At 36.8% G+C, this 144,179-nt stretch overlaps 1 protein-coding gene across 1 annotated transcript; it reads right to left on the bottom strand.

The window, feature by feature from the left end:
• Positions 1–29,910: 29,910 nt before the first annotated feature.
• On the bottom strand, positions 29,911–104,338 carry LOC132279777 (cytochrome P450 CYP82D47-like). Its single transcript, XM_059781821.1, has 2 exons — positions 103,070–104,338; positions 29,911–30,733 (listed from the first exon to the last, which is right to left on the bottom strand). Exons 1-2 carry the CDS (start codon positions 104,129–104,131, stop codon positions 30,107–30,109), a joined length of 1,689 nt encoding a protein of 562 aa, XP_059637804.1. The 5' UTR covers positions 104,132–104,338; the 3' UTR covers positions 29,911–30,106.
• Between the last annotated feature and the right edge of the window lie 39,841 nt (positions 104,339–144,179).

Below are 144,179 nucleotides of genomic sequence, written 5' to 3' on the forward strand. Positions count from 1 at the left end.
TTTTATTTTATTGAATTTAAATGTTTTAAATTATTTAACGTGGCTGTATTAATTGGTAGCAGACATAATTACAAATTAGGTTTTGTTCTATGGGCTGAGTAAGTCAGTTTAGGGTTTAATTGGACCTAGGTTTAGTTTTGCCTATAAATGTACGTTTAAGGTTCTGCCTAGGGTTTTAGAACTCAACTCACAACTGTAGAGGCAGAGAGAGAGCAGAGGAGGATTACGGTAGTCGGTTCGCCGGAGAACTTAGGAAAACGACGGTGAAAGGTTAAAGGCAAGTTCTAATCCTAACTCTCTCTCTTTGGCTCGTGTTCTTTGCATGTCTAACTCAATTCCAGGAACAAATAAAGATTAAAATCAATTTAGTACACATGTTTGCATTGTCTGAATCATTATGTGTTCATGAACTGTAAATTTTCTTGTTTTACATTCTTTGTACATAGTTTATGTTTTAAATTGATGTCAATTGAGGAATACAGAATTTTTATTAGTTCTGAAGCACATTGGGAAGCATTAGAATTAATATATTTTTCTTGGTTGATCTTCGTAAAATAGTATGTGTTCTTGAATAGATAATTGGCCGGGGTAAGTCCTTTTGTGCATAATTCATGTTTAAACTAATATCGGTAATTGAACAAAGAATTTAATTGATTCTGGAACACATTGGGACCTAGTTCAGACATCTAGGAACCTTAAGAATGGAAGAAAGAGGAATTAGAACTCGCTGAAGACGGAAACGATGGAGAATAGCAAGAGTGGATGAGGCTCAATCTTTAATGGAGGAGGCTCAATCTTTAACAGAGGATGCTCAATCTTTAACAGAGAAGGCTTAATCTTTAATGGAGGAGGCTCAATCTTTAGATGGAGGCTGCTACCTTGGTTTTTTTCATTTTTTTTTTTTTTTTCATTTTCTTTCAGCTTCCAGCGAGGTTTGTCTTCTGTGAAAGGATTTTTTGTGCTCTCCGACTTGAACTAGGGACCTACTAGGATAAGATTTGAATGGTTATGAAGGTCAAGTTAAAACCCAGAATGTGTGTTAAGATTTACATTGTTAGAAATTTCATCGTAAGGAATTTCTAATCAAGTGATGCATACTAATTTTGGTTATAGATATTTAAATTGCTTGTATTTATTTAGCAATTTTTCTAGTCAATGATTATACAATCCTAATCAGGTATTAGTTGTGTAAGATGAGCTTGGTAGCATTTAGATATATATATTTTTTTTATTTAAAATGCTTATTAAGGATTAAATTGATGTTGATATTATAATTATTTATCGCATCAATTATTGGAGTTGTGTAGGATAAGCAAGTGTAAATACTATGTTCTATAACCTTTACTGAGGATTTATTGATGTTTAAATTTGACTATTTGTCGCATTTACTGTTGGTTTGGTGTAGTATGAGCATGATTATCTATCTATTTTTGGTATGTTTGTCATGAAATTAATTGATGTATACATTTCCGTAGATTCATCAATTACTGGAGTAAGCATGTTAATGTATATATTTCTTTTATGCTTATTATGGATCAATGGATATTTACATGCATTATCTGTATTATCAATTGCTGGATGTTTGGATTGTATGCACCGGTATGGGATGGTGGCATACTAGGTTTGGATTAGCTTGAAACGCCATATCCTACCTCTATCGGAATAAGGGAATGGATTAAAAAAATAAAATCCTACTTATATGTAAGTTTGTGCGGCTGAACAAGCTGAACGACTAACTAGATTTATTATGGATGGATAAGATGGACTTTAGGTATATATTTATGGTACCTCGATCTGAGCTTGAGTCTCAGTGTCGACGGTTAAGGAGCGTATATGTAGTAGGATGCGTAGTTGGATATGATAGGTTGAGGTATACCCTGTTAGGCTTAGGTACTCATGCCCACTCAGGTGCGCTTCGTATGTTGCTTTCTATTCAGGTTGAGACCCCTTGCATAGTCCAGTGAGAGTCCTATAGTGTGGATATATATATATATATATATATATATATATATATATATAGATTATATAGCTATTGTTGAGTATGTTAGAATGTATATGTGTATCGAGTCTCTCCTTGGATTGTTGTAGGCTAGAACTTGTTCGTGGGCCTGACCCACTTCTATTTTTCAGGTGTTCGCTAGTTCCAGACTTAGACCTGACTGTGCTGAGTAGAGACTATTACTCACTCTTTCAACGACGTAGAACTTCTCTCCATGGTTTAAATTTTGGATGTTCTTTTAGCTATTTATATTTCAGTTTGGATTTTCATAATAGGGGTCTAATGGATGGATTCCCGAGTTGTTTGACTATTGGAGGTTTTGGATTATTGGATTTTCTAAGCATTTAATTTGAAAGGATTTTATTTTAGAATTCATTCAACTTTTATTTTTTTCTTAATTCATTTTGTAATCTATGTTCATTTAAAATACTTTAATTGTTTGATATTCCCTCGGGTTTTGGGCTTGGGCCTGATCAACCTATGTCTCGGATCCGAGGGGTATCACAGTTGGTATCAGAGCACTCCTGGTTCAATTGTCTCTAGGATGTTTCGTATTAAGACTTTCGCGTAGCGTTTCTCTTGATTAGAGCTTAAGTTTAGGATTCATTGTATTTCTTTATGGTTTAGTTTTAGTTGTTCTGATGTCTGTTCTTTCCGTGTTAACAGATGGTTAATGCTAGAAGAGGACAAAACATGCAAGGAAATAGGAGACAAAGGGTAACAGCACGTAGGCAACAAGATTGCCTACAGCATCAGCTAATGGTGCAGGAAGAGCAGCATTTGCCAGAGTTTCAGCATGATGGTTAGTTCCATGAAGAGCAGGAGGAAGTTCAGTAGGCTAAGGATCAAGTCAGAGATCCAGAGTATCCTTCTCATATCAATGACCTCATTGCTCGGGCTATAGAAGCAGGGGTAACAACTACACTTCAGAATCAACCTCAGGTACCGCCAGCACCGATACCAACACCGGTTGTTTAGACTGATACTTAGGAGAAGGCTATAAGTTTTTTCACAAAGTGGAGCCCACCTGAATTCACAAGCTCCACCGATGCGAAAGCAGCTCATCAGTGGAAGAAGGATATCGAGAGACATCTTTAATTGGTTCAGTGCATGGAGGTTCAGAAATAGATGTTTTCTACCTTCAAGCTGGTCGGGGATGCACTACAGTGGTGGGAGTCAGTTACCACCACAGAGGAGAGGGTGCCATTGAGTTATGATCAGTTCAGTGCACGCTTTGATGAGAAGTACTTCCCTTATGCAGTCAGGGCAGCTATGAAGACAGAGTTTCTTAATCTGCAGCAGGGGAACATGACAGTGGCAAAGTATGAGCAGCAATTCACGCACCTATCTCTTTTTGATCTAGAGGAGGTGGATACAAAGGGGAAGAAGTGCAATAGTTTCGTTAAGGGACTGATGTGGTCTATTAGGAGAGCTATTACAGGTAGTACAGCCTATACTACTTACGCTCAGGTGGTAGACGCCGCTCTAAAGCAGTATTAGTTGACCGTGGACTTCAGATAGGCCAAGGGTGAGAAGCGGGGTGACAGAGACTCTGCAAATCAGTCAGTTAAAAAAGGAAATGGCAACAGTCACCGATAGAATGACAAAGGCAAATTCCAGGGACAATAATCTTGGAAGAAGCACAAGGGTGGTCCAGATGCTCACAGGGATAGGGCACCTATTCAGTGACAGCAGAATGGGGGACCACAGGCAGGACAGGGGCAGCCATAGGCTAATCGATAGAGGAGGCCATTTGGTACTTTCCAGGGTAGTTGCTATACTTATGGAGAGTATGGTTATGCTTCCAGGCAGTGTCATAAAATAGGATAGGGACGGGGACAGCATGTGCAATGTAGACAGAGGGCAGAGGGAGCCAGTACCTTTACCCGCTCCACAGGTTCTACGGATTTAGGGACAGATATTTCCGGCATTACCGGCACCACTGCAGCCCCATAGATAGGCACCGCAGCAATTGCATTATGGCAGGGTGTTCAACCCCATGCCGCAGGATGTTCAGGTACCTCAGGCTGTTAAGGGTATGCTTCTTATCCATGGTTCAAAAGGTCGTGTTTTATTTGATATGGGTGCTACACATTCATTTGTAGCTAGATCTTTTGTTGCTTTATCTGGGATGATGACACGGGTATGCAGTAGACCTCAGGGTATTTCTACACCGTTAGGCAATACAACTATTCTACATGAGAGTAAAGGGCCTGTGACACTAGATATTGGTAGACTTAGATTTCTAGCCAATCTTTTGGTCCTGGACATGCACACTTATGATGTGATACTTGGGATGGATTGGTTATCGCATTACCATGCCCAAGTTGATTGTTATGATAGGTCTGTTGTTTTTACCATACCTAGTCAGGATATGTACGTCGTCGCTATGCCACATCCTAATGCGCGCATTAGCACTTATTTGTTCCATATGGAGGAGGAAACGGAGAAGGGGACTACTATATCATTGGATAGCATACCAATTGTACAGGACTTTCCGGATGTATTTCAGGAGATTCCAGGGTTGCCGCCTAGTCGCGGGTTAGATTTTGTGATTGACTTAGTTCCAGGCATTACGCCAATTGCTAGGGCACCGTATAGGATGGCACCGGTGGAGATGCAAGAGATGAGGGATTACATTCAGCAATTACTCAGCCAGGGATTTATTCGTAGGAGTACTTTACCTTGGGGAGCATCGATTCTGTTTGTGAAGAAGAAGGATGGTTCGTTTCGCCTGTGTATAGATTACAGGGAGTTGAACAAGGTTACTATTCGTAACAAGTACCCTTTGCCCAGGATTGATGATCTTTTTGATCAGTTGAAGGGAGCTACATACTTCTCTAAGATTGATCTGCAATCTGGATATCATCAACTTCGGGTTCAGGAGCAGGATGTTCTAAGGACAGTATTTCTCACTAGATATATTTCTTATAAGTTTCATGTCATGCTGTTTGGATTGACTAACGTACCAGTGGTTTTTATGGACTTAATGAACCAAGTTTTCAGGGCTTATTTAGATCAGTTTGTCATTGTCTTCATAGATGACATTTTGATCTATTCTAGGTCTGAAGACAATCATTCTAGACATCTTTGGATTATGCTGCAGACGCTTCAGGAACACCAGTTATATGCCATGTGGTGTCAGAAAGGGGGAATAGCGGTAGATTCAGCCAAGGTTTCAATAGTGGTTGAGTGGGGGCAGCCTACTTCACCTACTGAGATTTGGAGTTTTCTCGGATTGGCAGATTATTATCGTAGGTTCATCCAGAGGTTCTTCAAGATAGCAGGACCACTCACTCATTTGACTAAAAAGGGTGTACGGTTCGTGTGGGATGAACATTGTTAGAAAGCTTTTAATGAGCTAAAGACTAACTTAACTTCTGCACCGATTTTGTCTACCCTATAGAGCAGGATAGAGTATCTTGTCTACACAGATGCATCTTTGCAGGGTCTTGGATGTGTATTGATGTAGGAGGAGTAACCAATTTCATATGGATCTCGCAAGCTTAAGCCTCACGAACTTAATTATCCAACACATGATTTGGAGTTGGCAGCTGTGGTCTTTACCTTACGTATTTGGAGGCATTATCTGTTAGGCGAGTCTTTCAGATTATTTAGTGATCACCAGAGTCTGTAGTATTTGTCCACTCAGTAAAAGCTGAATATGAGACAGCATCGATGGTTAGAGTTTATGAAAGACTATCACTTCTCTACACAGTACCATCTAGGAAAAACGAATGTGGTGGCAGATGCACTCAGTCGCAGACCCGTTACTAGTCTTTCTGCTCTATTCACTACTGAGTGGAATGCTTTGAAGATGGTGTATGAGTTGTCGGATGCTTTTATGGCTTGCATGGTAGTTACACCTTCTATCATTCACAAGGTTTTGAAGGCACAACTCACGGATCAGCAGTGCATTAACAGAGTTGCAGAGATAGCTTCTGGGGAGGTCCCATTTTACTATGTTGGGGCTGATGGAGTTTTGAGGTACAAGGGCCGTTTGGTGGTACCTTCTGCTAATGATTTGAGGAAGGATGTGATGACTGAGACTCACCACTTTGAGTTTTCTATTCATCCAGGAGGCGATAAGATGTATCAGGATATGAAGCGGCAGTTTTGGTGGGCAGGTATGAAGAGGGATATTGCTCTTTTTGTTTCTTAGTGTAGTACTTGTCAGATAGTTAAGATTAATCATCAGGAGCCGCCAGGAGCTCTACAGCCACTACCGATACCGAAGTGGAAATGGGAGAGCATTTCTATGGATTTTGTGGAAGGATTGCCTAATTCCTTCAAGGATCATGATCGGTTGGTCAATTAAACATCAACCTTCGCAATAGCACGAATCATTGTAAAATAGGGCTTCTGGTCGGGTAAGTCGAACCACTGGGACTGCGCTAGTCTAAGGCAACCTAAATGTCTAGAATCATTCTTAGAATGATAAGGGGTAATAAGGGTTTGTTTGTTTGTCACTAAACTAGAAATGTAAAGATGCATAAACTAGTAGATTGCGAGGAATGTAAAGAGGTGAAATGCAAGTAGAGAAGACTAGGGAGATGAATCCATCTCCATCCCTATACACATGCTAGATTAGAACTAATTAAGGGGAAAAATAACATATAATGGTCAAGAATTACATAACAACACATGGTTGCCATGTAATTGATCAAGAAGTACATTAAGTCTCAAACAAGTATAATCTATCAAAAGGGTAAACATGCTTAGACTACCTAACTAAGGTGTAGCTTATACACATTTACTTAAATGAAAGACTATCAAGTTCTTGACAAAATGATGAAGCACATGGAGCTAGAGATTAAGCATACACCATCAAAGGATTTCCTAAGCAATGGTCTATCAAAGTCACCTATCAACATGCCATGAAACCATTTCATAACCTTGTTCCCATTCTCACCATGAAAACTCAAGCAATAAGATTTATACAAGACATCACCTAACAATCAAGATAATGAACTTGAAGAAATCAACCATACATATATAAACATTCATTACAACAAATGAAAGGCTCTTAGTTATGAAAAAGACCATAGAAATATACATTGCAATCCCCCAAAATAGACTACCCTAGGACATGCTTACAAGGGAGGGACTTCATCACCTCCCTAGAGGAAGTGTTAGTTACCCATGGTAGCTCTAGATGAAGGAAGAAGCAAGGCCTCCAACTCCATTTTCGTGCTCCCCTCTTTAGGCTTGAAGAACACTTCCTTGTTTCTCTCTTCTCTCTCCTCTATCTTGTAAAATGAAGCTTAGCTAAAAATGTCTCCTCTCCCTCCTCTTCTCTTCTATAGATAAGGCTCTAAAAACCCCCCACCAACCAACCATTAAAGAGAAAAATTAGAATTGAGGAACCCAAGATGCAAGTGGCTGAAAATGGGCCATTTTCGGATGCAATTCTACCCCAATTTTGAGCACTCGCAATAAGGGCTCGAGCACTCGAAATTGGAGCAGAATGCTCCATTCTTGCCTTGCTCTGCTCGGACCTACTTTGGTAAAACGGCCATAACTTTGTGCTCCAAACTCCGAATGATGAACCATTTGAAGATTTGGAAAGCTAATTCAGAGCTCTAAAAAATTTATTAGTGGAGATTTAATTCTCAAGTCTGGTTGGTCAAAATTGAAGAATAAGGCAGAACTTCATTGCTGCTAGGTAGTTCTAAGCACCTATGATAAGAAGATCATAACTCTCTGCTCCGAACTCTGAATGATGAACCACTTGAAGATTTGGAAAGCTGATTCAGAGCTCTAAATATGTCATGTTATGATGGAAGTCCAGTTCTTAAGTTTTCAAGGTCAAAATAGCGACCAAAGTTCATGATCTACTGCTACCAGAAATTCAGCCTTGTGCCTTTTGATGGCCAAAACTCCACAAAGCATCCTTCTTGCTTCTTTTTGGCCAATGGACCTGAAAATATACAAAAACATGCAAATGAAAGTAATCTACATAACATAAGCAAACAATGGACTTAAATAATGCAATTAAGGGCGCTTGAATATGCAATATTCGGCGCTTATCACACCCCTAAACTTACATTTTGCTAGTCCCTTAGCAAAAGTAGAATGAAAATACTTAATGAAATGACAACAAATCTCCTCTTTCGTGAGAGCGACAGTTGCATTTAGCATATGCAACAAGCCTTTTAAACCCCTAGGCATCCCTAGAGGACGAGTGAAGTCTCGTGAGGGTTTAACAGAAATGATACCCACAAACATCAACATTGTGCATGAAGATGCACGAAGCTCATTTGAAAACTTAGAATATAGAGAACACTAGAGATGGAATCATTATGAAGACTACCTTGTGTATATGAAGCATTGATAGAACAAAATGGTTATTCAAGTTTTAACTTTTATGCATTAGCATCATAGTCTATATAAATACTTCAATTGTCATATCTACAATAGAAATCATCTCAAGCTTCAGTGAAAGTGGATTGGATTCTCAACATGCGGCTTTTACTTTCTTTTCTAATTCCAAGGCACAAGTTTTCAAATCATTGAATTCCCTTTTAAATGAAGTCCCTAAGGCATGAATTTATTACAGAACAAAGCTGACAATTTATTGTAACTTAGAAGTGAAACATAGAATGGTTGTGCAATGCTGAAATCCTTTAAGCTTTCTAACCAACCTATGTAGCAAGCGTTAGGCCAACAGCTCCCAAACCAGATGGCTTTAGGGTGTTAAGTGAAGAGACACTCCAAAGGGCTTAATAGCTCAAGTTGGAAAGGCTACGAACTCCAGCGAACCATGCTTATTACAATCTTTTTTGAATGACCGTGCAATGTTTAAGTCCTTTAAGCTTTCTAACCAACCCTTGTAGTGAGCGTTAAGCCAACACTCCCAAACCAGACGGCTTTAGGGTGGTAAGTGTAGAGACACTCCTAGGGCTTAATAGCTTGAGTTGGAAAGGCTACGAACGTCAACTGGTCATTATTTTCTTTCTTTCTGAGATTTTTTTTTTTTTTTTTTTTCAAAATACATGCCAAAGGTATCCATCTATCAGGTTCATCAAATCAGATTAACTAGGCCAAGATCAAGGTCAATCAAGTTGCATGCCTCATAGTTAAGTTTCCAATGTGCATCTGTGCATTGTGAAGCATGGAAGAGAATGATACTTGAAGATAATCTAATTGAAGCATTTATACAAACCTTTTTGAATCCATATGTTCATTTCAGATTTTTCTCAATTCAAAACTATCATTTACCTCTATACACAAAGTATTCAACACAGGCTTTAATCTCCAACAAATTCCAAAATTTCAAAATCATTGCTTCCATTTTTTTTTTTTAAATCATTGCTTCCATTTTTTTTTTAAATTTTCAATTTTATACAAATCTATTTAAACAAAATAGCAAATGCAAACACTCTACAATATACAATACCGTACACTATACCCCCAAACTTGAATGGCACATTGTCCTCAATGTGTGAAGACAAGTGAATGAAAATAAGAACAGAGAGGGTTAAAGAACAATAGTGGAGTGACGAAGGCGAAGATGTTCAGCTATGTGAGTGTGCAACTGCATCCCCCAAACTTGGACAGGAAAGCCTATCGAAACACAACTACTATACACAAGTGAAAGCATAGGTCTCATAAGAAAAATCAAAACATAAATAAGAATACAAATATGCATGTTAAAGAACGACAAAAATCTATACAATTTTTATTTTTTTTATTTTTTAAGAATTGTTATTATCATTTTTTTTTAGGAGTGTTGGTTTGGTTGGGTAGAGAGAGAAAGTTGCAGGGAGGTGGTCGGCATGGTGGTCATGATGTTTGGTTTGCCGGTTGGAGGGTGGTTTGGCTGGAGAGGCCGAGAAAGAGAGAAGGTTGGAAGGTTGGTTGGGATTTGTTGGGTGAGGTTGAGGGTGCTTGGGTGCGGTTGTTGTGAGTTGGTTTGCAAGCTGGGGTTGAGAGAGAGAGAGAAAGGAAGGTTGGTGCAAGGATGGTGAGGTGGTGTTGGAGTGAGGAAGATGAAGTATTGTGAGGTGGTCGGGTTGTGGTTACTACCGAGGTTGAGTGGGGGTTGCAGGGGTTGAGGTGAAGGTGAAAGGTGTTATGGGGTGAGAAATGCCGAGAGGAGAAATGAGGTTGGGTTGGTGAGGAGGTTGATTTGCAGGGGCATGCATGGAAGTTGATTATGGGTTGTGTATGGAAGAGAGAGAAGCCGAGAGTTGGGGTTGCATGGGGTGGGTTGGGTGGTTTGTTGTTGAGGTTGTCGAGAGAGAGGGTTGGTTGGTTTGTGGGTGATGGCCGAGAGTTGGGAAGGTTGGTTTATGAGGGATGGTGAGAAGATGGGTTAAGGAAGTGGATGCGAGAGAGAAAGGTTGGAGGTGAAACAAAATTCGAGCACTCCAAAGTGGGTTTTCGAGTGCTCGAAGATCCGACAGAGGGCAAAATGGTTGGCGCAAGGAAGTTGGAGCACTCGAAATGGCCTTTTCGAGTGCTCGAAATTTTGGCAGAGAGTGAGGGTTGGTTAGTGCATGGAATTCGAGCACTCAAACCAGAATTTAGAGTGCTCAAAATGAGAGCAGTAGGTTCGGCATTGTGGGTTGAAGAATTTGGAGCACTCAAATTGGAAGCTAGAGTGCTCTAAATGAAGGCAGTGAGCTTGGGATTGATGGTTCACATTCAGAGCACTCCAAATGGGAGCTAGAGTGCTCTAAATGAAGGCAGTAGGCTCATAGAATCTTGGTTAAAGCCTTGGAGCACTCGGCAGTGAGCATTGAGGTTGAAAGATGAATTTTTGCGTGTATTGTAACATTATGTGCTTCATTCTTATGCATTGTGAATGTGAATATGATCAACTGAGAGCTAAAGAATTGATAAAACCTTGCAATATGCTTCCAAATCAATGCATGGATAGAATAGTTTCACCTTGCATGCATGGATAGAAAGTGAAACTTGGCATGGAAAATTATGAAACTTGGCACATTATTCTAATGCAATGCATGGATGGACTTGTGGGAAAAAAATTTTCAAAAACTTTGCAATTGCAGGGATAGAAAAATTGCCAAGCTCTAAGCTTCAATGCAATGCATGGAAAATTTTGAAAATTTTTCAGACTGAGCAATTTTTCTCCAATGCTTGGATGAATTTAGGAGAAAAGAAAAAAAAAAAAAAATTGAAATTGCACATCATCTCAAATGCATGAATGAAATTTGGGAAAATTTTGATTCCTTGCAACTACTCTCTACTGCATGAATGAATTTAAGAAACTTTTCAAACTTTCGCAACGTCACACAAATGCATGGATGATTTTGAGGAACCATGATCCAACAATGCATTGAAGATGAGAGGCTATGCATGTGAGTGCCATGTCGAAAGTCCGAGAAAATTGTCTGATAGAGCCGGAAACTTGCAGGAATGAAAATAGGAGTTGAGAAGGTCTAATAAGCCGGTCTAAAATTGTGAAACACAATTGAAGAGCATTCCAGAAAAATCAAATTTTAGCTTTTCGAAACCATTTCCCGAAAAATTTCAAGGCTCAGGCAATTAAAAGGAGGGAAGCTTGGAAATTGAAAGAATTGCTTCCCATGAGTGCTAAATTTAACGTCGATAGCTAGACGCACCGAGATCAGGTTAGTCCTCATCACCCTATACCATGTCTCTCAAGAGATTCAAGCTTCCCTAAGTAAGAAAGTTCTTTTAGAAGCGGAAGGAAAAGAGCTTGAAGACAAAAGTTGGAAAGAGGTAATGGAAAGACCTCAATCCACTCTTCATCCTCAATGAAGAACTTTGGATTATGGGGCTGATTTGGATTATAGGAAGATGGATTAGGTGATGGTGCACCAAACAACTACTTATGAAGGGTCATATTGAGCATGGGAATGCTCAACAAGTTATCCTTCAGACTTTCAACATCCTCCTCACACCTATCCGGCGGTTCGGGCTCAATAGCTTGAGATACCTTAGGAGAAGGAATGAGAGGAGGTGCAAGCTCCCACGAAAGAGATACATTTGATGTTTTCCAATGAGGAGAGTGAATGAGTGGAGGAATATCAAGCAAAGAATTGACCTCGCAAACAGAATTGGCAACATCAAAATCCTCATAATTAAAATGAGCTAAGCATGTTTTTAGAGGATCCTCCATTAAAGGAGGTGCATCAAGCAAGGGATTATGTAGGGGCTGTGCTGGATTTTTATAGGATACAATCTCATCATCATTAATTTCCTCATTTTGAACCACAAATTCTTCAATTTTTTGTGTGGCTACAATTTGATCTTCACCCACTATTTCTTCATTTTCATATGCGGTAACCACTTGAACATTCTCGTGATGAAAATTACTAGAAGTAAACTCATCATTCATAGAATTCTCTTTTGGATTGACCACAAGTTCAATTAGAAATTCTTCTTCCTTTTCCTGATTTAGAACATCAACCATTTATTGAATTTGGGCTATTTGGTCATCTAAATCAACTCTAGATTGGGAATGAGACTAGGCGGTGGATTGCATGCTAACAATGTCATCCAACATTTGCTTGTTGGACTCCATCATTTGCGTATGCATAGACTCTATCATTTTTTCGTTGGCAGCTATTAACTCATCCAATGGAGACGGTAGAAAAGGAGAAGAAGAGGGCTGGAAATAATGATCATTGGGTTGAAAATTGGAGTGAAAATGTTGCCCAAGAGATTGTGGGGCTAAATTTCCTATGTCAAGCCACAAGAAGTTTTGATGATCTCCTGAACCCGAGTTATAACCATTGAAGTATGGATCACTACCTGGTTCAGAGAAATTTGCATTTGGTTGCTCTAGATAAAAATCTGAGAATTGTCTCGTTGGAAGATAATCTCTTGTATGATGTGTATTACTAGAGCAAAAAGCACAAAACGCATGTGGTGTGTAGAATTGAGTTGGGAGATAATTATTCTCCATCTAGGAGTAATTCAACAACACACAAAGCAATCAACACAACACTTCATCACCATAACCTCCACATATGATATTCCCTCTTTCCTCAATTATCAAGACAAAAATTAAATTGGCCATGACAAGGACCGATGCTTGAACACGAAATTTAAACAGGATAAGAGCCTCAACAAGGGCTTCACAACTAAACTAAAACTAAATTTAACACATGCACAATATTCACATCTCGAAACTAGAAGTCACGAGACTTACCTGGGGTCCTCTAGACTTACAATTTGCTAGCATTCCCCAGGCGAGCTTCAAGTCCCGAGAATGTTACAACACTTAAAACATTAAGATGGTCAAAACACACAAGGAATATTCACAAGACACAACATTCACAATCAAACTAAAATTAACCCTAGAACTTTGGTCGCTAAACCGTTTGCAGTCCCCGGCAACGACGCCAACAATTGATCGGTTGGTCAATTAAACATCAACCTTCGCAATAGCACGAATCATTGTAAAATAGGGCTATTGGTCGGGTAAGTCAAACCACTGGGACTGTGCTAGTCTAAGGCAACCTAAATGTCTAGAATCATTCTTAGAATGATAAGGGTTAATAAGGGTTTGTTTATTTGTCACAGAACTAGAAATGTAAAGATGCATAAACTAGTAGATTGCAAGGAATGTAAAGAGGTGAATGCAAGTAGAGAAGACTAGGGAGATGAATCCATCTCCATCCCTATACACATGCTAGATTAGAACCAATTAAGGGGAAAATTAACATATAATGGTCGAGAATTACATAACAACACATGGTTGCCATGTAATTGATCAAGAAGTACATTAAGTCTCAAACAAGTATAATCTATCAAAAGGGTAAACATGCTTAGACTACCTAACTAAGGTGTAGCTTATACACATTTACTTAAATGAAAGACTATCAAGTTCTTGACAAAATGATGAAGCACATAGAGCTAGAGATTAAGCATACACCATCAAAGGATTTCCTAAGCAATGGTCTATCAAAGTCACATATCAACATGCCATGAAACCATTTCATAACCTTGTTCCCATTCTCACTATGAAAACTCAAGCAATAAGATTCATACAAGACATCACTTAACAATCAAGATAATGAACTTGAAGAAATCAACCATACATATATAAACATTCATTACAACAAATGAAAGGCTCTTAGTTATGAAAAAGACCATAGAAATATACATTGCAATCCCCCAAAATAGACTACCCTAGGACATGCTTACAAGGGAGGGACTTCATCACCTCCCTAGAGGAAGAGTTAGTTACCCATGGTAGCTCTAGATGAAGGAAGAAGCAAGGCCTCCAACTCCATTTTCGTGCTCCCCTCTTTAGGCTTGAAGAACACTTCCTTGTTTCTTTCTTCTCTCTCCTCTATCTTGTAAAATGAAGCTTAGCTAAAAATGTCTCCTCTCCCTCCTCTTCTCTTGTATAGATAAGGCTCTAAAAACCCCCACCAACCAACATCTCCAACCAACCATTAAAGAGGAAAATTAGAATTGAGGAACCCAAGATGCAAGTTGCTGAAAATGGGCCATTTTCGGATGCAATTCTGCCCCAATTTCGAGCACTCGCAATAAGGGCTCGAGCACTCAAAATTGGAGCAGAATGCTCCATTCTTGCCTTGCTCCGCCCGTACCTACTTTGGTAAAACGGCCATAAATTTGTACTCCAAACTCCGAATGATAAACTGTTTGAAGATTTAGAAAGCTAATTCAGAGCTCTAAAAACTTTATGTTTTGGTGGAGATCCAATTCTCAAGTCTGGTTTGTCAAAATGGAAGAACAAGGCAGAACTTCATTGCTGCCAGGCAGTTCTAAGTACCTATGATAAGAAGATAATAACTCTCTGCTCCGAACTCAGAATGATGAACCACTTGAAGATTTTGAAAGCTGATTCAGAGCTCTAAATATGTCATGTTATTATGGAAGTCCAGTTCTCAAGTTTTCATGGTCAAAATGATGAGCAAAGTTCAGGATCTACTGCTGCCAGAAATTCAGCCTTGTGCCTTTTGATGGCCAAAACTCCACAAAGCATCCTTCTCGCTTCTTTTTGGCCAATGGACCTGAAAATATACAAAAACATATAAATGAAAGTAATCTACATAATATAAGCAAACAATGGACTTAAATAATGCAATTAAGGGCGTTTGAATATGCAATATTTGGCGCTTATCAGATCACAATTACATTTGGGTCATCGTGGACAGATTGACTAAATTAGCTCATTTCTTGCCTATTCGCACTGACTTCACTTCAGAGTAGTTGGCAAGACTTTACATTACGGAGATTGTAAAGCTGCATAGAATTTTGTTGTCCATTATATCAGACAGGGATTCGAGCTTTGTGTCCGGATTTTGGAAGAGCTTTCAGCAGGCTTTGGGTACAGAGTTACATCTTAACACTGCTTATCATCCTTAGACTGATGGACAGACTAAGAGAGTTAATCAGATCGTGGAGGATATGCTTAGGTCCTGTGTTCTTGATTTCAAGGGCCACTGGGAGGATTATTTGCCGCTTGTGGAGTTTGTATATAACAATAGTTTCCAGAAGACTATTGGTATGGCACCATTTGAGGCATTGTACGGCCGACTGTGTCGATCACCTGTTTGTTGGATAGAGGTTGGCGAGAGCAGATTCTTAGGTCTAGAGTTCATCAAGGATACTTTTAAGAAGATTTTTCTTATTTGGGATCGCATGCGCACTGCTCAGAGTAGGCAGAAGATTTATGCCGATCATCACACACGTGCTTTGGAGTTTCAGGTTGGGGATCAAGTTCTATTCAAAGTTTCCTCTATGAAAGGAGTGATGCACTTTAGGAAGAAAAGGAAGTTGTTTCCACGATTTATCGGTCCATTCATAACTACAGATCGAGTTGGAGCTGTCGCTTATCGGTTGACACTGCCAGATAATTTGGATCGTGTGCATAATGTGTTCCATGTTTCCATGTTGCGAAAATTTCTACAAGATAAGGATTTGTATCAGCATATCGATGTTGAGGAGATTGAGTCACAACCGGATGCAACTAACTTAGAGCCACCATGTCGTATTGTCGACCGTAGGAATCAGATCCTTCGTAATAAGGTTATTCCTTTGGTTCGTGTTCGATGGAGTCATCATAATGAGGCTGAGTTTACTTAGGAACAGGAGGATGTCATTCACTCGCAGTTTCCTGGAATTTTGGTAGAAGGTAAGAGCGAATTCCAAGGATGGAATTCCTTTTGCTAGGGGGGGAGAATGTAATACCCCTAATTTTAAAAAAGGATAGTCCTGGTATTTTAATAAATTATTTAAGTGCATTTTTTATTTGTGTTTATGATTGGAATTAATTGATTAATATTTATTTACTTGTTTAATATTTATTTTATTGTTTATTTGTCTGTTTAATTGTTTTATTTAAATGAATTGTGTTATTTGTTTTATTGAATGAAACTACATGTTTAATTTGAGTATTGGTTAGTTGTATATTTTGTTTTATTTAATTGAATTTAAATGTTTTAAATTATTTAACGTGGTTATATTAATTGGTAGCAGACATAGTTACAAATTAGGTTTTATTCTATGGGCCGAGTAAGTTAGTTTAGGGTTTAATTAGACCTAGGTTTAGTTTTACCTATAAATGTACGTTTAAGGTTCTGCCTAGGGTTTTAGAACTCAACTCACGACTGTGGAGGCAGAGAAAGAACAGAGGAGGATTACGGCAGTCGGTTCGCCAGAGAACTTAGGAAAACGACGGTGAAAGGTTAAAGGCAAGTTCTAATCCTAACTCAATCTCTTCAGCTCGTGTTCTTTGCATGTCTAACTTAATTCCATGAACAAATAAAGATTAAAATCAATTTAGTACTCATGTTTGCATTGTCTAAATCATTATGTGTTCATGAACTATAAATTTTCTTATTTTACATTCTTTGTACATAGTTTATGTTTTCAATTGATGTCAGTTGAGGAATACAGAATTTTTATTAGTTCTAAAGCACATTGGGAAGCATTAGAATTAATCGGTTTTGCTTGGTTGATCTTCGTAAAACAGTATGTGCTCTTGAATAGATAATTGGCCGGGGTAAGTCCTTTGTGCATAATTCATGTTTAAACTAATGTCGGTATTTGAATAAATAATTTAATTGATTCTAGAATGGAACCTAGTTCAGGCATCTAGGAACCTTAGTAATGGAGGACAGAGGAATTAGAACTTGCCAGAGACGGAAACGATGGAGAATAGTAAGATTGGAGGCGGCTCAATCTTTAATGGAGGAGGCTCGATCTTTAATAGAAGAGGCTCAAACTTTAATAGAGAGGGCTCAATCTTTAATGGAGGAGGCTCAATCTTTAATGTAGGACTCAACCTTTAGATGGAGGTTGCTCCTTTGGTTTTTTTCAAATTTTTTTCATTTTCTTTCAGTTTCCAGTGAGGTTTGTCTTCTGTGAATGGATTTTTTGGGTTGTCCGACTTAAACTGGGGACCTGCTAGGATAGGATTGGAATGGTTATGAAGGTCCAGTTAAAACCCAAAATGTGTGTTAAGATTTAGATTGTTAGAAATTTGATCGTAAGGAATTTCTAATCAAGTGATGCATACTGATTTTAGTTATAGATATTTAAGTTGCTTGTATTTATTTAGCCATTTTTTTTTCAATGATTATACAATCCTAATCAGGCATTAGTTGTATAAGATGAGCATGGCAGCATTTATATATATATTTTCTTTATATTTAAAATGCTTGTTAAGGATTATATTGATGTTGATATTATGATTATTTATCGCATCAATTATTGGAGTTGTGTAGGATAAGCAGGTGTAAATACTATGTTCTATTACCCTTGCTGAGGATTTATTGATGTTTAAATTTGACTATTTGTCACATTTACTGTTGGGTTGGTGTAGTATGAGCATGATAATCTATCTATTTTTGTTATGCTTGTCATGAAATTAATTGATGTATACATTTATGTAGATTCATCAATTACTGGAGTAAGCATGTTAATGTATATATTTCTTTTATGCTTTTTATGGATCAGTGGATATTTACATGCATTGTCTATATTATCAACTGCTGGATTTTTGGATTGTATGCATCGGTATGGGACGGTGGCACACTAGGTTTGGATTAGCTCGAAACGCTAACTCCTAGCTCTATCAGAATAAGGGAATGGATTATAAAAATAAAAAACATAGTTATATGTAAGTCTGTGCGGTTGAACAAGCTGAACGACTAACTAGATTTATTATGGATGGATAAGATAGACTTTAGGTATATATTTATGGTACCGTGATCTGAGCTTGAGTCTCAGAGTCGACGGTTAGGAAGCGTATATGTGGTAGGATGCGTAGCTGGATATGATAGGTTGAGGTATACCCTGTTAGGCTTAGGTACTCATGCCCACTCAGGTGTGCTTTGCATGTTGCTTTTTATTCAAGTTGAGACCCCATGCATAGTCCAGTGAGAGTCCTATAGTGTGGATATATATATATATATATACAGATTATATAGCTATTGTTGAGTATGTTAGAATGTATATGCGTATCAAGTCTCTCCTTGGATTGTTGTAGGCTAGAACTTATTCGTGGGCCTGACCCATTTCTATTTTTCAGGTGTTCGCTAGTTCCAGACTTAGACCTGACTGTGCTGAGCAGAGACTATTACTCATTCTTCTAACGAAGTTGGACTCTTCTCCATGGTTTAAATTTTGGACGTTCTTTTAGCTATTTATATTTCAGTTTGGATTTTCATAATAGGGGTCTAATGGATGGATTCCCGAGTTGTTTGACTATTGGAGGTTTTGGATTATTAGATTTTCTAAGCATTTAATTTGAAAGGATTTTATTTTAGAATTCATTCAGCTTTTATTTATTTCTTAATTCATTTTGTAATCTGTGTTCATTTAAAATACTTTAATTGTTTGATATTCCCTCGGGTTTGGGCTTGGGCCTGATTTACCCGTGTCTTGGATCCGAGGGGTATCACAAAACCCTACAAAGCATTAACTAGTCTTTAACGTCTCTAGCAAGATGTTGGTCTCTTTTAGCCCGGAACAAATATCTTGTTATGCATCCCCCATCCTTGACGGGGTGAAAGGATTTTTGAACCCCACCCAACAAATTGCTCCCTAAGGAACTCATTAGATTTGATTCAAACGACATTGACGATCCTTGGTCAAAATAACTCTTGGGTTTCCATACCCTTGGAACACTTGACTTCAATGCAACTTTCTTTATTTTTAAGTTGGTTGATAAACCATGGGAATGTATAACATCAAGTAAAGACTTAACTTCATCAAATTCATGGTTTACACACTCCTCTACAACACACACTTCTTCATGTTGGTCCATTGAATTCGGGGTTAGATTAAAAATGTTCAACTTTACTTTCATATACCCAAATGAGATTTTCATTATCCCCGTCCTACAAATGATGTTGGCATTTGAAGTTGCCAAGAAAGGACGGCCAAGGATAACAGGAATTTGGCTCTTGGGATTTGGAACCGGTTCCGTGTCAATGACAATGAAATCAACTGGGAAGAAGAACTTATCAATTTTAATCAAAACATCCTCAATGATACTCTAGGGCTTTTTGATTGATCGGTCGGTAAGTTGTAAAATTACCAACGTCGGTTTCAAGTCTCTTAAGCCCAATTTGACATACATTGAATATGGAAGAAGGTTAACACTTGCTCCTAAGTCTAAGAGGGCCCGATTGATGACATAGTCACCAATGATGCAAAAAGTAGTAGGTGAACCGAGGTCTTTGAACTTTGGGAGAGTGTTATGTTGCAAAATAGAGCTCACTTGCTCGATCAAGACCAATTTTCTTGGTGCTTGGCTTTTGTTCTTCCTCTTTTGGGTGCAAACATCTTTTAAGAACTTGGCATAAGCCGAAATTTACTTAATTGCATCCAAAAGTGGGAGATTAATTTTCACTTGCCTAAACATTTCAATGATTTCATTGGTCTTGGTCTTTTTTTTTATCAATATAAATGGATCCTTTCAAGGCATCAAGAAATCGAGCTCTTGGCTCAAAAGTTTTTTCAAAATCTTTCTTTGAAACATCATCAACACAAGAATTTTTTAACATGATGATCATCCACATGCAATGAAGGAGGAATAAAATGTGAAATGGGACGGGTGTCAACTTTTGGTTGTACCGGTTCACTCTCTTCATTGGACATACCTACTTGGTTGTCCATAATCTTCCCACTTCTCAAGGTTGTCACCGCATTGACATGCTCAAGTGTGGAACCTTCCAATAAGGAATGAGTCTCCACACCACATTGTTGCTTTGGTGGGGCATTCAAAGACATTTTCCCTTTCTCTCTAGCATTTAAAGTACTAGCTATTTGCCCTATTTGGGTTTCTAGCTTAGCAATGGGTTGAGAGTGAGAATGAAGCAATTGAGTGTTCGCCTCTAGAGTGCCTAAAGCGGTGAAAACTTTCTCTTCAAAAGTGGGACTCCTAGAATTACCTTGAGAATAAGATGGTTGATTAGGGAAATGAGAATTGGAAAATTGATTGCCATGTGATTGGAATGATGATGATCTAAAACCTTGGGAACCTTGGATTTGCATTGGAGGCGGAACATACTTTCCTTGAAAACCACCTTGGGGAGGGTTTGAGCCTTCCCCTTGGCTTTCCAAGAAAAGTTCGGATGGTTTCTCCATCCTGGATTAATGATTGCCATAGGGATTATTCCCTTGGTTAGCAAAAATGGCATTTGTTTGCTCATGGTTGTCATTTTGCACATATCCATGGGGACAATTGGAAGTAGAATATAACACACTAGAATAAGTCATACATGATTCATTAGATGCACGATGATGAACATGATTAGGGGAGGAAGGCATTTGATTCGCCGAAGTTTGGTTGATCAAAAATTGATCAAACCTTTGAGATAAAGATTTCATCTCGGCGGCTATATCGTTAGAGTTGTCAACTTGATACAAGCCAACATTCTTCCTTCCACCTATATGTCTACCATTTTTAGAAGACAAAGATCTATGCATGAAATTTTCACTCATACTTTCATACAATTGCCACACATTATTTTCATGCTTATCAATATAAGAACCACCCATAGATGCATTAACCATACTCTTGTGATTATCCGATAAACTTTCAAAGAAATATTGAACTAATTGCCATTTAGGTATGTCATGATGTGGGCACTTCCTAAGTAAGTCATTGAATCTTTCTCATGCCTCATGAAACATTTCCCCATCCCCTTGAGAAAATTCACGAATGGAAGTTGTCATGGCATTGGTCTTTGATACCGGGTAGTACTTCTTTAAGAACTCTTGTTGCATTTTTGCCCAAGAAGTTATCGAAAAAAGCCTAAGATTGTTAAACCAATATTTTGCCTTGTCTTTGATGGTAAAAGGAAAAAATTTGAGTCTTAACACTTCTTCTGGCATGTCCGTGTATTTTACAGTGGAACACACTTCAAAAAACTCATCCAAATGCTTATAGGGTTCTTCACTTGGAAGTCCATGATAGTTGGGAAGCATTTGAATGGTTTGTGGTTTGATTTCATAATAATGTGCTCTCAATAGAGGCAATTGAATGCAAGTGGGTGCATTATATTCATTAGGCACATAATAGTCTCTTAAAACAAGAGGGGGATTTACAACTGGTGGTGCTACTCGAACACCGTGGTTAGCTTAAACCATAGGAGGTTGTGGAGCAAAGATTGGTTGAGGCATTCCCAATAGAATTTGGCCTTGTTGTTGTGGTGGAATGAATGGTCTAGGCATGCTTAATGGTACTTGGATGTTTTCATAATGCACATTAGGGTAGAGGATGCCTTGTTGGTCTATGTAACCAAAGTCCTCCACATGGTCATTATTTTGCTCCTCCATTGATGAAATGGAGTGATGAGAACTACCTCTTCCCCTAGGATTACGAACTACCTAGTCAAGATGAAAATTAAGAGGGACAAGAGTAGGATTCAATGACCTACGACCATACATGCACTAGCAAAACAAATAACAAGAAATAAGTAAGTAACAAACACGTCGCCCCTACAACAAATCAACAAATCTTCACATACAATGATCCCATACTCCCATGCTTGAACAATATGCAAAGAAAAATAAATTGCCTCCACGCGGGCCAACGATCTATCTAAGAATGTAAAAACAAGCCTCCACGCGGGCCGACGATTTAACTAGAGATTGAGTTAGAAAGATCTCACAAAGGGTCCTTAAGCAACTTCAATATATTTTCAATTTTTCGCTTAGCTTTGCAATTTTTAGATTTTTAGCCTTTTTGCCTTGCTTAGCTCCTTACTTTGAATTCTCCTTTGCTCAACTTCCTTCACTCAATGCACCTAGTCAATCAAGAATAAACACAATAAGTAACTAAGAAGAAAATAAAGAAAAGACACGATCAAAAGAGTACTAATTCCTATTTGTTTCCAAAACACGGCGTTGCCAACTAAATCCGCAGCAATGGCGCCAAAAACTTGGTGGTTGCCATCGCTTTGCACCAAAAGTTTGCAAAGAGATGAACTAAGAGTGTGAGTGTGCAATGTGGCCAAGTTTTAAATTTATAAAAGCTACTACTACCTCTAACTAAAAATATAGACAGGGTGAGTAGGGATTGTCCTAAGGGATTGTGGGTGCCTTTGCAATGGAAACAATATATACGGTTAGTAGGCCGAGTGATTAAAGATTGGTTGGATTGATTGATTAAGCTATTATGAAAATGAAATTAAAGTAAACAAAATTCAATGATTAATAAAGTAGAGAAAGATATAAAGGGGAGGACTTGGTGTATTAGAATTCACCACTAAGCTTGACTTCACTAGACACTAGCAATTGTATATTAATGGGGAAATTGACTTGTAATTTGTGTATATGTGTGACATTAATTGAAACTTGGTATGGATGGCAAATAAGCATAGATTGTCAAGCCAAATTAAATGGAAAGCACAACCTATCAAATAAGACCAAAATCCATTCAATGAAACCACAATTTATGTGCACACAACTATCTAGAAACATACACATAATGTATTCATAAGTATGGAATACCAAGGAACAAGAGTAGATTGTCCACCTATCTAAGAATTTAAAGCAACTACATTACAACTACACTAAAGACATGAAATTAAACGAAGTAAGCTAAATGTGTGGTAAAATTCATCAAGAAACAAGTGTGAACCATCAAATAAATTGCAAGATTGTTCAATTAAGCTCTATATCTTGACTATCTCTAGAATAACTTCATCCATACACATAGACATGCATAAATTCCACTAAATCTAGAGAAAAGCACATGATTCATCCATTCTATCATACATAGACATATGGTTAGAACTAGATAATCAATTAAAAACATTAATCCATACACATCAAGTAGAAACCCCAAGATATATATATATATCAAAGATCAAAACATTGTTACAAATAAATCCCCAAAAATATACAAAGAACTAAGTCTAGGAAGCAAACTTAGGGGCTACTCTAGCCCCAAGTAGATGTATAGCCACTCATTGAAGTAGTCATCCAACCCTCAAGGGTTATCTCCATGGTAGGAATAATCTCCTTCTTGATGGAACTCCCAAAATGTGTAAAGCTCTCTAATCTCTAGCCTCCTCTCTAAGATATGAGATATGATGAATTATGACTAACAACTATCCTACATGAATTATGAATAACACTTTGCTTCATTTAGCTTCCACTTTGCTTCTTTTTTCCATTCAGCTTGAGTTAACTTCTTTAATGCTCTTATTTGGCTGAATTAACTTATTTTTGGAATAAGCACCTGAAAAGGGCAATAACACAAAATTAGCCTAAAATGGGAAAGTAGGATAGATAAAGGTCCTAGAATACTCAAGCTTAAAGGATTTAAACGCGCACTTTTCAGTGCTCATCAGCGCCTCTCTCGGTTTTTGTGACGACCTTGGTTTTTAGGCCAGCGTGTCCTGTGATAAACTGTAAGGATGATCCAATAACAGATCCGAATGCAGAAGCGAAAACAGAAAATAAGACTCTAAGAAGTCAAAGTGACCTTCCATGAGGTCGTGGAACTCAACAAGAACTGATGCGGAAGCAAAAGATCGAAAATATGACAAATAAGCCCCCAGGGGCAAAATAGTCATTTCTAAAAACTATAGATTCGGCTGCCACCGAGCACACTGCTAGAAAGGCAACGAAAAACTAATCAAGATGGACTCAAGAATCGCATGATTCGGAGTCCAGACGAAGGAGAAACGGCATGATGAAGAAAAACGAGCACTTAAGGCAAAAAGGGTAAACTGGTAATTATATAGGAAGAACTGGATGCAACCGAGCACATCGTTGGAAAGACAGCAAAAAATTAGTCAAGTTCAAAAAAAATTTCACTTGAATCGGAGTCCAGACAAAGGAGAAAAGCACAAAAGAAGAGTTGACGTTGCGGCGGCCCGACGAGGGGGCCATGACAGCCCCCATGCACACCCATGCGCGCGCCCATGCATGCCGCGTGCACGCTGGGTGCACCATGGCTGGCAGCAGCAGCCCATAAAGCTGCTGTGGGCTTATTTTCCAGAAAAATCCCGAACAGAGGCTGAATTTGGAGGCCTAGATGAATTTTTTTGCAAAAACATAAAGAAGAAACCCCCCTCAAAATTGAGTTTTCTACGTGAATCGCGAGGAAAAAAAAAATGCAATGTAAAATGCCCAAAATGCCCTCCCAAGAAATCTGGTCCAGAGGGTCGAAAAAGCTGCTATATAGAAAACTGAAAGCTGAACTTCGTAAGCGATTTCCGATGCCAAGACGACATTTTCTGGAAAAACACGGAAACCCCCCCCCCCCCCCCCCTAAAAATCATGTTTTCTAGTCAACCATGTTGAAAGAAGAAAATAAAACGACCGTGAAAGGTCCATAATGCCCCTAGATTAGAATATGCAAAAAAAATGCGAAATGAATTCACAAGAGGCTCAAAACACAAACGATAAGGTTTTGCCCGGAAATGACCATGCACTCAAACGTAACCTACCTATTTGGACGTGCTACAATGGTCCATGACTTAAAAATACCACCGATACAAAACCCGACCCCCCAATGGGCAAAAAGGCAAAAATGGAACTTGGAATGAAAACTCGGAATCCAAAAATACAAAACGGGATCAAATGACCGTTTGGCTCTTGGCCACACTTTATACAAGATTAATAAGAACCTATAAAAGAATGAAAATGGAATTCCCACACCCGATGCAACCATGGTGAAGCAATGACTTGCGATTTTTCAAGATTTTCACAAATATTTCATGAAGTTAAAAACTACATAGAACACAATATACATATCATTGGCCTCCGGCCTCGTCTCATACATATCAATTACATTGAAAGGAGTATACTTAAGTACACATTACATACATGGAATCAAATATACATATTTTGACATATAAGTCTACAAAATGACATTTCATACTAACATTTGCATGAAATGGAAACTTGAAAGCTACACGACATCCAAGGAATGCTAGGCTTCACGAACCAAGTCTTTGTACCTAAAATATGCCCTAGTATCGTAGGGGTGAGTAACATAAAGCTACTCGTAGGAGATGAGCATGCATCGACCTAGCATTTTACAAATTTATCACCTTAAGGTGGAACATGTTAATGGGGCTCATGCCACCTAACGTCTATGTCCAAGTGAGACTCGGGGAGCATCCTAAGCTACCTTAGAGTATAAGCAACAAGAATCATGATATACATACGTGTATGAAACGAATCATGGTTGGGATAATCCAAAGAACACGACAAGAAGAATGCTTGAGCATAGATTAACATGAACTGCATTTTCAATACAATTGAACTAGGTCTAGAGTAATCCATACAACATGACAAAAGCATATTTGAATATAAGTTAACAAGACTCACATTATCCATGCAATTCAACAATAAAAGAGCATGTTATACAATACAACAAGGTTTAATTTCTCAAAGCCATCAACTTAGAATCTAAAGCACAAAATAACAGTAGTGGTTCATGCCACCTAACGTCTATGTTATAAAAGAATCAATAGGATCAATCCTAAGCTTTATTAGAACGTCAAAACACGATTTTCAATATCGATGCAATTTAACCAACATTGGAACTTCCAATACAACGCATAAAGCACAATTTCGCAAAGTTAACATCCTGTAACTTAAAATGGAACGACAAATAAGAAACAACAAGTTACAACATCATCTAGTTACCAACTTGAAAATGAAATGTGAAATCTAACAAAGTGGATACTCAGACGTCACGCCAGATCATACCGACAACATAGTTACTTTGGGGTTACTAGCCCATGGGTAACCTCCCTATGTGCGCACTAGACTATATATAGAGGGACTGTCCCCCGTACTAGAACCACGTCCTCGCTATAGTCAAACAACGACATCCCCAAGTTTCCAAAATCAATAAGTTGTGCAATAACGCATATATCAATAGGAATATGCAAGATAATCAACTATCTACCAAGTACAACCAAATTTGGAAACCTATACAATCCATGCTCTAAATCTACAACTAATATGATGTGATGAATGTCGAATCTTCAGTGTGCGATTCGTTACACGCTATGCATGAATGATGTTAAATACGAAGTGTGCAAATCATTACACAAGGCAACAATATATTCAATAAGGAAAACATATTCTCATGAATACAAACATAGCAACTATGTTATCCAATGTTCAAAACATAACCAAATGAATATACAACAAGTCTAAGTCCATGATTTGAATATAGAAACCACTTTTAAAACACAACTAGATCATGGAGCAAATTGATAGAATTTAAATAGATAAACACAATTAAATTCTCTAGATTTCCAATTCAATTTCAATTAACCTCAATTTAATACATGTTAAAGGTCATGGCAAGGTCATCACCTATATTCATTCTAAAACTCAATTAAGTTGTTAGAACAACAAAGTAGAACTTTAATTAAATCATGCTAATTTAAATTCCAAGGTTCTAATACAACTTCTAATAGTCCCAAATTAATATATACTAGTAAACAAGTTATGGCCAATACAAATATCAAGTTAAAACCTTAATTAAGCTAATGGGACCACGAAATAGATTTTAGTTCATTCTTTTAATTAAAATCTCTAGATTTTTCAAACTTAACCAAATGTTCTCAATTTAACATATCTTAGAGAACATGCCAAGAACTAATGTAATATCACATTTCAAGCTTATTTCATGCAAGTTACACCTATGTAAATTAAACTTTCACTAAAGTTAAATATAAAATAAAGGTTGCAATTCTCATGCAATTAATCCCAATTTAATACATGTGAACAATCACACCAAAACTTAATTTTCTAGCATACCACAATTCAATTCCAAGTTGTATATCATCATGAGGATTAAATCTTAAACAAGGAAATTAATTAAATGAAAGGTTTCAAAACCTTACCGAATATTCTAAATCAAATATATGTGAAACTATATGGCATGTAGATCAAGAATATCAAGTCGGAATTCGAATGGAGTGAATAGTGCACTCGGGGCAAATAAATTAATCAAATTAATTAATAATTACTAATTTTCAAAACACCTCCAATTACTTTCAAATTCAACTATGTTGAAGAGCATGCTAAGGCCTAATATAATATGCTAACACATATTAATTTCAAGCTAGTTAAGGCCATGTGAATTAATCTTTCACCTAAGATAAATATGAAATAAAATCTTTAATACTTATTCAAATGTTCTAATTTTAATACACGACAATGAGCATATCAAGGGGCAATATAAAATCATGCTACATGTTTAAACCAAGTCATGAGCAACCGGGAAAATTAGATCTCGTACAAGAAAAATAAATAATAAAATCTCTAGATTTTATATTTAATCATGTAAACAAGTAGTATAAGCATCACAAGCATGCTATATAATAAGAATTTAAACCTTGAACATCTCCTACCTCAATTTGAGATGAAAATCCCAAAGGCCCACCAAAATAAAAGTGCTCCGAATTCGACGATACCGAGAGGTTTTGTCGGGGACAACACCGTGAACAAGAATCCGCAAGAAGCCCCATGAAAATCATAACTTGACCTCAAAACCAAACTCAAGAAATGGTCAAAACTAAATTCTAATTAGGGGGAAAGGTAGAGCACGGCGAGGGGAACAACAAACGTTAAGGCCGAAGACTTTTCATCAAAGAAAAGTGAACCAAAAGAGGAGAGAGAAGATGGCAGCACCCCTTGGGCTGCCATGGGAGCTCTAGGTCGTGCATGAAGAGGAGAGAAGATGAAAAATGAAATATCTCATCCCCCTTTTATAGAAATCTCAAAAAGTGCCCCGAATGGGCTCCGCCGGGTCCGAAAAAGTAAAATTTGAGCAAACGTGCTCAAATGGCAAAACTTTATGAACAAAAAAGATTCAAAATGATAAAATATGAACAACGGAAGAAATGACGTCAAAAACTGAGTCCCGAGCAGAAAGTTATGCCCAAAACAAGTTTGGTGAAAACCGAGGCCAAAAACCCTGAAACTGGAAAACATCGACCAGGAGGATATTCCAAGAGTACATAACTCGATAAAATATGAAAATAAATCCCGTACGAGGATCCAGGCTCAAAACAAGACATTTTGCAATAACTTTCATTAATTGCACAATGGCCCCTCCAAAAAGTGAAAACTGCACTTATGGCCCAGAATGAAAATATCTTCCAAAAATATTTTCTTAAAAACCCATGAAATAAAATATTTTCAAAAGATATTTACGAAAAACAGCCCAAGAAAAGAAAATAATTTCAAAGAACTTTGCATCCATACCCCTATGGACACCGGGAGCAACTAGAGTACTTTTTTGCAAAAGTAAATATACGTATTTCGTGGAAACCACTCAAGATGAAGGCACGTGAAGTCAAAAACCAACTCCGAGCATGAGAAGTGAGGTTGTGCCAAAAACTGACAAACGGAGATAAGACAGAATAAGGAAAAGGATGAAATAGCGCATAGTGTCGAAAAACGAAAAATGTGAAAATGACTCAGTCCTTAAAGGAAGTTGTCAATTCACGGAAATGAGTCTCAGGAACCAATTATGAGCACTCAAGATGACACTAAGCGACACGAAATAGAGCTCAGAAAAGAAAATTAAACGAAAAAAATTCATTCGTAAAATTTCAGGAAAAAGGAAAGGAAGGCAAATGACCGGGTCGTTACAGTTTTTTTATTTTTATTTTTGTGTTTTATATATATATCCTATCAACCAACTATCAAACTCTCTGAACGGAGCATTAACTCTCACAAAACCTCCGCAATGAACCATTGAGTCTCACAAATTCCGCACGACCAACCTTCGACTCTAGTAATCTCGCAACAACCAACCTTCGGCTCTGATAATCTCCCAACGACCAACCTTCAGCTCTAATACAACTTGTTGGGAATTAAATTCCCTTCATTTGGCACAACGGAAGCAAACACATCACAAATATGGAATCAACACACAATATTTTACATATTGTTCATCCTTACTCTAGGTTACGTTCATGGAGAGAAGAAATTTCACTAATAATGAATCAAGAAGAGAATATACAAGTGTAGTTAATGCCCACCCATTTATTTTGTATCTTTTTACTATTACCCAATCTGTTCTCTTCTCACTCACTCACTCCTCTATTCCTTTTTTTCTTCCCTACCTTCTCCATTCAACTCAACCTCTATTGATAGAGTTTCAAACCCAATTTCTTAGAGGTGTAAACATGCCTAACAAGAAATTCCTTAGAACCTAAAACAAACAAATCTAATTACTGAGAGAATTTGAGACACAAATTTTAACGAAGTATATAAATTTTCATTAATGCCAATTCCATAGTGCTGATTTGGTGCTCCAAACATAAGTTGACAACAATTTTAAATATCATAAGCAAAACTATTACCAATTATAAACGAAAATGTAATTAGCCTCAAATGTGGTTCCCTAATATATCAAAGTTGCTTGATCTGCTTGTTTTGAACATTTGTTTCTATATTCAATTCCATCCAACAAATTTTTTTCTCACTTACCAGAAACAAAAAAAATAAATAAATAAATAAAAGCAAATTATTTCAAGTTCACAAGGTCCATTAATACATGCATCTATAAGAATATAGAGATTCATGGTCTATATTCAAGCACTAAACCTACATAAACACATATACAATATGTTCACATATATGCATTTTATCATGAGTTCCTAATATCTCACATTGTATAGCCCATTGTCATATATATAGGTTAGTAGGCAAACGCGGGGTTATGAGAAGGACCTCCAATGGGTTGGCTTTATGGTTGATTAACACAAAGGTCTCAGTCATATCTACTGGTTCATCCAAAGGAGTCCCAAGTTCAAACCCATGAATCAAATTAGCCAGTGTCATTTGCAAGATTTGGAGCCCCAAAGAAATTCCAGGACACATTCTCCTTCCACTGCCAAATGGTATCAACTCGAAATGTTGCCCCTTAACATCGACATCCTTGTGGCTTGTCAAGAATCTCTCAGGTCGAAACTCGTTTGGATCGGACCATACATGAGGATCACGATGTATCTTCCATAGGTTCACTAATAGGCGTGTGCTCTTCGGGATGTTGTAGCCACCAACAACGCAATCTTCCATAGACAAATGTGGTATAGCCAGTGGTCCAGGTGGGTATAAACGTAGAGTTTCTTTTAGGACAGCTTGAAGGTAGATTAAGTTTTTCAGATCAGTCTCATCCACTAATCGTTCTGTTCCAACATGGACATCAAGCTCTTCTTGGACCAATCTGAGAACATGTCGATTGTTTAGGAGCAATGAGAGTGCCCATGTAAGTGTCACATTCGTAGTTTCAATGCCCCCAGATAGCATTGCCTGCATTATATCATATTGATGTGCATAGCACAAATTTTAGCTATTCAATATTATCCTGATGATGAATAGAAAATATAGTAATAACTAGAAAGCTAAAATGGTAACCAATTACTTCGTTTCAAATTGGCTTGGGACAAATCTTTGTTTTTAGAGCATATATGTGGCCAAATATTGATGTCGAAGTCAAATTTTTGTGACTGCATACGGATCATTTCTCTTTTATCTAAAGAATAAAATTAAAAAATGAAATCCATTAATGTAAAAGCAAACATACATTAATATGTACAGACCGACTATGTTAATTTTATGTAATTAGTGATTTTGAAAAAAAATAAAAAGCATTTGTGCATAGTTTTTGAACACACTAAAGACTGTAATAGGAATTATTCACATGGTTTAACATGGTGATTTCATTACCTTTGACCCCTAGAGCTGTCACATGTGATGTGTGATGATGTGCACTTGTAACAAATTAAGCAGGCATATGTATCTTTCACTGAAAATGGTGATGGTGCAAACACACTTTGTAACTTCTGGTTTTAGTCCCATATCTTTTGAGTTGCTTTTTTCAATAAATATTGGTTACAATTCCCTATGTTACTTGTACAAGTAATCAATTTATGCATTAGCAGGGACGGAGCCAATTAAGGACCAGGAGGGGCACGTGTCCCCCCTGAATTTTCTCCATCTCTTATATTCTATATATATTTTATAATAATATATATGTTTTTTAATGAAAATATGGAAAGTGCCCCCCCTGAATTTTCTCATTCTCCGTAAAATTCTATATATGTTTCATATTTTTTTATCCTAAATTATTTCCTTAATCCTTATATTCTAATATCTATAAATTAATTTCATTCCAAAAATATCATTATCTCTTTCTATATATATATACTCATAAATATTGACTTATATACATGTACAATATATTATAAATATATGGTATGGTATACAGTACTATAATGTGCCCCCCCTGAAATTTTTTTTAGGCTCCGTCACTGTGCATTAGTGCTATCCGAAAGCCTTTTCCTAACCTACGTGTCTCTAACTTTGCCTCTCTAGAAATCCCCACAACAAAAGATTTTAAATTTGAGATTTACTTAAAAAGCCAGATATTCTATTTAGATGAAAGTATACATGTTTAGAAGGAACTAAAAATTAGTCACAAAAAAAATAAAAATAAAAATAAAACAAAAAATAAAATAAAATTAGGGTGTATTTGTGTTGGCACCAAAGCTTGGCAACCAGCTCAGCGATGACGTGGACCAATAAGGAGCGAATAGGTATTTTCAACATGACGTTATAAGAATCAGCCATTTGGAAATATCAGGGGCAGAAAAGGAAACGACCTGTGTAATTATATTGGATATATTAATTGGCTGTCAAGCTTACAAGGAAGTTGCTAAATTTTAGCAACTAATGGTTAACTATTTCAAATTGGGCTACTGACATAAAGGAAGAAGGGCTAGAGTTTGGTTGAAAGGCTACAACTAAATTCCTTTTTTATAGGAAGAAAGAAGGGCTGGAGTTTGGTTAAAAGGGAAGCTCCAACATAACATGCAGAAATTCAAATATGCTACAAGTGTTAACTTAGTTTAAATTGAAAGAGAAGAAAATTAAGGAGAAAAAGATATTTTCTAGCAAAAAGTTAGGGAATAAGTTGATTAAGACTTCTATAAATAGAAGTATTGTAATTCATTCCAATTTGTCAAGCACCACCCACAAAATAGCATGAATCAAAAATTCATCAAATGACTTAATGTCATTTTATTATCTTCAAATCTTTCTTCCAAATGGCGAATTTCATTCGAAGAAACTAAGTTCCAGCAACTTATTCTTCTTTTGCAATGCTTAATTAAACTATTTACAAATTTAATCATTGTTTTATGCAACAGATTCAATGAAAAATCTTTGATCAGATTCATGTCTGATGAGTGCTCAAATGTGATGTATTTTAGCACCTAAGTGAAGGTATTTTAGTCCATTCTTCTATCTTATTTTCCCGTTTTAGTCTAATTTCATGTTTTTGTCTATTTCAGATCAATAATATTAAAATGGGCTAATTTTGATCCATTAAAGACTTTTGGGAGTTAAACTAAGTCTTAGTGAGAATCTGGAGCAAAAGGAGGCTGATCTAGAGCAAAAAGGAGGCTGATGCTGAAAACTACTAAGTTGGATCGATCGAAGAAAAGTTGGATCGATCGAAGAAAAGTTGGATTGATCGAACCCAGATTGATCGAACCAACCCTGAGATCGATCGAACTATTTGCAGAAGTTACAAAAAAACAGATCTAAAGCTCATTTCGAACCAACTCGGGCTGTGCTTGAAAGAGGAGATCCTAGGGCTGAGTTCTCACATTTTTGGCTCTAAAAGCCTTGTATATATGAGAGATTGAACCATTTTTGTAAGGATATTCATTTTTTTTACATTGTAATTTCTATATTTTCATTAGTTTCTCTCTCTAGAAAGTTAGAGATTAGGGCTAGAAGAAAGAGGGAAGTGGAGGCACATCTCAAGAACACATCTCTAGATTCTTATACTCTCTCTCTCTAGAGCTTCAAAAAAGAAGAAGATGAAGATGGAGCCATGTTTGGAGCTTACCCTTGAGGGTTTCATAACCACATCCACCTCCTCCATGATTGGCTAGATCTACACTTAGGGCTTGGATGAGCCCTAAGTCTTATGTAATTTAAACCCTTATATTTCCATTTTTGGGTATTTATATATATATTGTTGTGATTAGTGCTTAGCTTTGTGATTATTGATTTAATTCTTCCTTATGATTCTCTATTTTAATTATATGTTGTCTTATGTGTGATTATTTAGGAATTGATCTCTGTACTAGATTCTCTATGTTGGCAACATGTCTATATGTGATTAATTAAAGATTCAGTGATGGGTAAGCATGGGTTTTCATTTAATGGGTTTGTCAATTAATTTAATGGATTATACTTATACTTGATGGGTTATTCTATAATTTAATTCATGTTTGTAGGTAGGTAGACAATCTATTCTTGATTTGATACTCCACACTTATTGTTGCAAATTCCATGATTCTCTATATTGATGTGTGCTATCATTAGACCCATTTGTTAACTGATTGATGGATTATGCCTTTGTCTTGGTGGGTTGTTCTACACTTAGTTTACTTGTTGGATGGGTAGACAATTCACTCTTGCATTAGATAGTTCACACTTTTACATGCAAATTGTGTTTATATATGTGGCCACATCTAGATTGTAAGAATGTATTCCCCATTAATGGAAAGGAAGTGGTTAATTACATGAGCTTAGTGGTGATTCCAACACCCTTAGACCTCTCTTCATATCTCTTCAATCCCTATCTCTCACTAGTTTACTTTAATTACATTTTAATTAATTATTTTCTAGAGTAATCAACCAATGAACCCTCCTTTGCAATCTTTTGATACGCTAGAGTTGAAGTAAAATTCCAACACGTATAATCCCTGCGGACGATTCCTACTCGCTATACTTCATTAGTTGTATTAGTGGTTTTTATAAATGTAAATTTGACTAGAAAGGCTTCCGAAACCACATTCATATTTTGACCTTGAGAAGCGACCTCTCGCATTAAAAAGTCTATTTTCTTAATCACTTAGAGGAATGGGCGAGACTCGTTAAATTTTGGCGTCATTGCCGGGGATTAACGGTTTTGTTGGAATTAGACTAGACAATAGTGTTTTCTTGATTGCTTCTATTTTTATTTTATTTTCCATTGTATATTCATTTCTAATTCTTGATATTATTTGTCAATTAGGTACTTGATTACAAGAAAGACAAACTTTGGAACTTAAAACAATAATTAGAGCTTAAAGCTAACATTGGAATTTAAAGTTGCTTAAGAACCTTTGTGAGCAATTCTTGGAACTCTTGTATTTTAATTATACACTTTTTTGCATGCTTGTGATAGCCCTTGTTGAGGCTAATTTCATTGCTTTAATGTTTGATCCAAGTTTGGAGGGAAATTACATCCCTTCACCTTATGCCCCTCCATCATATTTTGATCCTTATGAGGTTGAGTCCATTTCATTTCAGTATGCATCATCTTATTATGGACTTGCCTATTCTCATTATTCTCCTTGTGACTGTTACCCTCCCCCGCCATTTTATGATGAACCAACGCCAGCATCTTCTAGGTACTCACCCGGATTTGAAGAAAAATTGTTAGCTTTACTTGATGTTCATATTTCATAAAATCCACTTATTAATTCTCATTCTCAAACGTTAGCCAAATTAGAAGCTCAAGTTGAGCAAATTGTAAGTACTCTTTCTAATCAAGAGGAGGTGGAAGAGGCAAATGAAAAAATAGCAAGAACTTCAATTTATATAGATGAGGATGAGGAGAGTTAGGAAGAAGTAACAAATAAGCAGTTTGAGGAGTTGATGATTCCACTAATGGCTAATCCGATAGAGCATAACATGACTTATGAGGATTTTCCTTATTTTGATCATGATTTAATTCCGACCATTACTACTTTTGAGAGTGAGGAGATGTTGACCACTATAGAGGTGGAGGAGAAAAAATTTGAAGAGGACCTTTCCTCTATTCTCTCAAAGAACCCTCTTGAGGAGTGCCTTTTGCAAATGTATGAAAGATGTGGTTTTGACATAGAAAGCTCCATGAATGAAGTCAACCAGAAACATTCTACTTTCTTGGGGTATTTTTCATAAATATCTTTCGAAGATATTTTATTTTAGGGGTTTTTATGAAAATATCTTTCGAAAGATAACTGCAAAACTGGCCCAGAATGAAAATATCTTTTGAAAGATATTTTCATTCTGGGTCAGTTTTGCAGTTATCACTTTTTGTAGGGCTATTGTGCAATTAATGAAAGTTATTGCAAGGTGCCTCATTTTGAGCCTGGATCCTTGTACGGGATTCATTTTCACTTTTCGTCGAGTCACATACTCCATGGCTATTTTAGAGGGTGAAAAGATTGCTATTTCTTAGCAAGAGAAGATGGATGAAGAGAAGGTGTTTCTTGAAATTCCGAATGAGTCTTTGAAAGACATTGACTTGCCAATTCACAAAGGAAGTGATTCTTTGAATACACTTTAGGAGCACAAAACTGAGGCAAGGCCAACCATTATTGATTTTGTTTTCAAGACAGTGGATGAAAGGAACGAAATCCTCCTTCCATTTCTTTTGAAGTCATTCTTTTGGAGGATAATTTCATTGTCATAAGTGAGGCATTAAATGAGAAAATTGAAAAGAGGGTCAATAAGGATGTTTCATATCCGGTCTTTAATACTTTTGATTAGTAAGTTGACCCAAGATCTTGCTAGAGACATTAAACACTAGTATTCGTAGAGTTTTCAACTCTATCCCTCTCCCATTTCTTTTTATCTTTCACTTCTTGCGGCGTTTAGATATGTTCCATTAAGCTTCATTGAAGATTTCATGCATGCTAGGCATAAACATTAGTTTTTCGTAGAGTTCTTAAAACTCTATTCCTCCTTCATTTCTTTTTATTTTTCATTCTTGTGTATATTCTTCCATCCATTTTTCAATCTCCATTCTTGTTACCATCATTGGGGTTTAACATAGGATTTTCTGCACTTTTAGCTCAAAATTAGGCATTTGATGATAGTTCGATCGATCATAAGTGTACCTTCGATCGATCGAACCTCTTTGCAAGTAGAGAATCATCTCTCTGTCCCATCGTTCGAACTTTCTCTGCATATTTCAGGTCTCTGTGTATTGTTCGAACTTCTTATCCAATCGATCAAAGATCCCTCGATTGATCTAGTTATCCCTTCGATCGATCTCAGTTCTATACTTAAAATAATTTCCAAGCTTTACAAATTTCAAGCCTTTGTCCCATTATGCGAACATTGAGATCGATTATGGTGTGATCGATCCAAGTCAGGATCGATTACAACTTTGCCTCTTTGACTTTTTTTCTCTTTCTATTTTTATTTTATTTTATTTTTCATTTCTTTTACTTTTGTCATTTTCTCTTTTGGTTAAAAAAAAAATTTTATTTCTTTGCATTCTTTATTTTTTTACATTTTTACTTCTTGCATTTTTATTTACTTGCCTTTTTATTTTTGTTTGTGTACATATTTGTTACGTTTTAAAAATAAAATAATAAAAATAAAAATAAAAATCTTTCAAATTAGCATTATGTCTTGCTATAGACGTTAAACTTAACACCCGCATGGCACATTGTGTCTTTTATCTCTTATATCATACATGTTCATGTTCATTCTTATTTCTTTATTTTTCTTGCATTTTGTTTCATTGTACATACTTTCATGAAAAAAATAAAAACTTTTTACCATTGTGCCCTTGTGTGTATTCATGCTTGGTGTAGGGACTGCTCTCTTATCTCTTCTATCTTGTGCTATATTACCTTAGAGTGTATCATTTCATTTACCTCTTACCCCATTTGATATTTGTTGTGACTTTGCTAGTGTGGTTATTCAAGTAGGTTGTTGATTCCAAGTTTGGGGGAGACCCTTTTCATATTGGATCATTGCCGGGCTTCATGCTTTCACCACCTTGGTATACTCTTTCCATCTTTTCCATTGTTCTCATTGCACATTGAGAATAATGTGCAGTTTAAGTTTGGGGTAAGGTGACTTTGTAGCATTCTACATAAGTTTAAGACTTAATTGCATGATTAAGATTTGAGATTGATGTTATCTATGATTTTGATCTTTTGAGGACTATATTGCTTAAAATTTAAAAATTACTTGACTTGAAAGTCCAATACTCCTTGTATGCCTTATAGATGCCATTTAGGAGTAAATTTTTCGAAAGATTGACATCTTGCTTGCATTTGTGGTCCACATCATCTTGATTTTGTGATTGTTTTGAGATTCACTCTAGGATTCTACACTAGCATAGGTGCACACTAGCATTCATTTGTGGGGTACATGCTTTGTTGACTATTAATTTGATTATATCCCAATTGAGCTAGTAGTGCATTGAAAGCTTTCATCTTGACAAGATTGGATAACAAATCCTTTTCATTAAGTAGCAGGGATTCTAGCCTCATCAAGTACTGAACTTCTCGCGCAGAAAGGTAGAGGGCCCAAACTCTAGGTTACTAATAACTGGAAAAAAATAATAATAATAATAAAAAAAGAGTTATTGCAGAAGCAAAAAAAAAAGTGAGGACTTCTCCTAAAAGGTGAGAAGTGTGAAATGATTAGATGGAGGATGTTTTGATTTGTAGCCTAGTTGATTTGAGCTTGTAAATCCTTAGGGGTGTTTAAATACCTAATGCCCTAAAGCCATCCGGTTTGAGAGTCATTGACCTAACGCTCAACCTCATAGATCGCTAGAAAGCTTAATAGATCAACACATTGCACCATGCTTCCATCTTTGATCCTTAGGATCATCAGGAAAAAAAAATAAAAAATAAAAATTGAGTGCAAAGAATAAGCGCACCTAGATGAATAAAGCTTTAATAAAAGGTCTATTCTTTATTTTGATGATCGGTACTAGATTTGTGTGCTAGTTTAAGGGTAAGGATGTGATCATTTCTTTAGTTGGCTTAAATAGCAACATATTTAATACTGGTTCACTCAAAAAGAATTCTAGAGTTGTTTTGATTTGCATGATCATTTTCTTGATGTGTGGAGGACCATATTTATTTTCTTAATGTTGAAATTTTGGGAGATTGCTTGGAAATGGTTGAAAAATTGCATACTTGAGGTAATTTTCTCCCAATGCTTGTTTGCAATATTGGTGCCTCTTTTCTGAGAATGAGCATAATGTTTGTGGGTATCATTTCTAGAAACCCTCACGAGACTTTACTCATCTACTAGGGGTAACCTAGGGCTTTAAAAGGCTTGTTGCATGCCCTAAATGCAATCGTGTTCCCTACGAAAGTGGCGCTATCCTTTTATTGCTTTCTAGTTCATAGTTGTGTAATTGTTCATTTCTTTATTTTCCTTGTAGTTCATTCCTAGGGACTAGCAATATCTAAGTTTGGGAGTGTGATGAGTGCTCAAATGTGACGCATTTTAGCACCTAAGCGAGGGTATTTTAGTCCATTCTTCTATCTTATTTTCCCGATTTAGTCTAATTTCATGTTTTTGCCAATTCCAGGTCAATAATATTAAAACGGGCTAATTTCGGTCCATTAAGGCCTTTTTGGAGTCAAACTAAGTCTTAGTGAGAATCTGGAGCAAAAGGAGGCTGATTTGGAGCAAAAAGGAGGTTGATGCTGGAAACTGCCAAGTTGGATTAATCGAAGAAAAGTTGGTTCGATCGAACCCAGATCGATCGAACCAACCTTGAGATTGATCGAACTGTTCGCAGAAGTTATAAAAAAATAGATCTAAAGCTCATTTCGAACCAACTCAGGCTGTGCTTGAATGAGGCAATCCTAGGGCTGAGTTCTTACATTTTTGGGCTCTAAAAGCCTTGTATATATGAGAGATTGAACCATTTTTGTAGGGAGATTCATATTTTTTACATTGTAATTTCTACATTTTCATTTGTTTCTCTCTCTAAAAAGTTAGAGATTAGGGTTACAAGAAAAGAGAGAAGTGGAGGCACATCTCAAGAACACATCTCTAGATCCATATACTCTCTCTCTCTACAGCCTCAAAAAAGAAGAAGAAGAAGATGGAGCCATGTTTGGAGCTTACCCTTGAGGGTTTTATGACCACATCTATCTCCTCCATGATTAACTACATCTACACTTAGGGCTTGGATTAGCCCTAAGTCTTGTGTAATCTAATGTATTTCCATTTTTTGGGATTTATATATATATTGTTGTGATTAGTGCTTAGCCTTGTGATTGTTGATTTAATTCTTCCTTAGGATTCTCTATTTTAATTACATGTTATCTTATGTGTGATTATTTGGGAATTGATCTCTAAACTAGATTCTCTATGTTCTCTATGTTGGTTGCATGTCTATGTGTGATTAATTAAGGATTTAGTGCTAAGCATGGGTTTTCATTTAATGGGTTTGTCAATTAATTTGATAGATTTTACTTATATTTGATGGGTTGTTCGACAATTTAATTCATGTTTATAGGTAGGTAGACAACCTATTCTTGATTTGATACTCTACACTTACTGTTGCAAATTCTATGATTCTCTGATAAGCGCCGAATATTATATATTCAAGCGCCCTAAATTGCATTAGTAAAGTCCGTTGTATGTTAATTTATGTAGATTATCTTCATTTCTATGTTTTTATGCATTTTCAGGTTCATTGGCCAAAATGGAACAAGAATAAGGCCTTGTGGAATCTTGAGCAACAAAAGGTGCCAATGCTGAATTCTGGCAACAGTAGAACCTGGAATTTGCTCGCCATTTTGACCTTCCAAACTCGAGAACTGGACTTCCCTCCTAACATTAAAGATTTAGAGCTCTGAATAAGCTTTCCAAATCTTCAAACAGTTTGTCATTCGGAGCACGGAGCAGAGAGTTATGGCCTTGTTACCAGAGGCGCGCAGAACTGCCTGGCAGCAATGAAATTCTGCCTTGATCTTCATTTTTGACCAACCATCCTTGAGAATTGGATCTCCACCAAACATGAAATATTTAGAGCTCTGAATTAGCTTTCTAAATCTTCAAACAAATCATCATTCGGAGTTCAGGGCACAAAGTTATAGCAGTTTTACCAAAATAGGTCAGCGATGAGCACGAGGAGCATGTTGCACATTGCACTAAGTTAGAGTGCTCGAGATCACCAAGCGAGTGCTCGAAAATCAGGCAGAATGCCCTTCGGAAATGGCTCATTTCAGCCCACTTGCACATTGGTTTCCTTAATGCCATCTTCCTTCTTTATGAAGTGGTTGGAGGTGTTCCTTGGAGGAGAGAGGGTATTGTTGGAGCATAAAAAGCTACCCAAGGGCCACACATTGGGGACTTGATCTTTAGCAAGATAGAGGAGAGAGAAGAGAGCAAGGAGAAGGGTGTTCTTGAGTGCTACAGTAGGAGCTCGAAAATGGAGATGGAGTCTTCTTCTTCCTCTTCCATTTTTGTATCCATGGATTACTAAACCTCCATCTAGGGAGGTGATGAAACTCCTCCTTGTAAGCATGTCTAGTTTTTGATTTATTTTGGGGAATGAAATGTGTATTTGACTAGTTCCATAATCTAGAGCATGTTACATAATGTAATGGATGTTTTAATGTTCTAAAGATCATGTTGCATTAAATACTCTTGTCTTAGATGATTTAATCTCATGGTTGTATGGCTTGTAGTTTCATAGTGACAATGGAGCTAAGACTATGGAATGGTTTTAATGGCATGATTTTGAGTAGCTTGTTAATTCATTGCTTAAGAATTTCTTTTGATGAATTAACCTTGTGACTTGTTATCATGTGCTCTCATCAATTGGTTACTTGTTTGACAATCTCTAGCTTAGTGAGCATGTTGAGGATTGCACCATAGTTTAGGTAATTTAAGCATGTGGAGCTTTGATAGGTTGTTCTTACATTTTAATTAATTGAATTTCTTGAAGATGATATAGTAGTCATGAATTGTTATTCATCAAGGTCATTTCTACATTAATTCCCCAAATCAATCATATAATTAGCTTGTGTAGAGGTTTGGAGTGGATTCACTTCCCTAGACTTCCTTCTCTAAATCTTCTCTTTTAATCTCCTTCAATTTATTGTGTATGCATTCTGAATTTGTAGTTAAGTGACAACAAACACAACCCTCTATAAACCCCTTATCATTCTAAGAACAATTCTAGACACTTAGGTTGCCATAGACTAGCGCAGTCCCAGTGGTTCGACTTACCCGACCAATAGCCCTATTTTACAATGATTCGTGCTATTGCGAAGGTTGATGTTTAGTTGATCAACCGATCAATTTTTAGCGCCGTTGCGGGGGACTTGCATACGGTTTAGCGACCAAGGTTCTAGGGTTAATTTAGTTTGATTGTGAATACTGTGTTTTGTGAATATTTCTTGTGTGGTTTAACCATTTTTGTGTTGTAAGTGAGATTCTAGGAACTCGAAGCTCGCCGTGGGAATGCTAGCAAATTGTAAGTCTAGAGGACCCCAGGTAAGTCTCTTGACTTCTAGTTTCGCATTGTGAATATTGTGTATGTGTTTAATTTAGTTGTGAAGCCCTTGTCGAGGCTCTTAACTTGTTTATATTTTGTGTTCAAGCATCGGTCCTTGTCGTGGCCATTTACATTTTCTGTCTTGATAATTGAGGAGAAAGGGAACATCGTATGTGGAGTTGTGGTTGATGAATTGCTTGTTGAGTATATGCTTTGTTGTTGATGTTCGGTCGTAGGTCACTTTCCTTACCCACAATCGATTCTCCCATTGATATTAACTCTCTTGAAAGAACTCTTAGACGAAACCTTAGGGAACCCACTCTTATAAGGGACCTTGGAACTGAATTCAATATAATGGGGGATAACGTAGGAAATCCAGGGAATGAAAGGGCTGAAATTCCTAATATCGAGCCAATGACTCTTAGAGATCATTTCATCCCTACCACCTATGCTTCTCCATCTTGCATAGTGATGCCAAACATCGATGCAGCTCAATATGAGATCAAGTCTAGTACCATTCAAATGCTTCCATCATTTCATGGCTTTGATAATGAAGATCCATATAAGCATCTTGATGAGTTCCTTGAAATCTGTTCGACCATCCGATTGAGAGGTTTTCCGGACAATGCACTTCATCTCCATCTTTTCCCATTCTCCCTAAAGGATAGGGCAAAATATTGGTTGAACTCCCTCGCTCCCAACTCTATTACTTCTTGGGCTCAATTGCAACAAGAATTTCTTAAGAAGTATTATCCGGTGAGTAAAACCAACCAAATGAGGCGTTCCATTCTAAGCTTTTCTCAAGTTGATGGAGAACAACTCCACGAGACTTGGGAAAGGTTACAAGATCTTCTTCGGAAGTGTCCTCATCATTTGATCCCAAAATGGCAATTAGTGCAAGCTTTCTATGCTGGCTTGATCGAAACCCATAGATTCATGGTTGATTCTTCTTGTGGTGGGATGTTCATGTCCAAGAATGCGGATGAGGCTTGGACCTTACTTGAGAATTTGAGTGAAAATTCACTTCAACACAATTCTCGTAGGGCTCCGACCTCAACCACTCCAAAGAACACCAATCCTTGTCAACAAAAATCAATAAGGGAGGAATCATCTCAAGTGGATGCCATAGCTCATAAATTCTACCAATTGATGGCACCACATCTTCCTCCTTCATTGTCTCAAAATTCGGCAAGTTCGGTTTGTGCCTCATGTAATAGTCCATTTCATCTCTCGGAAGATTGCCCCACACCGGAGCAATTTCCCAATCCCAACCAAGAGCAAGCTAATGCCATGTTCTCACGGCCCGGGAACAATCCATATTCCAACACCTACAATCCGGGTTGGCGAGACCATCCGAATTTTTCGTGGAGGCAACAAGCCCCACAAAATTCCCAACTTCAAAATCAAGGGCCTCAAAATCAGCCCTCTTCTCAATATCAAGGTAGGCCTTTCTAAGCCTCTTCAAGCTACCAACCTCCATACAATCCAAATGTCTCCACTCAACCTCCTGTGAATCCAATTGATGAGATAGTGGCTGCAAACAAGCAAATGATGGAATCATTAAATGTGCAAATGATGGAATCATTAAACAAGCAAATCATAGATTCCAACAAGCATCTCTTGACATCCTTGCAACCTACTCTCCAAATGGTTCACTCCCATACTCAATCCATAGCTAGGCTCAAAAATCAAATGGGACAAATAGCTAACCAAGTGAACCAACTTCTTCAAAAAGACAAGGGTAAGCTTCCCGCTCAACCATTTGAAAATCCTAGAGGAATGCATGTGATTGATGAAACCCCTCCTCCGAGTGGGCCGACTCATAAACAAGTTCAAGCTATCACCACCCTTCGGAGTGGTAGAGTGGTTGACAACAAGGTTGATGGAGACACAAGTGAGAAAAACCCTCCGTTAAAAAATCCAAATTCAAGCTCTTTAAGTCCAAATCCAAGTTCTTCTTGTCCAAATACCATTCACGGAAGTCCCACGCATGTCACCCCGAATGTGGAAACTACTTATGAGCCAAAAGCTCCGTTCCCTCAACGTCTTCAAGAGTCGACACATTTTGGGAATAAGAATTGCAAAATTCAAGACATGTGGGAGGTCTTTAGGCAAGTAAAGATCAATCTTCCTCTCTTGGATGCTATCAAGCAAATTCCTCCCTATGCAAAATTCCTTAAGGATTTGTGCACTCAAAAGCGCACTTCCAGAAGTCATTTACCAAAGAAAGTGAGGTTAACCGAAAATGTTAGTGCGATCATTCAGCACAGCACTCCTCCGAAGTATAAGGATCCGGGTGCCCCCACAATCTCTTGTGTCATTGGTGACAACAAAATCGAGAGGGCCCTCCTTGACTTAGGAGCTAGTGTGAATTTGATTCCATATTCGGTTTACCTACAACTTGGTTTGGGAGATCTAAAGCCAACTCCGATAGTGTTGCAATTTGCTAATCGATCTATTAAGCAACCACGGGGAATTATTGAAGATGTGATCATAAAAGTGGACAAATTCTACTTCCCGGTAGACTTCGTGGTTCTTGATACGGAACCAGTCCATGATCCAAGAAAACACATTCCCATAATTCTCGGACGTCCTTTTCTAGCTACAGCTAATGCTTCCATTAACTGTAGATCCGGATTGATGGATATCTCTTTTGGGAATATGAATGTTAAGCTCAATATCTTCAATGCTGTGCAACTTCCTTCAGATGACAATGAGTGTTTTGAAATCACTATTGCTGATGAACACATTCAAAATCCAATCCCACCTCCTTCAACGGAGGATCCCCTACATGCTTGCTTGGTCCCTTTTGATTTTGAGGATTTTGGTGTGGACAAATCCATTCGGGAAGTCAACTCCTTGCTTGATATTCCATCACCATTTTCCTCTCCTTTATGGGAAGCACCAAATCCATCTCTATCGTGGGATTGTCCATCTCCTTCCATTTCTTCACCGGAGTTACCTCAACATTTTGAGGGTGAAACACCGGACAAAGGTAAGGAGAATGTTGATAAGTTGCTGAAAATTCTTCCAATCATTCCAGCCCAATCTAGAATCATTGTCCATGATACTCAACCTGTGAACAAACCATTTGCGTACAATGAGGTATATGACTTGGAGATTGCAAATATGAAAGGTCCTGATCCTACCATTGTTAGTCAAAACAATGACATTCAACGAGCCTCCATAATCTCGAACAAGCAACACCTTTGCTTAAATCTGAAAAGAAAAGAAGTGAGATTAAAAGCGATGCTCAAATCCTCTAAGGCCAAACTTGTTTCTCTTCGGAAGGATCAATATCCCTCACCATTCATTGATCCAAGTTTGAGACCATATGAAGGAGGCAAGTTGCATACGGAGCGTTAAGGATCCATCTCTCCAATGGATCCTGATCCTGGTTCGTCTAGCTATCGACATTAAATTTAGCAAAGCAAGGGAAGAAATTCTTTCGATGTTCCAAGCTTCCCTACCTTCTCAAATTGCTCGTGCCTTGAAATTTTTTGGGAAATGGTTTAGAAAAGCCAAAAATTTGATTTTTCTGAAATGGTCTTCAGTTGCGTTCCGTAATTTTAGACCGGCCTCTTAGACCTTCTCAGCTCTAATTTTCATTACCGGAAATTTCCATCGCTTTCGAGCAAGTTCATAGGATCTTTGGCATGCAACTCATGTGCACAACCTCTCATTTTCAACGCATTGTTGGATCATGGTTCCCCAAAATTTTCCATGCATTGGAGATGAAATGCAAAGTTTGACAATTTTTCATCTAGGTATTAGAAATGTTGAGCAATTTGACAATTTTTCCAAAAATTTTCCATCCATGTAGTGGAATGGACTGAATTTGCAAATTTTAAAATTTTTTTCCATGCTTTAGAGATAAAGTGCTAAGTTTCAAAAATTTTCCATCCATGCATTGGATTGGAATTATCTTGCAAAGCTTCAACAATTTTTCCCTACATTAAAATTGGAATGATGTTGCGATGCAAAAGTTCAAAAATTTCTTCTATGCATGGGAATGCCATGCAAAGCTTCAAAATTTTTCTATGCATAGCTTGAATTTAGGTTGCCGCATGCAAAGTTTAAAACTTTCCCTATGCATTACATGGAATGACATGCAAAAATTTTCAAAATTTTTTCCATGCATGGGAAGGTTGCTTGCATGGAAAAATGTTGCCACATTTTCAAAATGCATACCTTAATGGGAATGAAGTTACCACTTTCTAATGCCATGCGAGGTTTACAATTTCCATCTCAATGTTGCAGTCCAGTTTAATGATTCCATAGCATGCATTCATGCAATGCATAAGAATACTGCTAGCACACCATGCATGAAAATGCATCCAATGCATGCACTAGTGCCCATTGTCAACCCACAATGAAGATGTCCAGTTGAGTGCTCGAAACCAAACATCTTGAGGCTACTGCTGTGATTTCGAGCAATCTACCTTCCCTGTCGAGTGCTCGCTGCTGCCTCCAATCTTGCTTGTACCACTGTCCTAATTTCGAGCACTCGAAGACCAAGCTTCAAGTGCTTGCAGTTGCCTACCTCAGTTCCGCGGCTACTACTTCTAACTCGAGCACTCGAAGACCCCATGTCGAGTGCTCGAATTACACCCCACTCTCTCCTCCCTCACCCGAGCCCTCATCTCTCACAACTCACCTCACCAAACCATCACCCTTACCACCTCTCGGCATCAACCACCTTCCTCTATCCATCATTCTTCATCTCTCTATCTTGAAACAAAACCAACCCACCAAAGCCTCACTCCCTCACCACAACCAACCTGCTGCAACACCCCAAGCAACCCCTCTCGGCATCTCTCTTCCTCATCACTCAGCCACTCTATAACCATCCAAACCCAACAAAACCAAATCAACCTCACAACCAACCTCATCACTCAGCCACTCCATAACCAACCTAAACCCTCCTGCATGCATGCATGCACGCCCATGCATGCATGCCAAACCCAACTCCCTCACCATCCCACCCCCAAGCTCACCACCCTCCTACCAACTCACACAATCTTCCTCATCTCCTCTCGACATCATGCATGCACATCACATGCATGCATACCAACCACATCTCACCTCATAACCCTCAACCTCCATCAACCCTCACCATGCCATGCACCTCAACCAACTCACACCCAACTTCTCTCGGCATCCTCACCCTTCCCTGCAACCAACTGCTCAAATTTCGAGCACTCGAAGACCAAGCTTTGAGTGCTCGAACTCCTCATGCCCACACCCTAGCCCATCACTCAAGCTCTCTCACTCACCACCGAGTGCTCAAGCCCCTCTCACCCTCGGCCCCCAACTCTCTGCCAAAATTTCGAGCACTCGAAGTGGGACTTCGAGTGCTCGAACCAAGCCACCTCTCTTTTAAACACAACCTCAACCAACCAACTCCCTCTCACTCGGCTCAACCTCTCCACAACTCATCAACCTCACCTCACAACCCTCTCCCAAATCCACTACACCTCTCTCGGCAACCATGCACACCATCCTCCAAACTCAACCCCTCTCGGCACCCTTAAAATCCAACCCAACTATCCAAACCCACCACCTCATGCATGCCTCCATAACCACACCACCACACAAGGACATGCATTCATGCATGCACCACCACTTCCACCCCACATTTCCCGCCATGCATGCATGCATGCACCTCTCCATACATGCTTATCCATTTCCTTCCACTCCCCATGCATGCTTACCCACCCATCTATCAATCTCTCATCCACATCTTCCATTAACCACAAATAATGGGCCTTGTGTTCTCCATTGTTGGGTAAGTGTCTACCCTCTTTTTCTTTTAATTTTTGATCCATGGAGGATGGGATTGCTTGTGTAAAGGATTTGTGATTGTTTGGGAGTTGTGTATTGCATTTGCAGGGCTAAATTTTTGGATTTTCTCATCTCTAATCAACCTTTGGCCCTCTTCCTTTTTGTCTTGCACACCACGTGTTTGACGAATTGCCTAAGCCAACTTTATCTCTCTAAATGCACGGCTTTTGGCATTATTTTGTTTTCCATTTTACACTTATGACTCATGTGTGCCAATTTGTATTTTGTATGGATTTTTACCTTGCAATCACATTCGTCTTAGTGTTTTCATTTCTGTTTTGATTTTTTTTCTTAAGAGACCTATGCTTTCACCTGTGTACATTAGTTCTGTTTTGATAGGTCTTCATGTCCAAGTTTGGGGGACGCCGTTGCGCACTCACATGGCTGAACATCTACGTTGTCGTCACTCCACTTGGTATTATTGTTCTTTTACCCTTTTTGCGCTTATTTTGATTTACTTGTCTTCTCACATTGAGGACAATGTGACATTCAAGTTTGGGGGTGGATTTATGTATTTTTGGTTTTACATTTTTGCTAAGCAATGATAATGGAATTTGAAACCTGTTGGAGATGAAAGCATATGTTTAAAACTTTGTGTATAGAAGCAGCTGATATTTTTGAAAATAAAGAAAATTTGAGTTGAAATGATCATGTAGATTCAAATTAGTCTGTATAAATGTCTCAATTAAATTCTCGCTGGATTTGACACTCTTTTAAGCTTCACAATGCACAGATGCACATTGGAAACTTAACTGTGAGGCATGCAACTTGATTGACCTTTACCTTGCCCTAGTTAATCTGATTTGATGAACCTAATGGATGAATACTTTTGGCATGAATCTAAAAAAAAAAAAAAAAAAAAAAAAAAAAAAAAAAAACTTAGAAAGAAAGAAAATAATGATCAGTTGACGTTCGTAGCCTTTCCAACTCGAGTTATTAAGCCCTAGGAGTGTCTCTACACTTAGCACCCTAAAACCGTCTGGTTTGGGAGTTGTTGGCCTAACGCTTGCTACAGGGGTTGGTTAGAAAGCTTAAGGGACTTAAACATTGCACGGTCATTCAAAAAAAATAAACTGGTAATAAACATGGTTCGTTGGAGTTCGTAGCCTTTCCAACTTGAGCTATTAAGCCCTATGGAGTGTCTCTACACTTAGCACCCTAAAGCCATCTGGTTTGGGAGTTGTTGGCCTAACGCTTGCTACATAGGTTGGTTAGAAAGCTTAAGGGACTTCAGCATTGCACAACCATTCTATGTTTCGCTTATGAGTTACAATAAATTGTCAACAAGCAATAAAAGTTGTCTTGTAAATAAAATCATGCCTTAGGGACCTCATTTAAAGGGGAATTCAATAATTTGAAAACTTGTGCTTTGGAATTGGAAAAGAAAGTAAAAGCCGCATGTTGAGAATCCAATTCACTTTCACTGAAGCTAGAGTTGATTTCCATTCAAGAGATGATAATTGAGTTATTTATATAGACTTTGATGTTGATGCATGTATGTGGAAATGTATTTAGCCAATTTTTGTATCAATGCTTCATATATGCAAGGTAGTTTTCCCAATGACCCCATCTCCAGTTTTTGTCTGTTTCAAGTTGTATTTGAGCTATGTATCTATCTCATTTTATCATGGATGATATTTTTGTAGTAGCATGCCCATGGTTGTCTTTTCATTGAAGTATTCATTGTAGTTTTGCTAAGGGACTAGCAAAATGTAAGTTTGGGGGTGTGATAAGCGCCGAATATTATATATTCAAGCGCCCTAAATTGCATTAGTAAAGTCCGTTGTATGTTAATTTATGTAGATTATCTTCATTTCTATGTTTTTATGCATTTTTAGGTTCATTGGCCAAAATGGAACAAGAATAAGGCCTTGTGGAATCTTGAGCAACAAAAGGTGCCAATGCTGAATTCTGGCAGCAGTAGAACCTAGACTTTGCTCGCCATTTTGACCTTCCAAATTCGAGAACTGGACTTCCCTCATAACATAAAAGATTTAGAGCTCTGAATCAGCTTTCCAAATCTTCAAACGGTTTGTCATTCGGAGCACAGAGCAGAGAGTTATGGCCTTGTTACCAGAGGCGAGCAGAACTGCCTTGATCTTCATTTTCGACCAACCATCCTTGAGAATTGGATCTCCACCAAAACATGAAATATTTAGAGCTCTGAATTAGCTTTCTAAATCTTCAAACAAATCATCATTTGGAGTTCAGGGCACAAAGTTATAGCAGTTTTACCAAAATAGGTCAGCGATGAGCAAGAGGAGCATGTTGCACATTGCACTAAGTTAGAGTGCTCGAGATCACCAAGCGAGTGCTCGAAAATCAGGCAGAATGCCCTTCGGAAATGGCTCATTTCAGCCCACTTGCACATTGGTTTCCTCAATGCCATCTTCCTTCTTTATGAAGTGGTTGGAGGTGTTCCTTGGAGGAGAGAGGGTATTGTTGGAGCATAAAAATCTACCCAAGGGCCACACATTGGGGGCTTGATCTTTAGCAAGATAGAGGAGAGAGAAGAGAGCAAGGAGAAGGGTGTTCTTGAGTGCTACAGTAGGAGCTCGAAAATGGAGATGGAGTCTTCTTCTTCCTCTTCCATTTTTGTATCCATGGATAACTAAACCTCCATCTAGGGAGGTGATGAAACTCCTCCTTGTAAGCATGTCTAGTTTTTGATTTATTTTGGGGAATGAAATGTGTATTTGACTAGTTCCATAATCTAGAGCATGTTACATAATGTAATGGATGTTTTAATGTTCTAAAGATCATGTTGCATTAAATACTCTTGTCTTAGATGATTTAATCTCATGGTTGTATGGCTTGTAGTTCCATAGTGACAATGGAGCTAAGACTATGGTATGGTTTTAATGGCATGATTTTGAGTAGCTTGTTAATTCATTGCTTAAGAATTTCTTTTGATGAATTAACCTTGTGACTTGTTATCATGTGCTCTCATCAATTGGTTACTTGTTTGATAATCTCTAGCTTAGTGAGCATGTTGAGGATTGCACCATAGTTTAGGTAATTTAAGCATGTGGAGCTTTGATAGGTTGTTCTTACATTTTAATTAATTGAATTTCTTGAAGATGATATAGTAGTCATGAATTGCTATTCATCAAGGTCATTTCTACATTAATTCCCCAAATCAATCATATAATTAGCTTGTGTAGAGGTTTGGAGTGGATTCACTTCCCTAGACTTCCTTCTCTAAATCTTCTCTTTTAATCTCCTTCAATTTATTGTGTATGCATTCTGAATTTGTAGTTAAGTGACAACAAACACAACCCTCTATAAACCCCTTATCATTCTAAGAACAATTCTAGACACTTAGGTTGCCATAGACTAGCGCAGTCCCAGTGGTTCGACTTACCCGACCAATAGCCCTATTTTACAATGATTCGTGCTATTGCGAAGGTTGATGTTTAGTTGATCAACCGATCATTCTCTAGATTGATGTGTGCTCTCATTAGACCCATTTGTTAACTAATTGATGGATTATGCCTTTGTCTTGGTGGGTTCTATACTTAATTTACTTGTTGGTTAGGTAGACAATTCACTCTTGCATTAAATAGTTCACACTTTTACATGCAAATTGTGTTTATGGTTGTGGCCACATCTAGATTGCAAGAATGTATTCCCCATTAATGAAAAGCAAGTGGTTAGTTACATGAGCTTAGTGGTGATTCCAACACCCTAAGACCTCTCTTTATATCTCTTCAATCCCTATCTCTCACTGGTTTACTTTAATTACATTTTAATTAATTATTTTCTAGAGTAATCAACAAATCAACCCTCCTTTGCAATCTTTTGATACACTAGAGTCGAAGTAAAATTCCAACACGTATAATCCCTACGGACGATCCCTACTCGCTATACTTCATTAGTTGTAGTAGTGGTTTTTATAAATGAAAATTTGACTAGAAATGCTTCCGAAACCATATTCATATTTTGACCTTGCGAAGTGACCTCTCGCATTAAAAAGTCCATTTTCTTAATCAGTTAGAGGAAGGGGCGTGACTTGTCAATGTCATTTTAATTCAGCCTGTTCATTCCATTTCAAACATTACTTTTTAGTCATTTCAATTCAGCCAATTTATTTTTCAGTCCATTTCAATTCAGCTAGTCATTTACTTTAAATTGCATTTTTATTTCTTTTAACACCTTTATGAAAAAGTCCTTGCAAATAAGGGAGAAAAAGAACCTTGCTGGGAGTTCTTACTATTCTCTCTCCCATACATTCGGCTGAAATCGGCCACGAAAAAGGGGACCCCCATTTGGTGTTAAAAGAATATACAATGTCGTGGCAGAAGAACTCTAAGGCCGTAGCCACGGACGATGAAAGAAGGGCATCAGCCAGCTCAGGTTGATTGCTCTACCTTTGGCCTTATGGATGAACTAGCTATACCATCAAAAGTATCAGTGGTTCAAACACAGGTAGGCACTTTGTTCGATGCGATGGGAAGAATGAATGGAAGTCAGAATGACCTGCATGAAACAATATCTCAACTTTTAGCCGCCATTATGAATAGACCGACTCAGGCTGGGAGTTTTAACAATCTGGAATCGGCCACTCAGCCGATTTCATCATAATTTGTTCAGCCTACAGTGGCTGCTCAGCCATCACAGCCGTGGCCGCCGATGGTTTTGCTTTAACTAAATATGATGGCTAAGCAGCCAGAAGGCTGGCCGAATTATTATCTGCCACCAATGGTATATCAGCCGGGACTTAGGGGGTAGTCGATGGCTAATCAGCCACAAGACTGGTCGAATTATTATCAACCGCTAATGGTAAATCAGTCTGAACTCGGGGGGCAGCCGATGGATAATTAGCCAGAAGGCTGGCCAAATTATAATCAACCGCCAGTGGTAAATCAATCGCAACAAGAATGGCTAGAATATCAGTATGTTGTTTCCATACCACAACCTTCAATATTCGAGGGGCAGCCAATGGCTAATCAGCCACTAGTGGAATATGTCAGCCAAAACCTTTGGTACTCGAGGGGCAGTCGATGGCCAATCAGCCACAAATGATAAATAAGCTGCTAGTGGTCGCTGATCATCCTAATCAGCCAACGACGGTAAATAATGTTCAGGTGGCTGATATTATTAAGCAAGAATATGGTAATGGCCTTTGGAGAATAGGCTGACCAATGTACAAAAAGCCAAAATCAGCCACATCCGGCACTCGAACATTTACCGTATCAGCCAAAAAGGGAGATGATGATGAAGTCGAGGGGGTCGATGATGAGCGCTGAATATTTGTATATTTAAGCCCCTAAATATATGTATGTTAAGACCTAAAGTGATATTTTTATCTATTATTAGACTAATTTCTATTTATTTCATATTTATAGGTACTTTCCTAGAGAAATGGTTAAAACTGGGATTTTATGGTGAAAAGAATGATATCAAAGCTTACAAAGTCCTTACCAGTCATTCAGAGCAAGTCGAGAGCTCAAATGGTGAAGTTTGGAGAAATTCAGGATCTAAAGCTCGGGCCTCAGGCTTGAGGCTCGAGCCTTACCAGTAAAAAAGAAAAGTCAAAAAGGCATTAAAGCTCGAGCCTTGTACCTTCAGGCTCAAGCTTGAATAAAGGGTGCTCAAGCCTGAACAAAGGGTGCTCGAGCCTGACCACAGGGTGCTTGAGCCTTGACCCTTAAGCTCGAGCATAAGGCGTCGAAAATTTGAAGAGTTGATTTCCAAGCTCCCAGACCTCGTGCCTCAACCTAAGGATCGAGCACCATCACTTAAGGCTCGAGCCTTGAGTACCAAATGCTCGAGCCTGGTACCTAGTGCTTGAGCCTATGAAGCTTGGATTGAGTAATGTTTAATGATTTCAATCCCAAAAATATTCTAACTGTTGAAGAAAAAAGATGTTTTGGAAAATAGTTGAAAAATTTGGCTAAGTGTCAAAGTAATGATCGAGCACCAACTCAAAGAAGCTCAATCCTGAGACTTAAAGCTCGAGCCTGAACCTTAAAGCTCCAACCTTTGTTCTTAAAGCTCGAGCCTTCCACGACACGTCAGATTTAAGTGATGGGAATGTTCTCTTTTCAAGCCGTATCTCATTCTAGATGGGCCAGAAGACCTAAAAGCCCACCAATCCTTTATTTTCTTCTATAAAAATAGGTGCAAGCCTTGATAAAAGAGGTCCCTTTTTCTTGTATTGTTTTAGAAGGCTAATACTGTGGTGGCAGCTTTTAGGGTTTCCATAACCTTAGAAGGTAAAGATCCTGAGAAGAGATGTGCCGTAAGTGACGATGGAGACAACTCCAACATAGATGATATCTGACATCATCATGTGTAGCTAATTCCTCTCTTAGGGCACTGATGTAACCTAATCTAGTATTATGGTTTGATTGTTCTTAACTCTAGGATTATTTTAATGTATATTATGTTTTTGGATTATATGACTATGAGCAATTAAGACAACTCAATTGGTTTTCATGCTTTAAATAGATTACAAAATATTATTAACTTGTCTTAGATATAACTGTTTATTTTCAATTCTCAACCTATCTTATCGGACGGTATCTGGCAGAGCCCTGCCGAACATGAGAATAGAGGTTATATAATGGTGTTCCAACGTTTTTGTATAAAAGAAAGTTTTCATAGTGATCGGTTGGTCAATTAACATCAACCTTCGCAATAGCACGAATCATTGTAAAATAGGGCTAATGGTCGGGTAAGTCGAACCACAGGGACTGCGCTAGTCTAATACAACCTAAATGTCTAGAATCATTCTTAGAATGATGAAGGGTGTATAGAGGTTTTGTTGGATGTCACTTAAGCTAAGAAATTAAAAGTGCATAAAACAATAAATTGCAAGAATTCAAGGGAGTGAAGTACAAGTAAAGAAGGCTAGGGAAATGAATCCACCTCCATCCCTATACACATGCTAGGTTAAGATTAATTTAAGGGGAAAACAACATATATGATAGTCATGATACATAACAATACTAGGTTGCTATAATATCCTTAAGAAGTTCATTTAAATAGAAAGGCAAGAATAAACCATCAAAGGTTCACATGATCAACTACCTAAACTAAAATGTAGCTTAGAACATGCTTACTAAGCCAAGGATTATCAAGCCCTAATTTAAATGGTGAATGCACATAAAGCTAAGAATCAAGTATAGCCCATCAAAGGGAAACCCTAAGCCATGAACTATCTAGGTTCTCCAACTCCATGCCATTAAAACCATTCCATGATCTAACTTCCATTGTCACCATGGAAGTGCAAGCAATATGATTAGGAAAAGCAACCATCCAAGACAAGATGAATAACTCACAATAATCATTTAAAACATTCAACATTCATTACAGCAAAAATGAGGCTCTTGACCATGGAAAGACTATCAAAAATACATTGTAATCCCCAAAAATAAACTATACTAACACATGCTTACAAGGGAGGGGTTTCATCACCTCCCTAGATGAGGTTTAGTTGCCCATTGGTGAGCTAGAAGAAGGAAGAAGCTTGCCCTTTTCCTCCATTTTCGAGCTCCCTTCCTTTTGCTCCAAGAACCCTCTTCTTCTTGCTCTCTTCTCTCTCCTCTATCTTGTAGAATATAGGATAATGATATGTGTGGCCTTCCTTGCCTTATCTCCTTCAACAAAGCTCTCTCCCTCCTCCAAAAAAACATCCCCAACCACCTCATAAAGAAGTAAGTAGAAAATGAGGAAACCAATGCACAAGTGGCTGCCAAAATGAGAATTCCTGAAGGCAATTCTGCCCCAAATTCGAGCACTCTAAGCAAGGCCTCGAGCGCTCGAATTTAGTGTAAAAATGCCCATGCTTCACTTGCTCCGCCCAGACCTACTTTGGTTAAACAGCCATAACTTTGCGCTCCGAACTCCGAATGACAAACCGTTTAAAGATTTGGAGAGCTGATTCAGAGGTTTAAAAACTTCATGTTTTGATGAAGACCCAAATCTCAAGTCTGGTTGGTCGAAAATGGGGAGAAAGGCAGTACTTCAGTGCTGCCAGGCAGTTCTGCGCACCTCTGGTAACAAGGCCATAACTCTCTGCTCCGAGCTCCGAATGATGAACCGTTTGAAGATTTAGAAAGCTAATTCAGAGCTCTAAATCTTTCATGTTATGATGGAAGTCCAGTTCTCGAGCTTTCTGGGTCAAAATGGCGAGCAAAGTCCTAACTCCACTGCTGATCTCGTGAAGCAATCTGCCCTAATTTCGAGCACTCGAAATTAGGCCTCGAGCACTCGAAAATTGGCCAGAATGCCCTATGCTTGGTTTGCTCATCCCGGACCTACTTTGGTAAAACGGCTATAACTTTGTGTTCTAAACTCCAAATGATGAACCGTTTGAAGATTTGGAAAGCTAATTCAGAGCTCTAAAAACTTCATGTTTTGGTGGAGATCCAATTCTCAAGGATGATTGGTTGAAAATGAAGATGAAGGCAGAATTTCATTGCTGCCAGGCAGTTCTGCGCACCTCTGGTAACAAGGCCATAACTCTCTGGTCCGAGCTCCGAATGATGAACTTCTTGAAGATTTGGAAAGCTGATTCAGAGCTCTAAATATGCCATTTTATAATGGAAGTCCAGTTCTCGAGTTTACAAGGTCAAAATGGTGAGCAAAGTCCTGACTCCACTGCTGCCAGAAATTCAGAATTGTGCCTTTTGATGGCCAAAACTCCACAAAGCCTTGATTTTGCTCCTTTTTTGGCAAATGGACCTGAAAATGCATAAAAACATAGAAATGATGATAATCTACATAAATTAACATACAACGGACTTTACTAATGCAATTTAGGGCGCTTGAATATATAATATTCGGCGCTTATCACATAGTCTATGCTTGAGAAAGATGGATTATTTGTAAAATAGTTAGACTAGTTAAAGCAATTAGAGTATGTAAGTGGATAGACCATGCTAACCGCAGATAGGTTATAGTTAACTATTTTATAAAAACATCTTTTTTTAAAACCTGAATTGAACGAATGTTATTAATTTCAATTCATTTAAAAAAAATATAATTAGTTAGATCCCTAGAGTTGATACAATTAACCATAGTATGATGATTGTGGTGAAGTCAAAGCCCTAAGATCTATTTCTCTGATTACTCAATTCAACTTAGTTTAATATTTTAGTTAATTTTAGTTTGTTTTTAATCGTGAAAACCAAGTAAACTTTTGAACCAGTTACATGTGAACCATTAGGACTAAATTAAAGACTAAACATAAATTCTCATCTCCCTATGGATTCAACATCCTCTTTATAGAACTATCCTTCATGGAATCGTTCTATTGCGAGTAAAAACATACGATCAATTTTTGGTGCCGTTGCCAGGGAGATTTGTTATTTAGTTTAGTTTTTAATTAGTTATTTTGGTTTACCAGTCTTCGGACTTTCAGATATCTCACCTTATTTCTTTTTCTTTTCAGGTGCAGGGAATTAGCAGTGAGGACAAAGACGCTTAAGGGATAAAAGCTTCAGTTTATTATACCTTCTGTGAGTTTTTGCTGTTTTCTTTTACTTAGAAATTTTTTATTTTTGTCACTGCTTAGGATTAGTGGAATGAATGTATGTTAACTCGTCAAACTCAGTTAAAACCTTTAGTGCATGATCTTGAAATAGAGAGAACTCTTAGTCAGTTAAGAAAACTTAAAAAACATCTGAATAATATAGGAAGTTCCTCTTATAGTATGGTTCAACATCGTGATGCACCGGGTAATGGTAATGGTAATTGTAATAGGGGACGGGTTCCACTTGTCCCTCCACAACCACAATTGAGGGACCATATTATTTCTACCACATACATTTCTCCTTCGTGCTTTGTATTTCCGGACGCTGATGCAACTCATTTTGAGATCAAACCTGCTATGATCCAAATGTTTCCTACCTTTCATGGGTTTGCAATAGAGGATCCTTATACGCACTTGGATGTATTTTTGGAATTGTGTTGAATTACCAAGTTGACCACTTTTACCAACGATTCATTCAGAATGCGACTTTTCCAATTCTCTCTCAAAGACAAAGCAAGAACTTGGTTACATTCTCTTCCTCCAAATTATATATCTACATAGGAGATATTGCAACAGGAGTTCTTGAAAAAGTATTACATAATAGGTAAAATTTGTCAAATGAGAAGGGAAATCATAGCGTTTTCCCCTATCCTGGGAGAACTATTCCATGATGCTTGGGAAAGATATAATGATCTTTTAAGAAAGTGTCCACACCATGATATTACTTAGTGGCACTTAATACAAATTTTTTATGATAGACTCTCCGATTCTTATAGAAACATAGTTGATGCATCTAGTAATGGAGCTTTTCTGCGTAAGAGTCCAACTAACGCTTAGGAACTATTTGAGGCCCTAAATGAAAATTCAACGTAACATGCGTCTTCCTCTAGGTCTAGGTCTTCACCTAAAATGCATAAAGTTAAAAAATTCTTTGAGGTAGACAAATCTAGTAAGTTAGCTGCTCAAATAGAAGCCTTGAACCGTAGGTTTGATCAAATTCTATCATCTGGCTTTTCTCCTGTTGCTAATCCACAAACTGCCTTGCCAAAGTAAGTTGGCTCAATCTGTGCTAATTCTTCCTATTTCACTGACACTTGCCCTATGATGGGACAATCATCTAAAATCCCACAGGAGCAAGTGAATGCTGCATTCTCTAGACTAGCAAATAATCCATATGGTTCCACATATAATTCTAGCTAAAAAGATCATCCAAATCTATCATGGCGTAATCAAGTGTTCCTCAATCTCAGGGACAGTATCAAAATTCTTTCAATCCTATGCCACAAAATAATTCTTTTAACCAATCAGGTATCTATCATCCACCTTAGTTTAGGAATCAACCCACTCAAACTCCTAATCTTCCACCTCATCCTAGAAGTTTTGCTTTTAAGTAGCAAGTACTCAATGCTCTTGTTAATCTTAAAGCCAATACCCAACTTTTTAATTCTCATTCACAAGCCAAAGCAAAGCTAGAGGCATAAGTTAGGCAAATAGCGAGTACTCTATCTCGAAGAGATGATGGAAAGCTGCCTAGTCAGTCAGTAGCTAACCCAAAGGGCCAGACTTACATAATTGATGAAACCAATTCCTTAGGTATTCATCATAAGCAAGTTCAGGCTATCACTACATTGAGGAGTGGTAGAGTGGTTGACAATGAAGTTGAAAAATGACAGGAAAAGAAAGAAAGGTTTAGGATTCCCATTGTTCCTATCATTCATAATACACATCCCAATGATGTTTTCCTCAAGTTCTATTCCACAATCCACCATAGGAGTTGAAAGTGGAGTCATTTCTTTATCTACTCCTAATCCTGAGACAGCTTTTAAGCCAAGAGTGCCTTATCTTGAACGTCTCAAGAAACCCTCTCACTTTCGTAAACAAGGGGAGAAAATTCAAAATATGATGGAGGTCTTTAAATAGGTTAAAATCAATATTCCTCTGCTCAATGCTGTAAAGCAAATTCCAGGCTACTCTAAATTTTTAAAGGACTTATGCATTCTGAAAAGGAAATCTAAAAGCCAAGTACACAAGAAAATTTATCTCATCGAGCAAGTCAATGTTATTCATCATCCCCACGATGATAGTGAATGCTTCTTCTTTGATGTTATTGATGAGTCAGTTGAGGAATCACTCCCAACAATTTTATTTAAGGATCTTTTAGAAGCTTGTCTGCATTACTTCAATTATGAAGATTTCGATATCGAATCTTTAATAGCTAAAGTTAATTCTTTGCTCAATTCCACTCCTATCATAGATTTTCGTCCATGAAAATCTAGACTTGAGCCACTTCCACCACTTTCTAGTATTCCGTCTATTCCTTCTTTAGAGTCTCCACCTAAGCTTGAGCTTAAGCCACTATCGGATAAGCTCAAGTATGCTTTCTTAGGTTTAAATGACACCCTCTCGGTGATCATTGCTTCCAATCTTACAAGTTCCTAAGAAAGTGGTCTCTTAAAAGTTCTTAAACAAAATAAAGAGGCGATTGGGTGGAGTGTGCCTGATCTAAAGGAAATTAGCTCCACAATTTGCATGCATCAGATTTATTTGGAGGAGAATTCCCGAATATCTCGGGAACTCTAAAGAAGATTGAATCCAAATACGAAGGGTGATAAGCGCCGAATATTGCATATTTAAGCGCCCTTAGCTGCATTAGTTAAGTCCATTATTTGATTATTCTATATAGATTATCTTCATTTGTATGCTTTTATATATTTTCAGGTTCATTGGCCAAAAAAGAGCAAAAATGATGTTTTGTTCAATCTTTGAATAACAATGTGCTCAAGGCTAAAGTTCTAGCAGTAGTGGAGTCTGACTTTGCTTGCCATTTTTGACCTATCAAACTCGAAAGCTGGACTTCCATTAAAACATGGCGTATTTAGAGCTTTGAATTAGCTTTCTAAATCTTTAAATGGTTTGTCATTTGGAGTTCGGACCAGAAAGTTATGTATATTTTACTAAAGTAGTGCAAAGTAGGTCAAGAGTAAAGGAGCATTCTACCCAAACTTCGAGCACTCGAAGTGCTTATTTAGAGCGCTCGAACTTTGAGCAGAATGCTCTCTAGGATCCATCACTTCAGCCCACTTGCTCCTTGATTCCCTCATTTCTGATTTCCATCTTTATGGGTTGGTTGGAGATGTCTTTTGGTAGGGAGTTGAGCCTTGTTCGGTGAGGGTTTTTGGTAGGGGAATGTCTATAAGAGGTGAGGGGAACCACATATCATAGATATATCTCATCTTTGTAAGATTTCTGGAAAGAGAAAGAGGAGGAGAAGAGAGAGTTCTTGAAGCTGCAACAAAGGAGTTCGAAAATGGAGGTTGCATCCCACCTTCTTCCTTCCTTTAGAGCTTCCATGGGTAACTAAACCTCCATCTAGGGAGGTGATGAGGCCCCTCTCTTGTAAGCATGTTCTAATTTAGGCTATATTTTGGGGATTACAATGTATATTTTATGGTCTTTTTATAACCAAGAGCACTTCATTTCTTTTAATGAATGTTGATATTTGTATGGATGATTTCTTTAAGTTGATTATCTTGTTTTAGATGATGTCTTATATTAATCATATTGCTCAAGTTTTCATGGTGAGAATGGAGACAAGGTTATGAAATGGTTTAATGGCATGTTGATAAGTACTTTGATAGACCATTGCTTAGGTGAAACCTTTGATGGTCTATGCTTATTTCTTACCTTCATGTGCTTCATCATTTTATCTAGGGCTTGATAATCTTTCATTCAAGTAAATGTGGTTAAGCTACACCTTAGTTAGGTAGTCTAAACATGTTAACCTTTGATGGATCATGCTTGCTTCAAATTTAATGAACTTCTTGAGGATATTATAGCAACCAAGTGTTGCTATGTATCATGACCACAGTATATATTGTTTTTCCCCTAATTTAGCTTTAATCTAGCATGTGTATAGGGATGGAGGCTGATTCACTTCCCTAGTCCTCTTTACTTGTATTTCATTTCTTTTAAACTCTTGCAAACTTTTATTTTATGCATCTTAATTTCATAGCTTAAGTGACAACCAACAAATCCAATATGAACACCCCTATCATTCTAAAAAGACTCTAGACACTTAGGTTGCCATAGATTAGCGCAGTCCCAGTGGTTCGACTTACCCGACCAATAGCCCTATTTTACAATGATTCGTGCTATTACGAAGGTTGATTTATAATTGTAATCGACTCAACCGATCAAAGGGGGTAGTATTGAAGGAAGTTGTGAAGTTGGTAGATGCGGGAATAATCTACCCCATCTTAGATAACAAGTGGGTGAGTCCTACTCAGGTAGTACCTAAGAAGACATGCATTTTAGTAGTTGGAAATTTCGAGGGAGAATTAGTTCCATGACGTACCACCACTGGATGGCATGTGTGTATTGATTACCAGAAACTTAACTCCGCTACTAGAAAAGATCATTTTCCTCTTCCATTCATTGATCAGATTCTAGATCGATTGGCTGGCCAGAGCTATTATTGCTTTTTAGACGGATATTCCGGCTATAATCAAGTGGCCATTGATCTTAAGGATCAAGAGAAAACTACTTTCATGTGTCCATTCAGTACATTTTCATATAGATGGATGCCTTTTGGATTATGTAATGCGCTAGCAACATTCCAGAGGTGCATGATGTCTATCTTTTTGGACATGGTTGAAAAGTTTCTCGAGTTCTTTATGGATGACTTCTCTATTTTCGAATCCACATTTGAAAACTATCTTTAAAATCTATCCCTAGTACTTCAACATTGTAGGGAAACCAATCTTATTCTTAGTTAGGAGAAGAGCCATTTTATGGTTCAAGAGGGGATCATTTTAGGACATATCATTTCAGAGAGAGGTATTGAAGTTGATAAAGGAAAAGTAGATTTGATCTCAAAATTGCCTCCTCTTACCTCCGTAAGGGGATTGCGATCATTTTTTGGGCACGCTGGGTTCTATTGACACTTTATTAAAGATTTCAGCAAAATTTCTCGTTCTTTATGTAATCTGCTTGCAAAGGACACTTCTTTTGTCTTTGATGAATCATGTCTTGAAGTTTTCCATAAGCTTCACCCTCTTTTTTCTTTAGCTCCTATCATGAATCCTCCAAATTGGGCTCTTCCATTTGAGATCATGTGTGACGCATCTGATAATGCTATGGGTATTGTCTTAGGATAACGAGTAGATAAGCTTCCTCAAGTTATCTACTATGCTAGCAAAACTCTTTCAAAAGCACAATTGAATTATACCACAACTAAAAAAGAGTTACTTACAGTTGTCTTTGCTTTAGATAAATTTAGATCTTTTCTGCTGGGTTCTAAAGTAATGGTTTATCCTGATCATTTTGCTTTGAGACATCTTCTCTCTAAAAAGGAAATCAAACCCGTTTGATTTGATTGATCCTCTTACTTCAAGAGTTTGATTATGAGATCTGGGATAAGAAAGGGTCAGAGAATGTGGTAGCTGACTATCTTTCTAGAATTCTTATTGAGGATACCTCCTCTTCACTCCTAGTTTGTGATTCCTTTCTGGAAGAATAGCTATTTGGGGTTTCTCATATGGATTTCCCTTAGTTTACTGATATTGTGAATTACCTCGCAATAGGAAAAATATCTTTGTCTTGGACAAAACAGGAAAACGATCGACTCTTCTCTCAGATTAAGATGTATTATTGGGAAGATCCTCAGCTTTTCAAATATTGTGCTGAGCAAATCATTCGTAGATGTGTTCCTGAGAGCGAGTTTCATAGTATTTTGACCTTCTGTCACACTTTAGCTTGTGGAGGTCATTTTAGTTAAAAGAAACTGCAGCTAAAATTCTTCAATGTGGTTTCTTTTGGCCATCACTTTTTCAAGATGCATATTTGTTCTGTAGGTCATGCCTTCGATATCAACAGTTAGGTTCAATGTCTAAAAGGGACATGATGCCTTTAACTCCATTCTTAGTCATTGAGATTTTTTATATTTGGGGTATTGATTTTATGGGTCATTTTGTTTAGTTAAATAAAAATGAATATATTCTTGTGGTTATTGATTATGTGTCTAAATGGGTTAAAACAGTTGCTACTAAAACTGCCGATCACGCAATCGTGGTTGGGTTCATTCAAACGAACATTTTTACTCAGTTTGGTATGCCACGAGCTATTATTAGTGATGGTGGTGCTCACTTCTGTAATAGGTATTTATGTACCTTGGTACAAAGATACTCCATAACTCATAAAGTTGATACTCCCTATAATCCCCAAACAAGTGGCTAAGTTGAATTATCCAATCGGGAAAGTAAGAGAATTCTTGAAAAAATGGTTAAACTAGATTGTAAAGATTGGTCTTTAAGACTGAATGATGCTTTATGGGCTTACCGAACAGTTTGTAAAACTTCGACTAGTATGTCACCTTACCGTCTCATTTATGGTAAATGGTGCCATCTTCTTGTAGAATTAGAACATAAAGTTTTCTGGGCCATAAAAAAGTTCAACTTTGACATAAACTTTGCTGGATCTAATAAGAAGCTCCAACTAATAGAGCTCGAAGAATTACGTAATGATGCTTATGAGAGTGCTAAGGTTTACAAATCAAAGACTAAAGTATTTCATGACAAGCATATCTTGCATAAGACTTTTGAGCCTGCGACGAAGGTTTGGTTGTTTAACACACGACTGAAACTTTTTCCTGGCAAGCTAAAGTCACGTTAGGAAGGTCCATACATGGTTATTTCTGTTACACCTTACGGTGCAATTGAGATACAAGATTGTAAGACTGGACAACTATCCAAAGTCAATGACAGAGACTAAAGCACTACATAGAGGGTAGTGTGCAGAGAGGTACAGTGGACGAAATAGAACTTCATGATCCTATTTACTAAACTTAGCATGCTGTCGAGCTATTGATGTTAAACTTAGCATTTGTATGTTGTACCGTAGTTTTATTTTTATTTTTATTTTAATGTGTGTTTGAATTAGTTTTTAGGTTTTAGGTTTATTTTATGATTAGGTTGGAAAAAAAAAAATTGTCACAATGCTCGAGCCTAAAATTTAGGGCTCGAGCCTAAACTATAAAGCTCGAGCCTTCCATCATCATGAATTTTAGGGTTTTCAGAAGTCATGCTCGAGCCTTCCTTTGAGGCTCGAGCCTTTGTACTTTAAAATAAAAAGAAACCCTTGAGCCGCACTTGAAACCCTTGTGCTTTAGCTCGTTTTTGCCTCCAATCTCTTCTAATTCTCTCAACTCTCTTCCATTTCATTGTCTTTATCATTCTAAGCTTCGATTCCACATCACAAAGGTATGAATTGCTCCATCATTCTCGATTTTATATAGATATATATATATATATATGTATATATATTCTATATATGTACTAATTTTATCCCAAAATAATGCCCAAATCTCTTAAAAAAAACTTCCGTTTAATCTTATATAACCCAGTTTAATCATGAATCTATCATTAAACCTTGCAGAAATTCTAAATTTCAATTGTATTTAATGAACAGGGGTTGGGTAGCTTCAAAGGATTGAGGTGCAAATAGAGGAAAATAGGGGTTGTAGGGTGACTGAGAAGAGTATTAGGATGGATTTGGTTTGATTTGGGTTGACTTTGGAGGCGTAGAGAAGAGATTTGCTTCGGTTGAAAACCAGAAAGCTCGAGCCCTCATAATTAGGCTCGAGAATTGATCTGCAAGAAACTCGAGCATCAAGACTTCAAGCTCGAGCATCAGCGGTGTTAAGCTCGAGCCTTTGGATCTTAAGCTCGAGCCTCAGAGCATAAATTTGGGACTTTGTTTGGACAGTACTGAAAGAGTGTGTTAGGACTTTAGATAGTAGCGATACCTAGACATCCGTGGCAGAGACTAGTACGGACTTAGGTGGTGGCACTAGATGACTCATAGCGGTATAGTACTATCCGCCATGAGATAGATTTTGTATTAGAGGACTTCCAGTGCCATAAAGATACATTTTAGGTGGTAGAGGACCTATAGGCTCACTAGCAGTCAGGATTTTTGCGGCATCTATCACAGATTACCAATCCTCGGCTGGTACAAGCATTCTACCGTTCCTTGCAGCTCCATATAGGAGACGATGATAAGGAGGATTACTTTACAACTATTGTCGATGGTGTACAGCTGATAGTGAGCTGTGAGACTATAGCACAGGCTATGGGTTGCCATCATAGGTGCCCTACTGCTCTTTAGGGGAGGTTTTCTCAGATTCCCCTAGGCACGACCAGGGAGGTGATGGTCTGAGCTTTGGGCCAGGGGAGGCAAGCCACCAATTGGGAAACGATTTGGAAGTCACAGTTTCTGAGATGTTTCTGGTTTTTAGATACGGTCTTTGTAGCCAACGCTCACCCTATCGGACATAAGATAGGGCGTTGGACTGAGATGGTGGATACACACTATGCATTCCACACCGGTTACTGGGTGTCCATTCCCCAGTTAGTTTTTATATAGCTAACCCGGCTCTTCAATGAGATAGGAGAGGCCCGATGCCCTTCTACTCACCATAGTCACTTTCCCAGGCTTATAACATGCCTGATAGAGATAGTGGGGGTTCCAATACCCCTGAATGAGGCCACTATTACTGTCTTCACCCAGTACCGTTTCATGCAATGGAATAATGTCTTTGGTCATATGCCAAAGACGAGGAAGCTAGAATGGGGTGTTGACGATGAGATCCGAGAGGATCGCTGGCGTTTCGATACCGAGGCACGGCGTGTGCCATATGTGTTTCATTTTCCACCTTACCCGCCTCCACCTACTATTTGCTTCGCTGATGCTGAGGAGGCAGTAGTTGCGGAGGAGGATGAGGATGAGGAGTTTGATGATGAGGCTATGGAGGATGAGATGGATCTTTTTGATATCCACGCCCCGTAGAGGAAGATGCCAGTCCTTGCAGCCCAGCCTGAGAGTACTTCTTAGGCTGAGATTAGAGAACTTCAAGTCAGGGTGACTAAGCTGCAGGACAGACAGGCAGTGCTATGGCAGATGCTGACTACGCAGCAGAGCATATTAGTGGAGTTACTGCGCCGTAGTTCGTCCGCACCTTATACTTCTACAGATACTCCTCCACAGATAGATTAGTTGACTAGGGATTTTCTATAGTTTCTTTTATGGGCTAGGACGGCCTTTTGATGTATTTATTTCTTTATGATGTATATTTGCCCTAAGTCTGTTATTTTGATAAGCATTATACTGATATTTCTTATCTATATAGATGTTTTTTGCTTATGATATCCTTATGATTATTATTTGTACTTCATGTGATATTTTTCTATTCTTACTCCATATGCTTGATATTCTGATATGTTTTAAAGTTGGTTGATTTTGCCAGATGATACAGATTAAGTTTGGAAGTGTTTACCTTTCTGAGTTTTATTTTGGTCTATTTTTGCTGGTCTACTTGTCAGGTAATATCTTTCTAAATTTTTTTTTATTCTCACACATTGACAACAATGTGTAAAATAAGTTTAGGGGTAAGGTAATTTGAGCTTAAGAAAATATTTAAATTTTTTTTTGCTAACATAAGGATAGGATATGATATTTGATATTATTATCATAAGTTTGAGTCTGTTGATTATTATATACTCTGTTTGCAGTCTGATGTTGATTATTGCAGTCTGATGCTGATTAGATATGGTTTGTATGCTAAAATATTGTGAAAAGGACTTCTGGACAAAATTTTAAATCAGTTGGTGGCCTGTGGTCCACTCTGTTAAGATGAATCTTGTTTAATGAAATTAATCTATGGAATGCTACACTTTGCACAAATTCACACTTACATGAATTCTATGGGGTAAATACTAAAAGTCTTGTTTTGTTTTGAGATAAAATGAGATAAGCAGGTACATTTGATAATTTCGATAACCAAGGCATAGGAAAAAATAAATAAATAAAAATAAAAATAAAAATAAAAATAAAAATAAAAAATAGCAAAGTTTGGTATGTATGTAGTGCAATACAAGAAAAAATTTCTTCACAAATGTGAATGAAAGAAAAGAAAAAATAAAGTGAAGCAAAAAAGTAGAAAATGATCAAGTTCAGGTCTGTACCTAGATTGCTTGACTGATTAAGCCTTTAGGGGTGTGTTTTGACACCTAATGCCCTAAGATCATCTGGTCTGGGAGTCGTTCGCTGAAAACTTGTTACATAAGGGGTTTAAGTTGCCTAGATTACTTGAACAATTAGGTCCAGAGGGGTGCTTTATCACTTAATGCCCTAAGACCATCTGGTCTAGGAGATATTGGTGAAAGTTCGTTACAAGGCTGATTTAGAAAGCTTAAGAGACTTGAACATTGCATAGTATCCTTTTTGAAAAAATGCATACCTTGAAAAAAATATAATAAATGCCTTGGGAGTTGGAATTTGAAAAGTTTACATGTGAGTTGAGGAATAGCAAGGAATGAATGCAAGTATGGATAGTAAGCCATACGTTGAATTGTAGGATCACTTTAATCAAGTGTTCTGGAGATTGAGATTATTGAATGAATGATTAAACTGATATATAGGGACTATGGTCGTAAAATTGAAATTCAAAGTTAAAATTTTTCTAATTACATGATTGGTTGTACTTGTTATATCTGACTGATTAATGAACTGCAGGGATAATATGATTTCAAATATGTTCGAATGAGCTTACTGTGCAATTAAGGCACTGATTTGAGAAGTTTGTGGGTACCTTCACTGGAAACCCTCACGAGACTAAAACTCGTCCACTAGAGGTAACCTAGGGGTTTAAAGGCTTGTTACATAGGCTAAATGTAATCGTGATTCCCATGAAAGTGGCTTTTTAGTTCTGTATTGCTAAGGGACTAGCAATATGTAAGTTTGGGGATGTGATGAGCGTTGAATATTTGTATATTCGAGCCCCTAAATATACGTATGCTAAAACCTAAAATGATACTTTTATCTATTGTTAGACTAATTTCTGTTTATTTCATGTTTATAGGTACTTTCCTAGAGAAATGGTTAAAACCGGGATTTTATGATGAAAAGAATGATATTGAAGCTTACAGAGTCGTTGCTGGTCATTCAGAGCAAGCCGAAAGCTCAAATAGTGAAGTTTGGAGAAATTTAGGATCCAAAGCTTGAGCCTCATGCTTGAGGCTCGAACCTAACCAGTCAAAAAGAAAAGTCCAAAAGGTACTGAAGCTCGAGCCTTGCACTTTCTGGCTCGAGCTTGAACAAAGGGTGCTCGACCCTAAACAAAGGGTGCTCAAGCCTTAACCCTGAAGCTCGAGCACAGGGAATCAAAAATTTGAAGAGTTGATTTCCAAGCTCCCAGACCTCGTGTCTCACCCCAAGGATCGAGCACCATCACGTAAGGCTCAAGCCTTGAGTACCAAATACTCGAGCTTGGTACCTAGTGCTCGAGCCCATGAAGCCTGGATTGAGCAATGTTAAAAGATTTCAATCCCTAAAATATTCTAAGTGTTGAAGAAAAAGACGCTTCAGAAAATACTTGAAGAAATTTAGCTAAGTGTCAAAGTGAAGATCGAGCACCAACTTAAAGAAGCTCGCGCCTAAGACTTAAAGCTCGAGCTTGAACCTTAAAGCTTGAGCCTTTGCTCCTAAAAGCTTGAGACACTGTTCCTAAAGCTTGAGCCTTCCATGACATGTCAGATTTAAGTTACGTGAATGTTCTTTTTTCAAGCCGTATCTCATTCTAGATAGGCTAGAAGACCTAAAAGCCCACCAAGCCTTTATTTTCTTCTATAAAAGAAGGCGCAAGCCTTGATAAAAGAGATCCCTTTTTCTTGTATTGTTTTAAAAGGCTAATATTGTGGTGGCGGCTTTTAGGATTTCCACAACCTTAGAAGGTGAAGATCCTGAGAAGAGAAGTGTCGTCCATGACGATGAGACAACTCCAACACAGATGATATCCGACATCATCATGAGTAGCTAATTCCTCTCTTAGGGCACTGATGTAACCCAATCTAATATTATGGTTTGATTGTTTTTAACTCTGGGATTATTTTAATGTATATTATGTTTTTGGATTATATGACTATGAGCAATTGAGACAACTCAATTGATTTTCATGCTTTAAATAGATTACAAATTATTATTACTTTGTCTTAGATATAATTGTTTGTTTTCGAATCTCAACCTATCTGATCGGATGGTATCAGGTAGAGTTCTGTCAGACATGAGAATAGAGGTCATATAATGGTGTTCCAACATTTTTTATAAAAGAATGTTTTCATAATCTATGCCTAGGAAAGATGGATTATTTGCAAAGTAGTTAGAATAGTTAAAGTAGTTAGAGTAGGTAGGTGGAGAGTCCATGTTAACCGCAGATAGGTTATAGTTAACTATTTTATAAAAATATCTTTCTTTAAAACCTGAATTGAACGAATGTTATTGGTTTAATTCATTAAAAAAAAAAAACAAAACAAAATTAGTTAGATCCCCAGAGTTAATACAATTAACCATAGTATGATGATTGTGATGAAGTAAAAGCCTTAAGATCTCTTTCTCTAATTACTCAATTCAACTTAGTTTAATATTTTAGTTAATTTTAGTTTGTTTCTAATTGTGACAACCAAGCAAACTTTTGAACCAGTTACTTGTGAACCATTATGACTAAATGAAAGACTAAACATAAATTCTCATCTCCCTGTGGGTTCGAAACCCTCTTTATAGAACTATCCTACACAGAATTGTTCTATTGTGAGTAAAAGCATATGATCAATCGACAATGATCTTTTCATAGTAGGTAGTAATGTGATCGGCAAGGTTCCCAAAGGAGGTTGATGAAGGGAATCAGCCTAAGATTGTCGAGAGTACACCATCAGCCACTCCAAATGTCAAGGCTCTCATATAACATGATTGCTGCCCTGAATGGTAGGGTATTAACCGAGGTAATAAAAGTCCAAACTCAGTTTTCTAACAGAAGTGTTCAAGAAAGATTCATTTTTTATCAAGGTAAAAGAATTTTAGGATCAAATTGGCCAGATTACCAGAATGCTTGGCTGAGAGTGGTATCTAATCCTCAGCCAGAACCATCATTGGCTAAGAGAATTCTTTTAGCTCATTGTCCTCAACCGAATTTCAAGAAAAAAAAAGCGGGGATGGAAACTTGAAAGGATTAAGTGGAGAAGAAATTTGCTGAAGAAAATAAATCGGCCATTTAATGCAAAATTTTATGTAGCCAATGCAGTGTTACTTTAATGACCAGGTAATTTTCATTCCTTTTTTTTTTTCCTCAAATTTTACGGATAAATTTTTTCCATTGTCTTTTCTCTTCTGTGTTTGGTTTCCCGTCACTTAGTGTCACATCGAGTGCTCGGAAATGATTTCTGAGACTCTTTTATTGGGATTGACAACTTCCTTTAAGAACCGAGTCATTTCCACATTTTTCATTTTTCATCACTATTCACTTTTTGTCTTTTCCCGATTTCCTTTTTCATTGCATAACCTCACTTTTTGCCCTCAGATTTGACTCTGGCTTTGCATGCAACCACGATATTTAATTTCTATGATATCTACATTTTTACTTTTGTATAAAAACATGCTAAATATTTACTTTTATTATAAAACGCATGGATGCATAACTTTTGGTAATTTTTTTAAACTTTTGGGGTCTTAGTATAATTATGCAAAGTAATTATTTTTCGTCTTAGGGATCATTTTGTAATTTAATTTGGAGGATATTTTCAAAAAGGACCTTTTTGCAATTTACGAAAAATGTGACAAGTGTCACATTCTCATGGTGCCACTTGTTGATATTTTGGTGGAACCACTTGGAAGCTTAATCTCTTGACACATGGAGGGTGGAGATTCACCCATTTGTTGGCCTAGGATTGGACAACTTGTTGGCTTGGATGAGTGGCAAGTGTACACTCCAAATTAAGTCTTGCAATTATTTTTGGGCCACTTTGGGATTATGGTTTTAAAGAACGGTTTTTGTGCAATTGACCAAGACTTGTGTGTGTTGACTATGGTGTAAGATCACATAGTGAGTAGGGGATTTCTATTTCCTCCACTCATACTTTATCATATTGTATCATCATTTTCCTCACCACAAAACCTAGCCACCATTAGAGAAGCTTGATGCTTTGGCTTTGAAAGTGATTTTTGAGGCCCTTCCACTCACCTTATACCATAAAGTTTAGAAATACTTTTTGTTCCCCTCATCCTCCTCTACATAACCCTTGAAGGGTTTGCCATTTTGTGTTGATTTGTCTTGGATTCTAGAGAGACATTTCTCTAGTGAGGTAGGGAATGATTTATTATTATTTTTTTATGTGTATACCATGTTTTGTATGAAATCTAGGATTTAATTTAATTATTCATTAGTTAAAAATTAAGTCACATGGTTGTATATGATGAAGAATTAATTAAGGACTTGATATTTGATTAGGCCTTGTCTTAATCTATGTTATATATTAATTTGAGAAATTTTGGAGTTATTTTGATATCTAGAGATTTATTTAAATTCTATTTAATTACTCCATTGATGTAATTAAGTTTTAACTTGATATTAGTGATTAGGGTAAATTACACAGAGACCCCCTAAGGTTAGGACATATTTCAGCTAGATGAAGATTTTGGTTTTAGTTTTCACTTATATTTGAATTAGAGGTTTAGTATTTCATTCACACCCCAAATGTCATTTTTCATGGGTAGGCAGAGTACTTTATATGCAAAATGACTATGTTGCCCCTTTGACTAATTGTTGACTTACAAGAAAAATGTTTCAATTTTTTTAGGACAAAAATACCCTTCACCCACCTTACCCCTCTCTACGTATAATACACACATTCATCTTCTCCAAAACCAATCAAGAATTTTACAGACCCATGGCCGCCACCTCCAAAACCAGTCACATACATATATACACACTCGCACACATATCCAATCTTTTCCCCTCCCTCACCAAACCCTAATTTATACACAAAATTAATAAATACAGTCAAACACACATATATACACTATATATCTATATCTACATACACACACTATATATCTATGTGGTGGCTGTGTGTTCAAGTTTTCTGGAGAAAATGGGTTTCTGCAACATTCAAAAAACCCACTGGATTGAGAGAGAGGAGCCTAAAAGCAAGACCCACCAAGAAAATCCAAACCCCCAATTTCACAAGCAAGTGGTTGTGTTTCTTCAATAAAATTGTTAATATTATTGCATTTTTTTTTCTTTTCTTTTTCACAGGGATCTGCTAGAAAGGATGACGGTTTGATGGGTTTTGGGTTTGCGGTCGCCGAAAATTAATTTGGTTAACAATGGTTTGAAGATGTTGCGAGTTTTCGTGAATTAAAGTAATATAATCGGTGAGTGATTAGCGTAACGATTTGGGTTTGATTTAGAAGAGCCTTCAACACCACCCACCCACCCAAAACCTCCATCACCACAACCCCACCCAACACCTCTAACACCACTACTCCCAACCAAAACAAAACCCAGCCACAAGACCCAACTAAAGCCTAACCCATGAACCACGTCGTTATGAACCTACCATCACTATGAACCACGTCGTTGCCGTAATTAAACCTGAACCTCGTCGCTGCCATGATTAAACTTCGCCTCCATGAGAAGCTAGGGTTTTTGATAGGTCGAGAGGTTAATAGGTTTGAGCTTGTCGACGGCGAAAGAGGTGAAGATTCCGGTGACCCAGTTTCATAAGCAAAAATGACCCAACGGTAGTGACCAAACTGGACAGTGAAGAAATACCCAGTTGCAGCTCCATCAATGTGAAAACCAGTGGAGATGGTGAAGCAGACCTAGTTGCGTGTTGATTGACGACTGATTTGCCAACAGTGAGGATCTAAATTTCGAGGTCGGCGGTGGTGTACGATAGTGAGCCAGTGATTCAAGTGAAGGCGGCGCTGCACAGTGACGATCACGATTTGGTCGGTGACGATTTGGGCCTGTACAAACAGTGTTTATATATATATATATATACACACACACACACACACACACACACTATATAGGGGCCTTTTTTTCATTTAGGATTATATATATTTTGTATTAAAAAAATTGAGGGTAAAAGTGTCAATTCACATGTGTCAAAGGCCAAAAAGTAAATTGGGGGGTAAGTGAAAGTTAAAACCAAAATCTTCATCTAGCTGAAATATGACCTCACCTCAGGGGGTGTCTGTGTAATTTACCTTAGTGATTATCATGATTTAATCTTTGTTATATTTTAAATTGGAAGGATTTGAAGATGTTTTGAAATCTAAAGATTTTGATTATTTTTATTTAATTAAATTCTATTCAACTATTCTAATAATGTAATTAAACTTTTAAGTTGATATTATTAATTATCTTGACATGCTGTTTAACATATATTAAATTTGGAATATTTGGATGAATGTTGAAATCTAGAGAATTTAATTATTTTTATTTAATTAAAGTCTATTTAATTGCTCCATGGATTTAATTGTGTTTTAGAAGTTGTTTCTATATTTAAATCATGGACTTGGACTTGTTGTATATTCACTTGGTTACATTTTGAGCATTGGATAACATAGTTGTTATATTTATATTCATAAGAATATGATTTCCTTATTAAATATATCATTGTCTTGTGTAATAAGGTACACATTTTGTATTTGACATCTTTCATGCCATAATAGTTATGGACTTAGAGAATGTATTGTATGTGTTTCCAAATTTGGTTGTGCATGGTAGATAGCTGATTATCTTGTATATACGTGTTGATATATATCTTATTACACAACTTGTTGATTTTAGAAACTTGGGAATGTCATTGTTTGACTAAGGCTAGGACATGGTTCTAGTACGGGGGATTGTCCCTCTATAAGTCTAGTGCACACATAGGGAGGTTACCCGTAGGCTAGTAACCCTAAAGTAACTATGGTGTCGGTCTGATCTGGCGTGACGTTCAAGTATCCACTTTATTTGATTTCATTCTTCATTTCAAGTTGATAACTGGATGATGTTGTAACTTGTTATTCCTTATTTGATTTCCTGTTTTAAGTTTCAAGATGTTTACTTTGAGAAATCATGCTTTATGCGTTGTATTGGAAGTTCCAATGTTAGTTAAATTGCATTGATATTGTGATTCATGCTTCATTGTTCTAATGTGCCCTAGGACGATTCCTTAGACTCATTTGGAACCTAGACGTTAGGCAGTATGAACCCACTTTTGTTGTTTTTTTGTATTTTAGATTTCAAGTTGATGGATTTGAGAATCTATACCTTGTTGTTTCGTTTAACATGCTTCTATATTGTTTGAATTGCATGTATGACATTATTTATGCTAGGAATGATTTAAGATAGCTTAGGATGCTCCCTGAGTCTCACTTTAACATAGACATTAGGTGGCATGATCCTTTTGAATTGTTTCAAAGTAAATGTAAAAATCTGTGAAGAAATCGAGTCTATGCATGCTCATTCCCAACGTGTAAACTTGTTTACTCACCCCGAAGTTACTGGGGTTTTGTTCAGGTACGAAGACTTGGTTCATGATGTTCATTATTGCTTGGATGATTGTAGACTTTAAGGTTTTAATTCTTTAAAGGTTGGCTTGAAATGCCACTTGTAGCCTTATTTGTCAAAATATATGTATTTGATTCCATTTGTGTAATGTGTACATAAGTACACTCTATGCAATATATTTGACTTCTATGTATTGAGGCCAAGGGCCAAAGACACTTATGTGATATGTATGAAAATTTTTAACTTCATTGTTGTTTATGGAAGTTAGGAGATTTCATCCATTGAAGGGTCATATTTTACATACAATATGCCATGAGGCCGTAGGCCATTATAGTACGTCTACTTTATCATATTACGTATGCTTGCATGTTCACTTTGGCACACAATACCCTTCTTAATGAAACAAAAACTTAAGGTTGCATTTTTTTGAGTTTTTACCATATTGTGTTCTAGGGGCATTTTAGGTATTTCACATTGTGTTTTTTTCATTTTTGCCCATGTAATCAAATAGAAAACTCAATTTCGGAGGGGGTTTCTTCTTTGTGTTTTTCCAGAAAACGTCATCTTCGCCCTTAAAAACCCATTTTTTTCTGAAAAATCCTTACTGCCAGGTTTTTGCTGATTTTTAATACAAGTGTACTTGGTACTCTTCATTGACTTTTTTTCAAAAGGGTGACGACTGATCTGAAACTTTCGGGCATCATGTGGGTGTATTTTATGATTGTATTTTCAATTTAGGCAATTTAAAAATCTCCCGAACCCCCATTTCCTTTCCTTAGGCAGCAGCTCGGAAGGATTTTTACCCTCTTGACCTGATTTTCTTGGGGGCATTATGGGCACTTTACAATGCATTTTTTTTTGTTTCTATTCATGTTGCTGGGTAGAAAACTTGATTTTAGGAGGGGTTTCTTCTTTGAGTTTTTCCAAAAAAGTCCGTTTAGATGCCCGTTTTTACTCTCAGTTGCAGCAGCAATGGGTCGATAGCACTGTAGCTGTCATGACCCTCTTTTTGTTTTTGACCTTTCTCTGTCGTCCGGACTCCAAATCAAGTAAAATGTTTGTTGAACTTGACTATTTTTTTGCTGTTTTTCCAACGGTGTGCTCAGTTACACCTGGATCTTCCTGGATAATTATTAGTTTACCCTTTTTGCTTTGTATGTCCATTTTTCTTTGTTTCGCCATTTCTCCTTTGTCCAGACTCTAAACCATGCAATTCTTGAGTCCATCTTGATTAGTTTTTCATTGTCTTTCCAGTGGTGTGCTCGGTGGTACCTGAATCAATAGTTTCTAAAATGACTATTTTGCACCTAGGGGCTTTAATTGTTATTTTTTTGTGATCTTTTGCTTCCGTGTCAGTTCTCATTGAGTTCCACGACCTCATAGAATGTCACTTTGACTTCTTACAGTCTTATTTTTAGTTTTCACTTCCGCATTCGAATCCGTCATGGGGTCAATCTTCGGTTCTTCAAAGGATGCACTGGCTTGAAAAGCCAGGGTCATCACAGTTACCCAAAGAGAATCGTGTTTTGTTAAGATTCAAAAGAACAAATAAAATGGGGTGACCAGCATCGGCCACTATGAAAAGAAGTCAAGTTGATGTTAACTCTAAAAGGTTAGTTAGAAAGGTATTTTTGCGGAGGATAATGCTTCATCGACCAACTGTTGAGGTGCCAAATAGAGAATCAAGGAGGAGTCAGGCCATCATGGCCACTAACATTCTAAAAGCTTACTTGGCCGATAAAAAATCAGCCACAAAAGAAATATTATTCTTGGTATTTCGGGCTGATATAGCTGAAATCATTAAAGAAGATGACTATTCAAAAACATGGGATAGCGTGCTTTCAAAAGCTCTATGGGAGTATAAAAATTCAAGAGGATCAGCCATCAGAAAAGCTCCATATTGGCAGAATTTTGTTCTTCCAATAGAGAAACCAATTAGATCGGCCCAAATGACATTACATAACAACTAGATCTCAGCCAATCACGATCATACCTTACTAGTAGAGTTGGGAAACCTCAACAGTGAGGTCTATCATGTGTTTATAAATGGCCAATATTTTAAGAGGTATCAGCTAGCTTTGTAAGAATAATAGAAGAACTAGGATCGGCCAGTCTTGGCTGACGCAAAATAAAGACCAACTTGGAGGTGGTCCAGAAGAAATAAAGTTCCGAAGCTCGCTGGCTGCCAGTTTCTTTCATGTTATAGAAATTCCAAAAATCTTATCGGCTTGAGTGGCCGATAAGACATTTGAAATTTAGGGGGCGTTTGCTAGCACCAAAACTTGGCAGCCATCTCAGCGATGACATGGACCAATAAGGAGCAAATAGGTATTTTTAACATGACATCATAAGAATCAGCCATTTGGAAATATTAGGGGCAGAAAAGGAAACAACATGTGTAATTATATTGGATATATTAATTGGCTGCCAAGCTTATAAGGAAGTGGCTAAATTTTAGTAACTAATGGTTGACTATTTCAAATTGGGCTACTGACGTAAAGGAAGAAGGGCTAGAGTTTGGTTAAAAGGCAAGAACTAAATTCCTATTTTATAGGAAGTTTAGTTATGAAATAAAAGGGAAGCTCCAACATAACATGCAGAAATTCAAATATGATACAAATGTTGACTCAGATTAAAATTGAAAGAGAAGAAAATCAAGGAGAATAAGAGATTTTTCTAGCAAAAAGTTAGGGAAGAAGTTGATTAAGACTCATTGAAATAGAAGTATTATAATTCATTCCAATTTGTCCAGCACTAACAACAAAACAGCATGAATCAAAAATTCATCAGATGACTCAACGTCATCTTTATCTTCAAATTTTTTATCTAAATGGCAAATTTCATTCGAAGAATATGTGTTCTAATAACATATCATTCTTTTTGTAATGTCTAATTATTCTATTTATAATTTAATCATTGTTTTATGCAAATGGATTCAAATGAAAAATATTTAATCAGATTCATGTCACTTTAATTCGGCCTCTTCCACTTCATTGCAAACATGACTTTTCAGTCTATTTTAATTCAGCCAGTTTACTTTTCAATCCAATTCAATTTGGGTCACTTACTTCAAATTGCATTTTTATTTCTTTTAACACCTTTATAAAAAAGTCCTTGCAAACAAGGCAGAAAAAGAACCATGCTGGGAGTTCTTAGTATTCTCTCTCCCACACATTCGCCTGAAGTCAGCCACGGAAAAAGGATAGGTTGGTGTTCAATTCATAATTTTGAGTGTTTTATTGTAATGACCCGGTCATTTTTCCTCCTTTCCTTTTTCTCAAATTTTACGGATAAATTTTTTCCGTTTAATTTTCTTTTCCGAGTTCTGTTTCTTATCACTTGGTGTCATCTCGAGTACTGGGAAATGGTTTCCGAGACTTTTTCCTTTGGATTGACAATTTTCTTCAAGGACCAAGTCATTTCCACATTTTCACTTTTTGGACACTATTCACTTTTCATCTTTTTCCCCGTTTGTCACTTTTTGGCACAACCTCACTTTTCATGCTCAGAGTTGATTTCTGACTTCACATATCTTCATTCTAAGTAGTTTCCATGAAATACACATATTTACTTTTGTAGAAAAGTACTCTAGTTGCTCCCCATGTCCATAGGGGCATTGATGCATAGTTTCTTCGGAAACATTTTCTTTTCTTGGAGTATTTTTCGTAAATATCTTTTAGAAATATTTTATTTCAAGGGTTTTTAAGAAAATATTCTTAGAAGATATTTTCTTTCTAGGTCATTTGGGCAGTTACCATTTCTTGGAGAGGCTATTGTGCAATTAACAAAAGTTATTGCAAAATGCCTCATTTTGAGCCTGGATCCTCTTACGGGGCTCATTTTCACTTTTCGTCAAGTCGTGAACTCTTAGAATTTCCTTTCGGACGTTTTCCCTAGTTTTAAGGATTTCTTATCCCGGTTGCCACTGAACTTGTTCGGGGCATATCTCTTTGCTCGGGACTCGATTTTCGATGCCATTTCTTCCGTTGTTCATTTTATCTCATTTTAGTTCTTTTTCGTTCATGGTGTTTTGTCGTTTGAGCCCGTCTGCTCAAATTCCACTTTTCTAGACCTGGTGGGACCTGTTCGGGACACTTTTAGGGTTTTTCAATAAATAGGGGGTGAAATAAGAAAAATATTTCATTTTCACTTCTTCATCCCTTCCTTGGCCGGCCATCCATGGCAGCCATGGCTGCCACCTTCTCTCTCCTCTTTTGAACCTCTTCTCTTTAGCGAAATGTGGTGATGCCTTAGTGTTTATCATTGGTCTTGGCGATGCGGTTTTTTCCCCATTATTAGAATCCATTTCGGCCACTTTTCGAGTTTGGGTTTGAAGCGAAGTTTGGATTTTGATGTGACCTCCTTAATGTTTAATGATCACCTTGTTGTCCCCGACAAAATCCCAAAGTATTGTCAGATTCGGAGCATTTTTCTTTCGGTGGGGATTTTAGATTTCATCTCAAATTGAGGTAGGAGATGTTATAGGTTCATATTCTTGATGTATTGTATGCTATTGATGCTTATACAACCCATTTACATGTCTTTGTATCAAATCTAGAAACTTTATTTATTTATTTTCTTGCATGAGATTTAATTCTCCCGGTTGGTTATAGCTTGGTTTAAACTTGTGGCATGTTATTAAATTAAACCTTGATATGTTCATTGACATATATTAATTTGAGAGCATTTGGACAAGTATTGAAACTTTTATTTAATTATTTTTCTTAAATAAAAATTTAATTTACGTGGCCGTATCTAGCTTGAAATCAATATATGATGTCATATTATATTAGGCCCTAGCATACTCTTCAACATATGTGAATTTGAGAGTATTCGGAAATGTTTTAAAATCTAGAGATAATTAATTAATTAGATTAATTAATTTATTTCAAGTGTACTATTCACTTCATTGGATTTCCGACTTGATATTGTTGATAATTATGCCATACACTTTCACATATATTAAATCAGGAATATTTGATTAGATTTTGAACCCTTTCATTTTATTATTTTCTTGTATGAAGGTTGAATCATTATGGTTGTATCTTGCATTGAAATTTCTTGTATTATGTTATTAAATCAAGTTTTGACATATTTTATAACATACTTTAATTTGAGAGCATTTGGATGAGTTTTAAAATCTAGAGATTTTAATTAAATGAATTAATTAAAATCTATTCAATGGTTTCATGGGCTTGATTAAGTTTCTAACATGGTATTCATGATTTCCTTGACAAGTTCTTTCACATGTATCAAATAGAGAATAATCGGATAAGTTTTGAGACTTATGTTTAATTATTTCCTTTGTAGGAATTTAGTTTACATGGTTGCATCTTGTACGGAATGAACTTGTAACTTGATATTAAAATTGTCCTTGACATGATCCTTGACATATCTTGTTTATAAAATATTTAAAGTTGCCTTATAGTCTTGAGAATTAAATCTTTTCAGTTGATTAAATTCCCTTTTATGTTTCCATCGAGTTAATTATGCTTTGATATTGAACCCTTGTCAAACTTATGAATTAGACTTGTATTTCCTAGGGCTTTCCTAATTTTTATCATGCATCATGACCTCTTGTATCTTGGTTTCATTAATGAAGTTAATGGGCTTGCACAATTGTCTTAGAATGGTTTAATTATTCATGCATTGTTTAACAAATAATTAAATCATATGTCTTATACTTATGGTATTTTTACATCAATGGATTCCATGTGCTATATATCTTCGTTGTGGTCTATATAAATGCACATTATGATTTCTTGACATTTCATATGCCATTATAGTTGAGGACTAAGGGCATGACTTGTGTGTTTCCATAATCTTGGTTGTGCATGGAATGTGGTTTAATGTATTACTTATATCTTGATACTATATTGACTTGCATAACTTGTTGATTTTGGAAACTCGGCGATATAAATCAAGAATTGACATGACTAGGACTTGGTTCTAGTACAGGAGATAGAGAGCTCCCCACATTATAGTGCGCACTAGGGGAAGGTACCCATGGGTTAGTAGCCCTAAAATGATCCTAAGAGTACGGTTTTAATCCGGGTGATATTCGAGTATCCACATTGTTTGATTTCATCCTTAAGTTTCAAGTGTCCATTCCTTGAAAACTTAATAACATTTTCATGTCATTGATTTTATCCTTAAGTTTTAAGTGTCCATTCCTTGAAGACTTAAGAAACTTTTCGTGTTATATGAACTGTTCCATCCTTGTCTCATTGCATAGATTTTATGCTTCATCCTTGATTTCACTCCTTAAATTTCAAGTGTTGTATTCCTTGAAGATTTAAAACCTTTTTCGTGTTACATGGAATATTCCAACCCTATTTCATTGTATAGATATTATGCATTATCTTTGATTTCACGCCTTATCCTTGTCGTGTTTATCGAATTGTTTCGATCTTGTTAATTTTCTTAGTTATCTTGTTTCTTGTTACTTTATGCTATCGTGACTTAGGAATGATCCTATACATGTAACTTGACTTATATTATAGGTGACATGGACCACATGTAATGAATTATATCAACATGCAAAATCTTTAAACCCTTATATATCAAGTGTTATCTGTTAAAGATCTAAGAACCTTGTCGTGCTATATGAAGTATTTCCTACCTTGTTTAATTGCATAAACATTATGCTTTCTTCGTATATTTAGATCTCATTTAGCATACTTGAAACTGTGCACTTTCTTTTTGTATCTAGACTCCGTTTAGTATATTTGTGTTTTGTATACTTGCCTCATATGTTTTCAATTTCGTTTAGTACACTTGTACCCAGTATGCTTGCATGTTGTGTATTTCATTTCAATCGTTTATGTTACTTAGGATGATCCCTAAGTATCACTTTGACCTAGACGTTAGGTGGCATGAGCCCCTTTAACATGTTTCACCTTAAGGTGATGATATTGTAAAATGCTAGGTCTATGCATGTTCATCTTCTACGAGTAGCTTTATGTTGCTCACCCCAAAGTTATCGAGGACATTTTTCAGGTATAGGATTCAAGATTTGGGGATTCGCATTTGCCTTGGGTGATTTGTAGATTTGAAGTACTTTTATATATTCTTGTTCACATGCAAGTGTTAGCATGTTTGAGTTTTACCTTTAAAGTTGTAATACTTAATTAGGTTCAATATGCCATTTTTGCCTCATGATATGCAAAGTGTACTTAAATACACTATTTGGAAACTATTTGATATGTATAATTTGAGGCCAAAGGCCATAAACTTTAAAATTCAAGTCTATGCATTTAGATTCCAAGTTTTGCCTTTGAAATGTAACTTTTCCTAACTTTGGAGGTTTGGCATGTGATTTAGAGTAAATGATATGTAATGAGGCCAAGGGCCATTGTAACACATTTCAATATGTAAATTACATTTGTTGGCATGCATTTACAACTTTAAAGATTTGTTTTTGGACCAATTCATGATGGGAAGTAAGGCTTGGGTTATGCCTTAACATTTTTGGTGTATAACAGGCCTTTTAGCACCATTTTGAGTCATTTCGGCCAACCAAAAGGTTATTTCAGTTGACCGATGGTTTTTAGGATTTTTTGTACAGTAAAAACTCATTTTCTAGTAGCTTTCGCACTGTTTAGGTCCATTTCGGTCGATTGGTTCTTCATTTCGGTCGACCTAAGTGATTTCCCTTCATTTTTTAGATTTTTGGTGATTCTGGGTCCATTTTGGTCAACCTAAATGGCCATTTCGGTCAACCTAAATAGCACATATACAGCTGCCCCTTCAGTTTTGTTTCAGCCTCGTTCCTCTGAATTCAAATGGCCATAACTTCTTCATTTCTAACCCAAATGGGGTGATTCTTAAGTCTAAATTCAAGTATTTTGAGTCAAATTTCCAATGATACTAATGTCATTCTTAGATTCAAATCATAGTGGGAGTTATTTATGTTTTAGTGACACAGTATCAGATTTTGTTTAAACCGGGAATGAGTGTTTTGTGGGATTCTTGGTCAAAGTTCTTAGAACATCTTAGAATGTTGTGAAATGATTAGATTAGGTTGTATTCAACTCGTTTGACTTGTTTAGATTCAAGTTTCTCTTTTTAATTGTAAATTAACCATTTTACCCTTGATTATCGGATTTTGCCCGTTTTGACTCTCATTTTCTCATTCGTTCTCTTTAAATTTTGCGACTTCATGAAATGTCACTTTGGTGTCTTAGAGATGAGTTATATCTCTAGAGACCTTGGTTTCATCTTTCGCTTCTGCATTTCGGATCTGTTACCGAGTCAACTTAAAGTCATCACTGACGCACCAGGTTCTAAAGACTTAGGTCCTCACATTTATACAAATACACTGGCACGCCCGTAAGAGTCCATCTACCAGCATAAGACCAAAAACCACGCTAAAATAGTTTGGAACCATTTTCTAAAACCAAGTTCTGAAAAACTCTAAAGCTACTCCCTTCATCCCATAATTTTTGTCCATTTTTATATTTTGGGTACTTATATGAGAGCAACGTACAGGTATTGAATATATGTCGAACAGCGATAGTCCTTAAATACTCACGAATATAAGTCCGATACTTTTTAAGCATATTAATAATTTTAAAATATATTTTTAAATTTCTAACATTAATCTGATACTTCTCAAATATAACTTATTTTTAACAAATTTTGAATATTAAAATTTAACTTCCTAGAAGATATATGCTTAATTAAATAAGTCAGCCAATCAAATCAATGCAAATATTGGACTTGGTACTTTTTAATCTTCAACAATGAACTAACAATTGTTAGAATCTTGAAGCCATATAATATAACTTAATTACTGTTTGCACAAAATTGGGACACTTGGAATATGCAGGCATGCCAGAATCTCAAAAGATTCAGAGAGGTCAAACGAAAAGGAATATCCTTTTGGAATTATCAAGCAATTGTAAGGTTTTGGATTTGCCTTCGATGAAAGGACCTTTAGTTAAGACTACAATGTTATCTAATGAATTAAAATGTAATACTGAAAGTAAGTGCATGAATGTAAACTTTCAAAGGTTCTGAAGAGAGTTGTGGGCAAATAGCAGACTACTTTTATACAAGATAGAAAGATTCAGGACAATATTATAATTGCCCAAGCATTGTTGAAAGGATTTGGTTCTAAGCATGTGAAACCTACTTTTGCATGGAAGATTGATTTGAGAAAAGCTTACGATACAGTTCAATTGAGTTTTTTATTGCTATTGATGAAGCTGTTTGGATTTGGCAATAAATGGATTGGATGGATTCAGACTTGTATAACTTCAGTTTGGTTTTCTATCATTTTAAATGGTTCTCCTCAGGGATATTTTCAACCAGCGAAAGGATTGAGGCAAGGCTGCCCTCTCTACCCTCTTCCTTTTACTTTAGTAACAGAGTATTTCTCTGGAATGATGGAAGTTGAGGTCAAGAGAGGTAAGGTGTATCCTTCTAAGGCTGCTGTTAGAGCTGGGGTTCCTATTACTCATCAGTTTTTTGCTGATGATTTATTAATGGTGGTTAGAGCTAATGGTGGTCAGTAAAGAGAAGTCAAAAGTGTTTTTCATAAACTCAGTTAAAAGGAATTCCACTATTATCAGAACTCTTGGATACAAGGTAGGTAAATTGCCTTTTACTTACCTTGGTCTTCCAATTTTTGACAACATGCTGAGGAGAAGGGATTATTTTAGTTTGGTGGAGAAGGTTATATCTTGTACAACTAGATGGAATGGAATAAATGTCTCCATGTATGGTAGAGTGGAACTATGTCGAGCTGTTATACTCCCTCTAGTACAATATTGGACATCTGTGTACACCCTTCCAGTAGTGATTGTTAATTTAATTGAGAGGCAAATAAGGAATTACATATGGGGACATGTCGAAGATAGAAAGAAATTACATGGTTTGAGGTGGAAGCAGTTAGCTGCTCCTAAAACTAAAGGGGGTTTGGGGCTAAGAAGACTTGTTGACATTGACAAGGCCTCAAAATACAGTTTAGCATGCGATTTCTTATTGTCTAAAGATAGAATATGCATGGCTTGGTATCAACAGGTGTACTTGAAACAGGCTTTATTCTGGAATGTCATACCTAGGGAATCTTCATCTTCAATTTGGAAAAGCATTGTTGCTTCAAGAGAGATTATTAAAGGAAATTGCAGATACAAGATTGGTAATGAGCAGAATATTAAGGTGTTCTTAGATCCATGGTGTGATGGAAAATTCTTAGGTGATTTATTTAACCGCAGAATTCTGGGAGGTCTCAGTAGAAACAAGACGATCACTTTAAGTGAGTTCATGATTGAATGTCAGTGGGATGATGATAAATTGAGAAATGCGACACAGGAGGTTATTCAAATTTTTGATGATCACAAAATCTATGGAGGGGATTATCAAGTCAAGTGGAAAACTATTTTCAGTTTCAAGGCAGCATAGGAGGAATATAGAAGTTCTAATCCTGAGGTTAATTGGTCTGGCCTATGCTGGGGTGAGGGAGACCTAGGTGGTCTACTCATTCAATTCTGGTATTGCAAAATGCTATACCTCGGCATTCTTTTCTGCAATCCAGAGGTATTTCCTTGGTTTCTAGATGTTATTTATGCTACAGAAGTGTGGAATCATTGGATCATATGTTTTGTAGCTGTGAGTATACATGGCAAGTGTGGATGAAGATTTCTGATATTTGTGCTTAGAACTTACAAAGGTTGATGAGGTTCGAAATTTTGTAATGATCTTTACTCTAAGGTTTCAAGGAAAAGGCAATAAATTAGCGAGGATATTATTTACTGCAGCTTTATATTTTATTTGGAAAGAAAGAAATTAGAGGTTGCATAATGATAAACTATGTGACTCTATGGAACTAACTAAGTGTATTTTGTGGGAGGTTATGGATGTAATGGGGATGAGTCTTCAAGACATCTTGTAATCTATTTTCTTGTTTGTTTTGTCATGTTTTTTGTTGGCCTTCTTAGGAAGGTTTTTTGTTGTGTAAGTGGGGGAATGTCCTCACTTGCTTTAATTTGTACACTAATGTTGATATTTTATAATAAAAAATCGTTCATTTAGGAAAAAAAAAAAAAAAAAAAAAAAGTGCATGAATGTAAAGACATTGAAAAGATTTGTATTGAAATTGCTTGAATTGAAATACAAAGTATTAAATGTTGATTGATATCATTAAGAAAGTTTGCAATGTAGCCTTAAATAAAATATTTATAGGCATTAAAGCCTTATAAGAAGGACCCATATCCTTTTAAACAACTGCCCACTTCTTCCTTACAAGACACTTATCTCACGATCAGCTGCCGAATTCCAACTTCTAGAGGCATGATCTATGAGTTTCTTCCACTGCTGCCATGTGTCCCACGTTCTTTAAACTACTTATCCGAATATATATATATATATTATGCAATTTAACTGCTTAAGTCTATTTCCTTTTGACATAGATTCTATATAATCCACGATCTCCTCATCCCTAGTTTTTAGGAACTACCTTCTTAAGCCGTGTATTGCTTTATACTTTTTACAGGTAAGGACTTCTAAAAACTGAACTGTCAGTTTATAGAAGTTTCACATATTACCAACTCCTTTAGCCCACGTCCGCTTTGTTTTTAGGAAACCATTCCCCCATGACTTGATTGCCAGTTGCTGTTACCATGCTATACCCGCCTTTCTTGTTCTGCTAGATTTTTCTATCGTGCTAGAATCTCTTCCCCTTCCAATTTTGACATGTGTTAATTTAGCTTTGGACCATGATTTAGTCCACTTGTCCTCTTTTCAAAACACCATGTCATCATTAAAATGGATGACCATTGGCCTGCCACTTTAATGTGCCAACATTATGCCCCCCAAATTTTGAGGCTTTCTATCTTCCAGGATTAGGCCTAAAAAGATTTAAAATTTCAAATTTCCTAGATATCCATAAAGGCCTTATCCAATCATCCAACCAAGATTCTTTCTCAACCGATTACTATTCCCAATTTGACAACCACCAATTCTTACTTAATGGCCTGCCACTTTTACAACCACCAACATTAAATGCATATCTTCCTTCGATCCCATTTTAACCTAGCCGACCTTCCATATCTATTATGCCATCTTCCTCCTTCAAAGCAAAATCTCTCCTTCCTTCTGTATCAAATACTTCCTCTACTCTTGAAGCTATTCCTTCAATTCCTCATATGGCTCCCAAATGCAAATCTTCTTTTGACTTACCTCTACCTTCTAATCTTCCAATAACCCATGGACTTTAAGCAGCCAGAGCTATTTCTGTTCTTCCAACGGACCATGTTTACTCAGAATCCTTCATTGTCTTAACTGGGGACGTCAAATCTGTAGGTCCAGCTTTCCCTTCCAAAATTGCATCCTCAATTTCACCCTTTTATCCTCTAGTAGAAGATTTCCTTCCTTTTTGAATAAATTCCTAAAAGTTATAAATGGCGACTTACCCATTTTCAATTTAAAAAATTGGGTTACGCCATTTGAAGGGTGGAGCACTTGGGTTGATAAGATGACTCCATTGAAAGAAGAAAGCTGGAAACAACTTGGAATTTATGATGCAATCTAGCTCAGCATAGTACCCCCAATTCAAGATAAGTCTATCTTCTTTGCTACCCTATTCTTTTAGAGTTCTACCACAAATTCTTTGCATCTCAACAGTGGCATAATGGCTCCTACCTTGAAAGATATTTGCCACTTGACTGGCTTAAAACCCATTGGTACTAAAGTAAATTTTCTTCTTTATGATCCTGACACTGCTTTTAATTTTCCGACAAAAGAATCTGGTATAAAAACCTATGAAGTAGCTTAAGCCCTTTTCTTCAAGTCTGTATATAACATACCCCTTAAGCCAAAGATGCAAAACACATTGCATTTCTACTTGTATGGCTTAATCGGTTTATGCTATGTGTTCCAGACTTGTAGGTTACCAAAGATGTAGTGGAAGTAGCCATTGCTTTGTCAAAAGGTTCTCCCTTAGCATTGGCTCCCCAGTCTTGGCCCATCTTTATAAAGGTCTTCATGATTTGATTGTGACTGATTGTTCCAAAATAGGTGGTCCATTTACTCTAGCTTCAAATTTACTTCCTAGAGCTAGGGCCGAAAGTTAGATCTTCAGCCAATAATGCTTTAATTTCTTTTAGTTATGCTTCGGTCATGCCTAAACCTTAATCTTTCAAAGATTGCTTCACTTTTTTCTACCAAGGCTGCCAAACCAGAACTCCTTAACAATTATTTCCATTTTCTTTCGGTATCCAAACTCCATTTTAGCTCTCTCCTATCCCTATTTCCACCAAAAAACTATCAGAAGAACAAAAATCAATATGGGCCAGCTTTTTGGTGGCCAGAGATATTTATTACAGTACCACTCCATATACTTCCAAAAATAGCAGAGTTGGAGTAGACTTTTACAACCTTGCTCAACTTGCCCGGTAATTTAGTTTACGCCAGATGATTCCTCAGCCGCCGTGTCCCTCTTTCAACAGTACATTCCATCTTCGTGTAAAATTTAATGATGATGACTTTCTCAAAACTGCGAGCAATAAATTCAAAGCTTTAAAGAAAATCTTTCAATTTAAACTTTTCATTGAAAATCCAACTTCAAACCCTGCCTTTGAAAAATGGTGGTCTTCCTATATTGGGAAAACTAGGGAAACAGATTTTTCTTCCCTTATTACCACCGAACTTGGTTTTTTCAAATTCAAAAATCCTTTCTTTCAAGGAACTGACCTTCTCAAAAGTCCCAAAAAAAGGTGGAAAGAAAAGGAAATAGCCAGCTAAGACTAAAGCAGCCCTTGCCTCTCCATTGAAGAAAACCAAAAAAGGCACAAGTTCCAAACAACGTAATACCTCATTATTATAACCTCATTCCTTTAGATTCACTTACTTACCTTTCCTTCCTTTGTCAGCTCTTCCTGTTGACTCTGATGACGAACAAGATCCTTCCAATCTTCCAAAGGAAGTATCATCTCAGAGTCATAGTCAAACGGCCGAGACAGCGCCTTCTAAAGGAAAGATTTCCTCGGCCAAAAAGGTATATACATTATAATTTCTTTCCTTCTTCCTAAGTTATAATATAAAAAAGAAAATTTTCTTACACTTTTCTTTTATTCAGGTTTCTGCTAAACCAACTCTACCAAAAGGTACCACAAGATCTAGACGTCCTTTTGTTCGAAGACAACTTCCTATTCCTGAAGAAACTGTTGATGAGAGTGAAAAAAGTCCAAGTGCTAATCTGGAAGAAGAAAAAGATGAAATTGAAGAAGTGGGAACAAGTGAAAAAGAGGAAACCGAGGAAGAAGATGAAGAGGAAGAAAATGAAGAAAAAATGGAAATAGAAGAAGATGAAAGAGAACAAAATAACTCTGAGGAAGACGAAGCTGCTTAAAAAGATGGTAGTAAAGAAATTGCCCACTTTGAAAGAAAATCTTCTGCTGAGGTATTTCTTGATACTTGATACTTCTTCTTCCTGCTCCTTTTTTACTATTTATTAACAACATTTTTTTCTGGATTCTTTTTCATATAGACCTCTTGATCCCAATCTACCAAGTCCTCCAAGATCACCATTGAAAAAACAGACATCTCTTACTATCGTTCTTCCAAAAGATCCCAAATAGGAGCTTCTGGTACAGAGGAAGTAGCTGAGTCTTCCTCTCCTTAGAAGAAAGTAACTCTTTATTTCTTTTCTTTGCTTTCTTATATTTCCTTAACCTCATCCTTCTTGTGCAGGACACTGTTGCCCAAACTCAAACTTCCATAGCTATCACTTCCATGGGATCTGTAATACCCCTAACTTTAAAAAGATAGTCTCGGTATTTTAATTAATTGTTTTATTATATTTTTATTTGATTATTTGATATTTGCCCAATTGTTTAATTGTTTATATTTAAATGAATTATTTGTTTTAATTCTTTTAATTATTTAATGATTTAATTTAATTATTTGTTTTCTTTGTTTAAATTAAGTATTGAATTAAATGTTTTTTTATTTAGGGTTTTATACGTATGAAATTGCCGACTTTATTTAATATTTTATTTCTGTTTTCTTTTCCATCTCGTCATATGATTGGAATTAGGGTAAAGTTAATTGACCTATAAATATACTTGTATAAGTCTGCCAAGGGTTTTAGAACCCTATTTTACGAAACATAGTGGCGGAGAGATACAAACAGGTCTGAGAGAAAATAGAGAGAGGAAGACTAGGGTTTGGCTAAGATTAAAGCTGAATCACAGAGAGAACGAAGGGGTGTTGCTCGTGGGTTGAACCAAGGGCAATAGAGGAGTTAGAACAGTGAAGGATTACCGAAAAAGTTAGGAAGACGACGCCGAGATTTCAAAATTGAAATCAAAGGCAAGTTCTATATCTTACACTTTCCCTTTGACATGTGTTCTGTGCATGCCTAGATAGCCTCCAGGAATTAAACGGATATTAAAATTGATTAAGTATGCATATGATTCAGAGTTTAAACCATTGTTACATGTTGATAATTGTGGTTGAATTATTGTATCAATTGTTTTGTATTATGTACTTTGTTGTTGTTCATAATACATACTATGTTTTAAAAGTTTCTGGAATTGTTATAGGACATAGACAGACCTCTGGGAACCTAAACAAAACATTACAGAGAGGTTTAATCATCGCCAGAGGCGAAGAAGATGATGGGAAGCAAGGACAGAGCAGGCTCCCAAAGGGATGAAGCCGGCTCCCTTTATTTTTTTAGTCCACGGCTCTTTATGAGAGAGATAGCCGGCTCCCTCTTTTAGGGAGCCGGCTCCCTAAGTGAGAGAGTCGGCTCTCCATGAGGGAGAGCCAGCTCCATGAATGGGATAGCTGGCTCCCTTGCTAAAATACACCTACGGGTATAATTCTGGAAATTTTTAGAACTTCAAGGGCTGAAACATGGTTCCGGATTTTAATGGGGGGTTTTAAATAATTTTAATAAACATGCTAAAATCCCAAGATTGTTAGTCTATACTATTATACTAAAATTGGACATCATGAAGTTTATATACTGATTTGCATGCTGTCAATGTTTTTGGAGGATTTAATTGCTTGTCATTTGTACTAGCATTATAAATGGAATAACATGGATATATTCTTAAATAATTTAGTATAATGTGCTCAGTTTATATTTCTAATTATCATTATATCATGCTCTAGATTTTAATTGATGACTAAATTTATCATTTATTGCATCAATTATTGAATTGTTTTGTGAATTATATGCACCGGTATGGGACGGTGGCATATTAAGTACGGATTAGATCAAAACGCTAATTCCTACCTCTTCTGGATTTCAAATTGTTGAACTGTTTTATCTTATTTATCAATTATTGAATTGTTTCGTGGATTATATGCACCGGTATGGGATAGTGGCATATTAGGTACAGATTAGATCAAAATGCTAACTCCTACCTATTCTTGATTAAGGAAATGGATTTAATTATAACATTTAAATCCGACTTATATTTCGTGTCATGGCAACGAATAGTTGAGCTGCACTACTTTGGTTTTGTGAAATTTAAATATATAATTATGGTACCGTGATATGAGCTTGAGTATCAAAGGTGATGGTTAGGGCATGTATATGCAGTGGGATGCAAAACTGGCTATGATAGGTTGAGGTATACCCTGTTAGGCTTAGGTACTCATGCCCACTTCAGGTGCATTTTGCATGTTGCCTTCTATTCAAGTTGAGACCCCCTTTGTAGTCCAGTAAGAGTCCCTTAGTACGGATATATATATTTATGGACTAAATAGTTATTGGTGAGTTATTTAAGATATATCTACGTATCGGGTCTCTGTTTGGATTGTAGTTAGAGTAGAACTTGTTCGTGGGCCTGACCCACTATTATTTTTTAGGTATCAGACGGTTCCATTCTTAGAGCTTGTTCGTACTGAGAAGAGACAGTCACTCACTCTTTCGAGTACGCAGGATTTCCCTTTATGGTTTAGCTTTGGATTTCGTTTCAGTTATTTACTTTCCGTTAGGATTTTAATAGGGGTCCACTAGATGGATTCCCGAGTTGTACTTATATTGCAGGATTATATAATTAGTATTTTGAGGTTTTATTAATTAGAATTCTTTTCAGGTTATTTAATTATTTATTTTTTTAAATTCTTTTTGTATTCTGTGTTCATTTGCATACTTAATTGTTTGGTATCCCTTGGATCTGTGCTCGGACTTGATCACCCGTGGCTATAGAATCGAGGGGTATCACATGATCATTCTCGGCTTAGTGATTATTTTCAAGCCGTTGAGTCTTTGGTTCAGAATAGCATGACTTCTCCCGGCAGTGCTTTAGCCCTTGTTCCCAGTCCTTCCAACACTTTTGAAGAAGATAAAGAAACCTTAATGACCCTTCTTCAACATGATTCTATTGATCTTCCATTTTTTAAAACGAACTTTCAATAGGTCTAATTATACTCAGCCAGCACTAAGGTTTCCCGGTGAAGATTCAATCGGCCATCTCTTCATTCAAATCTCATCTTCCAAACTTATCCAAGTCTATCCAGAAGTCTCTATCTGTCATTTCATAGATGGAAGAGAATAACAAGAAAAGAGATTTCCTTATTGATAAGCTCAAGAGCTGTGTTGTTGCTTTCATGTATCTCAAACCAGAAATAGATAGGCTCCAAACTATGGAACTTAAGTTAAGGCAAGCCTTAGCTCAAGTTTAACTTGATCAATAAGCTCTCAACTCCAAGCTAGATGGCATGAAGAAAGATACACAAGGGTATAAGGTGTAGTTTACCGAAATTCAAAATGTTCTAGCAAAGATGGAAGATTCCAAACTGCAGGTTGTGGCTTGTTTGAATCAGTCCAAACTTATTTAGACTGATTTCAAAAATAATTTTGTGGGTCTGTAATTTCTAAACAATATTTCCTTTTACTTTTTGTAGGCCAATCTTTTGGTCATGTGATGGACTTATAAAATCTGCTATAAATAATTGGCCTTTTGAATGATAATCTATCATCTTATTCAACCTCTTTATTCTGACTTTAATCAACCTAAAATAGCTAACTTATTTTGAACCATCTTCAAAAGATGGCTTTATTCCACCAGATCAGCCTCAGGAAGTGAACTGACCTTGATTTTCCTTTTCTTCCAAAACCTCGTACATGGTTGGTCATTGATGGGTTTTGAATGCATTTCCCTATCTAAATCTTTCAATTGATATGCACCTTTTGATAACACCTTATGAACTAAAAATGTTCCCTTCCAATTTGGAGTCTATTTTCCATACTTTGGTTCATTCTTCTCAATTGGAAGTTTAACCTTCCATACCAAATCATCTCCCGCGAAGGATTTAGGCCTTACTATTTTATTATAAGCCTTCATAACCTTTTTCGTATGTGCAATTATATGGTCTAAAGCATGTAAACGTACCTCATCTAGATTTTCCAATTCTACCAACATAACTTCATTATAATCAACCGGTATCAAGTCATTCTGAAAAACAAGTCTGGCCGATCTTACACTCATCTCCATTAGAAGAACAACGTCATGCCCATATGTTAATTTGTAAGGAGTTATCCCAATATTTATTCTTTTGGAATTTCTATAGGCCTATGAGGCCTTAGAAAGTGTTTCATGCCATATTTTAGGCTTCTCATCAATCATCTTCTCAATAATCCCTATAAGGATTTTATTGAAAGATTCTGCTTGGCCATTACCTTGTGCATAATAAGGTGTGGAGGTTATCATTTGTACCCCTTCTTCTCCTCCAAATGTTAATACCTCATTTCCTCAAAAGACTATCGCATTATCTGAAGTGATTGATTTTGGACTTCCAAAACGATGGAAAATATGTTTCTTTATAAAATCAATAACCGTTGCTTGATTAACAGATTTGTAGGCCATTGACTCTACCCACTTTGTAAAATAATCAATGGCCACAATAATCCAATGATGACCTTCGGAAGATGTTAGATTAATCATTCCAATTAGGTCCATAGCCTAGCTTCTAAGTGCCATGGCTTAACAAAAAATTGCATTTCCTTAGCTGGAACCCATTGGATCGGCCCATGCTTTTGGCATACTATACAACCCTTTGCATAATCCATACAATCTCTTAGTATACCTAGCCAATGATATCCGTATCTTCTAAACAAATATCTCATCTTTATTCTAGCCTGATATGCTCCACAAGTTCCTCCATGATTCTTAGCCATAACAGAAATAGCTTCATTTTTACTAAAGCATTTGAGTAAAACACCATCTTCCACAGTTTTTTTATACAGTTCCTAGTTGAGTAAAATATACTGAAAAGCCTTTCTTCTGATTTTCCTACTTGTTTTCCTTTGTGGGTTTTTAGAAAAGCCACAATTGAAATCCTCCAATCATCTTCTTCCATGTTGTGAATATCAGCCGCATATGACTCAGCCATGTTGGAACTTCTTAACTCGGCCGTTGGAAGGCTTCTTCTAGTAATCTTTACTAACTTTTCTTCCATCCCTTCTGGAACTCTAATTCCATAAGCTAATTGAGCTAAGATAGCATCCTTATTATACTCTTTTAGCCAAAACTCAAGTTTAACCTCATCAATTTGTGCAGCTAACTAAGTGGCCAGAGAGTGGAACAGTCTCAACTGCCAACTTAGACATCTAAACTCTTCTGATAACTGACTCAACACCAAATTTGAATCTCCAATGATATGTACACTTCCCATAGCCATTTCAAGTAAAATTTCTAGACCTATAATCAATGCCTTATATTCTGCTTGATTATTAGAGCATTTAAAATCCAAGAAAAATAAGAAAGATATCGTTCTTCCGTTTGGGGCTATGATTACAATTCCAACTCCTGCTCCTTCACTTATGCTGGAACTATCAAACATCAAAACCCATGGTACTTCAAATGTTGATGATGCCTTCAACTCATCACAAATATATGGGTCAATTTCAGTTGATGGGTGGTCGGCCAAAAAATCAACCAACGTTCTACCCTTTAATGATTTTTGTGGAATATAAATAAAGTTAAACTCCATCAAGGCCAATGCCCACTTGTCGATTCGGCCGATGATCATTGGCCTTGATAGCATATACTTGATTAAGTTAGTTTGACAAATGACGTCATACACCACAAATGGCAACATATATACTCTCAGCTTCATGGCAGAAAAATACAAGGCTAAACAAAGATTCTCAATCTGGGTATATCTACACTCGACCGATGTCAATGTTCTACTTAAATAAAAAATAGCCTGTTCTTTCCCTATCTCATTGGCTTGAGCCAGCATACTGCCAATAGATTCTTCCGCTGCTGATAGATAAAGTTTCAACGGCCATTTTTTCCATGGTGGCATTACAATTGGTGGATTAGGCAGGTATTCCTTAATTTTGTGAAAGTCATCTAAACTCTTCTTCCAGCTTCAATTTCAATAATGGTGAAAAAGCATGGATCTTTCCTACACAATTCTTGATAAATCTTCTAAGATACTGAACTTTGTTAATAAACCTCTGCAGCTGCTTCTTACTAGTAGGTGCCAAAGCATCCATAATGGCTTTGGTTTTATTCTGATCTACTTCAATTTCCCTACGGTGAACCAAAAATCCTAGAAAATTTCCAACAGCCACCCCAAAGGCACATTTAATTGGATTTATCTTGAGTTTGTGAGTTCGCATTCTTTCAAAAGCTGTCTTCAAATAGGCTAAGTGTTGCTCATTGGCCGATGATTTCACTGCCACATCATCAATGTAAACGGCTAATTATAGCATGGAAGATACAATTCATTGCCCTTTGGTAAGTTGCTCCTACATTTTTTAAACCAAAGGGCATAACAACCCATTCAAAAGTTCCAATATACCCTGGGCATCTAAATGCAGTCTTTGGGATATCTTCTTCAACAATGTATATCTGGTTATAGCCCGAATGCCCATCCATGAAAGACATAATCTCATGTTTAGAGGAAGCATCTATCAACTGATCTGCCACTGGCATTGGATAGCATGGCAGTATTTAAATTTCTGAAACCCACGCAGACCCTTATTTTCCATTCTTTTTTTATAACTGGCATAACATTTGAAATCCATTCAACATATCTGGCCGTTTTTATGAAGCTGGCCTTCAACGGTCTTTCTATCTCCTCTTCACTTTATGCACAACTTCCTATGACATTCTTCTTGTAGGCTGTTTGTATGGCCGATAACCTTCTTTAATTGACAATTTATGTTTTACCAACTCCCTTGATAACCTTGGCATTTCTTCATAATTCCAAGTAAAGCAATCTTTATATTCCTTCAATAGGTCAATCATTTTTGCTTGATAACTAGGTTTCAGCAAACCACTAACATAAATCGGCTGATAGTTTTCTTCCGTGCCCAGATTCATGACCTTTAACAATGGATCCTGAACTTCTGCCTTGCTGTCATCCATTATACATGGAGCTGATTCCAAATCTTCCAACTGGATTGTGTCTAGTTTTTCTTCCATATCTTCTAGAATTTTAACTTCGGCTACACTAGTCGAACATTCTGAAAATAATTGCTCATGCTTGGCCAATCTTTTCTCAACCAAGTATGCTTTCAATCTAACATAAGTGGCCCAAAAAGCTTGCTCTTTTTCTCTCCATTTACTGTGGTCCTTATTCATCGTTAAACACTTAAGTTTTTTCAGTAATTGACCTTAGGAATTCAATCCTCGGCTAGGACATCTCATCCATTAATTCTTGTATGTCCCCCCCAGCCAACCTTCTTCTTATGGTGGCCAATATTGGTCATCCCATCTTATCTGTACCTATAAACTTAATTGGTACACAATTTTCATCATATAATGTTGCTTCAGCTGAGTATACCTTTGCCACAAAAGGCTTGTCATCGGCCTCCATTATCTTTACCTCACTTCCATCCCAAAAGATCAACATCTGATGTAGAGAAGAAGGTATACACATGTTGGGATGGATCCAATCCTATCCTAAAAGCAGATTATATGCCATTGTTGATTCTATCAAGAAGAATGCGGCAAATGAAGTTCTTCCCCCTATAGTAATTTCCAATGGTAGAATCCCTTTGGTATTAGTGGCCCCTCCATTAAACCCACTAATGGCCATTTCACTGGGGATAATATCTTTAGTGCTTTTGCCAAGTAACTTCAACCTAGTTACTGGAATAACATTTAAAACCAATCCATTGTCAACCAAAACTCTATTGACCGGCTATCTTTTTACCCAAACCTTCACATAAAATGGCTTTCATTGTTGGGTCATGGCCAATGGTGGTTTTTCAAATACCACCTTATCAACAGCAGTTGTCACTTCCGTAGTAACCCATCCCTTGTTGGCCATGTCAGTGTTCTTCATGGTTGACTCAGCAGCTACCACTTCTTCATTAGTGGATCTGAGTGGTTCTTCCTCCTTAAGGCTTTCCTCCACTGTTGTTGACTTATATGGAGTAACCTCAAAGATTGCCGGTAGAACAAAAGCCATATTGCAAGTTGCTTCTTCCGAAAAACTTCCAAAATGAATTCTATACTTAGGAGCATGTTTGGGATCCACATCTGTATTAGTTTCATGCCCCCCAGGTGCATCTTCATCATCAAAGGCAATGGCTATGTCTATATATCCCGGTTGATGTTCTAATTCCTTATCTCTGTTCACAGCTGATTCAAAACCACCGTTATGAGAATATTCTTTCTTCCGTCCCTCAGCCCTTCTGTGCTGTAGCCTCCTCTTCTAAGTTCGAGTAAGACCATACTTGGCTAAATGCCTTTCTTTCAAGAATTTCGGATGTTCCAGCCTCTTCCATCTTTCAGGTAAAGTAATAGGTCGTCTCACCATTCGGAACTTGTGTGTGAACATCTCCTTTTTGTTCCCAAGCCTCATATTGAATTTGTTGTCTTCTTTTAAAAGTAGAAGAGTGCTGGCCTGAACGTGTCACCGTAACTTTGTTCTACCGATCACGAATCAGCCGTACATCCAGCAGCCGATCATCAAATACTTATTCTAAAAGAATGAGAATCTCTTCTATGATCATAATAGTGCCTTCTATTGTCATGGCCCTGACACTCTGGGCATCAACCATGATTAATAAGAGCAATCTGAGCTTCTCTCAACTTCTTTTCCAAATTTGCTATTACCTTGCTGTAGGAAGATTCTTGTTTTAGCTTGAGTGGAACTTCCAGTATCTGCTTCTCACCTCCAATATCAATCTTCTTCCTTGGAAACTTTAGAACTCTGATCATATTACTAGTAACTGATAAGCGCCGAATATTACATATTCAAGCGCCCTTATTTGCATTATTTAAGTCCATTATTTTATCATATTGCATATTCTAGCTTCATTTGCATGCTTTTGTTTATTTTCAGGTTGGTTCCCCAAAGAGAGTTAAAAGAGATGCTTTAACGAGTTCTTAAAGAATCAAAGCACGCCGTTGCTAGGGACCTCCATTTTGGCCAAGATTAATGATCCATGGGACTCATGACGCTCTATGCAAAAAGTTCTAGGAAGAATTGCTGCGTCTTCGGACCGAGCCAAATCATTTCAGGTTGCAAGTAGCAAATTGGTGCAAGGTTGTAACAGCGCGGGCACCGGTTCATTTTCCATCAGACTTTGGCCTCCAATTTTGACCCTTTATATGTGCGATTTTGGTCTTTAGTAAAGCATGAAATATGAAGGACTATGAGTTAGCTTTCCATAGACATAAAGTTTACCTCATTTGGAGTTTGGAGCAAAGAGTTATGTTATTTTTACCAAACGTGCGCAGAATAGCCTGGCAGCAGTGAAGTTTGACTTTTCTCTTCATTTTAGACCCATCAAACTTGAGAACTGGAATTCCATTAAAACATGGCGTACTTAGAGCTTTGAATTAGCTTTCCAAATCTTAAAACGGTTCATCATTTAGAGTTCAGAGCAGAAAGTTATGGCCATTTTACCAAAGTATCTCAAAGCTGAGCAAGTTGACTTCCAACGCTCGAAGGGCTTACTTCGAGCGCTCGAACTTTAGGCAGAATGCTCTCCAGGAACCATCACTTCAGCCCACTTGCTCCTTGATTCCCTCATTTCTGATTTCCATCTTTATGGGTTGGTTGGAGATGTCTTTTGGGGGGAGTTGAGCCTCATTTGGTGGGGGTTTAGTAGGATAATGTTTACAAGAAGGTGAGGGGAACCACATATCAAAAATCATATCTCATCTTGCAAGATTTCTAGAGAGAGAGGAAGAGGAAAAGATTGAGGTCTTGAAGCTACAACAAAGGAGCTCAAAAATGGAGGGATCTTCCAAGCTTCTTCCTTCTTCTAAGGCTCCCATGGGTAACTAAACCTCCATCTAGGGAGGTGATGAGGCCCCTCCTTTGTAAGCATGTTCTAATTTAGGCTATATTTTGGGGATTACAATGTATATTCTATGGTCTTTTCATAACCAAGAGCACTTCATTTGTTGTAATGAATGTTGATATATGTATGGATGATTTCTGTAAGTTGATTATCTTGTTTTAGATGATATCTTATATTAATCATATTGCTTGAGTTTTCATGGTGAGAATGGAGACAAGGTTATGAAATGGTTTAATGGCATGTTGATAAGGACTTTGATAGATCATTGCTTAGGTGAAGCCTTTGATGGTTTATGCTTATTTCTTACCTTCATGTGCTTCATCATTTTATCTAGGGCTTGATAATCTTTCATTCAAGTAAATGTGGTTAAGCTATACCTTAGTTAGGTAGTCTAAACATGTTCACCTTTGATGGATCATGCTTGCTTGAGATTTAATGAACTTCTTGAGGATAATATAGCAACCAAGTGTTGCTATGTATCATGACCATAATATATATTGTTTTTCCCCCAATTTAGCTCTAATCTAGCATGTGTATAGGGATGGAGACGGATTCACTTCCCTAGTCCTCTTTACTTGTATTTCATCTCCTTTAAACTTTTGTAAACTTTTATTTTATGCATCTTAATTTCATAGCTTAAGTGACAACCAACAAATCCTCTATGAATACCCATATCATTCTAAAAAGACTCTAGACACTTAGGTTACCATAGATAAGCGCAGTCCTAGTGGTTTGACTTACCCGACTAATAGCCCTATTTTACAATGATTCGTCCTATTGCGAAGGTTGATTTATAATTGTAATCAACTCAACCGATCAGTAACAATAATAAGAAATGGGTCACTGTCCACTCCCATTACTTCTGGTTTCTTTTCTGGGAATTTCAACATTCCTTCATCCATGGCTGTCTGCAAAACATTTTGGAATACAAAACAATTATTAGCACCATGATTCAAAGAATTATGGTACTTACAGAATTCTTTTCCTTTCAACTCAGTAGCCATAGGAATAACATGTCCCTCAGGCAACGATATTTGTTTATCGACCATTAAGTGATCGAATATTTCTTCTGTTTTGGGCAGATCAAGAATATAAACTTTTCCAGAATCGGCTATTCCTTTCTTGGCCGAAGAGGTAGATGCTTGTCCGCCACTTGTGGAAGATTTTGACTTGACCAAGGCTACACACATATGGCTTCTTGATGTGGACATCTGCCACATTAGCTTCCAAATAATCTTCCAACTCTGCTAAGAAGACTTTGTAATTAGGATCTCTATAGTAAGTCCCTTTGGAAGAATAATTTCTATCATTTTCTTCTTTGAGTATAGACTCAAATCTATTAACTCTGTCAACGAACTCAAATAAGTCTCTGAACTCCATTCCTTCAAATCTCTTTCGGAGCTCAAAGTCTAGGTCATTAAGGGCTAGCCTAACATACTCCTTTTCTAGAAGAGATACATGACATTTCAATTTGGACCTTCAAAACCTGGCAATAAACATTTCCACAGATTCATTGGCTATCTAGCATAGCCGAGATATATCGGCCAAAGTTGCCTCTGATTCTGTCCGGTAGAACTGCGTATGGAAGAGCTCTTCCATCTGCTGCCCAATATGAATAGAATCTGGTGGTAAGTGAATATACGAAGAGAAGGCTGATCCTGTGAGGGAGTTTGGGAAAAGCCTCAATTTCAACCACTGACTTGCTCCCACTTCCCCACATTGAACCGTAAACCTGCTAATGTGTTCTACGGTAGACTAGTTATCTTCCCCATTAAAAGTTACAAAATTTGGAACTTTGTACCGTCTAGGGAATTCAAATTCATCAATTATTTTCGGCTATGGCTTCCTATAAGCTGGTTGGCTTACTCTTTTGGTAGCTAAACCAAATTCCCGATCTATCAATTCCGTCAACTGGCCTTTATCTAGAAAAACTGGTTGGGCCAGTTGATTAATTCTTGGCGACTAGTTAGCCACTGGTGCTTGATTGTTTTTTGACCAAACTAGTGGGTTGGCCATTGGTTGCCCCCCGAGTACCACAGGTGGTGGCACTGGTAGGTTATTCCTTCATCTTCCATAATTGCCCCCGGGTCACGATAATCTCTTTCAGGAAAATTAGGAGGAAACACTTGAGGCCTTGGAGGTGGCTGGTATGGTGACTATGGAAATGGCTATTATACCGGTGGTTGTGGAAACATTAGAAATTATGGCCAAGTCACTTGTGGGTTTTATAAAAAACTCACCACTGGAACTTGCTAAACTGTTACCACAGGTGGAGGGTAAGGAATCGGTTAACGTACCGATTCTTGAATACTTGAACTTCCAGTATGAGCCGGCCGATTATAAATGACGGCTGATAGCTGAGAGAAATTTTGAGATAATTTATGATCCATGTCATCAAGGCGGGCAGATATCTTACCCAATGCCTTGGCCAATGGTGTAACCAATGATTGCATCTCGGCATGTACTCCTGATTCTTCAGGACTAGGATTAGAACTTTCAGCCGGAGTCGGCTGAACTTCTTCTTCTGGATCTTCATCACTAGTTGTAGTTTGACGGGTCGACTTTGATTTTAACAGCATTGCAATCTCTACCGGGTGTCTGGCAGGGCGTGCCAATTAATGTTTCCACAAAATTGGGACACTTAGAATATGTAGGAGTGCCAGAATTTCGGAAGATTCAAAGAGGTCAAATGACAAGGAAGATCCTTTTGGAATGATCAAGCGATTATGAGGTTTCGGATTTGCCTTCGATGAAAGGACTTTTAGTTAAGACTACAATGCTATCTAATGAATTGAAATGCAATACTGAAAGTAAGTGCATGAATGTAAAGGAATTGAAACGACTTGTATTGAAATTGCTTGAATTGAAATATAAAGTATTGAATGCTAATTGATGTCGTTAAGAGAGTTTACAATGTAACCCTAAACAAACTATTTATAGGCATTAAAGCCTTACAAGAAGGACCCATGTCCTTTTAAATTACTGCCCACTTCTTCCTTACAAGACACTTGTCTCATGCTCAGCTGCCGAATTTCAACTTCCAGACCCATGATCTATGAGTTTCTTCCACTACTGCCATGTGTCCCATGTTCTTCAAACTACTTATTTGAATATATATATATATATATATATATATATATATATGTATATATTACGTAATTTAATTGCTTCAATCTATTTCCTTTTGAAATAGATTTTGTATAATCAGCGATCTCCTCATCCCTAGTTTTTAAGAACTACCTTCTTAGTAGTGTATTGCTTTATACTCCTTAAAGGTAGGGACTTCTAAAAACTGAACTGTCAGTTTTGTAGAAGTTTCACATATTACTAACTCCTTTAGCCCACATCCTCCTTGTTTTTAGAAAACCATTCAACCCACGACTTGATTGCTAGTTGTCGTTACCCTGCCATACCCGCCTTTCTCGTTCTGCCAGATGTTTCCATCGTGTTGGAATTTCTTCCCCTTCCAAGTTTGACATGTGTTAATTCAACTTTGGACCATGATTTAGTCTACTTGTCCTCTTTTCAATGCACCATGTCATCACTGAAGTGGCTGACCATTGGCCTGCCACTTTTATGTGCCAACAATTAGTATTTACATGTATGAAGCTAGTTCTTCTTCAAACTATTAAATGTACTAATCATGAAATTCTTTGCGTCTCTCGACCTAAACCAACCTGCAACCTCAGCGTACTTGAAGCTAGGACTAGCTTGAAATGGTGAAGGGTTGATATTTGAATTTTGAATTCAAAATAGGTCGAATATAGATGTTCTTTGGAAGATCCTTTGTAAGATTCAGGTCAGAGATATGTATGGGTCTAGATAATTTGTATTTATACTCTATTTGGATCATGCTTGGGTTATAAGTATGAATCATATCCATATAATGGATCCGATTCAATCCAGATATGGATCTTGAATCCGCTCCAGGTCTTTCCACTCTGAGCCTCACTTGAAACTAGTAGAATGAACATGTTTATTATGCTCAAGATTGGCAAAATAAGTTAATACTAATAACCTTGCTCGTATGTGTGAATTAGTATTTGTGTGTAAAGCAAGCCTATAAATGTATTCATAATCAAATTATCTTTGCACACTAATAATAAATGAATTCGTAAGTTGAAAGAACTAGCGTTTTAAGAAGCCAATATAAGCTTTTGACAATGTATTCCCAAGTTGAAGGAACTAGTGTTTTAACCCACTAATAATAAATGCAAGAAATATATATATATATATATATATATATATATATATATATATATATTTTATCCTAGTTATTGAATTCTAGACAAGTACGTAACAAATGATTTCAAGTTCACAAAAAATATACCATGTAAATCAAAATCAACTGGGTGGAGAGCATGTACCAGGCATGTAGATTTATTCATGGTATCAGCATCAAAATCAGGAAAATCTTCGGCCTTTGAATTGTCAAGAAGGGACAGCATCACATCCATGAAGTCCTTTTGATCACTCATCACCATGCCAGAATCTCTCTTTCTTTTATGCTCCTGTAACCAACCTTCAATTATATCGTCAATTTCTTTTGCTGTCTTCTTCATGGCCTTCTCATAACCTCCCAAATCCAAACACGTCAGAAAAGGGAAGGCGTCGGACAACACAAACACCGCCAATAATTCATGGAACTTCGTGATGGCCTCCCAAACTCGTGCCCCTTCTTCCTCATCACGTGAATATCGCTTCCCTACAAGCATCCTAACCATTACATTTAGGGTTAAATCCTCGAACCATTGCTTCATATCCAACTTCACAACATTTGAAGAACTTTCCTTCTTAACCCACAAGTCATATACTTCTCTTATGGATGTTCTTATCTCTGATACTCGGACATGTCTAAGCATATCAAGCCGGGGCTTGGAGAGAAGCTCGAACATGGCCATCTTCCGGGCTTGGCGCCAGTAATGGCCATAAGGACTCAAAGCAAACATGGCATAGTTGTAGGCCATGAGCTCCACTCCCAAAGCCCTTGGACGGCTGGCGAAGATCTTGTCGTTGGTGTTGAGACATTCTTTAGCCATCTCCCAATCACTCACTACCAATGCTCGGTTTACCCCGAGCTTTATGGTGAAGATTGGGCCGTACTTGTCAGCCATAGAACCAAAGGTAATGTGTGGCAATTGAGAGCGTCCTAAGAGATGGAGGTGACCGATCAAAGGCAATGCACCAGTAGCTTGGGGTGCTAGTCTTTTCTTACTAGCTGTGTTTCGGCCGTGACCAACTCTTGTCCTCCATATCACAAAGCAAACAACAAAAAGAAGTGGATATATAGAAAGCCTAGCAATTGTTGGGAGCATTGGGAGGAGTGACTCCATTGTTATTGATTTTTCGGTGCTTGGATTGTTTTGGGATTGAATATATAGATGAGTACAAATAGAACAAGCGCACAACAAAAGTGGATCACAGTTCATAGTTTGTGTTACGCCCTGATGAACATATTATAAACGTGATCGAGAAAAATGAGTGGAGGACATAATAGGGTGTCTGTAAGAAATTATCGCCATAACACTGTAGACAAGATGAGCATTGACTCTTCTACTGAAAAATAAAAACAAACAGCTGAGCAGTCACTCAAATCTACAGAGAACACTTCTATGCAAACGAGTGGAAGATATTGTAGCCAACAAGATAATGGGTGCATACCATTCGAATAAAGATAATGGGTGCATAATATATTAAAACCATATCCATATGGACCCCAACTTAATACATATATACAAATGGCAAATTATATAAAATTCTTTTTATTTTTCACTCTGATTTTTCATAGTGATGTGCAGAGGACATTTACAAACTCAGCCGATAATCCTTGATAGCCCATTACTGGCTACATAAAGCCTCAACCGTATTTTTCAAAGTATTTAGCAATCCTATTGGATATGCTGGGCTTATGCTGCTTTTAAGGAAAATTCCTTTCATTCTATTTTCTCTAACCAAGCATTCTCCCATGCTATTTGTTACATAATTGTAAAAGCAAGCATTCTCCCATGCTATTTGTTACATAATTGTAAACTCCGTGATCATCAAAATTACCTGCAAGAAGCTCAAATATGCATACAAATATGCATACATATACATGCAGATATACTTAAAAAATTAAATAAATAAATAAAAATTAATTCTGAAATTGATTGCATCCAAAATGAACATTGCATGGGAACGACCAAGCACATATATTATATGTCCAAACAAATATAATATAAAACGAAATATACTCATTTATAGGTACCTATTAATTTTCATATCTATCAAACTCCACAATGGATAACAGATTCATCCTATGTAGGCATCATTCATATGAGTGGCGCGTTAATATTATTTAATGTAATTCTAAACCTCAAAGGCAATTAAAACATTACCAATTTTTTTTTTTTTATATCTATTTTAATTTTGTTTAATGGTTATTGTACATACCCATGTACATGGCTGCTTTATGCGGGCCCCACAAAGTGTGATACCCAAATTTTGGTTTTCACATACTGGAAGCCCATTACATGAGCCGGCCACACATTATTAAGTGTCATAGAAAATCAGAAACCTAATATTTGGGATTTTTCCATTATATGATGACTACTAATTAAAGTAATAGACCATGTGCAATATCAAATAATAAACAACACATTAAATTAAATCCAAAAACTTTTGAATGAGCCTTCAATTAAAACTTTCTTCCAAATTAATCTTCCAAAGTATCCAGAGGTTTAATTTGTATTTTGCTACGACAACCGATTACATGGGAAGTTCCCATGTACCCTAGCGGCTGCCAAATCTCTTTATATCAAAGTAATCAAATGATACATTTTATCTTACTTTTAACATGCTATTAATTAATATACCACAGTAATAATGATCACCATTATTTAAAAGGACATGGATCAGAAGAGTACTTTCTTTTATTTACTTACTTATTTAGCACCCCAATTATATGGGGTTCTAATGTAGGCCGCTTCAAAAATATATCAATTTCATAATCAAATTGAGAATCACAAAATACCACCATTACAACTCAACAGTGGAAATCTCGCACAAAATCATTGGAGAAACCCCTTCTTGTGAGCCACAAATTAATAATCATATCTAAAGAATATTACCCAATCCAATAGATAGACTTCTTACATGATTTAGAATGCACATATTATAATGGTTAAATCCATAAACAATATTCAAACCTTAATCAATCAGTGAACGACTTAGATTGGTGAACTAATCAAAAATATTATATTCACGAAATAAAAATCATTGCAGGCCATGAATAAAATCAATATATGCATAGACAACAATTTAAAAATTAAATCATCACAATGATTAGATGAAAAGGAAGTGAATTAAAAAAATATCTGGATCTTATCCACGTGATTTTTCATCAAATCAAGAACTACTGAAAAATGATTTCATATTTTTAGACGATTGATTAATCGTTAACACTCCAGGAACAACAGGGAATTGGACTTACTCCTCCTTTAGCCTTGAACACCGTTTTCCTTTAACCTTGAACACCAGTGAAACTTTACCTCGATAACCCCAGAATAGACGGTCTGGCTTGTGGGAGCCGTATGTCTATTAGCCTCACTCTCTCTACTTTTAGAAGACTTTTTTTACATCTATTATTTTTTAATAGAAACCTGAGGGTAACAACCATATATGCACCATCGAAGTGATAGGGTTAGAGATGAGTATCAAAGGGAATCCTCATCTTAGCTCCAATTGAATAGAGGTTGAGTTATCTCATAACTCTGCCATACCCAATTAATTACAATAATTACCACTATATTATTGTAATTGCACTCTAAGATTTGGAAATTACAATAAGGCTCTATCCTACTAAATAATTACATATAAATCCCTCCACTACTAAATATCCATAAGTAGCCACAGGATAATATATACCGTCCCACCTAAGGCTTACTTATATTTTATATACTTTGAATAACCAATTTAATCCTTATGATCACTGAATTAAATTCTTTTGCAAAATAATTTTAAAAAATAAATATTTTTCTAAATAAATAAATAGAAAAATAATTTAGTAAATATTTTACTAATATGCTCTCGCCAAGTTCCAGTGATCAAACTTATTAAATTGCATCAAGGGAATATTCTAACTCTTAAAGAGTGTGGATTCCATGATGAGAATTTGTGTTCCCACAGCTCCAACATTAACCACCCAAGATACCGTAGTATTGACCTTAAAAGTTCTCACACATTGGTAAGTCAAAGTGACTAGTATTGAAACTTAAATTCACTAAACCTCTTAGGATTTAGAACCTAATGAATTTAGTAAAAACAAGTACACCAAAATAATGATAGTAATTTGTATGGTGTAATCTTATAGTGATCCAATTCAGTGTACTCCAAGCATACTTACAAACTGACTCAGAGTCAACTACCCCAATGGTCGAGACAAACCGTCATATCTCATAGAGCTCAAGTGTGTTACAATCTTGCAAATAAAAGTGCCCACCTTTTACCACCAACTACGAACAATGCCAAGGTGTAAAAAAATCATTGAGCTTAAATCTCTTGTGTGTAAATCTCATTCACACACTTAAGTCACCTATACTACAATTTGAGGACTAAAATGCATCTTATGCAAATATATGAAAAGCCCAATGCATGAATATCTAAATATCGAATATTAAAAACAAATAATTGGCTTTTAGGGCACATAATCCCAACAGTTTGGATGCGACACTACAGGACTCAGTCGACGTGAAGTAGCTACATGTCGACCGGTATCTCCAATTTTTTAGGCTAGATTTATGTGTGACATTAATTATTTAACACTATGTAAATACTTTCTTTTGATGGTGAAGGTGCTGAGTACGTGTAGGTTTTTTTCATGTATACAGGACTCGGTCGATGTGAAGTGGCTACACGTCTGCCGGTTGGGGGCTTTCGGTCGACGTCTGGTCATTAGGCATCGATTGGTATCTCCAATATTTTGGGTTGGATTTATGTGTGACATTAGTTATTTGTCACTATGTGCATACATTCTTTTGATGGTGAAGGTGGTGAGTGTGTTAAATAATAACATGTGAACACATTTATGTGTAATTGCAGTATACATTTAATATCAAATAATAACATAAATTGAATTAAGTTACATTTATGTGTGATATTATTTAGTCGACACTATGTAAATACCTTATTTTGATGGTGAAGGTGGTGGTGAGGGAGTAAGCTAATTTGTGTAATTATACTGCATCCAAACGCGGTCTCAATGACACTTAAACAAATAAGGACGTTGCCAAATATATGCCAAGTAATGTGCACGGCATGGGACAGTAGGGCAAAGTGATTTCAGAGGATTCGCTCCCTTTGAAACAGCCATTCGTATATTGCCATGTCAGAGTCAATTTTTCTGTCGATATGAAAGTGTTGTCAAAATTATCATTTTCCTTTATGTTATTACTAAACTTGAAAAAGGAAAAATATATATATATAGACCATATATTAACATTTTATATAATAACAAAGTAGTGTAAAAAAATTACCAATAGGGTTATTAGTCCAATGCTATAATCGTATATAATGTAGAACAAACTTTTCTCAAACTATTTAGTACTTTTAGTAATTAGGTTTTTATTTTAATTTTCATAATTTTTAGAGATAGTTAAATATTAAATAATTTTTAAATATTTTTAGTTTCCTTTTATTATTAGGTTACTTTTTGTTTTTAGTTTCCTTTTGTTACATAGGTTTCCTTACACTATTAGAGTTTTTCTATTATAAATATACACTGCAACAACATAATTTAACCATTTCATTAATAATATTAGGTGATTTTTTTAATATAGAATTTTCAATTGTTCTTGTTTAGTGGTAATTCAATATTTCTAATCATGAAAGCATTTTATAATACATTTATTGGGAGTATTGGAACTAGTGACCCTGACCGTTGTTGATTTTTGTACATGTTGTGAGTCATACGCAGTGGAAAATATTTATAAAGTTTTGATTATTTTAAAAACAAATCTTGTGTTTTTCTAACTTACTTTATTTTAGCAATTAATAAATTAATATCATGTAATCTAAAATAAAGCAAAGTAAGGTTAGAGATGTTACCAGGATTTTAGCGAGGAAACCCCAATTGATAAAATATGTCAATTGTTTGCGTGGGAAAAACCTCGTTGACTGTGCAATCCAAAGTAAACCGATCCACTATACTTGAAACAAAGTACACTGAACTTTGACTCTGACTCACACCCTATCATTCTACCAAACACCAACAGTTGATAATCCTCTAGCTTTGCGACTCCCTGTCCAACAGCAACTTGACCTCAAGCTTATGCTTGATCTTTGTAGAAGAGTAGCAGGTAGATCAGACAACACTCCTCGAATGCTCTAACCCTTTCAAAGTGTGATCGCTTTTAATTCTATTCTTCAATCGTCTGAATTCGATGTAGAAGTTGATATGCTTTTATCTTATCGATGTAGATGCAACTATATGATCATAATCAGGATTCGAACAAAACAACTCTAAACTCACTAAGTGTTTATGTGCATATGTTCTAGAAAGACAAACAGAAAATTCTCTAAGAATTTCCGAGACAAAAATCTTCCAAAGGCTTTTTAAGAATAATAAACTGATAATGCAAAAGGTGTGAATAAACCAATGTATATGACAAGGTTTATATGGAGTATAGAATAACCTAATCCCTCTGAAAATATGGAAAAATTCGTATATAGGATTTGGTACACTTCTAGACCAATTGGAAAACAAATCAGGAAAGAAAACTGAAAGTTGAACTGTGAATAGAATTTCTTGAACCGATTCAGAAGGGTTGAACCGGTTCAACATTGGTAGAAGGAATTTCGAAGCTAATCTTGAGCCCTTGAACTGGTTCAAGTTATCCATAACTTGAATTTGGTTCTTTTCAGCCTAAAAACATTCTACGGGAGCTTCTGAAAAATATAGAAATTGTAGAATATGTCCTAACCTGTTTAAAATCCTTCCTAATGTGTTATTCTTACCCTTTTCTTCAAATGATCTTCAATCATGGTAAGTTTAAACAACTTTCCAATTTCATAGTCGCTGTCGGTCTTGATAACTTGCAGTACAAGTAACTTGAATTACAATTCGACTTAAACTTGTTTTTTTTTTTTTTTACGATAGTTGCCAATAAAAATAATACTCCCTCCGTCCCTTATTAGTTGTCGATCTTTGGTTTTATAACTTTTTAAAGAGACATGCAATTAATGCATTGTCCCCATTTCAAATTACTAAGTTGTCCTTCAAACTTTAAATATATATAACACTAAGTTATAAGATTTTTGAAATGTTAGAAAGGTAATTATAAAAAGATGGCATTTATTTTGTTTGACTTTTAAAAGTGGACATTTAATTTAGGACACTCTAAAAGGGAAAAATGGACTACTAATAAGGGACAAAGGGAGTATCTCACAATCTCCCCCTTTGGCAATTTCGTGACATAACCCTAAAATCAATTTGATAATCTATCCAAAGCAGAAAAGTAAATTACAATTTTGTTTAAAGGCAAAAACATGAAATCAGTATCTATTCACTTCTTTAATCAGATATACGGCTTGACCTGATTTCCTGCACAACATCAACCAAAACTATAAGTGAAATTTAATAAAGAAAATTTCTTAAAAACTCCCCTTTAAGTAAATATCCAAAAATTTGTAATTTATCCCCCTTAAGATCATATTGTTTATATCTCCCCCTTTAGCACAAATTGACAAAGTATAGAGACAAATAAGAGAAACAAATAAACACCCAAATATGTCATTAAAGCATATACCACAAATATCCAAAAATAATGACCATGTGATAAAGTGTATGATGTCATGATGCATGAATAAATAAACAAAAAGCAGCATCATTATATTCCCAACCACTATGTCAGAAAAATATCATATTCAGTTTTCTTCACTATCCTCCTCAGCTTTTTCATCTTCCTCATCCTCATCCTCATCCCTATCTGAATAGTCATCCTCATCCTCAGCTCTCATAGACGGATCTGAAGGTGTGAGCCTGTAGACATCCTTATCTAGAACCCCTGACTGTTGTCCTCTCATCTGATTCATTTGTAGTTTGAGATCTCAAATCTCAATCATCATCCTATCAAACATAGAAGTCTGATGCTGAAGTAGATGAGAATATATGATGTTTGTATCTGCTAAAGTGAAATTTCCTTTTGGAGGAAATAGCTGAGTAATTTCAGGTGCTTGTGACGACCCCTCATCAACATCTCTCTGAGAATTTCTTGCATTCTCTCTAGCAGTCTTAGACTTATTTAGAGCACACGGATCCAATTCAGTCATGATAGGCTTATGATAAGCCCTTAGAGGAATCTGAACATTCTTCTTCTTGAAGATTTCCATGATAATCATTGGAAAAGGAGAAGAATACTTACACGAGTTTTTCTTGTAATGAGCTATCATTAGTTGCACAATAGATGGTGCAAGCTGAATAGTCTCATTAGCAGTAAGAAAATAGAAAACTTGTGTTCACTCAAGATTAATCTCATCTTTATTTCCAAAGTAGCCAAGATTCCCCATAGCAAACAAATAAAAGAATGTCATTTCATGTGTCAGAAATCGAGCTGGAATACTGTTTTGATTCAGAGAAGAGTTCGGAACACATATCTTTAGAACAATTCGGGAAAAATCAGGACCCTTGACTATCAAAGGAAGTGTCTATCCTGTCAACTGACAAGTGTCTGGAATATCTAGGATAACTTCAATATCATTTTCATCCACTATGTAATCGACTCCGAAAAGAGATACAACGAAGTAAGTATCTTTTATCTCTTGAATATTTGCATAGAAATAGCTAACCATAAGTATCTTTTATCTCTTGAATATTTGCATAGAAATAGCTAACCATATCCGGACAGTAAAAGCTTTTGCCAAGCTTAGTGAAGAAAAGCCATTTATGCGACTTGATGTAGTTCACTAGCTTGTGTTCAGCTGTGTCTTGAAGCTTCTGAAGATTGACATTCATCTCTAACTTGATTGGACCATCCTAGTAAATAGAGAGATAGGTTTACCATACAAGGTTATTGTAGAAGTGAGACTCTTTGAAACTCAATTCTACTGGTGCTTGAAATAGATGGATATCTCATTGGAGCATCTCTTGAAGCATGTAAACCACTTTGAGGTTCTTGGATGGCTATGCTAGTTCTGGCCCTTTTGGGAGGCCTAGGTTGTGCAACACCTTTGCCTTTAGCTTCCTTAGACAATTTAGGAGCCATGTTCTTCACAAAAATTTTCACTTTGAAGCTTTGAAACTCTTTCAGTAATTTTATCAAACACCTGGTGTGCAACCCTAAAGGTGTTCTTAAGAAAAGTTTTATTCAATCTTCAATCCTCCATAAAAGTCAACAACAACTCAAGATTGTGATCTTAACAACATTATGAAGCTTCAATCTCTCTTCAACAACTCATAAATTAACCAATCATCTTAGATTTTAATCCCGAACTCCATAACTTCCATTCAAACCCATTTTGCAATGTTCAATCTTCACAAATTCAAATTTTGTCTCCAATCTTTGTTGTCAATCTCCAATTTTCATGTAATTATCCATGTATAATTCATGAATGAATGACAAAAAATATATGATATGAATTATATATGATGTATATATATGTAGGAATGAATGATAGAGTGAAAGAAAGTAAGAGAGGTAAAGAGATTTTGCAACAAATGAGGCAAATACCAAGTTAAAAACCCAAAATCTCGAGCCCTTCAATCGGTTCAGCCCTCTTGAATCCTCAATGAAAAATTGTTTTTTTTTTTTTTTTTTTTTTTTTTTTTTGTGAAACAAAAAAAAAAAAAATTTTCCAAAAATTTACCAAAAACTTCCAACACATTGGTGATTAAAAAAAAATAACAAAGAAAAAATTTAAAAAGCTAAAAACAAATCAAAATTTTTTTGAATTTTTTTTTAAACTTTTCCATTTTTTTCTTTCTTTTTTTTTTTTTTTTTTTTTTTTTTTAAGAAATAAAACACAAATCACCAATCATTAAAATCATCGGATCAACACATGATTCAAAACCCTTTCAAAGAATTTTAAAATATCTCAAAGAACAAATATTTGACTCCACAGACTTTTCAAATAATTTCAAATCTCATAAAGTAATCACAACATGAAATCAAACATGCAAAGTTTATTGAAAAATTTAGAAATTAATCTAGCAAGTTCATATGTGTGTGTGAAATCCAATCTAATCCATTTTCAGTTGAATTTCAATAGATCATTATCTAAACCTTATTGATCAAAAGGCATTAAGATAAAATTGTTTTGAGTAATTTTTCTAGGGAAGGTGGCTTCCACTCTAAAGAGTAATCAGCAATTCCCTAACTCAAATTATCTCCACTTTTAGCTTCAATTCACAGTTTAATAGGAGTTTTCGATCAAATCTCAATAGGTAGTCTTTTCCTTAGCAAAGTATTCAGCAACTTTCAAATTTTTCTTTCTTTTCAAGCTGAATATTTTTCATTTTTTTTAAGCTCCTATTTTTTTTATTTTTTCTTTTAGACAATAACTTTTATAACTTTTGTGAACAATAAACCTGAATCAACAGATCAAAAGATTTTCAACCAAATTTGTCAGAGATGGACTAGTGCACAAAAGACTATGAACTTAATAAATTCAAATCTAAAAATCCCCTAAACAATGCAAATCATCTTTCATTGTATAGATTACAGACCAAGAATCTATTTTTATCCAAATTATCATGTGTCTCAATTTGCATTCAAAGATAGATCATAAATTCCTTAAAAGAATTTTCACATGTATATCAAGAAGATTATGATCAGAAATTCAAAACCCTAACAAGTGATCTAATGGCAACAAAATTTTCTTTTAAGCACAAGCCATGATCATTGAATTTTGTATGACTCAGCTTGAATGTGAAGTCCTTTTGGAATCCAGTTCCATGGACCTAATAGGCACAAAATTGATCAAATCTATCTTTTTGATCCAAACAGTCATTACTCTTGCTTCATGAAATTCTTTCTCATTATTTACCTCTTTCTTAGGCAAATTTACAACTTTAGAAAACTTAGGTAGCACAAAATTCTTTTTCTTGTAAGGAAACACCTTTTTCTTAGCTTAAATATTCTGAGAATGAATATTTGAAGATTTTTTCTTTTTCCTTTGAAAACATGAGTGATACTTATGTCCAGTCTTACCATAGAAAGTGCAATGCAACAGTTTAGGCAAATAAAACATATCAGAATGCAGTGAATCAGACAAACATAGTTTAGGCATATCAACAGGTTTAACAAAAATTGTTTTACCTTGACCACTAGATGAACCTCTAACAAATCCTAACCCAGTTTTATCATTTACATCCATTCCTATGTTGATTATCTTATTCAAACTGTTTTGACTCATATTAAACCCTTTCAGTTTTTCTTGTTCAAATTTTAATTTAATTTCAAGATAATCAATTTTCAAAGCAAGACATTCCTTTAATGAGTTAGCAATACTACCTTATCCTCAATAATGATAATCTGCTTCTCAAGCTCAGTGATAAAAGAATTGCTTTCAAAAGCTTTCCTCTTGCCTTTATCAATCTATTTCCTTAGATCTTCATTCTCTCCTTTTGCTTGGATAAGTTCCTTTGCTATCTTATTGATTGACTGTTTTACTTCCATGGTTTATTTGACCATCTTTTTCAATCTGTCATCGTCCTTTTCAGCCTCTTCCACCTGTTCATCATGAACTTCACTATCTTCATTATCTGAAATGTCAGAGTCGGATAAAGTAACGACATGAGGACCTTTTTCAAGAAAAGCGACATAAAAAAAAATCATTAGTATCATCTTGAAGAGAATCATTATCACCAAAGTACAATTTTCAGGCATAAAAACTTTCATTGTTTTTCCTTTATTCCTATCATTTTGTTCTTTTCTATGACCAGGACAAACATTGGATGCATAACCTTTGCCACCATAATTCCAGCAAGTGAATTCAGTTTCTTTTGATTCTTCCATATTTTTTTCATTAAACCTAAACTTTGGCGTCTTATCAAAATTTTGAGGATTAGCCATGTTGTTATTCATTTTTCTCTGTTGTCTTTGTAAGATCTGATTGAATTGCCTTGACAAAAATACAAGATCATCATTAGAGCTGTCATCCACAGAATTCTCAACCTGTGTGGATTTTAAAACAAGATTTTTCTCTTTTTGATTTAAATCAAAGTTTTGCATTTCAAAAGTTTTCAATAAACCTACCATCTCATCAACTTTACAGGTAGTCAAATACCAATGTTCAATGATGGTTTCAACTCTAATCTGGATCTTAAGAATTTTTCAAAGATTTTCTTATCACTAACTTTTTTACCTAAGTGATACAGTTCAGAAATTATTTCAACAAAACTAGAATAAAAATCAGAAAAAGAATCATCTTCTTTCATCACGATGTTCCCAAAGTTATGAGAAAGCATCTGTATTTTAGATAATTTCACTTTTGAAGTTCCTTCATGAGTAACCTGCAAAATATCCCAAGCTTCTTTAGCTGTTTTACAATCAGAAATTCTAATATATTCAGATGGAATAACAGAATTAATAATTGCATATAAAGCTTTGCCATTAGCATCATTACGCTCAGTTTCAATAGCAATAAAAGCAAAAACATCTTTTAACTCTTTAATTACTTTACCATCCACATTTGTATGTGCTGTGGCTGGTATATAGCTAGATTCAACTACTGCCCAAGTTTTACCACCAGAATTTTGCAAATAGGCTCTCATCTTTGTTTTCCAAAAATTGTAATTGTCTCCTTCAAATAAAGGACCACCTTGATTAGAACCGCATTCTTTCAACGCATAAGACATGATTTTGAAAACAATTTTTCTAAAACAAAACAAAACTTTCCAACAAAAATCAGCTCAATGTGTAAAGATTGACTCTGATACCAATTTGTGAGTCGTACGCAGCGGAAAATACTTAAAAAGTATTGATTATTTTAAAAACAGATATTGTATTTTTCTAACTTACTTTATTTTAGTAATTAGTATCATGCAATCTAAAATATAGCAAATAAAGTTAGAGATGACATTAGGATTTTAGCGAGGAAACCCTAATTGATAAAATATATCAATTGTTTGCATGGGAAAAATCTCGTGGACTGTGCAGTCCAAAGTAAACTGATCCACTATGCTTGAAACAAAGTGCACTAAACTTTGACTCTAGCTCACACCCTATCGTTCTACTAAATACCAACTCCTGACAATCCTCTGACTTTACGACTCCCTATCCAACAGCAACTTGATCTCAGGCTTATGCTTAATCTTTGTAGAAGAGTAACAGGGAGATTAGACAACACTCCTCGAATGCTCCAACCCTTTCAAAGTGTGATCGCTTTTACTTTTATTCTTCAATCGTCTGAATTCAATGTAGAAGTAGATCTACTTTTATCTGATCGATGTAGATGCAACTGTATGATCACGATCAGGATTTGAACAACACAACTCTAAATTCACTAAGTGTTTATGTGTATATGTTCTAGAAAGACAAATAGAAAATTCTCTAAGAATTTCAGAGATAAAAAATCTTCCTAAAGCTTTTTAAGAATAATAAACTGATAATGCAAAAGGCGTGAATAAACCAATGTATATAACAAGGTTTATATAGAGTATAGAATGACCTAATCCCTCTAAAAATATGAAAAAATTCGTGCATAGGATTTGGTACACTTCTAGACCAACTGGGAAACAAATCAGGAAAGGAAATTAAAAGTTGTATGGTGAACAAGACTTCTTGAATGGTTCAAAGGGGCTAAACCGGTTCAAGATTGGTAAAAGGAATTTCGAAGCCAATCCTGAGCCCTTGAACCGGTTCAGAGGGGCTGAACCGGTTCAAGTTGTCCCGAACTTGAATTTGGTTCTTTTCAACCTAAAAACATTCTACGGGATATAAAGTGTAAAATGTATCATAACCTGTTCAGAACCCTTCCTAATGTGTTATTCTTACCCTTTTCTTCAAATGATTTTCAATCATGATAAGTTTGAACAACATTTCAATTCCGTAGTCGCTCTGGATCTTGATAATTTATAGTACAAGTAATTTGAATTACAACTCGACTTGCACTTGTCTTGTTTACGATAATTGCCAATAGAAATAATATCTCACATTCTCACACATGTTTAGGTTGTTTTGAGATTTTATATCTACATGAGCTGAAGTAGAAAAGTGTACGACAAAAGTGGGTCACAATCACATTCATAGTTTCTGTTATGAAAATGCAAAGACGAACCAAATTATAAACGTGATAAAAAAAATGTGTGGAGGATGACTCAAATCTACAAATAATTAAGATGAACACTCCAAATCTTCTGTAAAATCCTATCTGATGCAAATGAGTGGCCGATATCATACCCAGTGTTCTACTGATTTTTCTATGGTCTGAAGTTTGATTCGACTTTTTTAGTTTCTTTGGTCAACTATATATATATATATATATACACACACACCTTTATTTTCCATTAAAGGGCATAAAAGAATAAATTTAACATTGTTCTTATTGAGTATGGTATAGGACATAAAAAGTATTTTCAGTCTAATGGAGTTGTAACCTTGAATTAAATTAAATTAATTAATCTCTTTCTTTCACCAAATGGATAATAGTCCAGTCGTTACAAACTCAACCAGCAAAAATGTTGTGATGTTGGAGTCTCCGTGCAGATTTATTTTCTCTTTCAGTGTATGTTGATACACGAAAATGAAAATTACAAAAATGAGAAGACCCATGGAAAGAGCAATTCTCTTATTTATTTGGTTTAATCTAATTATCATTTGTTTTTTATTTTGAAAAACCAAACTTGAAATACTTTAGATTCGTGATACAAACATAAGTTTCATTTCATTAGAACTTCAATGATTGTAAGCTAGAACCTTCTAAGTTTGTTGAGTTCAATTGTCTAATTGAAAATTTCTTCACAGTATTCACTGATTGATGGAATGAGGGATACCTTAGAATTCAAGTACACATTTGAATTTATTTTATTCTATATAGTCGTACTACTTAAATATGTTTAGTTTTTTCTTCTTCTTCTTCTTGCTTAATATAAAAATTATTGATGAAGTATTTGGGAGCACCAAATTGGTTCATTAGAGTTGAAATGAGAGAAAATTTAATTCAAATGTTGAATTAAATTTTTTTCAATTCTAATTATATAATATTAATTTGGCAGTACTCCCAAAAGTAACTTGAGATCAATTGGAAATGTAATAAATGAAAATATTAAGTATTAATAAAGTTTTTAAATGTATTAATTTGTTTAAAAAAATTATCTTCAATTTTTTATAATCTTAATAATTATTTAATAGTGACCTCCCTCCCAACTAATTCCCTGACTGTATTACGGATGGGATCCATGTTCGTTTCCACACTCTGATTTTTCATGGTGAAGTATCCAAGGCGTACTTACAAAACTCAGCCTCTGGTTTTTTGTTTCAGGCCTTCTCCTATTACTCATTACTGGCTAGCTAGAACGGGTGGGCACCCATTAGTCTAAAAGTTTAAATTTTTAGGTACTATTGTATATTCACCCATTTAAACTCAATTACTTTTTCATTCGGATTCAATGTGGGACAAATGACTCTTGTTACATTCTCTATCACCCAAATTCGCAACTCCCATGTTGCGGTTCGGGCCACCCTGCCTATCCGGGATGCTTGATGCGACGAAGCGTGTGTACAAAATAATGCACAACACTTTAGGTTTAGAAATAATGTCAAGTGGGCATCATATTTTATAATTTATAAAGCCACTAAACGTTTATACTATGTAGTATGAAGCGAGTAGGAATCGTCCCAAGAGATCTAAAATATGTTGGTTTTTAGAATTGAATTCTACTTTAGTGCTTATCTGATTGCTAAAGAGAGGTTTGTTTGATGATTAGAACTAATTTTAATCTAAATAATTGCAATTAAAGAATAGAGCTTAAAATATTAAGAAAGAGACTTAGGGTGTAGGATTCACCACTAAATACATTCCCTAACTCACTAACTTTTAACTAATTGAGGAAATAATAATAAGTAATTCTAATGTAGCAAACACTTGCAAGGAAGAGTATGAATCATCAATTTGAAGCTTAAATTGCCTAATTAATGATAATTAAACTAAGTGTAGTGCAATTCACCAATTCAAAGTATGACTCATCAATTCAAGTTACAATTTTAATATACATCAATCAAGAGGGTAATGTATTTGTGATAATAAGTATGAAATTCAAACACAAGTATGGATAGTCTACTTACCTAGGAAATTAAGTGCAATTAAACTAATGAAACATGAATTTAAAACTAATTAGACAATGAATTACCCTAAACATGTAGTGCCATCCATCAAGTAAAAATATTTTCCATCAAATTGAAAAACATATACAACTAATTAACACCATGCATAGCCATCACAAGATTCAATTCACAAAGAAATCAAGTGTAAAGGTTGATTATCAAGCAAGCATATATAAGACAACATGATATTAACATTGATAATCAATTGGAAAAATTTATTCATAAACATTCAAGGCTATACATTAATTACACAAATTTATCCCCAAAAAGTGAAAAGAGAGATAGATTAGGTTACATGCTTAGAGTTTATCCAACCTTAAGTTGAAGAATCAGCCACTCATGATTGATGGATGCAAGATGTCAACAAGTTCCATCGTTTGATTTGTCTGGCCTTTCTTCTTCTTCGTTGAACTTTTCTCAAGAACCCTAGTTTTTTTTTTTTCTTTTTCGCGTTTTCTAGAGAGAACAATATATCGATTACGAAAATAATAACTTAAAAAAATAATAAAAACTCTTTAAACTAATGGGTCTTTGTTCTTTAAGTACCAAACCCTATTAAAGCCCATAAGTTACAAAAATCAGCCCAAAAGGTTAATACCCGTGGCCATAAAAATAGGTCAAACCCGTAACTAAATCTGCTACCAGCAACATGGCGTCCGGATGCAACTTTTGGCGTCATGACGCAGTGTATAAAAGACTCACGTCCGGAAGCAAGGAATGGCGTCCGGATGCTATGAACTCTGCTGTATCCTTGTTTCCTTCAGAATGTTGTCCTGATGCTCTGCTCTCTGCATAGAACCAAAATCCTTCATAATTCGTGCTTCCCCCCTCATATCTAGGCAAAATCCTTCCTTCAACCACTAAATTTCTAGCACCAACTCCCTAGAAACAATTAGAACCACACAAAATGCATAGGGGACAAAATGTAGCTTGAAATCAAAGGCAGACGGTCTACTCTCTGCAGATCGACGGGCTCCCGCGGGGCGCTGGCGAGCGCCTACGGGTGCTTGAGTCTCGAAGGAGGCTATTGGAGTGTTTGGCGGGTGCCCATGAGATTGTAGCGGGCGCCCGTGGTGTTGGATAGCGGGGGCCCGCGGGGCCGTAGCGGGGGCCTGCGGGGCTATAGCGGGGGCCCGCAGGGATAAGAGGCTACTGGAGTGTTTGGTGGGCACCCGCGGCTGACTTAAGAAACTTAGCTCAAATAACGGCTGTCATTTTTAATGACACGGCTGTCATTTTCAATGCAATGCCGCAAAATTCACATACATGCTGACTTAAGAAACTTAACTCAAATAACGGTGCCCAGCAACGGCGTGCTGTAATCCTTCAAAGGATTGTCAAAACCGCTCTTTTAATCATATTCAGGGGAACCAACCTGAAAGTAGACGAAAGCAAACAAATAAAGCTAAACTATACATTATTATCAACTGATGGACTTAACTAATATAGATAAGGGCGCTTGAATATGCAATATTCGGCGCTTATCACACCCCCAAACTTACATTTTGCTAGTCCCATAGCAAAATCAAAATATAGAACCTAACAAAAATGATAACATATGAAATGCTGACAATATGCGTCAATCAAGAAGCAAGAAATTACCTACAAAGCTCAAATGTAACTTGGAACAACAAAAAATTGAGATAGACTCATTCAGCAGACTACCTTGCATATATGAGGCCTTGATAAACAAAAATGGTAAAACACATTTCAACTTTTATGCATCAATCATCATAGTCTATATAAACACTTCAATTGTCATTTCTAAAATAGAATTGAACTCTAACTTCAATAAAAGTGAACCGGATTCCCAATATGTGGCTTTTACCTTCTTTTTCTAATTTCAAAACATAAGCCTTCAAATCATTGAATTTCCTTCTAAATGGGGTTTCTAAGGCATGACTTTATTCACAATACAACTTTTGTTGCTTGTTGAAAATTTATTCAATAATTTAAAATGATACGTACTATGGTTGTGCAAATGCCGAAGTCCCTTAAGCTTTCTAACCAACCCATGTAGCAAGTGTTAGGCCAACAACTCCCAAACCGGATGGCTTTAGGGTGTTAAGTGTAGAGACACTCCTAGGGCTTAATAACTCGAATTGGCAAGGCTATGAACTCTAACGAACCATATTTATTTATTTATATCTTTTTGTGAATGACCGTACAATGTCTAAGTACCTTAAGCTTTCTAACCAACCCATGTAGCAAGTGTTAGGCCAACAACTCCCAAACCGGATGGCTTTAGGGTGCTAAGTGTAGAAACACTTCTAGGTCTTAATAACTTGAGTTGGAAAGGCTACGAACTCAAACTGGTCATTGTTATTGATTACTCTTTTATTTTTATTTTTTTTAACTTAGAATATTTACAAAAACATGCCAAAGATATCCATTCATTAGGGTCATCACCTCAAATCAGCTGAGTCACGATCAAGGTCAATTGGGTTGCATACCTCACAATTAGGTTCCCGGTGTGCATCTGTGTAATGTGAAGCGTAGAAGAGTATGAAATTCGACGAAAATCTAATTGAAGCATTTATACAAACTGATATGAATCACCATGGTTATTTCAAAATTTTCTTTATTTTCAAAAATATCATTTGCCTCTATACACAAAGTCTTAAACATATGCTTCCATCTCCAATAAGTTCCATGATTACACTATCATTGCTCCCAACAAAATGGTTTTATTAACTTACATGTATCAAGATACAGTCATGCAAGCAAAAATGTTATGTCATCTAAAAAACGCAACAAACGCAATGCACCCCCAAACTTAAATGTCACATTGTCCTCAATGTGAGAAGACAAAGGATAAATAATGAAAAAGGAAGAGTGCAAAAAGAACAATAATACCAAGTTGAAGAGGAATTGAGTGGCGGTGCAAAAACAGGTCACTTCGTGAATTCCATGAGCATGCCCCCAAACTTGGTTTCAAAAACCTATCAAAAGACATCTATACACAGCAAGTATCATATGAATCTAAAAATGAATAAAGACAACTGCAATTTATTCATAAAAAAAAAAAAAAATGAATATCCATGCAAAGCAGCAAAAAGGATGCAGTTAGAGGTTCAAAATAAATTGGAAAAGTAAATGCTAAATGCGGCCCAAAAGAAGTCTAAAAAGTACTACTAATAAGGGAAATAGATACTAAAATCATAAAATCACTCCATCATCGGAGTGGAGGAAGAACCACCAGGTGCGCCGGGTGCATGGTCAATTAATGTCTGGAGCATGCCTTTCAAAACCTGCTGACCTTCCTGAGTCTCCTTAATGGTGCTCTCTATGCTTTCAAGGCATATGTGAAACGCATCAAGGCGAGCACTGAGATTATAATAATGAGCTTTGGTCATGACAGGTGGTGGTGGCGCAACAGGGGCAGCCGGAGCAGCGGGGGCATCATGAACAGGAGAAACATGAGCCACAAGGGGAGCCAGCACACCCCAATCCAACGCACCCCCAATGCGGGGTTGACGAAATATCTTGAGCTGAACCGTGCTCGACTTCCAGACTCCAAGGCTGAAATAAAAGACATCCTTCTTTTCTCTTTATGGCGTAGGGGCCTGGACCTTGCATTTTTAAGTAATCGGGTGACAAGATAGGGAAATGGAAATGCCCAAGCGATGGCACTACTAGACCTGACCAAAATTAATTCATTGTAGATCTTAAGGATGGTCCCAGACAAGTTGCGGGACACAAAACCAATACTCCTTCTCAACGGCATAGAGGGCTTCCAGAAAAACCCCTTTTCGCTCGGAATGGCCTGGCACTGGAAGGACATTTTTGGCCAGGATCGAGTCTAGAAACCACAGTCGGCACGGCAAGAATGACTTATTAGTGCTTGTGGTTCACTTGCCGGGGTATTGATTGTGGCAAATCTTTCCCACAATATTCGCCAAAGTCAGCCTATCCGGACCTTCAACATATAGGGGCAGGTCCGTATCATCCACCAGCGATGCCAGTGGGCATACCAAAGCCGCAGTAAGATCATCAAAGGTAAACTCGAAAGCCTCACCATCAATAGAGGTCTTAATGATGTCCAGGTTGGCTCATAAATGGGACATGTTTGAGTAAAACAGGTGGACCACCCGTGGATAGTATGCACTAGCACGTGGCTTAAAAAGAGATTGGAGGCCACGATTTGTCAATGCTTGGACGGCCTATGCCGTTTTCGGGTGGTTAGCGGAACCGTTTTCGATGTTGAATTTTGCTTCAGTTTCAATTGGCCAATTAGCCCAATTTATCGGGGGAGACACATTGGAAGGTCCCTCAGATGAGTGAGCACGCTTGGAAGCCACTTTGGAAGCCATTGGAGTGAAGAAAATTGGTTCAGGACTTTTTACAAACACCTGATGTGCACAAGAATTGGGAAGAGGGGCAAAATGATGTTAGAGGTGTAAAAATCCCAAAAATGAACTTGTAATGGATTATAATGACTCGGTCATTTAATTTCCTTTCCTTTTTCTTGAAAATTTACGGATAAATTTTTTCCTTTTAATTTTCTTCTCTGAGTTCTATTTATCGTTGTTTAGTGTCATCTCGAGTGCTTGGAAATGGTTTCCGAGGCTCTTTTGTTCCGATTGACAACTTCCTTTGAGGACCGAGTCATTTCCGCATTTTCACTTTTTGAGACACTATTCACTTTTCTCTTTTTCCCTATTTCGTCCTTTTCCCTATTCTGTCTCTTCCCCGTTTGTCAGTTTTTGGCACAACCTCAATTTTCATGCTCAAGGTTGGTTTTTAACTTCACGTGTCTTCATCTTCAGTTGTTTCCTCGAAATACGTATCTTTACTTTTGCAAGAAAGTACTCTAGTTGCTTCCAATGTCTACAGGGGCATGGATGCACAATTCTTTGGAATTATTTTCTTTTCTTGGGGTGTTTTTCGTAAATATATTTTGAAGATATTTTATTTTAGGGATTTTTAAGAAAATATTTTCTGAAGATATTTTCATTCTGGGGCATTAGTGAAGTTAACCCTTTTTGGAGGGGTCATTATGCAATTAGTGAAAATTATTCCTAAATGTCTTGTTTTGAGCCTGGATCCTTGTAAGGGATTCATTTTCACTTTTCATCGAGTCATAAAGTCTTAGAATTCCCATCTAGTCGTTATTTTCCAGTTTAAGGGTTTCTGGCCCCAGTTTGCGCCAAACTTGTTTTGGGCATAACTTTCTGCTCGGGACTTGGTTTTCAATTCCGTTTCTTCTGTTGTTCATATTTTCTCATTTTGAATCTTTTTTGGTCACAGAGTTTTGTAATTTGAGCACTTCTGCTAAAATTTCACTTTTCCGGACCCGGCAGGGCCCTTTCGGGGCACTTTTTGGATTTTCATATAAAAGGGGGATGAAATATTTTGATTTTCATCTTCCCTACTCACCTTGCATGACCAGAGCTCCCATGGTAGCCCAAGGGAGGCTGCCACTAATCAATTGAGTCGATTACAATTATAAATCAACCTTCGCAATAGCACGAATCATTGTAAAATAGGGCTATAGGTCAGGTAAGTCGAACCACTAGGACTGTGCTAATCTATGGGAACCTAAGTGTCTAGAGTCTTTTTAGAATATTAGGGGTATTCATAGAGGATTTGTTGATTGTCACTTAAGCTATGAAATTAAGGTGCATAAATTAAAAGCTTGCAAGAATTTAAAGGAGATGAAATACAAGTAAAGAGGACTAGGGAAGTGAATCCGCCTGCATCCCTATACACATGCTAGATTAGAGCTAAATTGGGGGAAAAAATATATATATAATGGTCATAATACATAGCAACACTTGGTTGCTATAATATCCTCAAGAAGTTCATTAAATCTAAAGCAAACATGATCCATCAAAGGTTAACATGTTTAGACTACCTAACTAAGGTGTAGCTTAACCTCATTTACTTGAATGAAAGACTATCAAGCCCTAGATAAAATGATGAAGCACATGAAGGTAAGAAATAAGCATAAATCATCAAAGGTTTCACCTAAGCAATGATCTATCAAAGTCCTTATCAACATGCCATTAAACCATTTCATAACCTTGTCTCCATTCGCACCATGAAAACTCAAGCAATATGATTAATATAAGACATCATCTAAAACAAGATAATCAACTTACAGAAATCATCCATACATATATTAACATTTATTACAATAAATGAAGTGCTCTGGTTATGAAAAGACCATAAAATATACATTGTAATCCCCAAAATATAGCCTAAATTAGAACATGCTTACAAGGGAGCGGCCTCATCACCTCCCTAGATGGAGGTTTAGTTACCCTTGGGATCCTTAGAAAAAGGAAGAAGCTTGGTTTCCATCCCCATTTTCAAGCTCCTTTGTTGTAGCTTCAAGAACTCTCTCTTCTCCTCCTCTTTCTCTCTCCAGAAATCTTGCAAAGATGAGATATTATCTTTCTATGTGTGGTTCCCATCTCACCTTCTAGACATCCTCTCCTACCAAACCCCTCCTAAACAAGGCTCAACCCCCACCAAAAGACATCTCCAACCAACCCATAAAGATGGAAATCAGAAATGAGGGAATCAAGGAGCAAGTGGGCTGAAGTGATGGATCCCGGAGAGCATTCTGCCCAAAGTTCGAGCGCTCGAAATAAGCCCTTGGAGCGCTCGAAGTCAACTTACTCAGCTTTGAGATACTTCGGTAAAATGGCCTTAACTTTCTGCTCCGAACTCCAAATGACAAACCGTTTAAAGATTTGGAAAGCTAATTCAAAGCTCTAAGTATGTCATGTTTTAATAGAAGTCCAGTTCTTAATTATGGTGGGTCTAAAATGAAGATCAAAGTCGAACTTCACTGTTGCCAGGCTGTTCTGTGCACCTTTGGTAAAAATGACATAACTCTTTGCTCCGAACTCCAAATAAGGCAAACTTTATGTCTATGGAAAGCTGACTCATAGCCCTTCATATTTCATGTTTTACTAAAGACCAAATTCGCTCATACAAAGGGTTATAATTAGAGGCCAAAGTCTGATGGAAAATGAACCGACGCCCGCGCTATTACAGCCTTGCACCAATTTGCTACTTGCAACCTGAAATGATTTGGCTCGGCTCGAAGATGCGGAAATTCTTCCTATAACTTTTTGCATAGACCGTCATGAGTCCCATGGATCATTAATCTTGGCCAAAATGAAGGTCCCTGGCAACGGCGTGCTTTAATTCTTTAAGAACTCGTCAAAGCATCTCTTTTAACTCTCTTTAGGGAACCAACCTGAAAATAAACAAAAGCATGCAAATAAAGCTAGAATATGCAATATGATAAAATAATAGACTTAAATAATGCAAATAAGGGCGCTTGAATATGCAATATTCGGCGCTTATCACACTCCCAAACTTACATTTTGCTAGTCCCTTAGCAAAACAAAACTGAACACACAATGGAATAACAAAATGACTCATCTTTCGTGAGAGTGACGGTTGCATTTAGCATATGCAACAAGCCTTTTAAACCCCTAGGCATCCCTAGAGGACGAGTAAAGTCTCGTGAGGGTTTAACTAAAATGTTACCCACAAACATCAAACATGGTGCATAAAGTTGCACAAAGCTCATCTTCAAACTTGGAACATAGAGAACATTGGAGATGGAATCATTATGATGACTATCGTGTGTATATGAGGCCTTGATATACAAAATGGAAAAACATCTTTCAATTCTCATGCATCAACATCATGGTCCATATAAATACTTCAATTGTCATATCTATAATAGAAATCAACTCTAGCTTCAGTGAAAGTGAACCGGATTCCCAACATGTGGCTTTTACCTTCTTTTTCCAATTTCATAACACAAGTCTTTAAATCATTAAATTTTCCTTGTTAATGAGGTCTCTAAGGCATGAATTTATTCACCATATAACTTTTTGTTGCTTTTCTTTTCTTTTCTTTTCTTTTTTTTTTTTTTTAGATGATACATATTATGGTCGTGCAATGCCGAAGTCTCTTAAGCTTTCTAACCGACCCATGTAGTAAGTATTAGGCCAGCAACTCCCAAACCTGATGGCTTTAGGGTGCTAAGTGTATGGACACTCCAAGGGCTTAATAATTCGAGTTGGAAAGGCTACAAACTCCAACGAACCATATTTATTTATTTTTATTTCGTGAATGACCCTGCAATGCCTAAGTCCTTTAAGTTTTCTAACTAACCCATGTAACAAGTGTTAGGCCTGCAACTCCCAAACTAGATGGCTTTAGGGTGCTAAGTGTAAAAACACTCATAAGGCTTAATAACTCGAGTTAGCAAGGCTACGAACTTAAACTGGCCATTATCCTTATCTAACTATATATATATATATATATATATATTTTCAATGCCAAAGATATCCATTCATTAGGGTCATCAATTCAAATCAATAAAGTCATGGTCAAGGTAAATCGGGTTACATGCCTCACAGTTAAGTTTCCGGTGTGCATATGTGAAGTGTAAAGCATAGAAGAGAGTGATACTCGAAAATAGTCTAATTGAAGCATTTATACAAACCATTTTGAATCCACATGTTCATTTCAAATTTTTCTCATTTCATAACTATCATTTACCCCTATACACAAAGTATTCAACACATGCTTCAATCTCCAACAAGTTTCAAGACTATAAAATCATTTCTTCTATTTTTTTTTTTTAAATTTTCAGTTTTATACCAATTTATTTGAACAAAATAGCAAATGCAAACACTATACAATACACAATACCCCCAAACTTGAATGACACATTGTCCTCAATGTGTGAAGACAAAGATGTAAAAATAAAGAGCATAAAGGGTAAAAGAACAATAATACTAAGTGGAGTAACGAAAGCAAAGGTTTCCATCTATGTGAATGCGCAACTATTTCCCCCAAACTTAGACATGAAGACCTGTCAAAACATAACTAATATACACTTGTAAAAGCATAGGTCTCTTAAGAAAAACCAAAACAGAAATAATAACATTAACATGAATTTTATTGAAAGATAAAAATCCAAAAAAAAACACAAATATGCACACATTAGCCACATGTTTAAAACGGATAACAAAATAATGCCAAAAGCAATGCCATTTAGAGAGATGGAGTTGGTTCAGGAATTTTGTCAAGCAGGTGGTGTGCACTTTGCAAAAATTAGAGGCAAAGACAGTGAATAGTGCTTGAAAACCCAAAATTTTTTACCTGCAATTGACTATATACATGCCCCAAACACATACTATACCTTTACACAAACAATCCCATCCTCCATTTATACCAAAAACGTGAAAGAGAAAGAGAGAAAAAAAAAACTTACCCAAAAATGGAGAACCAAAGGCCCCTTGTGCTTGGTGGTAAGTGGTGGTGATGTGGAGGAGAGAGTGATGGAGACGGGAGAAGGTTGGAGATGAAGAAATAAGGAAGAAGAAGAGGTGGAGAAGTTATGGGAATGCATGCATGGGGGGGGGGGGGGGGTAGAAAGGTTAGGGAAGTTATGGAAGGGAGGAAGAGGTGGGAGGTCATAGGGGTGTGGTGGACGAAATGGAGGAGTTGGAGAGGTGAGATGAACCAAAGGAAGAGGGAGCGTCGAGATTTAAAAGGAGTGGGGGAGTTCGAGCGCTCGAAGTAAGCCCTTCGAGCGCTCGAACTTTGGGCAGTAGGTTTCGAGCGCTTGAAAGTGACTCTTCGAGAGCTCGAAGTTTGGATAGTGGGCATGGATGGGCTTTCGAGCGCTCGAAGTGATGTCTTCAAGTGCTCGAACTTGAGATGGTAGCCGTTTGAAAGAAGAATGAAAGCTTCGAGTGCTCAAAGCTTGGACTTCGAGTGCTCGAAATTGCACCAGTGAGCAAAAGCCTGGGTGAAATGACTGAAATTGCAAAATTTTCAACATCCCTTCAATGCATGGATGGAATTTGGGGAAAATTTTTAAACTTTACAACATCACTCCAATACATGGATGGAATTTGGGGAACCATGATCCAACAATGCTTTAAAAATGAGAGGTTACACACATGTGTAGCATTCCAAAGATCCGATGAAATTGCTAGAAAGAGATGGAAACATCCGGGAATGAAAACAAGGGTTGAGAAGGTCTAAGAAAACCAGTCTGAATTATGGGAACACAATTTAAGATAGTTCCAGATAAGGTTAAAGTTTTGGCTTTTCTTAACCATTTCCCAGAAAATTTCAAGGCTCAGGTAATTGGAAATTAGGGAAGCATGGAAATAGAATGAATTTCTTCCCTTGAGTGCTAAATTTATCGTCGATAGCTAGACGCGCAAGATCAGGTTACTCTTCATTACCCTATACCATATCTCTCAAGAGAGTCAAGTTTTCCTAAATAAGAAAGTTCTTTTAGAAGCGGAAGAAAAAGAGCTTGAAGAAAGAAATTGAAAAGAGGTAAAGGAAAGACCTCAACCCACTCTTTTTCCTCAATGAAGAACTTTGGATTATTTAGGGGCTGTTTTGGATGATGGAAAGGTGGATCAAGTGAGGGCACATCAAGCAAAGACTTGTGAAGGGTCATATTGAGTACGGGAATGCTTGACAAATTATCCTTCAGACTTTCAACATCCTCCTCACACTTATCCGGCGGTTCGGGCTCAACAGCTTAAGATAACTTAAGTGAAGGAATGAGAGGAGGTGCAAGCTCCCAAGAGAGGGATACATTTGATGTTGCCTAAAGAAGAGAGTGAATGGGTGGAGGAATATCAAGCAAAGAATTTACCTCCCAAATAGAATTGTCAACATCAAAATCCTCACAATTGAAATGAGCCAAGCAAGCTTTTTGAGGATCCTCCATTGAAGGAGGTGTATCAAGCGAAGGATTCTTAAGGGGCTGTTTTGAATTTTTAAAGGAGACAATCTCTTTGTCATTATTTTCCTCATTTTGAACCACAAATTCTTCATTTTTTTGTGTGGCAACAATTTGATCTTCAACCACAATTTCTTCATTTTCACATGTGGTAACCATTTGATCATTCTCATGATGAAAGTTACTAAGAGTAATCTCATCATTCATAGAATTTTCTTTTAGATTGGCCACAAGTTCAATGGGAAATTCTTCTTCCTTTTCATGATTTAGAGCATTAACCATTTGTTGAATTTGGGTAATTTGGTCATCTAACTCAACTCTAGATTGGGAATGAGAGTAGGTGGTAGATTGCATGCTAACAATGTCATCCAACATTTGCTTGTTGGAATCCATTATTTGCTTGTTGATAGACTCCATCATTTGTTTGTTTGCAACAATGAACTCATCCAATTGAGATGGTGGAAAAAGAGAAGAGGGCTGGAAATAATGATCATTGGGTTGAAAGTTGGAGTGAAAATGTTGCCCATGAGATTGTGGGGCTGAATTTCCCATGTCATGCCATAAGAAGTTTTGATGATCTCCCCAACCCGAGTCATAACCATTGAAGTATGGATCATTACCCGGTTCAAAGAAATTTGCATTGGGTTGCTCTAGATAAAAATCTGAAAATTGTCCCGATGGAGGACAATCTCTTGTATGATGTGTATGACTAGAGCAAAATGCACAAAACTCATGTGGTATGTAGAATTGAGTTGGAAGATAATGATCCTCCATCTAGGACTAATTCAGTCACTTGTGTACATACATTAAGATAAATTCACGCAAAATATATACAACATAAACAAGATACACAACAACCCTTCACCAAAACATCCACATGCAATGATCCCTTTCTCCTCAATTATCAAGACAGAATTTAAATGACCACGACAAGGACCGATGCTTGTACACAAAATTAAAACAAGATAATAGCCTCAACAAAGGCTTCAAAACTAAATTATCACTAAATTTAACACATGCACAATATTTACAATGTCAAAACTAGAAGGTCAAGAGACTTACCTAGGGTCCTCTAGACTTACAAATTAGCTAGCTTTCCCTCGGCGAGCTTCGAGTCCCTCGAATCTCACTTACAACATAAGATGGTCAAACTACACAAGAAATATTCATTATTCACAATATTGACAATCAAACCAAAATTAACCCTAAAACTTCGGTTGCTAAACCATTTGCAGTCCCCGGCAACGGCGCCAAAAATTTGGTCGGCTGAGTCGATTACAATTATAAATCAACTTTCGCAATAGCACGAATCATTGTAAAATAGGGCTATTGGTCGGGTAAGTCGAACAACTGGGACTGCACTATTCTATGGCAACCTAAGTGTCTAGAGTCTTTTTAGAATGATAGGGGTATTCATAGAGCATTTGTTGATTGTCACTTAAGCTATGAAATTAAGGTGCATAAATTAAAAGCTTGCAAGAATTTAAAGGAGATGAAATATAAGTAAAGAGAACTAGGGAAGTGAATCCGCCTCCATCCCTATACACATACTAGATTAGAGCTAAATTGGGGGAAAAACAATATATATTATGGTCATGATACATAGCAACACTTGGTTGCTATAATATCCTTAAGAAGTTCATTAAATTTGGAGCAAGCATGATCCATCAAAGGTTAACATGTTTAGACTACCTAACTAAGGTGTAGCTTAACCACATTTACTTGAATGAAAGACTATCAAGCCCTAGATAAAATGATAAAGCACATGACAGTAAGAAATAAGCATAAATCATCAAAGGTTTCACCTAAGCAATGATCTATCAAAGTCCTTATCAACATGCCATTAAACCATTTCATAACCTTGCCTCCATTCTCACCATGAAAACTCAAGCAATATGATTAATACAAGACATCATCTAAAACAAGATAATCAACTTACAGAAATCATCCATACATCTTTTAACATTCCTTACAATAAATGAAGTGCTCTTGGTTATGAAAAGACCATAAAATATACATTGTAATCCCCAAAATATAGCCTAAATTAGAACATGCTTACAAGGGAGGGGCCTCATCACCTCCCTAGATGGAGGTTTACTTACCCATGGGAGTCTTAGAAGAAGGAAGAAGCTTGGTCTCTATCCCCATTTTCGAGCTCCTTTGTTGTAGCTTCAAGAATTCTCTCTTCTCCTCCTTTTTCTCTCTCCAAAAATCTTGCAAAGATGAGATTTGATCTTTCTATGTGTGGTTCCCCTCACCTTCTAGACATCCTCTCCTACCAAACCCCTCCCAAACAAGGCTCAACCCCCACCAAAAAACATCTCCAACCAACCCATAAAGATGGAAATCAGAAACGAGGGAATCAAGGAGCAAGTGGGCTGAAGTGATGGATCCAGGAGAGCATTTTACCCGAAGTTCGAGCGCCCAAAATAAGCCCTTCGAGCGCTCGAAGTCAACTTACTCAACTTTGAGATACTTTGGTAAAATGGCCATAACTTTTTGCTCTGAACTCCAAATGATGAACCATTTGAAGATTTGGAAAGCTAATTTAAAGATCTAAGTACGCTATATTTTAATAGAAATCTTGTTCTCAAGTATGGTAGGTCTAAAATTAAGAGCAATGTCAAACTTCACTGTTGCTAGGCTATTCTGCGCAGCTTTGGTAAAAATGACATAACTCTTTGTTCCGAACTCCAAATGAGGCAAAATTTATGTCTATGGAAAGCTGACTCATAGTCCTTCATATTTTATGTTTTACTAAAGACCAAATTCGCACATAGAAAGCATCAGAATTGGAGGCCAAAGTCTGATGGAAAATGAACCGGCGCCCGCGCTGTTAGAGCCTTGCACCAATTTGCTACTTACAACCTGAAATGATTTAGCTCGGCCTGAAGACGCGGAAATTCTTCCTATAACTTTTTGCATAGAGCATCATGAGTCCCATGGATCATTAATCTTGGCCAAAATGAAGGTCCCTGGCATCGGCGTGCTTTAATTCTTTAAGAACTCGTCGAAGCATCTCTTTTAACTCTCTTTAGGGAACCAACCTGAAAATAAACAAAAGCATGCATATGAAGCTAGAATATGCAATATGATAAAATAATAGACTTAAATAATGCAAATAAGGGCGCTTGAATACGCAATATTCGGCGCTTATCAGTCACCACTTCTCTCCCCTTTTGAACTTCATTCCTTTGTTAAAAAGTTGAAATGCCTTTGCGTTTTGTGTTCGTGTTGACTACGCGCTTCTTTCCCCCTTATTGGAACCCATTTCTGACCAAATTTTAAGTTTGGTTTTGAAGTCAAGTTTTGATTTTCATGGGGCTTCCTTTGGATTCATGTAGATCATGTTGTCTCCGACAAAACCTAGGAGTTTCGGCGGATTTGGAGCACTTTTTTTTCAATGGGCTTTTGAGATTTTCATCTCAAATTTAGGTAGGGGGTGTTATAATTTATTTTCTTGCTATATTATATGTTTGTGATGCTTGTACACATTGATTACATGCTTGAATAATAAAATCTAGAGATTTTATTATTTATTTTTCTTGTGAAGGATTTAATTTTTCCGATTATCCATACCTTTGTTTAAACATGTGGCATGATAGAATATTACTCCTTGATATGTTGATTGACATATATTAAATCTAGATCATTTGGACAAGTATTGAAGATTTTATTTAATATTTATCTTGAATAAAATATTAAATCATGCGGCCTTAACTAGCTTGAAATCAATATGTGTTAGCATATTATATTAGGCCTTGGCATGCTCTTCAACATAGGTGAATTTGAGAGAAATTGGAAGTGTTTTGAAATCTAGTAATAGTTAATTAATTAGATTAATTAAATTGCTCGAAGTGTACTATTCATCCCGTTGGAATTCCGACTTGAAATTCTTATTGTGCATGGCATGTAGTTTCATATATATTAAATCTAGAATATTTCATTAGGTTTTGAAATCTTTAAATTATTATTTTTTTCTGGTATTAAAGTTTAATACTCAAGGTAGTATCTTGCGTAGAACTTACTTGTATCATGGTTTTAAAACAAGTCTTGACATGTTGTATAACATACTTTAATTTGAGGTCATTTGGATGACTTTTAAAATCTAGAGATTTTAATTAAATAAATTAATTAAAATCCATTCAATGGTTCCATGAGCTAGATTAAGTTTCTAACCTTATATTAATGATTTCCTTGGCAAGTTCCTTCATGTGTATCAAATCAAGAATAATCAGATAAGTTTTGAAACTTATATTTAATTAATTCCTTTGTATGGAATTTAATTCACATGGTTACATCTTGTATGTAATGGACTTGTAACTTGACAATGAACTTGGCCTTGACATGATCCTTGAAATAACTTGTTCGTAGAACATTTTGACTCACCTTGAAATCTTGACAATTTAATCCTTAAGTAGATTAAATTTCCTTGTATGCTTCCATCGAGTTGATCATGCCTTGTTAGTAAATTCTTGTTAGACTTGTGAATTTGACTTGAATTCCATGGACTTTATTCTTTTTATCAAGCATTGTGAACACTTGTATCTTGATTTTATTAATGTACTTAATGAACATACACATTTGTCTTGAAATGGTTTGATTACACATGTGTTGCTTAGAAAGTAATTGAATCATGTATCTTATACTTGTGGTATATTTATTTCAATGAATTCCATGTGTTGTAGATCTTAGTTGTTGTCTATATAGTTGCACACTATGATTTCTTGACTTTTCACATGCCATCATAGTTGAGTACTTAGGGCATGACTTGTGTGTTCCAAAATCTTGGTTGTGCATGAAACGTGGTTAATGCATTTCTTGTATTTTGATACAATCTTGGTTACACAACTTGTTAATTTTGGGACTTGGGATATCAATCAATAATTGATATGGCTAGGACTTGGTTCTAGTACGGGGGATTGTCCTCTTACAACTATAGTGCGCACTAGGGGAAAGGTACCTATGGGTTAGTAGTCCTAAAGTGATCTCAAGAGTACGGTTTTAATCCGGGCGATATCTGAGTTTCCACATTGGTTGATTTCACTCTTTAAATTTGAAGTTACTATTCCTTGAAGATTTAAACTTGTCGTGTTATGTGAAATACTCTAATCATGTTTCATTGCATAGATATTATGTCTTGTCTTTGATCTCATGTATAAATCTTGTCATGTTAATTGGAATGATCCAATTTTGTAAATTGCATAGATATTATGCCTTTTTGATGACTTCGTGCATAACTCTTGACTTGATAATTGGGATGCTCCAATCTTGTTAATCGCATTGATATTATGCCTTGTCCTTGATAAATGTATTCTTCTTTTCGTGTTAATTGGAATGTACCAATCATGTTAATTGTATTGATAATGTAATTCTTGTTAACTTTTATTCAAGTATCCTTCTTATCGTGTGTATTAGATTATTCTAAACCTTGTTTAATTACATTGACAATGTAATCTATGTTAATTATAAGCTTGTTGTATTCTGTGGATTATCCTAAACTTGACTCGTTTCATATATGGGTGTGTATTATGATTCTCGTTGGTGTTGCTCCATGGTAGCTTAAGATGCTTCCTAAGTCTAACCTTTGACATAGACGTTAGGTGACATGATCCCTTTGAAATGATTCATGTTGTCTAAAAATCTTAAAGAAATCGAGTCATGTAGGCTCATTCCCTAAGAATAAACTTGTTAGTCTTATTTATTCACCCCGAAGTTACTAGGTGTTTTGCAGGTCAAGAAGCCTTGTTATGGGATACACAATACTCTTAGACATGCTAGAAGTCTTGAAGTATATTCGGTGACATTGAATATACACTTGTTAACATATTATGATCTATTTTTGGTGTATTGTATGAAAACTAGTATTCATTGTCTAAGCTATGTAATGTGCTCTTAAGTGCTCCTTTTGATACTCTTAAAATGTGTTTGTAATGAGGCCAATGGCCAAAGACACTTTTGTGATATGTATGCTAATTTTAGCTTCATTGTTGCCTATGGAAGATATGTGGTTTAATGCATTGAGGGTCAAATCTTACATATGACATGCCATGAGGCCCTAGGCCATTGTACCACATCTATTTTATCATTTTACATAAACTTGCATGTTTATTTAGGCAAACAATCCCTTTCTTGATGAAACAAGCACTTAAGGTTACATTCTCTTGAGTTTTTACCCTATTCTGTTCCAGGGGTATTTTGGGCATTTTAAAATGCATTTTTTTAATTTTATCTTAAGATTCACATAGAAAACTCAATTTTGAGTGGGGTTTCTTCTTTGTGTTTTTCCAAAAAATGTCATATTGGCCCTCAAAAATCCATATTTGTCCGAAAAATCTTTGCTGCCAGGTTTTGCAAACTTTTAGTACAAATGTATTTGATATTATTCATCGACTTTTTTTTGAAAATCATCTCGACTGATCTAAAACTTCCTGGGGTCTTGTGGGTGTATTTTAAGGCTATATTTTCAATTTAGGAAATTTAAAAACCTCTCGAAGCCCTATTTCTTTTCTTTGGGCAGTAGCTAGGAGAAATTTTTACCCCCTTAACCTGATTTTCTTGGGGGCATTCTGGGCATTTTGCAATGCATTTTTTTTTTTTGTTTCCATCCAAGATCCAGGGTAGGAAACTTGATTTTAGGGGGGGTTTCTTCTTTGAGTTTTTCCAGAAAAGTCCGTTTGGATGCTCGTTTTTACTCTCAGTTGCAGCAATAGTGGGTTCTCCTCGTCGGGCCGCCACGACATCATTTTTGTTTTTGACCTTTCTCCTTCGTCCGGAATTCGAATAATGAAATTCTTGAGTCCATCATGATTAGTTTTTCATTTTCTTCCCAGCGGTGTACTCGATAGCACTTGAATCCACTTTTTTTGCAAAATGACCATTTTGCCCCTAGGTTCCTTTTTGTCCATTTTTGAAACGACACTTCCGCATTTGTTTTCCTTTAGGTTCCGTGACCTCATTGAGGGTCACATTGGTGTCTTAGAGACGTATTATATCTCTAGAGACCATTGTTTCACCTTTCGCTTCCGCATTTCGGATCCGTTATCGGGTCAATCCTCTGTTCATCATTTACCCACCGGGTTGAAAAAAACCTGGGTCGTTTCATGGATATGCAATCATCACCCAACAATCACCAATCTTCTACCAATAGATTCCCAAACTCCTTGGATCGAAAATTTTAAGAAAAAGAAAGGAGAAGAAACTTACCCAATTTGATGGAACAAACTTTCTTTATGCTCGAAGGATAAGAGATTGTGGGAAGAAGAGAATTGATGAAGAAGGATGAGGGATGAGATAGATGGAATGGATGGACATGGTTGAGATTAATAAGAGAGGGAGAGGTTTTAAGGGGTATGAATAGGTTTGGGGTGAGGGTATGAGAGAGTGGGAGAGAGAGGGAGAGAGAAAGAGTTATAACATGACAAAATGGGCCTGAAAGCCCATTTTGTAATAGCAGCGCTCACGATGGGGGCCCGCGGATCATGGAGGCCATACTGGCACGAATGGTGGGTGCCCGCGGAGGCTATGGGGCTCACTGCCTATTCTCGCGGGGGCCCGCGGAGGCACGGCTGGCACCCGATGGGCTTCTTCAGCTGCTGCCTTGTGCAGCCTAGTTTAGCTTACAAAGCCTGGGATGTGATCACAAGCAACTTAAACACGAACTTGAGTTCTGGAGGATCCTAGTCATTGTGGAGAATTGCTGAAGCGGGATTTGACACTCTATGGCACAAGAAAGAGTCATGAAATCCGAATGTCATTTAAACTTTGGATTTAGACAAGACAGATGCCTCAATAACCTTGAATATTTCCAGAAATGGTACAGAGACCTGAAATTGATGAAGAAAACCGAATGTGACCGTCGGAATGCTAGATAAGACAATTTCGGAAGAATGCACATTTTTGTTAAACTTAACGAATATCCAGAAAATTCATGGCAATTGGCACACTAAGGAGGGAAGCTCAGAAGATGAAAGAATTGCTTCCCAAGAGTGCTAAATTTTACGTCGATAGCTAGACGAAGTAATATTGCGCATTAGTCCTCATAAATTAGGTCCGTTAATAGGACTTTCTCTACTTTGCGGATAGGGACTATGCCATCAACATAAGGCTTCAGCTGTTGGCCATTAACCTTAAACAGAGATCCATCGGACGGATCTTAGAGTTCGACTGCACCATGAGGAAAGACGGAAGTGATGATATATGGACCATTCCACCGTGAACGGAGTTTACCGGGAAAGAGCTTTAAGCAAGAATTCCACCGTGAATGGAGTTTACTAGGAAAGAGCTTTAAGCAAGAATTGAAAAGCCAAACTTTTTGTCCAGGGGCAAAAGACTTGTTGACAATGTGTTTGTCATGAAAAGCTTTAGTCTTTGCCTTATAGATTTTGGTGCTTTCATACGCATCATTTCGAATTTCCTCAAGCTCGTTTAGTTGCAATTTACGAGTAGAGCCGACTTGTTTGAGATCAAAGTTGAGCCTTTTTATGGCCCAATAAGCGTGGTGCTCTAATTCAACCGATAAATGACAAGCTGTTCCAAAGACAAGCCGATATGGTGACATGCCAATAGGCGTCTTATATACTGTCCGGTAGGCCCAAAGCACATCATTTAGTCTTAATGACCAATCTTTGCGGTCCGTTCGAACCGTTTTTTTTTTCAAAATATGCTTGATCTCATGATTAGATACTTCCACTTGACCACTCATTTGGGGATAGAAAGGTGTGGCAACCTTATGAATAACCGAGTATTTAGAAAGGATGGATTTGAGGTAACGATTTCAGAAATGAGATCCTCTGTCACTAATAATGGCCCTAGGCGTACCAAACCGATTGAATATGTTTGATTGAACAAACTTGACCACAACTTTATGATCGTTGGTTTTGGTAGCTTTAGCCTCAACCCATTTACACACGTAATCCACCGCTACGAGGATATAGTCATAGCCATAAGAAGATGGAAACGGCCTCATGAAATCAATACCCCACACATCAAAAATTTCTATGATTAAGATGGGAGTAAGGGGCATCATGTCTCTTCTAGACATAGAGCCAAGCTTTTGGAAATGCTCACATAACTTGCAGAAGTTGTAAGCATCCCAAAACAAGGAAGGCCAATAGAATCCACTTTGAAGGACATTGTCAGCGGTGTTCTTGGCACTGAAGTGACCCCCACAAGCAAGGGTGGCAAAAATTTAGGACACTTGTGAATTCAGTTTCGGGAATGCATCACCGGATAATTTAATCCGGGCAATACTTGAGTAACTTCGGATCTTCCCAAAAGAAATGCTTGACTTCAGAGAAAAAATGGTCTCTTTCTTGTTTTGACCAATTGGAGGGAATTTTTCCTACCGCAAGATAGTTGACAATATCCGCGAAACAAGGAAAACTTGAATGAGAAATCTAAAATGGTTGTTCATCCGGGAAGGAATCACGAACTGCGGCAAATTCAGACGATTTCTCAATGAGTAAACGAGATAGATGGTCGGCGACAACATTGTCTGTCCCTTTTTTGTCCCGAATTTCAATGTCAAACTCTTGGAGTAAGAGTATCCATCGAAGGAGACGAGGTTTGGTCTTTTTTTTGGTGAGCAAGTGCCTTAGAGCGGCATAGTCTGAAAAGACAATGACTTTGGATCCTAGAAGGTAAGAGCGGAATTTATCCAAGGCATACACCACAGCGAGCAATTCTTTTTTAGTAGTGGTGTAATTTAACTGAGCATCAGAGAGAGTCTTGCTAGCATAATAGATAGCATGCGGAAGCTTGTCCACACGCTGGCCCAAAACCGCACCTAATGCATAATCGAATGCATCGCACATGATCTCAAATGGAAGAGACCAATTTGGCAGTTTTATGATTGGGACAGATGAGAGAAGAGTGCGAAGTGTCATGAAAGTTTCCATACAAGCTTCATCAAAATTGAACGGAGTATCCTTGGCAAGAAGATTACACAAGGGCCGAGAGATTTTATTAAAATCTTTGATGAAGCGGTGATAGAAGTCGGCATGTCCAAGGAAGGAACGAATTTGACAAACTGAATTTGGAGGAGGAAAGATTAGAAATTAACTCCACTTTGGCTTTGTCAACCTGAATATCCCTTTTTGAAATGACATGTCCTAGAACAATGCCCTCTTGGACCATAAAGTGACTCTTCTTCCAACTTAGAATTAGATTTGTCTCCTTGCATCTTTGAAGTACAAGGGATAGATTATGGAGACATGAATCGTAGAAGGAGCCAAAGACGAAAAAATCGTCCATGAACACTTCTAAGAACTTTTCAACCATATCTGAAAATATGGACATCATGCATCTTTGGAATGTGGCCAGTGCATTGCATAGCCCAAAAGGCATGCCTGTATAGGCAAAGGTTCCGAAGGGGCATGTGAAAATGGTCTTCTCTTGATCTTGTGGGTCATTTGCCACTTGGTTATAGCCGAAATAACCATCAAGGAAACAGTAATAGCTTTGGCCGGCTAACCGCTCTAGGATTTGATCAATGAATGGGAGTGGGAAATGATCCTTCCTGGTGGTAGAATTTAGCTTTCGGTAGTCGATGCAGACACGCCACCCGGGGGTGGTGCGTTGTGGCACGAGCTCTCCCGTTGAATTCTCAACAACGATGAGGCCGGATTTCTTGGGAACAACTTGAGTCGGTCTTACCCACTTGCTATCAGAGAAGGGGTAGATGATTCCCGCATCAGGAAGTTTGATCATCTCTTTCATGACCACTTCCTTCATGTTAGGATTCAACCGGCGCTGGACCTCTCTGGAAGGTTTTGCATCATCCTCCATATAGATGCGATGCATACAAATAGAAGGGTCGATTCCTTTCAAGTCTGCCACCGCCCAGCCAATAGCTTCCTTGTGCTCTTGTAGCATCGCTAAAAGGCTATTTTCTTGGTCCTTTAGAAGGTCCGAAGCAATGATGACTGGAAGAGTTTGATTTACACCAAGAAACACATACTTAAGGTGGGCCGGGAGCGGCTTTAACTCAAGTTGTGGTAGAGATTTCGAGAAAGGGACCGGAGGAGTAGTAGAGAGTTGAGGAAGTGGTTTTTTTGGCATCTTCTAAGGGGGAAAGTCCATGATAGCATCTATGTTAAGCAAAGAGTTTACTTCTTGGATGGATTGGTCAATATCGAAGTTTGAGAAGTCAAAGTGAGACATACAAGTTTCCAAAGGATCGTTGCTTAGAATAAAGGGGAGAGATTCTTCGACCACTTCATCTACCACATCGATGAGGAAACAATCATCCTCTTCAGAAGGATGTTGCGTTGCATGGAAGATGTGGAGTTTGACTTGCATATTTCTAAAGGCGATATCCATCACCCCGGTTCAGCAATTAATTGAAGCGTTAGCCGTAGCTAAGAATGGCCTACCGAGGATCATGGAAATATGTTTCTTTGGATCATGGACCGGTTCCATGTCAAGCATTATAAAGTCTACCAGGAAGTAGAATTTGTCCACTTTGATTATGCATCCTCAAGAATGCCTCGTGGGTGCTTGACAGATCTGTCGGCAAGCTACAAGACCACGGAGGTTGGCTTTAGATCTCCCAATCCAAGCTGTAAGTAAACTGAATATGGAATCAAATTTACACTAGCTCCTAAGTCAAGGAGGGTCCTCTCTATCTTGTTGTCGCCAATGACACACGAGATTGTTGGGGCACCCAGATCCTTATACTTTGGAGGAGCACTGTGTTGAATGATTGCACTCACATTCTCAGTCAATCATACCTTCTTTGGCAAATGATTTTTGGATGTATGCTTTTGAGTGCACAAATCCTTGAGAAATTTTGCATAGGGAGGGATTTGATTAATAGCATCCAAGAGAGGCAAGTTGATCTTTACTTGCTTGAAAACTTCCCACATGTCTTGAATTTTGCAATTCTTGTTCCCAAAATGTGTTGACTCTTAGAGACGTTGAGGAAACGGAGCCTTGGGCTCCTAAGATGTCTCCACATTTGGGGTGAGAAGCTTGGAATTTTTAACATCAGATTTTAGATTTTCAGGAGTGAACTTTGGATTAGAAGAGAGGAGATTTGGATTTTTGGGAGGAAGAACTTTTTCATTGTTTCTTCCATCAACCTTGTTATCCACAACTCGACCACTCCGAAGGGTGGTAATTGCTTGGACTTGTTCATGAGTTGGCCCACTCAGAGGAGGGGTTTCGTCAATCACATCAACCCCTCTAGGATTCTTAAATGGTTGTGCGAGAAGCTTCCCCTTATCTCTTTAAAGAAGTTGGTTCATTGAAGTGGCTATTTGCCTCGCTTGATTCTCAAGTTTAGCAATAGACTGAGTATAAGAATGAACCATTTGGAGAGTGGGCTGCAATGATGTCAATAATTGTTTGTTGGATTCCATTATTTGCTTGTTTAGAGATTCCATCATTTGCTTGTTTGCAGCCAAAATCTCATCAGTTGGAAACGCAGGAGGTTGATTAAAGACATTTGGATTATAAAGGGGACGGTAGCTTGACAAGGCCTGAAATGGCCTAGTTTGAAATTGAGAAGGGGGCTGATTTTGATGCCCTTGATTCTGAAAGTTTGAATTTTGTGGGGCAGGTTGCCTCCACGAAAAATTCGGATAATCTCTCCAGCCTGGATTATAGGTATTAGAATAAGGATTGTTTCTAGGTCTGGAAAACATCGAATTTGCTTGCTCATGATTGGGATTAGGAAATTACTCCGGTGTGGGGCAATCTTCCGAGAGATGGAAGGGACTCATACATGATGCACACACCGCACTTGCCGAGTTTTGAGACAAAAAGGAAGAGAGATGTGGTGCCATTAATTGATAAAATTTATGAGCTATGGCATCAACTTGAGAAGATTCTTCCCTCATTGTTTTTGGTTGACAAGGATTGGTGTTTATAGCATTGGTTGAGATCAGAGCCCTACGAGAATTGTGTTGCAATGAATTTTCACTCAAATTCTTGAGTAAGGTCCAAGCCTCGTCCGCATTCTTAGACATGAACATCCCTTTACATGAGGAGTCAACCAAGAGTCTATGTGGTTCGGTTAAACCATCATAAAAGGATTGCACTAATTGCCATTTTAGAATTAGATGGTGCGGGCATTTCCTAAGAAGATCTTGTAATCTTTCCCAAGTCTCATGGAGTTATTCTCCATCAATTTGAGAAAAACTAAGAATGGAGAGCCTCATTTGATTGGTTTTACTCACCGGATAATATTTCTTTAGAAATTTTTGTTGCAATTGGGCCCATGATGTGACAGAGTTTGCAACAAGGGAGTTTAACCAATACTTTGCCCTATCTTTCAAGGAGAATGGAAATAGACGCAAGTGGACTGCATTCTCAGGGAAACCCCTCATTTTGATGGTAGAACAGATTTCAAGGAATTCATCAAGATGCTTATAGGGATCCTCATTGTCAAAGCCATGGAAGGATGGAAGCATTTGAATTGTACTAGATTTAATTACATATTGAGTGGCTTCGATATTTGGCATCATTATACAAGAGGGAGAAACATAAGTGGTAGGGATGAAATGGTCCCGAAGAGTCATGGGAACCACATTTGGAATTTCAGCCCCATTATTATTGATTCCCTCATTCCCTAAATTTTCTTCATTACCGGCCATTGTATTAAATTCAAGTTCAATTCCTCTTATGTTAGCAGATTCCCTAAGGTTTCTTCTAAGAGTCCTTTCAAGTGAATTTATGTCAACTGGCGAGTCAAGAGTCGGTAAGGAAAGTGATCTAGGGCTAAACATCAACAAAGCACAACATAATCAAGACAACAATGCATCACCATAACCTCCACATACGATGTTCCCGTTCTCCTCAATTATCAAAGATAGAAATTAAATGGCCAAGACAAGGACCGATGCTTTGCAATATAAAGAAACAATAAATAGCCTCGACAAGGGCTTCATAATTAAACATATCTAATCTAAACACATGCAAGATATTCACAACTTTGAAACTAGAGCTTCGAAAACTTACTTGAAGTTGTCTAGACTTACAAATTTGCTAGCTTCCCTCAGCAAGCCTCGAATACCTAGAATCTCACTAGAATACTTGAAACATAAATTAGTCGAAACCAACAAGAAAATATCTACAAGATCACAATATTCACAACCAAACCAAAGTTAATCCTAGAACCTCGGTTGCAAAACCGTTCGCAATCCCCTGCAATGGCGCCAAAAATTGATCGGTTGTCAATTATACATCAACCTTTGCAATAGCACAAATCATTGTAAAATAGGGCTATTGGTCGGGTAAGTCGAACCACTGGGACTGCTAGTTTATGGCAACCAAGGTGTCTAAAATCACTTTTAAAATGATGAAGGGTTATAGAGGTTTGTTGGGTTGTCACTAAAATGAGGAATTTAATTTGCATAAAATGATAAATGACAAAGAGTTAAAGAGTTAAAGATAATGTAAAGGGGATAGGGAAGTGAATCCACTACC

Source organism: Cornus florida, unplaced genomic scaffold, assembly GCF_030987335.1.
Source record: "Cornus florida cultivar Cherokee Brave unplaced genomic scaffold, ASM3098733v1 CherokeeBrave_3.0.0_Hap2_Chr10, whole genome shotgun sequence".
Lineage (NCBI taxonomy): Eukaryota > Viridiplantae > Streptophyta > Magnoliopsida > Cornales > Cornaceae > Cornus > Cornus florida.

Coding starts and splice junctions, on each gene's coding strand:
- LOC132279777 (XM_059781821.1), bottom strand. CDS start 104,131: ATGAACTGTGATCCACTTTTGTTGTGCGCTTGTTCTATTTGTACTCAT. Junction 30,734..103,069: donor TGAATAAATCTACATGCCTG/GTACATGCTCTC, acceptor GATATAATGCAG/GCAATGCTATCTGGGGGCAT.